Source organism: Phacochoerus africanus, chromosome 8, assembly GCF_016906955.1.
Source record: "Phacochoerus africanus isolate WHEZ1 chromosome 8, ROS_Pafr_v1, whole genome shotgun sequence".
NCBI lineage: Eukaryota > Metazoa > Chordata > Mammalia > Artiodactyla > Suidae > Phacochoerus > Phacochoerus africanus.
In genome coordinates this window covers 82385595-82503290 of record NC_062551.1, presented here as the reverse complement: position 1 = coordinate 82503290, position 117696 = coordinate 82385595, and the positions used below count along the sequence as shown (strand labels likewise).

The window sequence follows — 117696 nt, the reverse complement described above, 5'->3', positions numbered from 1 at the left end:
AATGAACTCTCAGGGCTAGCCGGGCAGTAGGTAAAAGCAAGTCATTTCTGTTAACATCCTTCACCTCTACTCCAACACGTTGATTAAGTGTCACTGGACAGCCAAGGATAACAAACTCTGTGAGCTCAAAGTTTCACCAAGCCTGCCCATCATTGTGAAAGCATCTGAATGGAATGCTCTGCTTGGAGCAACAGAAAAAGACTTCAGCTGCAAAGGCAGGTTGGTTCATGGAAGAAGATACAGGCGGGACCTAAATCAGTATGCCTGGAGGCTTGAAGGCAAAGGTACATGGTGAGGTCACGACTCCAGACTCTGTGAGGGTCCAGACCTAAACGACCCTCCTCCATGACTGCAGGCTTCCAGATTACCTGGGCCAGAGACTAAGACAGGCAGCTCCGTGATGTTAGGGGCTATATGGGTGATCGTTTCCACTCCCCACTGTGTCCCTGTTGCCTAGGACAATGCGATGGCACACGGTGGAATGTATAAATGAATAATCCACGGAAAAGATGAGAGAGGCACTGAGGACACGTACCAGCTTCCTGAAGATCACTATCTAGCCTGCCCTCAAATAGCTTCGATCCCCTCAAGCTCACTAGGCATGCATGGCTGGCCCAGCTATCTTGTGTTTTGTTCTTGTCCCACGGGAGTCATAGAAAAATCCAGACATATCTGTACCCCCTAGCGAACGCTGTTAACGAAGGATGTTCATAGTAGTGTTTAGAACAGAAGTAGTTTAGAAATAACCAAGATATCCTGCAAAGGGAATGTGATCACACATCCTTACTGTGGAAGTCAGTATGGCGTGGAGAATAATTACCCAAAGCACTTACTATGTGCAGGCACACCTCTCAGCACCATAGGCATTTTGATCTAATCCTCACAATAACCCTACGGGGAAGAAATTACTACTGAGGCCATATGACAGATGAGAAAACTGGCTCAGAGAAGTTAAGTCATGTGCCTAAGGTCACACAGTAAGTGACAGAGCCAGGATTCAAACCCAGGCAGTCTGGTGTCAGAGGCTGGGCTCTTGGCCACCATGAAATAGTGTTGTAGAAGGATTTTTCCTGGCTTGGAAACTGCTTATGATACACTGTTCCTGAAAAAAGCAAGTTACCAAACATGTGCTATATAATCCCCATTTTGTAGGGGAAAAATCAAGACAAATTCACATGGATAGAAAAAAATGAGAAAGGATATATACACAAAGAAGTAGAGCTGATTTTTGGAGATGTTGAAATAAATCATAAGTGTTTTTGCAAGCTTTACGCATCTCTGCATTTTTGACGTTTTCTATGCTAAACATGCCAAGCTTGTACAATAATAATAATAATTGCTAACCATTACAGAGTATTTTCTACATACCTGACACTTTGTGTGAACTACTATGAAATTGGCACTGATTTTCTCCACTTGAAGATAAGGAAACAGACTCAGAGATATTGATCATCTTACCCAAGGTCACACAGCTAATAGTTTGCAGTGCTAGCATTTGAATCCAGGTTGCCTGACTCCAAAGCTCATGTGTGTTAAATGAATAAATGATTGACTTAGCCACATTTTAACCAGGCCTACCAGAACAAGATCACACCCTTGGTGTGGACAAGCTTCCAGAGAGGCGATAGAGGTCCTACCCATGACTGAGTTTTACAATAGTTGACTCAGGTGAGGAGGGTGTGGTGAGTGTTTTCGTAGAGTCCTGTTTTTACAGAAAATGCATGATTACGCATGAAAGCTGCAATCTGTCTGACTTGATTCATCATACCTAGAGGAAGTCTGGCCGCCCAGACCAGGATGTCACAATCATGGCACCACTTGCCCACCTTAATTTCCAACACGCAGGTTGCCAAGCATGCTTATATAGTCTCATATTCATAATAACTCTGGGAGGAAAGCAGAGCAGCTCATCTTATTTGACACATAAGAAAATTGAGACAGTGAGTCGTTTAGTTAATGGAAGGCAGAATTGCAAAGCAGTTAACAGCACAAGCTGTGGCATCAGATGAATGCGGGTTGGGTTCCAACTTAGCTGCTTATTAGCTGTGTGACTTTGGGCACTCACACCACCTCTCTGAACAGCAGTTTTCTCACCCGTGAAATGGGAGCGGTGATGCCCATATTCACAGGCTTGAGGGGAAGAGTAAGTGAAATCATGTATGCAAAATGCTTGGTCCAGTGCATGGAATTCCAGAAATGGCAGCTGTTATTCAGTCAGTAGATATTTATTGAGCGCCTGCTACAGACCAAGCACCAGATGCTGAGGATACAACAGTCAAAAGTCCTGGTCAGAACGGCCATCATCAGAAAGTCTACAAATAGTAAATGCTGGAGAGGGTGTGGAGAAAAGGGAACCCTCCTACACTGTTGATGGGAGTGTAAATCGATGAAACCACTATGGAAAACAGTATGGAATTTCCTTTAAAAACTAAAAATAGGAGTTCCCACTATGGCTCAGCAGAAACGAATCTGACTAGCATCCATGAGGACACAGGTTCGATCCCTGGCCTCTCTCAGAGGGTTAAGGATTCAGCATCTCCCTGAGTTGTGGTGTAGGTCGCAGACATGGCTCAGATCCTGCATTGCTGTGGCTGTGATGTAGACCAGCAGCTACAGCTCCGATTCAGACCCTAGCATGGGAACCTCCATATGCTGCAGGCCCTAAAAAGACAAAAAAAGAAAGAAAAAAAAACTAAACTAAAAACAGAACTACCGTATGATCTAGCAGCCCAACTCCTGGACACACATCTGGAGAAAACTGTACTTTGCAAAGATACATGCACACCAATGTTCATTGCAGCCAACACATGGAAACAGCCTAAATATCTATTGACAAAGGAATGGATAAAGAAGATGTGGTATATATACAGTAGAATATTACTCAGCCATTAAAAAGAATGAAATAATACCATTTGCAGCAACATGGATGGACCTAGAGATTATCATACTGAGTGAAGTAAGTCAGAGAAAGACAGTTTTACCATGTGATATCACTTATATGTGGAATCTAATAAAAATGATACCAAAAAATATATACAACAGAAAAAAAACTCAGGGATTTCAAAACCAATCTTAGGGTTACCATAGAGGAAACTGTGGAGGGGAGGGAGGAACTAGGAGGATGGGAGTAACACATACACACTACCATATAAAATAGATAATTAACAAGAACCTACTGTGTAGCACAGGGAAATAGTTTCTAATAGCCTATAGGGGAAAAAAGAATGGAGATATATATATATATCACATATATATTTGTATAACTGATTGGCTTTGCTGTACACCTGAACCTAATACAGCATTGTAAGTCAACTATACTCAGATACTTTTTTAAAAATATCCCTGGTCTCATGTCGCTTAGATCTGAGTTGGTGAGGGCAGGAGCATACAGATGTCTGTGAGGAGACCTGCTTTAGGCACAGGAAACAGCAGGTGCGTACAGAGCTTTTCTCCCCAACATTTCATTATGAAAAATTTCAAACATACACCACAAAAAGTTCAAAGCAATGTGCAGAGAATAGTCGTTCCCCTGCCACCTAAAGTTAACAATTAACATTTGATTTATTTTATGACATTCCCGCCCTAGATCGCCTGTGCTTTTTTTGTACCAGGGAACCTGCCTTGAAGATTTGGAGGCAGACTATCGGGAACTGTAGTCAGAGAACAGGGGCCTTTTGCAAGAGTCAGAGAGGGAAAGAGAAAACCTTCCTTTTGACCATTATTTTAGGAGAGGCTACTTGTGAGGGGCACCTCCCTTTATAAAAGAAAGCCTTTCTGTTCAGAGAGAAGCTTGGCCCCCGCCAAGCAGTCAGTCCCTCACTGAGAAAGGATCAGAAAACACAGGGGTTTACGATGCCCCCGTGGGAACCAGCTTGCCATCATCACTGGGTTTGCCAGCTAGTAAAAAAAACCATCAGGGGTTCCAGGCACAGGGGCTGGCAGGGACTGGAAATCGTCAGTGCTCCTCTGCTTGACCTTTGCTGGCCCTGGGCAGGTGAGTCTGGCTGCTTGGTTTATAAGCAGCTGGTATAGGATCCAGGCCAGCAAGTTCACATTTACTCATTCCCCTCAATGAGGAGTCTGGTCCCCCCCCCCGCCCCCGCCCTGCTTAAGGAAACAGTTCATAACAAGTGCTGATGACCAGAAAAAGGCCAAAAATGCGAACCAAGGCTGACCACGAGGGCTGACTTCTAAAGATCAGGGCACCTAGGAGTTCCGGTTGTGGTGCAGCAGAAACGAATCCAGCTTGCATCCGTGAGGATGTGGGTCTGATCCCTGGCCTCTCTCGGTGAGGGTTAAGGATCCAGCATTGCCGTGAGGTGCAGTGTGGGTTGCAGACTCCACTTGGATCCCAAGTTGCCCTGGCTGTGGTGTAGGCCAGCAGCTACAGCTCCAATTTGACCCTAGCCTGGGAACTTCCATATGCTATGGGTGCAGCCCTAAAAAGCGAAGAAAAAAAAAAATCAGGGCTCTTACTCTCTTATATACTGTGAAGATAGCAGAAGACTTGGAATCTTACATTCCCAGACTTTGAGAAATAGTCTTCACCAAATAATATATCCTCTGTGCCATCTTTGATAAACCTGAAAGCATTTTCCTCTGGATTTTTCCGCACATTCAGTACCACCACACTGGTGGCAAGTTGTATGTCCTGGAGTTTACTTAACCAGTTCCCAACTGTTGGACATTTAGGTTATTCTTCAGGTTTTCCTTCTTTACATAAAGCTGCACTGAGCAAGAAGTGATGGATGCCAAACACTGTATGACTTTGGGCATGACCTTCTGGGTCTGAGTTTCTTCATCGAAAAACAAAATGACAAGATGCTACCAGGTGATTAAAATCTCCCATGATCCACATATGGATCACTTGCAAGACATCTCTGACAGCCTCTGTTTGCATTCTCCTAGTGACAGAGTGCTCACTATCTCATGAATGGTCAGAAAGTATCCACTCGTGTTGGGCCAACATCTGCCTCCCTGCACCTCCTCGCCTAATTTTATTCTCCGGGCCTCCATAAATTCAGTCTGTACTCAGTGGCCAATGGCTGGGGCCAATGTAGAGGGTAAGAACACTTTGACTCCTCCCTTCCTTTCTTCCTTCCTTCCACCCTCCCTTCATCTCTTGATGGTTGTTATACATCAGACCTTCTCCTAAGCACATGCATATGGTCATAGGAAATGTTAACTCCGAGGTCAGAACTAGATCCCAGGTGCCCTAAATCCTATTCCAGGACACTGTCCTCCACTATGTGGTGGGGGTGCTGAGGCCAGTGGCCTTCCTCAAATGCACTGGATTGCTTGTGCCCTCAGCAGAGTTCTGGGCTGTTCTGTGAGGGGGTGACCAGAGTTGGGGGGCTGAATCGGGACTCCTGCTGGGGTTTTACTAGAGCTGGACCCAAGCCTCCTTTCTTTCCCCCCTACCTGCCTATAGAGATTTGAAAACAGGTAGATTTAATACAAATTCAAATATAAATAATTTCACCTGTGTAGCTCTGAGGCATTGTTCTCTATAGGTCCTGTCTATGTGTCCCCCAGGACTTGGTCCTGTTCTTTGGTTTCATTCATTCATTCATTCTTTCCATACATCCTTTTCAAGAGCCTACTGAGCGCCCTCTCTGACATGTGATAAGGTTTTTTTTTTTTTTCTTTTTAAGGTCGCATCTATGGCATATGGATGTTCCCAGGCTAGGTGTCGAATCTGAGCTAGAGCTGTTGTCTATACCACAGCCACTGCAATGCCAGATCTGAGCCACATCTGCAGACTACATCACAGCTTGAGGACATGCCAGATTCTTAACCCACTGAGCTATGTCAGGAATCCAACCTGCATCCTCACGGACATGATGTCAGGTTCTTAACCCACTGAGCTGCAATGGAAACTCCTGAGCTAAGGTTTTAAAGAGAAATTTTGCCAGTCCAAAGCCTTATCTGAGCCTTGGTTTTCCCATCTGTAAAATAGCAGTTTTGATCTATTCTGTTTTGCAAGGATATGGTGAGGGCAAATGGAAATAATGGATAAAGGAGGATTCTTTCTTCTTCTTTTTTTTTTTTTTTTTTTGTCTTTTTGCCTTTCCTAGGGCCGCTCCTGCGGCATATGAATGTTCCCAGGCTAGGGGTCTAATCTGAGCTGTAGCTGCTGGCCTACATCAGAGCCACAGCAATGCGGGATCCAGGCCTCCTCTGCGACCTACACCACAGCTCACGGCAACGCCGGATCCCTAACCCACTGAGCAAGGTCAGGGATCGAACCTGAAACCTCATGGTTCCTAGTCAGATTCGTTAACCACTGAGCCACAACGGGACCTTCAAGGAGGATTCTTATGTTTGGGTGTTGAGTCATGTTGAATGAATAACTAAATGAGTGACTGAATGAATCAATTAACATTGGAATAAATGCATTTCTCCCTACTCGCTGTCATAGGCCTTCCTCTGTTCCTCTGTTAACCCCATAGACAGGCTGGCAGAGCCGGCCTTGCAGCCTGAGATAAGGCCTTTGGTGGGTGTCTCCCCTATCGCTCCCCCGAGTGGGGGACCAAGGGGTAGTGCCTGGTGCTGGTGGAACCACTGAGCAGACACAAGATGGGCTCTAAGTACCAACGGTCTGTGCGGGGCTGCCTGCCTCCGTGGATCTTAACGCTGGAGGTGATTCTCTTTCTTGTCTTCTTCTTTTTCACCTCCTATGACACTTCTTCAAAGGCTCAGAAGGAGTTCCTGGGGACCTATCAAGGTGAGTGTCCAGAGGGGAGGTGGTCACCAAGGCGAATAGTAGGGACAGGGGAGGAGGAAGTCTGTGGTCCTCTAGGACCCTAGGTGTTCCTTTCCTCAAAGCCTCTGAGAAGGGCTTCCCTCATCTTCTTCCATTCCTTGCACAAAGACCCAGCCAACAATGCAGTCTCTTCTTTAGCACCAGCATGGACATCCCCTCTTCCATGAAGGCTTCCATGATTTATCAGGGCAGAGTGAGGGGCTTCCTTTTCTGTGTTCCCAGAATTCCCTTTGCCAAATGGTCTTTATAACTCTCTGCTTCTCTGCTACTCGCCTCATGCCCTCAACAGCAAGGAATTTCATGTTGTTGTTGAGTTTGGAGTTTTTTGTTTCTTTTCTCTTTTCTTTTTCTTTTTGATGTCTCTTTTTCTTATTTCTATACCACCTTCCTTTTGCAAACTTTTGTCTCACTTAGGGGCTGGGAAGTCTGCATTCTGTCTGCAAATCCAGAGCCGTACGCTATGGCTGGAGGGGGAATGTAGGATGGCTGTTCTTTTACACGCACCTAAAAATATTCATATACTGTGATAAGGATACCTGTAAACAGGTCAGATGTCCACAGTGGTGTGGCTTTTGCTTATTTTTTTTTTTAAGTTGAGATGCATTTTCAAGTATATCAGTGGGCTGATATGTTGTTTCTGATAATGGCAGGGCCTCCTTGAGTGACGTCCCTGAGACAAAGCTGAAGCTTGAGCCTGGTTGAGAGTTTGCTTGTTTCTAAGAGATATTCACTAACCAGAGCAGAGGGAAGGCATCCAGGGGACCTCAGCAGTGGAAAGAAGGACAGGAGATGACTTAGGGAGGGAAGTTCCCACTCTGCTTACTGGGTGAGCCCAAAGCGGTCCGGACTAGCAAGGCCTGGGTACAACTTTAATTCAGTTCAATTTACTTGCATTCTTCTTAATCCAGTACAATGTAATTCAATGCATTCATGCATTCATTCACTCATTCAAACCTGTATTACAAACTATGTGGGATCCAGACATATACTAATTAGAGCTGATATTTATTGGTTACTTACTATGTACTAAGCAGGCTTCTAAATGCTTTACATGGTACCCTCACAATAACCTTACAAGATAGGCACTATTATGATCTCTGCTTTTCATATGAGGAAACCAGACACTTGGACATGGAGTGATTTGCCCAAGGTTGCTCAGCTAGCAAGAGCACAGCAGATTTAAACTTAGGCAACCTGATTTTAGTTTCCATGCACTGAACCATGATGCTTCACGGCCCCATTTTAGGCTGAGGTTGAGTCGCTTGTCATATAACTAGTAGGTGTAGGAGCCAGTATTCCAATTTTGTAGTTTGGATCCAGAGTCCATGTTCTTTACTCCTAGGCTGTGCTGCTAACATAGGTATAAAGTGTCCTCAGATGCTCACTTTATATGGGAGCATAGGGGAGGCTACCCAAGCAGGGAGATGGTGACATTAGGAAAGGCCTCTGGAGGGAAGTGACTGTCCAGCCAGGTCTTGGTGGCTCAGTAGGAGTAACTATGTGAAAATGGAGGCTCAAGAGCATAGCAGGAACTGTTGTGTGTGTGCTCCTTGGACTGGACCAGGCTAGGGTTTAACACAGCAGTGTTGTTGGAACATAAAGAGGGAAGCAAGGAGTAGTAGACCCGTTTTGATGAGTAAGACATTTGCCCTTCATTCTTTTGATCTGATAGGAAGCAGAAGTGTGATCAGCTTGGGTTTGGGTTACAGAGAAAGCCATTCCAGGGCTGGAATGAGGATGGGGAAAGGGGTATGACTTGAGGTGGGAGGCCAGTGAGGAGGCTTTAGCATCATATGGATCAGAGGGTTTCACACTTTTCTGGTCGTGCACAACACTTTTCAAGCATGCACTGTATTTATATGTTATACCTAAGTATTGCGACACTGATACATTTTGTACATTATAATGCATGCACACAAACTAGAAAATTTCATAGAGATCAAAACGAAATATATAATATTTTCAAATTTCTGATCACGATGGTGTCAATCACTCTTAAGGCAAGGTCCATTGTGACCATTAATGATGGCGGATGCAAATCCATTCCTCAGAGTCTTCCTGATAATTTCAAATTATCCTGCTTGACTTCTTGTCAGATATGATTAGACTACCTTTTAAATTTTTTTTTTGTCTTTTTACCTTTTGTAGGGCTGCTCCCGCAGCATATGGAGGTTCCCAGGCTAGGGGTCAAATTGGAGCCGTAGCCACCGGCCTACGCCACAGCCACAGCAACACGGGATTCGACTGCGTCTGCGACTTACACCACAGTTCACGGCAACGCCGGATCCTTAACCCACTGAGCAAGGCCAGGGATCGAACCCGCAACCTCATGGTTCCTAGTCAGATTCGTTAACCACTGTGCCACAACGGGAACTCCTAAAAAGTTTTCTTTAATTTTTTAGTTTTTTGCTTTTTAGGGCGACCTTCACGGCATATGGAAGTTCCCAGACTAGGGGTCAAAACGGAGCTGCAGCTGCTAGCCTATGCCACAGCCATAGCAACGCAGGATGAGCTGTCTGTGATCTACCCCACGGCTCACAGCAATGCTAGACCCTTAACCCACTGCATGAGGCCAGGGATTGAACCATCATCCTCTTGGATACTAGTCGGATTCGTTTCTGCTGCACCACAGTGGGAACTCCTAGAATGACTTCTTAACAATTTTGAATGTGACGGACACAGAGTCTGCAGAAGGAGAAGCATTGCTCCACCCTTTTGTTTCTGTATTGCTTGCCCGCCGTTATTGTTTTGCCTTCAATCTGTGTTTTGGGGCAGGAGCTGTTTGAGCCATTGGTCCATTTTGTGAAGGCTAGTTGAGCTAAAACTAGGTAACAATCTGTCAATCCACTTAATCTAATACAGTCCATGTAAATGATAAATTACTTAAACCAGTAAATTCTAAAAAAAAAAAAAAAGACATTTTTGAGACAATATGGAAATCTAAATAAAATGTGAATATTACATAGTATACAGAAATTATTGTTAGTTTTGTTAGGTGTGATACTAGCATAGTGGGTGCTTATAAAGGTCCTATATGTTAGAGAAGCATACTGAAATGGAATGATGTCTGGAGTCTGCTTCATGTCAGAAAAAAAGAAAAAAGCAAATGGAGAAGGATAATAAAAATAAGACTGACTTTATGCGAAAATCATCAAAGCTGGGAATGGGTACATGAGGTTCACCATGATACTCACTCCATTTTCGTGCGTGCCTAAACTTTTCCATAATCAAGAGGTACATTTTAAAAAACAAAAACCAAAACTCTGTCATTAGTTGCCACATGATGACTACGGAGAAACACATGTCATTGCCTTTTCAGTGGCCCAATATTCCCTTAGGACACCTTCCAAAGCTAGGAGACTCCTCTGTCCGACATCCTGACCAAGTGAGAAGAGGTTCTGAGTTAATCTGAACATCACATGCTTGCTTTGCCAAGTGCCTTTAGGGGTAGGAAAGCACATTTTTGAGATCATTTAGATTGATGGTCTCAAAATGCGATCCCAGGCAGCCCACCTCAAGGTCCCCTGGGAACTTGTTAGAAATTCCCAGGCTCCTGTCTATACCTACTGATCCGAAACTCTAGGGTGGGGCCCAGCAATCCATGTTTCACCAAGCCCTCAAGTGACTCTTATGCTCTTGGAAGTTTGAGGGCTCCTGGCACTAGACTGATTCAAATCTTCTTTTTGCCTTTTTTGGCTGCACCTGCAGCATATGGAAGTGCGGCCAGGGATTGAATCTGCCAGACCCTTAATCCTCTGTGCCAGGCTAGGGATCTAACTGGTGCTGCCACAGAGACAAGCCAGATCATGAACCCACTGTGCCACAGCCAGAACTTCTAATTCAGATCTTGCCTCTGCCTCTTCTTAGCTGTAAGATCTTGGGCAAATCGCTCAACCTCTCTCTGCTTTCATTTCAACCTCTGTCACTTGATGATAGTACTTAAGTTGTTGAAAGCATTGAAAGAATGAACACATTAAATAAGACTGATAAAAAAGAATATTAGCTTTTATTATTATTATTATTTTGTCTTTTTAAGGCCACACACATGCCATATAGAGGTTCCCAGGCTAGGGGTTGAATTGGAGCTGTGGCTGCCGGCCTACACCACAGCCACAGCAATGTAGGGTCAGAGCAGTGTCTGCGACCTATACCACAGCTCCTGCAATGCCAGGTCTTAACCCACTGAGCAAGGCCAGCGATCGAACCCTCATCCTCATGGATACTAGTAAGTTTCGTTAACCACTGAGCTGAGACGGGAACTCTGCTTTTGTTAATAAACTTTAATTTCTTAACTTTTTTAGAAAAAGTGAATAGAACTAGAAAGCTGCTATCTTTTTCCAGCAGCCCCTGTGGATTATCTGGAACATCTTCTGAGAGGTGTGTTTCCTACTCTAATGACCAGTGGCCTGGATGACGTGTGATGAGGCCAGATGGGCAGGGACAGGAGAGGAGAAGCAAAGAGTCAAATTCAAGAGATATTTAGGAGATAAATATCAGCTGTTTTTGGTGAAAATGAGGGAGGAGTCGAGGATGGCTTCAGACGTGTGATTTGGCAGATGGAGGTGCCCATTCCTGAGATGAGAAGCACAAGGGGAAAGGCAGATTTAGGGATAAATGAACAGTGATAAGTTAACTCGAGGCTTGGGGCTGAGGTGCCTTGAGATGCTTGGGGGAAGCAAGCATGTCTGTTATTTGCATAACAAACCACCCCCAAGCTTAGTGGCTCAAAATAGCAATCATCTAATTTGCTCCTGATCGTGATTCTGTGTTCAGCAATTTCAGCTCGGCAGTGCAATTCTACTGTCCATTTCACCTAGGGTCACCGTGCACCTCTAGCCTGGAGGTTTGACTGCGGCTGCACAGCCTCAGATGATCTCGTTCACATGTGGTGCTGGCTGGCGGGGAACCCACGTCGTTCCAGCAAACTAGCCCAGACTTTTCACATGGCAGCAGCCAAGTTGCTGCAGTAAGAGAGGGCAAGCCCCAGTGCACGAGTACTTTTCAAGCCTCAGCTTGCATCGTGCTTGCTAATGTCCCATTAGCCAAAGCCAATAGCCAGGCCCAACTCAGGTGGGAGGGGTCTATACAGGAAGGCATGATTCACCGGAGGCCATTACCATGACAATCTATCACACAGAGCCTGCTCCAAGTTGCCAAACTGGGGGACCATCCGGGGCCCTGCACTGTGACTATCACCCAGTTTCCCCCATACTCATTAGAAGCAGGAAGGAGCGCTGTCAAAAGAGTAGATGGGGAGTTCTCTTCATGGCTCAGTAGGTTAAGAATCTGATTAATATCTATGAAGATGCAGGTTTGATCCCTGGCCTGGCTCAGTGGGTTAAGGATCCAGCATTGCCATGAGCTTCAGTATAGCTTGCAGATGAGGCTCAGATCTGGTGTGGCTGTGGCTGTGGCGTAGGCCGGCAGCTGCAACTCCAATTTGACCCCTAGCCTGGGAACTTCCACATGCCATGGGTACAGCCCTAAAAAGACCAAAAAAAAAAAGGGTAGAAGGACTTTACTCCCAAATCCTGGTACCTTCCACATCTTAGCCTTGGCCGCCCCTTGGATTGGGCAATCTTTTTCTCTTCCAGGCTGTGCAGGGGTGAGGGAGGGGTGGGAGGAGAGGCTGTGGGAGGTGGGAGAGCAGCGTGAGGCTCCATGGATGGTCCCAGACCGGGGCTGCAGAGGGCCTCCTCGTCAGTGGTGGGGAGCACAGTGTGGAGGTCGAACCCAGGGCCTGAGGGACAGAAGCTGGGCCAGGCCTCAGAGGTGATGTTGCTGAAACATCTGCAGGCTGGAGGGAGGGGCAAGGGTGGTGACCCAGAGCTGGACTCCTAGGCACAGCCAGGCTGAAAGAGTCGGGGGACAGTCTTGCCCAAAGTAGCTAACAAGTGGCAAGCTTGGGATAATAGTTACTAGCACTTACTATGTGCTCAGTGTTTGGCTAAGCGATCTGTAGGAGCCAGTGAGCCCACTACTCCTAACAAACCTCGGAGCAGGTGCCATTGTTTCAGACCCTCTTACAGACTAGGAAGCAAGGACACAGAGGTAGAGCCAGGCTCTGAATTCTTGCCAACCTGACTCAGAGGCCCACACTGTTCATTTGACCCTGTGAAGAGTGAAAGATATATGGAGACACAGGATGGTGAGGTGGCTAAACCCAGAGAGTCAGGATTCAGATCTGCCGCTACCATTTGCTAGCTATGTGACCTGGGCTAATTACAGCACCTCTCTGTGCCTCCCTTTCCCCATTTTTAAAGTGGGGATGATAAATAGTACCTCCTGCATGGGGTCGTTGTAGGTTAAGGCTGGCAGGCACTTGGAACAGTACCTGGCACGTGGAGGGCACCGTATATGTGCCCGCTGTTACAATGATGGTAATTACTGCCCTGAAGAACTCCCAGGTTAGACTTTCTCTAAGTCATGGGACTTTTGTAAAGTTCTGGGAGTTCCTGACATGGCTCAGCAGTTAACAAATTTGACTAGCATCCATGAGGACACAGGTTCGATCCCTGGCCTTGCTCAGTGGGTTAGGGATCCGGCGTTGCCATGAGCTGTGGTGAGGGTCACAGACACGGTTCAGATCCCACATTGCTGTGGCTGTGGCATAGGCCAGCAGCTACAGCTCCGATTGGACCCCTAGCCTGAGAACCTCCAGATGCCATGGTGCAGCCCTCAAAAGCAAAATAAAAGGTTTTCCTAAAGACCTGCCTTAGACGGTTAAACTCCCTTCTGGGGCCCAGTCGTTGGGGCTCCTGCAGCAATCCACTCTTTATCACCCCTGGACACCTTAGAGCCCATTATCTTATCAGACCAGATGCTCAAGTGGGGCCCAGTGCAGGCTCTGAGAGGTGGAGGCTGACAGTGGGGATGCCCCCAGCTGGGACCCAGAGCTGAACTTGAGGACAGGGCAGGGAGGAGTAGGGATGGGCCAGAGCCCCAGGAAGCTGGGAGAGGGAGTGGAAGGATGCAGGGGGTGAGAGGAGAGGGGCAAGTTTGGGATAATAGTTACTAGAACTTACTATGTGGGTAAACTTACTAAACTGGGATTTACTGACCAGTTTGGGGTGAGTGGGAACTGTCAATGACTCCCAGAAACTCTCTGACTGAAGCACAACCCCTCCATCAGGGCCTTGGGTGAGGGGTCCTGTGTTCCTATACCTGGTAGCAGCTGGCCTGAAAAAGCCCCCCAGCTAAGAGCTTCTGATGCTCTAATCTTTAGATCCCCACCTCTGCCCTAATACTGGTGACCCCCTCCCCACCCACTGATCCCCTCCTCTGAATATGCCAGAGCAGTAAGTCCTTAGAGAGTAACACATGCTGATTCCCATGTGTTACAGATAGGGGAACTGAGGCCCAAAGAAGGCGAGGGACTTGCCTAAGGTCCCTTAGTGAGGTGAGGGCAAGCAAGAACAAGAGACAGCCTGGCTGGTGGAAGTACCAGGAGTCCAGACCTTGGCTCTCCTCCTGACGTGCTGTGTGACATTGAGGAAATCACAGGCTCTCTCTGATCCCCTTCTGTAGAATGAGAGGAAAATGGAAGAGTCCCCATACTCATGGAACCTTCATAAGTCCAGACCCTTTGCACAGAGCATTGCTGCAAAATGGTTTCTTTGAACACCAGTGTTTTAAGAAAAGATTAAACTTGGAGCTTCTGTTGTGGCTCAGCAGGATAAGGATCCGACATTGTCCCTGTGAGGATGCAGGTTCTATTCCTAGCCTTGCTTGGAATACTTAACATGGTTTAAGGATCCTGTGTTGCTGCAAGCTGCAGCACAGGTCACAGCTGTGGCTCAGATCCAGTGTTGCCGTGGCCATGGCACAGGCCAGCAGCTGCAGCTCCAATTTGAATTTCCATTTGCTGCAAGTGTGGCCTTAGAAAGAAAAGAAAAAAAAAGAAAGAAAAGAAAGAAAAGATTGAGTATCTAAAGTTGGGCATGCAGGCTCCAATTGGCCACAAGCCTCATCACTCCCTTGTACCCTTCATACATACGGTTTGCTGCTTTGCTCCTGAAGGAATTTGAGCCACCCCAGGAGGAACCCCTATACAAGATGTGCCCTGCCCATACCCATTCCAAACTGGATTCCTAAGGGGATGCAAGCCGAAAGCTGAAGCACTGCTTATACCTCCCCCTCTCTTCTGTCAGAGAAAAAGGTGCGGGGAAGTTGAATCCTCCTGAATATCCACTTCTCACCCACCCCCCAAGTCCCCAGACCCCAAGGAGGTGCTCGGGTCTCCTACAGCTCGGTGTTGTCAGACTGATCCAGGATCATCAGCACCCACCCAAGTCCTATATGCAAGATCCTAGTTATGTGTGGTTTTCAATGAAAGTGAATTTAGGTGTAAGATTGAAGAGGCTTTGGAGAGTTCTGGAAAGGAGAGCTTCCTCATTGTTATCAGAGCCAAGGCGGGAGACCAGGTGAGTTTTAATGCTGTGATGGTGATGATGGTGGTGGTGAATAGCCCCCATTTACTGAGTTTTCTCTGTGTGCCAGGTCCTGTGCTAAGCTCTTGAACAAAATATGACTTCCTTTGGATCTCCCAGCATCCCCGAGGGGAGCATAATTGCCCTTATGCAGCTGATAGGGAAAATAAGCAACCCACAAGGCTGTACAGCTAAGGGATGGAAATAAAAATTGCTGTTTATATTTGCTCAAAATGAGCATATGTTGGCAATTTAATATGGCTTGACCTAATAGGGAATAATAGAGCCAGGGTTAAACCGAACTGTCTAACCTCAAAGCCCATGTTTTTTCCTTAAAAAAAAATTCTTTACTGTCTTTACACTGGTTGCATAAAATTTTAACAAAGTGAAAACTCCTAAACCCTGAAATAATCTCCAATAGTTGGGGTGGGGGGGGGACAAATTCCTTCAAGATCTCTTGCCAGGCATTTAAACACATGTAAAAATAGTGGATGTTTGTTGATAAAATATAGTCTGTACTCTTCCGAGCAATAATGTGCATTATACCTTTAGATTCCGGCAGTGGGACAGAGGGAGGTATGATTCTTTTTCCCATTTAACAGGTGAGAAAACCACAAGGGGGCAAAGAGTGTGGTTGTTCAAGGCACAGACGCCAGAGCAGACCATATAGGTTTAAATTACTACTCTACCCACTGGAGCAAGCTACTTAATCCCCCGTGCCTCAGTTTTCCTATCTGTAAAATGGCGATAACAGCAGCCTGCTCGAAGGGTGGTTGTAAGACCCAAATGAGTGGTTCAAACAGTGTTGGCCCTTGGTAAACGCTTAATAAATGCAGGCTGTTATTAAAGCTCAGAGACATTTAAAGAACTAGATTAAGCCACACAGCTGGGAAATGCCAGAGCCCTGATATGACCCCAAGCTTATCTAGTTCCAGAGCCCACACTGTGACCCATGTTTCAAACCTGGAATTGATTCAAAGCATCTGCCCCCCGCCTTTTTTTTTTTTTTTGGCTGGTCCCCTCCTGAATATTAGCTAAGTCCCTTGTGCTCATCTGCCACAGCAGCCCCTGCACAGGGTCCGAGGCTGGGAAAGGCGAGGGTTATCCAAGTGGCCCTGGTGCTTTCTGCCCACGTACCAGGTCCCTCTCAGCAGAGGCCAAAGGGAGAGAGCTGTTTTCTGCAAGAACCAAAGATAATTTGGCTCTTGGGTGTGAATCTCTGGACCCTTTTCTGCCTGCTATTTTCTGCATAACCTGAGCCAAGTCACCACCTTCTGTGGCCTTTTATTCTCATGCATGTGATCACGAGGTTGAACCCGATTCTCAGTAGCAGGAGTCATCACCTTTACTGAGTGTCAACGATGTGCCAAGGACGGGTCGTGACACTCTACACGTGTTCATATCATTAAGTTTAATAATAACAATAATAGCTGCATTTCCTGAACACTCACCATGAGCCAGGCCCTGCATTGACTCAGTTAATCCTTCCCTCAACTCTGCATGGTATGTCCGTGTTTCCCCCATTATTCAGACAAGGAAACTGAGGCTCAAAGAAGGCCAGTAACTTGACCAAGCACCTTTAAATGATCTCTAATGTCCCTTCCAGGGGCAGTTCTGTAAAACTCTAATTTCACAAGATCCTCCACCTCGTCTTCTTCCCTTCCTCCTTCCCAACATCTCTTCCCTGAGCAGGCTTCCAGGATGTGGTCATCATTGCAGCCCTTGGCTTGGGCTTCCTCAATACATCTTTGCGGAGACACTGCTGGAGCAGCGTGGCCTTCAATCTGTTTCTGCTGGCTCTCGGGGTACAGTTGACGCTCCTGCTGGATGGCTTCCTGAGCCCCACCTTTTCCAGGAAGATGAGCATCAATCTGACTAGGTAACCGGATGGATCCCTTCTGGGTCCTTGGAGGTGTGGGGCCCAAGAGGGCAGATTCTCAGAAAAGCTTGGATGTCCCCTTCTCTTTCCAGCCCTGACACCATGCAATATTCAGGACTTCTTTTTTTTTTTTTTCATTTTTTTCCTTTTTAGGGCCACACCCGAACCATGTGGAAGTTCCCAGGCTAGGGGTCACATCAGAGCTGTAGCTGCCAGTGTACGCCACAGCCATGTGGGATCTGAGCCACATCTGGGACCTACACCACAGCATACGGCAACACCAGATCCCTAACCCACTGAGTGAGGCCAGGGGTCGAACCTGCATCCTCATGGTTACTAGTTGGATTCGTTACCACTGAGCCATGACGGGAACTCCCAGGACTTCTTTATACTAACAAAAAGTTCAGATTTCACTGGCATCCTCTGTCTCATCTGACAACTCTACTCTGTGGTCTAACAAGGGCCCCAGATCTACTGCCCTCACTGTGTCCTTTCTTTTTTTATTGATTTTGATTTTGTAAACTTTCACAGTAAATATAATTTCAAAGAAAAATGCCTAGAGATAAGACCAAAAGAAATCTCACACTCAGAGAAATAGTCACTTGAAAAGTAGTCTCAGTCCTCAAATGCTGGTGGACAAAAGAGCTATCCAAGTTAAATGAACTTTGATCTATTTAGCTGGCTTTGCAAGAAATTCTAAGAACTAGCCAAATTAACTTGTGTTGCCAGAAGTCAGAATAATGGTTACCTGGGCAAGGTGTTCATTGATTAGGAAGGGGCCCAAAAGAAGCTTATGGGGTTCAGTAAACATTCTCTCTGTTACCCTGGGTGATGGTTACACAAGAGTACATGTGTACATATACACACATATATACATACATATCATTATACATACATGGATGCTATGGATCCGGTATTGCTGTGAGCTGTGGTGTAGGTCACAGACTTGGCTCGGATCTGGTGTTGCTATGGCCGTGGCGTAGGCTGGCAGCTGTAGCTCCTATTAGACCTCTAGCCTGGGAAACTCCATATGCCTCAGGTGCAGCCCTAAAAGGACAAATGACCAAAAAAAAAAAAAAATCATTTTTTGGTTTTATCCAATTCTGAATCCCCATCTTGCCCAGATGATGGTAAATCCCATCTCAGGTGTCTTGGGGACCCCATCACGTTTCCAGGCCACTCTACCTTCCCCTCTGGGCACTGCTGCTGAACACCCTTCCATGAGCCAGGCTCTGTGCTGTGTTTGTAAAGTCGCAAACATTATTTGTTTAACCCTTCTGAACTAAATGCTCAGAGATCCTAAGGCATTTGCCTGGGATCACACACCCAGCTACGTGGTGGACATGGCTTCAGTTTTAACTCTCTGTAACCTTCCCCACACACTCCAGAGTGATCATGACAAGAAACATAGTCTAGCCAGCTCCCTACTAGCCCAGAAATAAACTCCACCTGAGCATGATAATGTGAGAAAAAAGAATGTGTACATGTGTGGTGACTACGTCACCATGCTGTACAGTAGAAAATTGACAGCACACTGTAAACCAGCTATAATGGGGAAAAAAATCATTATATAAAAGAAAAAAAAAATAAAACCACTTTAGAGCTGATCCCCATGGGGATTCAATAACCGCCCCCAGTAACCACCCAGGAAGTGACAGCGGGCACTCTGGGGGAGCTCTGAAAGGATGGGCCTCAGCTCAAGGCCACACGTGCCTTTGGCCTCCTGCACTAAGTTTCCAGGCATTTCCAGGCTGCCCTCTTCTGACATCCTGCCTGCAGGGATCCGTTTGCTCTTGACTCAATCTGGAAAGACAAGCAGAGGCCATTTATGGCCTGAGTGAACGCCCCTGTCCCGCCCTGACCACGTGGGTCCTCCCAGCTGTGACCCCCAGAAGGACTGGCCTCACAGATTTGAACAATGGGCTCCTTCCTGGCCTTTCCTGCTCTGGCTGGGCTGGTGGGCCGTGCCCAGGCTCACCTCCCAGACAGGCCCTCTCCCTCCCCTGTGGCCTCACCCACACCGTGCGGCCTGACTTGGCACCGCCTTGGTTCTGCCTTGAGTCACTGACGACCAGTCTCTGCACGGCAGAGGCCTGTCTTATTCAGCTTTGTTTTCCTCACCTAGTAAGGACTTAGTGAATGGTTGTTGGAACAAAGATGAAAATAAAAAGAACCCTAGAAGGTGTAATGTTTTTCATGCCTTATGTTGAAAGGCCCAGGAGGGTCTGTCATAGCAATAACCAGCCCCCTTATTGGGCTTAACTCACTTTGCCCTCCCAACAGCTCTGTAAGCCTTGCCCCTGCCTCACAGGTGAGGATGCTGAAACACAGAGTGGTGAAGTATTTGGCTCAAGAACACACAGCCAGGAAGTGGCTGGGTCAGGATTGCAACCCAGGAAGCCCAGACAGAGGCGGGTCCCAAGTCCTGTACTTCATGTTCTCCACACCGCCCTGATCCCATCTGGCCCCTGGGGGGCTGCAATCTCGCCACTGGCACACAATCTCTTGAATTAGACCTTTGCCAGTTAAATGAGCACTCCCCCAAAGGTATAACCTGACCAGCCACGGCAAAACACGGGGTGACCCTCCAGTCCAAATAAGTCCTGGTCCCTGGGAGGCTTCTTCCCCATATCCTTCCCTGCAAAGTGCCTTAAGCAAGACACTGCATTGGAAGCCAACACCGGGAAGGCCGGATCCAAACTTCAGAGCACAGGCTTTGGATCCAGGGCAACTGGGTGGGTTTAAGCTTCACATTTGTCATTAACGAGCTATGTGGCCTTACCCAGAAAGTGACTCCTTCTCGTTTCAGTGTCCTCTCCTATAAAATGGAGGTGCCAAATGGTACCCTAGCACCATTTACAGAGGGTTCCTTGGATTCAAATGTAAACGACCTGATGGATTTGCAAGTCTGTTGAACACAAAGCTGTATGTTCAACAGATGATGGTGATAGCAGTGGTCGGGTTTTGGTGTCCTTGTCATCAACTCCCAGGGGGAAAGGTGCCCAGAAGAGGGTCAGTTTAACCACCATGGATTGTCTGGCTCCGTGCCACCTCCCCCAGGAAGCCCTCCCTGATGAGTCCAGTTTACAGTGCTCTCTCCCTCCAGTGACCCCCTCTCGCCTCGTGATATCACAGATGGTCTGAATCGACTGGGTCGTGATGTCAGCCTTGTCACCCCAGTTGAATCATAAATGCCTTGAAAACGAAAAGCGTTTTCTCCTTCAGAATCCCCGCCCTAAGCTTGCTCATTCGTCAAGAGAAGGAGGAATCCGTAATAGTCCTGAGTTAGCTCTCTGTGCCCGTCATGGTGTGCTGGACACACATGCATATGACTCTTCTTTCTGATCCCCACAGCCCTCCCATGAGATAAGTATGACCATCATTCTTATTTTACAGATGGAGAAACAGGCTCAGTGAGATTAAATAGCTGCTCAAGTGGCAAAGCTGGACCTGGAAACCAGGCTTGTCCTGCTTCCAAACCCAGTCTCTTTCCACTACATGGAGAAGGAGAGATGAGGGTGGCCTGTGACTGAAGGACAGGCAGGCTGGCGAGTAAAGAGCGCCCTCTATTGAGCATCTGTGAGTGATGCCGCCCAAGAGATGGTGAGGGCGGAATCCCAGTTAACAGATCCCAGAGGGGGGACCCTCGGGGAACCACCAGCCTCTGTTAACACACCCTGACCTTCCCATGAGAACCTCAGCGCACCCTCACAACAGATGAGTGTGTGTAGGTCCGTCTCACAGAGTGTGGCTGCCACCCCGATGGGGGAAGGGGACAAAGGAGACCCCAGGCTGGGTAGCATCTAGCCTCATGAGAGTAGGAAGTTTGTCTACTCATTCTCTTACTCCAGTTTCTCGGACAGTGTCAGGCAGAGAGCAGGTCCTCAACAAGTGTTTGTTGAATGAGCGAATGAAGGCGCGAGAGGCATTCTTCCTCCTTAGTCATCACTGTCTTTCCCACCATCCCCAGTATTCAGAGAGCCACCGTGAGCGCTACGTCTGTGCTGATCTCAGCGGGTGCCATCCTGGGGAAGGTCAACCTGGTGCAGCTGGTGTTCATGACAGTGATAGAGGTGACCGCCTTTAGCACCACAAGGATGGTGGCCAAGAGATTCCTCAATGTGAGTCACGGTGCTTGGGAGGAGGGGCCTCGGGGATGAAGGGTGAGCAGGTGGGAGAGGAGGGCTCTGTCTCCATTTGGTAAAGCTTCTGGGACTAAAATAAAAAAGAGACAGGCCAAAATAGGGCTCTGAAAGTGTGGTCTATACCAGCATATAAACAACGTCCAAAATATGATATATAAGATTGTGCTCTTCAAAGGATAATTATGGGATGGATACAAAGACAGTTAATTCCTGGGGTCCCATGGGCAGTGGTCTAGCAAGTTACAGTGGCCAGTGTCTTCTTTCAAACCAGGCAGTGTGTGTCAGGAAGAGGACACACAATCTAACTGGGGGAGACTATCAGAAGCCTACAGCTGAGGCCAGCTGTGAAGGTGAAGTTGGTCCAGATGGCTCTCCCGGCTCCTCTGCCATAGCCCTGACCCTGAGGTCAGGTACAATGAAGTGAGATGGGAGCTGATTGCAAGGGGAAAAGCAGACGCCTTGAGAGGGAAAGTGATGGCTTAAGAGCACACAGCAAGGTAGTAAAAGAACCCAGATGAGAAAAAGAGCCCAGCCTGCTTCAGGAGAAAGAGTGCTGGACTTGGAGTCAAAGATTGAGGTTGGTCTCCCAGCTATGCCCTCAATGCCTCCCGTGACTCTGGGATAGACAGGTTTAGCTTCTTCATCTGCAGTGTGAGGATGCCATTGCTACCACATAGGGCTTGGGCAGTAATGGAATTAATTAAATGAGATGATGCATGCTTGTTCACTCGGTTTTTTGTTGTTGTTTTGGTTTGTTTTATTTGTGAGGCCTCAATATCCCAGAGTAAAGACTTCAGATTTTACTCTGAGAAATTTGGGGAGCACTGTGGGAGTTTTCAGCAAAGGAGAGATAGGATCTGACTTATGTTTTAAGAGAGTCTCTCTCTGGTTTCTGGGTTCAGAAAAGACCATGAGGGGGCAAGGATGGAGCAGGTAGAGACCAGAGAAGAAGCTATTGCAATAATCTAGGTTTGGATAAGATGATAACCGTGAAGGTGGAGGAAAGGCTGGATCCCGGCCACACTTTGAAGGCAGGACGGACAGAACTTGCTGATGGACTTCACTGAGTGTGAGTAAGAGAAGGGTCAAAAATGATTCCAGGAGTTCCCGTCATGGCACAGTGGTTAACGAATCCGACTAGGAACCATGAGGTTGCGGGTTCGATCCCTGGCCTTGCTCAGTGGGTTAAGGATCCCGCATTGCTGTGGCTTTGGTGTAGGCTGGCGGACCCCTAGCTTGGGAATCTCCATATGCCATGTGAGCAGCCCTAGAAAAGGCAAAAAGAAAAAAAAAAAAAACTCCAAAATTCGAATCTGGAGCATCTGGGTAGATGACAGTGCCGTTTACTGAGATGGGGCATGTTGGGGTGAGGTAGATCCAGGGGCGGGGGTGGCATCCAGAGCTCAGCTTTGAGTGAGGTAGGATGAAGGTGAGGGCTAGAGACATGTACCTTCATTCCAGGGAGTCGCTAAGTGGAAATATACAAGTCTGGAGCTTAGAAGAGAACCTGGGCCTGGGGGTGTACATTTTAGAGTTGTTAAGGTATAGATGGTATTTAAAGCCAAGGATTGTAGGAGAGCCCCTAGGACGTGTGGGTAAACAGAGATGAGAAGTCTCAGCATTCTATGATAATCCAGGTGGGAAAAGAACCTGAGAGAATGGACATGTGCCTGTGTATGACTGGGTGGCTTTGTTGTACAGCAGAAATGATCACTGCCTTGTAAATTAACTACACTTCAATAAAAACTTAAACAAGAAGTCTTAGGACTGCGCAATGACCACTGAGTTCAGTTTGGGAAAAGGTCGGAGGCAAAAGCCTGACTTGATTATTTTAAGAGAGAGTTGGAAATGAGGAAATAGAGGCAGCGTGTAGAGGCAAACTTTCCAAGGAGTTTTGCTGTAAAGGGGATCGGAGAAATGAGATAAAAACTAGAGGGCAGAATGGGGTCAAGGGAGATTGTGTTTGTTCATTTGTTTACTTCCAAGAGAGCTGATATTTCTATGCCAGCTGGAATAAGTCAGTAGAGAGAGGAAAACTGATAATGCAAAAGGGGGATGGGCGTTCCCTTCGTAGCTCAGCAGTTATCGAACCTGACCAGCATCCATGAGGGCATGGTTTCGGTCCCTGGCCTCGCTTGGTGGGTTAAGGATCTGGCTTGCTATAGTTGTGGCATAGGCCAGCGGCTACAGTTCCGACTGGATCCCTAGCTTGGGAACCCCGTATGCTGCGGGTGTGGCCCTAAAAAGGAAAAAAAAAATAGAGAGAGAGAGGAGGTGTAAGATTTTAAGTCTTTGAGTTGGAAAGAAGGCGTGGGATTCTGGGCACCCGTGGCAGGTGCATGGAGAGCTTTTCTTCATAACGGGAGGGAAGTCTGGGACTGTGGGTCGGCTGGCAGATTTGGTGGTGTGTTCCACAGCTCCTGTCTCCGGCCAGGAGAAAATTCTCTACTTGCTGCTTGTATTTTCTCAAAGATGCAAGAGGCAAAGTCATCAGCTGAGTGTTGCGGGGAGAGGGGAGGTGTGGGTTTGAGGAGAGGTGAGTTGCGACATGGGCTTGAGAGTGGAAGACTGGGAGGACCAGAGAGATGCAGTAGGACTGCCGGGCAGCACCCAAGGTCCCCTCTGGGGTTCATGGTCATGTGGGCTATGCACATGTGACCAGGGCTGTGTACAGTTTTCCTGCTCCTTCCATAGCTCTTTCACTCCCTGCGAAAGAAGCAGGGAGTTGCATGTGACTAGCCTGGGGTTCTGTACAGAGAGAGCCAAGGAGACCAAGAAAGGCCAGAAATGGGGCTATTTACAAAGGAGGGAATATGGTGGTGGATCATGGGATCTAACCTGGTTAAGGGAGGGGTGAGAATGTGACCTTGATGATGGCCAGCAAAATCCGGCGGCCTTTGGGCGAAGAGCACTCTGGAGAGATTCTGTAGCCAGTCGTCTTGGGTTCAAATCTCAGCTCAAGGGAGTTCCCTTTGTGGCTCAGTGGTTAACAAATCTGACTAGGATCCATGAGGATGCAGGTTTGATCCCTGGCCCTGCTCAGTGGGTTAAGGATCCAGCATTGCTATGAGCTGCAGTGTAGGTCATAGATGCAGCTCGGGTCTGGAGTTGCTGTGGCTGTGGCATAGGCTGGCAGCTACAGCTCCGATGTCACCCCTAGCCTGGGAACCTCCATGTGCTGCAGGTGCGGCCCTAAAAAAAAATCTCAGCTCAAGCCACACTAGCTGAGTAATTGTGGGCAACTCAGTTGCTTCTCTGTGCCTCAGTTTTCCTATCTGCAGAATGGAGATAATAAGAATGCTTACTGGAGTTCCTGTTGTGGCGCAGTGGAAACAAATCCAACCACTATCTATGAGGATGTGGGTTTGATCCCTGGCCTTGCTCAATGGGTCGGGAATCCCGTGTTGCCATGAGCTGTGGTGTATGTCACAGATATGGCTCAGATTTGGTGTTGCTGTGGCTGTGACTGTGGCCAGCAGCTGTAGCTCTGATTTGACCCCTAACCTGGGAACTTCCATATGCCACAGGTGCAGCCCTAAAAAATGCAAACAAACAAACAAACAAAACCAAAAAACGAAAAAACCACTTACTTCCTAAGGCCATCATGAGGATTCAACAAGTTAATATACATGATGTGTTTAGAGCAGCTTCTAGCAAAATGCTGTAACAGTGATGTTATTTTCATCATTGTTATCGTTATTATCAGGATCAATTGACTAGAACTGTTGGCATGAAGATACTTAAGGAGGTGAGCTGGACCAACAGGAGGTGGTGATTGTGATAAGATGGGAGGCTTGAAATTGAGATTTTAAAGATTGCACAGTTACTGTTAATGACAGGATCGAAGGCTTGACAGTGGATGTGGGTGGAAGAAGTATAATGTCTTAAAAGATGTTAGAAGAATAAACGTCAAGGAACAAAGAGTAGGTTGCTGGAGGGACTAAGATGATGACTTGAAGGAGGGATGGAGAGAAAGATGGTAAGGCAGGCGCTGAAAGCCTCGGGGACTGAGAGGCAGGTAAGTAACCTCGGCAAGGAAAGCAGAGTCTGCTGGTATGGTCTTCAAGAGAGCTGGGGATATTTGGGGAGGAAAAAGGAACAATGGTCTAGAAGGTAGTATGGGAACTTCTTATTATCTGTTAATTTTTGGTTCTTTTCACTTGTATATATGACTTTATTTTTTTGGGTTGTTGTTGTCTTTTTGCTATTTCTTGGGCTGCTCCCGTGGCATATGGAGATTCCCAGGCTAGGGGTCTAATTGGAGCCATAGCCACCAGCCTACACCAGGGCCACAGCAACTCGGGATCCGAGCCGCATCTGCGATCTACACCACAGCTCACGGCAACGCCGGATCGTTAACCCACTGAGCAAGGGCAGGGACCGAACCTGCAACCTCATGGTTCCTAGTCTGATTCATTAACCACTGCGCCACGACGGGAACTCCTTGTATATATGACTTTATTTTAATCCCTAAATACTTTAATGTGTATTTCCTATATGCAACGGTATTCTCTTACATAACCATTGTTCAGTTACCAAAATTGGGAAATTAACATTGATCCAATCTTCAAATTATTATCTTATTCAAATTTCATCAAATCTCCCTCCCAGCCTTCCACTTGTTTCTGCATTTCTATGTCCCAGATCCCACAGAAAATCTGTCTTCTCCCTCAGAAAGTTTCAATTCTAGAATCCAGGAAAAGAGAATCTGATTGGGCCCCTGGGTCATATACCTGCTCTGGTCCAATCAGCAGCAACCAGCATGGAAAGTGGTTCCCACGGTAAAAACAGGGCTGTCAAGGAAAGAGGTCAATTCCCAGAGGTGAAACGCTCCCTGGGAGCGGCGCGTTGTAAATCTTTTCCTGCTTTGTTATGGTCTTCAGAGCAGTTGTTTTAAAAGGCTGCACTAATTCAAAGCCATCTCCGCTCTTCTCTGCAGCTTCAATGTGTTAGTTTAGCTGGTCCAAGGGAGGGTTTAGCACTGATTTTGTGCGTTCACTGTTTCTCCTCAAAACTTCAATTCAGCCTGGGTTTGTTGAGTGGAAGGGCTCAAGGGAAGCCAGAGCTAATTCAGTAGAGGCAACTCAAGAAATGCGTATTCCGAGCTGATGATTCCCAAATGTGGTTTTTGGATTCCTGCAGTTCTTCAAAGAGATTGAGAATATAAGACCTCTTCAGTTCTTATAAGGGAATTCCACGGACTTTCATTTTTATGTGCGACTGAGATTTCCTTGCCGTTTGTTCATTCATTTCACGAATATTCTGAGCCTTTTATGCACCAGGCACTTTTCTAGGCAGTGGGAAAACACCGCTGCCATGGAACTTCTATTCCAGAGGGAAAGAGCTGCCGTAAACACTAAACTAGGCAAAAGATATGTAGCATGTTAGATAGTGTCAAGTACCATGGAGAAAAAATAAAATGGAGAAAGGAGATATGAATGGTTGGAAGGGGAGCTCAAGCATTAGAAAGGGTGCCCGGGGAGGCTTCACAGGGCAAGTAATTTGTGAGTAAAGATCTGAAGGCAGCAAGCAGGTGTGCAAGTCACGTGGATATCTGAGGACAGACAGAGGCAGATCAAGGGCAGGGCTGTGGAAGTGGTCTACTTCTTTCAGGAGGAGAGCTTATCACTGACCTGTTCAGAAATATTGGCACACAGTGATAATAAAAAGCAGACAGACTTTTAGTTGCTTTTCTTATTGTTCTAAATTCTCTACAGTCAGCGCATCCCCTTAATGCCTGTACCCAGGGTGGACCACTGCCTCCACCCTTCCTTCCAGGCAATGGAACAGACAGTGCAAAGTAGTACTGCTGTGGGAACATGACTGGGGACTTGAGGAAGAGCAAGGGCAGTGTAGTGTGTACGGAATGAGCAGGAGGTGAATTCATAGAGGTTTGGGGAGGACAGAGGACCAGGATCCTGTGGGTCGTAGTCAGAACTCTGACTTTGACATTGAGTGAGACAGGCGATTCTGAGCAGAAATGTGTCATGAACTTACTTAAGATTTTAACAGGATCACTCTGACTGCTGCATGGAGAATAATCAGTTGGGGGACAAGGGTGGAAATGGGGAGGCCAGATGGAAAGTTATTGCAAAAATTTGGCGAAGCGCTGATGGTACGGGTCTATGGGGCATGGTGGTAAAAATTCTGCCCAATTTGGATATTTTTTTCAAGGCATAGCTACCAGGACCCACCAGTAGCCCACTAAGGGAGTTATTAAGGCTTATGACATTTAATATTCATAAAGCAAAATGATCACATAGCTGGAATTTTCTGAAGACTTTAGTTCAGTATTATAAGAAGTCTTGGCTGCTTCATGTTGTATAGGTTCTATCACTCATACTCCATGCAGAGTTGAAATTCTGCCAAAAAGTAAGAAGCAGTGGGTGCATGTCCACCTGACTTTTTCCCCACCTAGGTGGATCTCGACTGGAAGTATTTAAGAGCTAATGATGAGGCCAGCCGCAACTTCCCTGGATTATATACACAGGACCCACGGGGCACCTCTGAATGGGGGACTGCTGGGCTGAGTCAGCCTCCTGACTTCAAGTCATGCCTCCCACATGAAGCGCAAGGAACATAGGGGTTTCCCTGCGGGCAGAGGATGCTGCCACTCACTGCTTCCGCCGGGTTTTGTTGCAGGTGGACAACCACGTAAACATGATGTACATCCATGTGTTTGCGGCCTATTTCGGGCTGACTGTGAACTGCTGCCTCCCGAGGCCTCTGCCCACTAGAGGGAAGGAGAAAGACCAGACGGCCACGAGCCCCAGTTTGTTTGCCATGCTGGGTAAGAACGAGGCAGGTGTGGGTGGGCTCAGATCCGGGTGAGCAAGAAGCTCCCAAACTGCTCTGTGGGGAGACCTCTCTCCTTTGCCAACCCTCCCTGAAGCCGCTCCCTTAAGACCCATCTCCTCAAATGGGGTTTGATGAGCCCATATCTTTGAAGGATGTGCTTCTCTCTAGGGAACTTCTCGTCATTCGTATCCAAAGGAGAGGAGAGCCTCAGTGTGAACGGGGTTATCCAGTCCTTTTGTCCTCAACTTAAAGGAGGGAACTGGAGGGAGTTCCCCTGGTGGCTCAGCAGTAACGAACCCGACTACTATCCAAAGGGGGTTCGATCCCTGGCCCTGCTCAGTGGGTTAAGGATCTGGTGTTGCCATGAGCTGTGGTGTAGGTTGCAGACACAGCTTGTATCTGGCATTGCTGTGGCTGTGGTGTAGGCCGACGGCCTGGGAACTTCCATATGTGGCCCTAAAAAGCAGAAAAAATTAAAAAATTTAAAAAATAAACAACCAACCAACCAAACAAACAAACCAAACAAACCCACAAAAAAACAGAGGAGTAATAATGTTGTATTTTGTCTCTTTTTTTTTTTTTTTTTTTTTTTGGTCTTTTTCCAGGACCACACTCGTGGCCTATGGAGGTTCCAGGCTAGAGGTCTAATTGGATCGGTAGTGCCGGCCTACACCAGAGCCACAGCAATGCTGGATTTGAGCCGCATCTATGGTCTATACCACAGCTCACAACACCAGATCCTTAACCCACTGAGCAAGGGCAGGGATTGAACCCGCAACCTCATGGTTCCTAGTCGGATTCGTTAACCACTGAGCCAGGACGGGAACTCCAACAATGTTGTATTTTGAAGAGCTCCAGTGAAAGTGTTAAACTTAGAGGCTGAGAGAGGATTAGAGAAAGGAAATCAGCCAGTGAGATTGCTAGCGGGTGGCTGAATCCAAGGCCAGGGGACCAAATGAAAAGAGACCCATTAATTTTTTAAAATAAGCATTTGGCCATCACAGGCAGAGGTCAGGAAGCCCAGAGTTTGGTGCTTTTAACTCTCTGGGCCTTGGTTTCCTCACCCATGAAGTATATTAGCTGGGCCCTACCAGCTTAAGAATTCAGAGAGGAGATGTGGCTTGCCTGAAGTCACAGGGCTAGAAAGTGACAGAGTTGAGACTTGGGATTCTCTTGTCTGATATCCCTGAGGCTTGGGCTTTGGGGCAGGAGTACTTTTCTGGCCACTGACCCTCTCTGACCCCCAGGCACCCTCTTCTTGTGGATGTTTTGGCCGAGTTTCAACTCCGCTCTGCTGGACATCCCAGACGAAAGGAAGAAGGCTATATTCAATACCTACTATGCCCTCGCGGTCAGCGCGGTGACAGCCATCTCAATGTCAGCCTTGATTCACCCTAAGGGGAAGATCAACATGGTGAGGCGGGGGCTGTCCCCTGGGCGGCATTTGGGTTCTCTGGGCCTGACACATGTCTTCATGCCCCCTCCCCCAGCATCAGCCCCACAGATTGGGACAGAGCACGTGGGGCAATGGAGCCTTGTCTGCAGCATCATGGAGCATCAACCCAGACAGCGCTGGCTTGTCAAAATGGGCCTGGAACCCAGGAGACTGTCAAATGATCAAAGGCTCTCTGGGGGAATGATTAAACCCATCCACGTTGACATCAAACATACCCTGCTGGTTATTAAAGGCAGCCCCCATGAGTGAGAGTCAGCAGAGAAAACTGGGATAGAGCGAGTCAGCCTCTCCCCTTTTCTCAAGAAATGTCAAAAATGGAATGTGTGGAGTTCCCTTTGTGGCTCAGTGGGTTAAGAACCTGACTATTATCCTTGAGGATGCAGATTGGATCCCTGGCCTCCCTCACTGGGTTAAGGATCCAGCATTGCTGCAAGCTGCAGCATAGGTCATGGATGTAGCTCGGATCTGGTGTGGCTGTGGCTGCGGAGTAAGCCTCCTGTTGTAGCTCCAGTTTGACCCTCTAGCCCAGGAATTTCCCTATGCCACAAGTGCGGCCATAAAAAAGAATTAAAAAAAATGGAATGCACAGAATCAGAAATAAAGTAGTAAGTTTCCCTAGCCATGTGACCTCTTAAACTTTTTGAGTCTCACTTGCCTGGTATGTAAAGTGGCCGCTTGAGAGACAACATACGTGAAGTGCTTCATGTGGAATCCATGCTGGGCAAATATTAGCTGCTCTTATTGGCATAGCTGGGAGACTGTGTGCATAAGTTTTGCGGGGAGAGACAGGTAAGAGGGTAGAGCAAAGACAAAACAAGTTCCCATGATGATCGGGGCATGAGGTCAGCCAGCCAGAGAGGGTGGCGAAAAGCGTAGACAGACAGCAGGGGCTGGAGTGGGGAGAAGGTGGCCACTGATGACAGGTTAATAGCACGAAGGGGAGATGAGCTCCATGATGACAGGGAGTCTGGGATCAGACAAGGTGGGGACATCCAGGGCGGCAGGTGTAGGCTTTTCCGATTAGGAAAGCCCAGAAACTGGTCCCAGGCCCCAGAGCTCCAAGATCTGGGTAGAATTGAGAGGGGCAGAGGGCAGTAGCATAAGAGCAAGGTAAGGCCAGAGTTCCCTGGTGGCGCAGTGGATCTGGTGTTATCACTGCCGTGACTCTGGTTATAGCTGTGGCATGAGTTCGATCCCTGGCCCAGGATCTTCCACGTGTCATGAATGCAGCCAAAAAAAAAAAAGCATGGTAAGGCCTCAGTTCCAGAGGAATGAAGGACAAAGCAAAGACATGACCCAGGAACAAGGGCCAGCTTACTGGGACTGGGTCCAATAATACAGGGTCACGTAGGCACCAAGCAGCCAAATAATAAAGACAAAAGTAGTAAAATCAGGAGTTCCCATTGTGGCTCAACAAAAACGAATCTGACTAGTATCCATGAGGATGCAGGTTCAATTCCTGGCCTTTCTCAGTGGGTTAAGGATCTGGCGTTGCCATGGCTGTGGTGTAGGCCAGCAGCTACAGTTTCGATTTGACCCCTAGCCTGAGAACCTCCATATGCCATGAGTGTGGCCCTTAAAAAAATAAGGGGGTAAAATCAATAAGAACAGCTTTATTTATAGGGCATCTTCTCATGTTCAATACCAGGCATTGTGCTCAGAGTTTTACATACGGTACTTCACTTAATTCTCACAACAACTGTATCAAGCAAATACGATCAAAACTCCACTGGAATTCTTTTATGGCACGGTGAGTTAAGGACCTGAAATCATCGATGCTGTGTCATGGGTGCGATCCCTGACCTGGGAATTTCCACATGCCTCAAGCTTGGCAAAACAAACAAACAAACAAACATTCTTCTAGTGACAAAGTTGAAGCTCTGAGTGGTTAAATGCCCCAGGACACAGCACATTAAGTGTCAGGGTGGCCAAGATGCTGAGTAACTACACTTCCAAGCTAAATGAGCCACAATCAGGGTGACTGCTCCCTGAGCCTGAGAAGTGGGGTGAAATAAGACCATTGATGAGGTCCCAATGCGGGGGGGGGGGGCAGGGGGGAGGCTGGTCTTGGCCTCAGAGAAGCAAGGGAGACATTACTGTGGTGTCTTGCTACCAGCTTTTCAGGTAACCTGGAGAGCTGCTGTCCCCTCTACCTCTACCTCACTTCGTTCACGTGAAGCTATTTCTTTGCAGACTCACATCCACAATGCAGTGCTGGCAGGAGGTGTGGCTATGGGCATCCCCTGCTACCTGATCCATTCTCCTTGGCTTGCCATGGTGCTGGGCTTCATAGCTGGGCTGATCTCCATCGGGGGAGCCAAGTTCCTGCTGGTAAGGAGCTGGGCAGCTAACACCTGCTGCCTTGGCTTACACCAAGGTCCAGGCCCCTGGGACCATGGTGAGCCATTATGTAATGCCATGGGCTGCCTTAGACAGCTGTTGGCACCTTTTCAATTTGGCTTCAGATCTTGGGTGAGGGAATGACCTGGGTTGGATGGTGCATTTGTTAGGATCTGGGAAGGAATAACAGAATCCATTAAAGCTCACTCAGAAAGAAGGAGGGTTTGTTTTAAGGCTACTGGGGTATTACAGAACCCAAGGACAGGAATGCTGCTGGGCGCCCAGGAATGGCTGGCACCAGGGGTGGGAATGTCGTGGGGGAGCTCAAGAAGTCCCTCCTCTTCCTTCTTTGCTTTTTCTGAGCATCTGCTTTATTCTCACTCTATAGACGACTTCTCCTACTTCTACTCCACATGGTGAAATGTAGTCTCTCTCTTCAAGAGAGCAGCCAGACAGAAGCTCTTGGCCCCAACCCCAAGGTCCTGGGGGAAGGGGCTCATTGGTCTAACTTGAATAACGTGGCTGTCTTTGGCGGGGAGGGAGGGAGGGCGCATCATATACATATGGCTGCTGTCCATGAACCAGTAAGAATGGGGGTGGGAAGGACAGCACCCACAAAAGGGAGACTGGGCTGATACTCCAGGTCATGTCCACTTCTGATTGTTTAATTCTTCTTCTAAGTAGATGGATTTGTCTTCCTTTAATATTCAACAGATATTGATAATACCAGAATACTCCGTTACAGCCAATTTGTTATAACACACTTCTAAGACAAATACTTAGGAACAGCAAATCTTCATAGGTTTGAAGGCTTGATGGAGGGAAGAAGAATAGACTTTTTGGGTGGCTTAAGAAGCTGAATTTGGATGAACTGTGGCTATTTAGGGAGGCGGTTTCAAGCCCAAATAAGGAAGCACTTACCAACAGTTTGATTTGACCAAAGATGGGGCAGTCTGCTTTTCATCTTTGGAGTGGAAACACCTCTTTTTTTTTTTCCCCATTATAGCTGGTTTACAGTGTTCTGTCAATTTTCTACTGTGCAGCAGGGTGACCCAGTCACACATACACATATACATTCCTTTTTCTCACATTATCATGCTCCATCATAAGGACTAGATGTAGTTCCCAGTGCTATACAACAGATCTCATTGCTTATCTATTCCAAAGGTAATAGTTTGCATTTATTAACCCCAAATTCCCAGTCCATCCCATTTCCTCCCCCTCCCCTTGGCAACCACGAGTCTATTCTCCAAGTCCATGAGTTTCTTTTCTGTGGAAAGGTTCATTTTTGCTGTATATTAGATTCCAAATACAAGTGATATCATATGGTATTTGTCTTTCTCTTTCTGACTTATTTCACTTAATATGAGTCTCTAGTTCCATCCATGTTCCTGCAAATGGCATTATTTCGTTCTTTTTTATGGCTCAGTAGAATTCCATTGTGCATATATACTACATCTTCTTATCCATTCATCTGTTGAAGGACATTTAGGTGAAACACATATCTTTTATCTCCTCTGGCTTTGAGACCCTCTGATGAAAGCAAGACGTGCACAGGAGTTCCCGTCGTGGCGCAGTGGTTAACGAATCCGACTTGAACCATGAGGTTTTGGGTTTGATCCCTGGCCTTGCTCACTGGGTTAAGGATCCAGCATTGCTGTGAGCTGTGGTGTAGGTCGCAGACTCGGCTCGGATCCCGTGTTGCTGTGGCTCTGGCATAGGCCAGCAGCTACAGCTCCGATTAAACCCCTAGCCTGGGAAACTCCATATGCCTCGGGTGCGGCCCGAGAAAAGACAAAAAGACACACACACACACACACACACACACACACACACACACACACACAAGACCATGGGGATTCTAAGGAGGGAACTAGCCTGAGCAATTTTGCGTTGGTCACCATCTCTGTTGGCTCATGGCCATCTGGGAGGTCAAGTGATGAAATGAAGGAGTGCTGAAGTGGAGTCTGGAGATGTGGTCAGATTCTTTGCTTTGAATCAACCATGTAGTCTCTTGGATGGCAGTTAAGTTTGGGCTAGACCAGTGGGTCTCCATCAGCCCCTAGGGACATTAGACAGTATCTGGAGACAGTTTTAGTTGACACAACTGGGTGAGGGGTATTACTGGCATCTAGAGGGTACAGGCCAAGGATGCTGCTAAACCTCCTACAGTGCACAGGACAGCCCCACACAACCCAGAGTTATCAGCCCAAAATGTGAGTAGTGCCCCCGTTGAGCAATGTGTAGACTGTGGACCAGCAGCATTAGCATCACCTGGGACTTTGTTAGAAATGCAGAATCTGGGAGTTCCCAGGTGGCCCAGGGGGTTAGGAGCCAGTGTTGTGACTGCAGCAGCTTAGGTCACTGCTGTGGTACAAGAGAACTTCCATATGCTGAGGGTATGGCCCCCCAAAATGCAGAATCTCAGGTCCCAGATCCCAGATCCACTAAATCTGACTTTTGTACTTGAATGAGCTCCCTAGGTGATGTGACTGCACATTCAAGTCCAGAAGCACTTACTTCACTGAGCCCCAATGTCCATCCTGCCACTGGTGCCCCCAGATGCCAAGGGTCTGTGACAGGGTGGGAAGGAGTATCAGTCCCACATGGAGATCTGCTGATAATGGTGTTTGTCCCCAGATGTGTCTTCAACACAAGCCTGACGTCTTTGGTATCTGCAACATCTATGACACATACGGCGTGCACTACACCTTCGGCTTGCCTGGTCTGCTCGGAGGGATCACCAACATCGTGCTGAAGGCACTTCAGGTCAAGTGGACCGAGGTTTCCATGTGAGTCTCTCAGCTCAGCCCCTTGTCGCCCTATCCAACTCAGGCAGGAGTGTGCCCAGAGCCCTTGAGTGGGGGGCTGGGGGGGCGTGCATTCAGGGCCAGGCACTCAGAAGGCCTCGGTGAATATTTCTGGACCAATTTATTCTGCAATTCTGCTCAGCCCCTAACTTGTATGGACTCATCACCTCTCCAGGCCACTTCTTTTTAAAGCAGGCGCTTAAGTGCAGGACAAAGTCAGACAGTCCTGAGGCCTCCCCAAAAGCAGAGAGCAATCAGGTCCAAGCTGATTGAGTCCGGAGGTTTAGGTTGTGGTGAAGTGTGCCGTGGGGTCTGGTTGATCTTGTCCCCTTACTAACTAGGCCATGCTACCTAAGCTCTCCGCACCAGGGTGGCCCAATGGTAAATAGAGATAATGATAGGACCTCCCCTCATAGGTGCTGGAAGCTACCTGAGGCCAGGCAACCTGTGGTTAAGAGGCTTTAATATGTTAATGCAGGAAAAGGCTGAGCACAGCTGGTCACCCTTCAGGCCCCAGAGAGGGAAGTTCCGCGCTTGGCTGAGATCTCACAGGGAAGTGGGAACGTGGTCCTCTGAACCAGAGTTGGGTCCTGTGTCCCCTGCCCAGCCCCTACCAGGCAATGGACAGCAATGACCAGGACCCTGGCCATCACCTCCCGGAAGTTGTTTCTCTACTGAACGTGGCTCACATAAGATGAAAGAGTGACTTGGACACAACACAGGGATAGATTTTTTTCCAGATGAAACAATATGATGATAATAATAGTATTACTGATGACAATCACTGATGTTTACTGACTGCTTTCTGACTGCTGGGCATTAGGCCAAAATCATTACGTGCATCATCTCATGTAATCCCCACAACCTCCCTGTGAGATATTATTAACTTCCTCAAAGAAATGACACGTGGGAGAAGTTATCTGCCTATGACCACGTGGCTGGAACCTGCTGGAACAGTGGTGAGCACCTGCGCTGGGCAATGCAAGTTCATCGTGTTTGGAGGCATCTCAGAGAAGTCATGGAGGGCTGGGTCCCTTGTAGCTCCAACAACAGAGATGACTATAGCCCCAGTTTTAGGAACATCTATGAGTTGGTGAGACGTGCCTCCCTGAGCTGTCCAGGGTGAGGAGGACCCTCTTTGGAGGTGGGGAGGGGGCTGGTTTATGTGAAGCAAGGCATCTCAGGAATGGACTCCAATGATGTGTCTGCCATTGTTTTAATAGCTGTGTAACAGCAAATCTTTTCCCCTCTCTCTGAGCCTCTGCATTCCCCTCTGTAAAATGGGGGATTGGCCTAGCAGGGTCCTACGTTCCGATGCCTGTAGGGGCCAGGCAGGTAAGGCGAAAAATGAGACCAGCGAGGGGAAGAAAACTTGGGCAGTGGTTCTTCAGTGTCAGGCAGCTAGTACCATGCAGGGACCCGGGATCAGTGTCAAAGGACTCAGAGGAGACAGAAATCCAGAGTTATGCACGTACTCTCCCAAGCATTGGCAAAAGATCAACGGAAACATCGTCTGAGCCAAATTCTGCTCATGGACTCCCAACCTGGAACTTCTGGACCACCTACCCTTCTATCCCCCACATCCTGTGATTCTGTGCCTCTCCTAGAACTGTGGTTCTCAACAGCATCCGTGTTACCTGAACCCATTAGAAATGCACATCCTCCCCACCCCAGACCCATTCAATTAGAAATCGGGTGTGCGGGGGGGCCTGCAGTCTGTGTTTTAACCAGTCCTCTGAGATTCTCTCTCCCATTTTTTTTTGTTTGTTTGTTTTTTTGGCCACGTGCATGGCATGTAGAAGTTCCTGTGCCAGGGATTAAACCCGCACCACAGCTGCAACCCGAGCCACTGCAGTGACACGCTGGATCCTTAAGCTGCTGGGCCACAAGAGAACTCCTCTATGGGATTCTCATGCTCAAGTTTGAGAACTATTGGCCTATAGGAAAAACCAAAACCAAAGCAAAGCAGTCAAGCTACAGTGTGCCGCTAAAGGATTAACAACCAGCTCCCCAGGGGAACAAAGCCCTGACGTCTAACATGTGCTCATTTCTCTGGGACGAATACTCTCACCATGGCCAGTTTCAAGCCACAAGGTGACATCACTGAACGTGGAGTTGAGACGAGATGAGAACCACTGAGCTGTGTGTCTGTGCAAGCTGGCTCCAGCTCCCCTCTGCAAGCCAGGTCTCATCAGGATAAGACAACTGAGGACCAAGAAGTAGCCTTCTCTCTTCGGCAGGAAGGTGGCAAAGGGAAAGGCACAGTGCCATCAGTGACTTCCCTCCAGGAGGCCTCTGGTCCGCTGGAAATAAAGGGCACAGGCTTCAGGGGTAAACAGACCAAGGTCCCATTTACCAGTTGTGTGGTCATGGGCATGACATTCAATCTCTCGTTAAATCTCAGCTTTCTATTTGTAAAATAGGGTAATAAGATCCTTGTCCCAGAGTTGCTGAGACGATTCAGCAGCATATGCTCACTAAATGGCTCAGGACAGTGCTTGGCATGGAGTAAGAACCTGGCCCTTTCTCAGGATGGTTACTGATGCTGCTGCTTCCGTAGGAGGGGCGTCTGGATGTAGCGGAGAGATGGAGAAAGGACTGAGCTGGCAGGCAGACCCTTCCTGGGGAGTGTGGATCAGCTACTGTGTTAGCTCTGCGTCACCGGGCAAGTCAGTTGACTTTCCATTCATTCCACAAACAATATTTGCCCATTTCCTATTCGGGTGAGCAAGTGAATGCGTCAGATGCCATGCTCGGAGCGTGGATGAAGTGTGTTTTCACAAATGGTGGGATCTTAAGTGGTGCGAAGACACAAAGAGCATTGACTCACACCGTGCACACACTCTTTTTTTCAATTCTCATTCCACCCCTTGATTATTTCAGGGAGGAAGTCTCCCCACTCTTCCAGCACTCTCTGACCCCCGGTTTGAACAAGGGGGGAGGAACCGAGATTCACCCAGGCTGCCACATCTGGGGGCCATTAAAGCAATGTGTTGTGTTCATTGTATTTCTTTTTATATTTATCTCTTATGTCTTTTCCATTTACATTAGTGACACAAAATTTCCTTTTAAATGCATTTATTTAAATGTAAAAAACAAAAGTCTATTTAAAGAAAAATATTTTTCTAAAAAATAGTATCTCTGGGAAGTTCCCATGTGGAGCAGCAGGTTAAGGAGCCCGTGTTGCCATAGCTGTGGCGCCGATTGCAACTGCGTTTCAGGTTTGATCCCTGGCCTGGGCAGTTCCATGTGCCGCAGATGTGGCCAAAAAGAAAAAAAATAGCATCTCTCGAATGCTGATAGGGCCAAATTGTGAAGGTAACCTTCGAAGGCTGAAATGTGGCCATCTCTGTGGGTAGACAGACCTGCCTTATTTGAATCCCAAGAGCCACTCGCTCCAAGCTCCACGGCAGTGGAGGCCTTGCTTCACCTTCCTGACCTGGACCTCCCATTGTGGCAAAGGGGCTTGCTCACAGGCCTGCAGTGAGGTTCATGTAAAATCAGACGGTAAACCATGGAGCCAAGCCCACCCTGTGTGGGGACTGTTACTATGACAATTCCGGCTTCATCCATGTCTGCTCTCAGATGGCATCAGGGCAGAGGGGATTGAGAGTTGGCAGTCAGCAGATTCAGGCTTAGTTTTTAGTCCAAAGAAATTTTTTAACTGTAGTATAATCTACATCCAGAATAGTCAAGTGTCGTAAGGGTACCGCTCAATGACTTCTGACCCGTCCTGATAACCAGCACCCAGAACGCCTTCCTGTCCCTCCCAGGGGAATCACTAACCTTACTTCTAACAGGCATCAATCAGTTTTGCCGGCTTTTGTCCCTTATACACATGGAATCATACAGGAGTTCTGCTCTTGTGTGCTTGGCTTCTTTTACTAAGCATTGCCGTTGTGAGATTCACCCATGTTATTGAGTATCTCTGTAGATGGTTCATTTTCACAGGAGTAGGACATTGAATTGTGCTTGGGTTTCATTTATAAAGGCAACTGAGTGACAACACGGAAGGTCAATGTTATCGAAAGGAGGCTTTAATGTTGTTCATGGTTGCCCTGGAAATGAGAGGCATAGCATACTACGCAGGGACACATGATAGCTTATCACACGCAGGGACCAGGCAGCAGAGGGGCAGCGGAATGAGTCTTTAGGACTGTAGTGGCAGGGGAGTCATGCAGGGATGTCCCCTATTGGGCGGAAGTGAAAACACAAATATTAGCGTTTGTGGTTGGGGGTTTATCATTTGAGTTTTGCACACCCATGAAAACTGACTTATAAGAAAGAGGGGGAAACAACTTTGGCCATAAGTTTGATCCTGTAATAAGTGAATGCTAAGTAAACAAATACAAAATCTAAGAAAACAGGAGTTCCCGTCGTGGCCCAGTGGTTAACGAATCCCACTAGGAACCATGAGGTTGCGGGTTCGAGCCCTGGCCTTGTTCAGTGGGTTAAGGATCCGGCGTTGCCGTGAGCTGTGGTGTAGGTTGCAGACGCGGCTCGGATCCTGCGTTGCTGTGGCTCTGGCGTAGGCCAGGGGCTACAGCTCCATTTGGACCCCTAGCCTGGGAACCTCCATATGCCATGGGAGCAGCCCTAGAAAAGGCAAAAAGACCAAAAAAAAAAAAAAAATCTAAGAAAACAAAGAATAGAGTTTCACTGTGTGAGTACAACACAATTCATTTATCCATTATTGATGAGCATTTGGGTCATTTCTAGTTTGGAGCTGTTATGAACATTCTAGTGTTGCTGCTATAACATTTTAGCCCTTTTCTTTTGAACATACAAATGCACTTCTGTTGAGTATGTGCCTAGGAGTGGAACTGTTGCCTCATAAAATATTCATCCGATCTGCTTCAGCGGATCCTCCCAGTTTTCCACTGGGGTTTGTGCAGTAGGACCTGAGAGTGCCCTTTAGCTCATACATTCTCTAACTCTCCCCCTTTCCCTTCTTTTTAATTTTAGCCATTTAGGTCTCAAACTCACTGTTTTAATTTTAATTTCCCTGATGACTAATTAAGTGAAATACTTTACATCTTCTTTTTTTTGGACATTTGAATACCTTCTCTTGTGAAATGTCTGTGTAATTCCTTTTGCCCATTTTTTTGTTGTGTGTTCTTTTTCTTATTGATTTGTAGGAATTCTTTAAATATTCTGGATCTAGATCCTTCATCAGATATATGTACTGCCAATAGCTTCACACATTTTGTGGGTTGTGTTTCACTTTTGTCTTCTGATAAACAAAAGTTCATTTTTATTTTTTATTTTTTGCTTTTTTTTTTTTAGAGCCGTACTCATGGCATATGGAAGTTCCCAGGCGAGGGGTCGAATCAGAGGTACAGCTGCCGGCCTTCACCACAGCCACAGCAACATGGGATCTGAGCTGCATCTGTGACCTACACCACAGCTCACAGCAATGCTGGATCCCCAACCCACTTAGCAAGGCCAGGGATCAAACCTGCATCCTCTTGGATACTAGCCAGATTTGTTTCCACTGAGCCATGATGGGAACTCCAGAAGTTCTTTATTTTAATATAGTTCAATTTATCATTTTTCTATGTTTAGCTCTTGTGTGTCCTGTTAAAGAAATTTTTGTCTCCTACTATGAGGTCGCGCAGATGTCCTCCAAGGACCACTTAATAGTTTAAAGTGAAGCCCTGGGTTGTCTCGAAGGGAGCGGACAGGGAAGTATGTTCAAGGGGGTGGGCCGGGGAGATGGGACTGATGGCCAAGATGTACTCCATCTTGCCCTGATAGAAAAACAAGCTTCAGCTTTAATTGCCTAGTGAGGAAACTCAGGACTCTGAGAGAGTAAGTGCCTAGGGTCACATAGCTAGTGACACAACTGGGACTCGAACTTGCATTTTCTGACTTGAGGGCTAGTTCATGATCCAGTGGGGTCTGAAAACTAAAGTAAGCCAAAGAGCTTCTTGAAATCCCCTCCTTCTGCACCTCCGCATGGCTTTGTGGGAGAATGACAGGAGAATGGACCCCCTGGGGAGGGGACATGTGTTCTCCCGTGGCCCTTCCCTGATAACATCGCTATTGATGCAAACAGTCCTTTTTGTCCCCAATGTCCTCTGCAGCCTGATGCCCAAATGTGACCACCTCTACTCTATCATTTCTAGGATCGGCTACCAGATACTCACTGACCTCGGGGTGCTCAGCTTCGTCATCGTTATGGGTGTGGCATTTGGTCTTCTGACAGGTCAGTGTGAGACCACCCTTCCTCCACCACTGTCCCTGGCACAGGGTCTCCCCTAGAGTGCACCTGCCTCATGCCTGGACATGTGTGCACCCCTTCCCTTCCCCATGAACCCACCCCCTCAGCTCCAGTCAAATAAAGCAAAGGACTTAAACCTTGACTAAAAAGTAAATGAATGAAGAATCACAACATGTCATAGTCGGTAAGGCCCTCAGAGGTCACCTGTGAGGGTATTGCAGCCTCCTGAGACCAGGGCTAGTGATTTTGCCAAATGTTATACAGCGGACCAAGGAAACCTTATGCTACAGAGCTTACCTTTTACTCCCTGAGAACACCTGCAATACTATTTTGTTCAGCAAATATTTGTTCAATATCTCCTATGAGCCAGGCATTATTCTTAGGCACGTGGGATACAGGATGAGCAGACCAAATTCCTTGGCCTCATCGAGTTGACATTCTAGATGGGGAGGGGGCTTTTGCTATAAAGAGACAAACAAATACACACAACATCAGATGGTGATAAGCACTATGAAGAGAAATAAATCAGGGTAGGGGAACACAGAGTCCTTGTGAGGGTAGGGTGCTCTTTTAGAAAGGTTGTAAGGGAAAGCCTATCTAAGAAGCGGACCTTTAAGCGAGGATTTGAAAGCAGAGATGGAGACATACCATGTGCTTATTTGAGAAAAGAACATTCCAGGAAAAGGGGCAGCAAATGCAAAGGCACTGAGGCAGGAGCAAGCTTTGCATGTTCGGGGAACAGCAAGGATGTTAGTGTGGGTGATGTGGGGGGTGTGAGGGGAGAGTGATGGGGGCTGAGGACAGAGGGGCAGCAAGGAGCCAGATGATTCTGAGAGATGGGAAGCCCATTAGAGATCCATAAACAGAGGACCGAGGTATGTTTTTGCTTCTGCAATATGATGGAACAGCAAAGAATCTTGGGCAGATACCAATTTGTCCGTCTTACACGCTGGGGTGAAAATGTGCATTCGATTCAGAACTGTTCACTGTTAGTCTACATGCAAACCGCTTTTATTGGTTGGATGCTCCTATATTGGGGTCCTAAGCAGGGAGTGAATGCCAAATAAGACACAAACTAGCATAAGTGGACAACAGGGGTTATATGACATTGGGCATGTCACTTTACTCTCTCTGGGCATTGGCTGGCTTCTCTGGAAAATGAAACGGCCATGGTAACTAATCATTTGGCATCCTTTCAGCTCTAAAACACCTACTTTTTGTATTTCAAAATGAACTGAGTATCCCGTATTTTGTCTGGCAATCCCACCCCTGGGCGTTCACACAGTTCCCCACTGTCACTGGTGTGGCCAAAGTGACATGGACTTGCACTGGCTTTTAAGCACCTGGGAGGACTTCCCAGGCTTTACTGAGGTTAAGAAAGAGAGGAATTCCTGTTGTGGTTCAGCAGGTTAAGAACCCAACTAGTATCCATGAGGACTCAGGTTCAATCCCCGGCCTTGCTCAGTGGGTTAAGGGTCTGGCATTGCCATGAGCTGTGGTATAGGTCACAGATGCAGCTCAGATCTGGCATTGCTGTGGCTGTGGTGTAGGCTGGCAGCCGCAGCTCCAATTCGACCCCTCGCCTGGCAACTTCCACATGCTGCAGGTGTGGCCCTAAAAAGCAAAAAAAAAAAAAAAAAAATTTGGATAATGGGAAGTGTAAGAGGCCTCCAAGTGGCCAAGATGGCACCAAATTGACCCTCTAAAACCAAGCATTTTACTTGTTAAGAGACCTCTTACTGCGGAGCCTGTCTATATTACCTAAGTATTTAAGAAACACTCTTATCAGGCATGATTTTGGGGTTTCTCCGTTCGGGCAGATTAGAAATAGAAGATCAGAGGAGGATAGGTTTCTAGAGGTAGGGCACACTGGTAGGAGTCAGACATGAAAGCAGAGCGCCTAAGAGGAGAAAAGGAATTCTTTTTTTTTTTTTTTTTGGTCTTTTTGCCTTTTTCTAGGGCCGCTTCCCGCGGCATATGGAGGTTCCCAGGCTAGGGGTCCAATCCGAGCTGTAGCCACCGGCCTACACCACAGCCACAGGAATGCCAGACATAAGCCGGGTCTGCAACCTATACCATAGCTCATGGCAATGCCGGATCCCTAACCCACTGAGCAAGGCCAGGGATTGAACCGGCAACCACATGGTTCCTGCTCAGATTGATTGACCACTGCGCCACGATGGGAACTCCAAGAAAAGGAATTCTTAAAACCAGACACAAGAACATGAGAAGCCTTGGCTGCTGGAGAACAGGCCCATGACCCTCAGAAGCTGTGGCCCTTTTGCACGTTACACAGCACATTTCTGGAAACAGTTCTAATGTAAAAAACAAACAATCTTCTAAGTGTGTTCAGAGTTGTCTCATAAGACAAGAAAATATAATACATTTTGGATAGATTTTCATAAGCCTCAACTATCTGGAAAATAGATGTAGGTGATAAAGATAATTTCTGAGTAATTCTAGCTCAATGCGTTGTGCTGATGGCACTCTCCATGCCAACATTAGTTAAAGGCATGCACTATAAAAGGAAAATATGAATCAGCACACACCTACTCTTGTTCATCTTACTATTTAATACACTGAGGCTGATCATCATTAAAAATACACAGATAGGCATTCTCATTGTGGCTCAGCAGAAACGAACCTGACCAGTATCCACAAAGACATGGGTTTGATCCCTGGCCTCACTCAGTGAGTTAAGGATCCTGCATTGCCGTGAGCTGTGGTGTAGGTCGCAGACACAGCTCGGCTCTTGCATTGCTGTGACTGTGGCAAAGGCTGACATCTGCAGCTCCGATTAGACACCTAATCCAGAAACTTCCACATGCCACAGGTGTGGCCCTAAAAAGACAAAAAATAAAAACAAACAAACAAAAAACCCAAAAACAAAAACACAGCTAAATCTCTCAATGGCATTTACCTGCTTCATGGGAAAGGTTAGGCACTAATTTATGTACCAGAAATTCAGCAGACTTTGAGCAGCTGAAAGAATGTATAGGGGCCAAGTGCCCTGGGCAGGGGCAGGATGGATGAAAAGAACAGGTGCAGAAGCAAGTTGTTATAATCTACTTTCCTAACAAGTGGAATCTTGAGCTGAGGTCACTGGGACTTTATTGGAGCCAGTGAGGATGGACCGAAGGGGCGGCCAATTTGAGTTGCTTTCCATGGTAGCTCTTGCGTTTTAAATGGATCTGCTTTTAAGTAGGACACCATCCAATGGACCCCTTCTATTCCATCTTGAACCACTTGGCCATCCTGACAGCCAGACCCCTTCTATTCCATCTCAGGAAGCATACCTCTCTGTGTAATTTAAATCCGTCGAATGTAATTGCTCTTGCCAGTTCCTTTTGAAAGATGTCTAGAGAATTAATTAAGCTGGTCCAGGAAGGGCAGTGCTTCAATTTGTCTATCTCCTGGTTGGGGAAGAAAAAAGGGTTTCTGTTGAGATACCGGAGTTGACTGATATTTTGATTGATTTTGAGAGAGCAAATGCAATGCTCTAAATGTGTAACATATAATTGTGAATTTCAATAGGTTTTCTCTTAAACTTGAATTGGTGGAAACCACCTTCTGTGACTAACTACTTTAATGACCAAACCTTCTGGAAGGTAAGATTTTTAACCTATTAATGTCATAGATTTTGAGTGAAGGAAGTTAAAAAGATAGCTGGGTGTATATATTAACTTGGTGTTTACGAGGCTAAAGTAAAAAACAAATGAAAATTAAAGTGTTGGAAGAGAAGCAAATCCATGGTGTGTGTGTGTGTGTGTGCGTGTGTGTGTGTGTGTTGGTGGGGGAGAGAATAAAGGTTCCCATTGCTCTGGTGCCTTGGAATACTGATGATCAGGGGTTCGAGGACGGACTCACTGGCCACATGTCTCCTCCTGTCTGGAGCCACCAAAGTAAGCAATTGTTTGATGGGAAGGTGACAGAATCCTGCAGTGCAAGGACTGCAGGGGCCAGCGAGTCCAGTCCCCTCATTTGATTGACCTCCAAGTGGAGCCATGACTGGCCAAGTTCTCACAGGGAGTGAGTGGCAGAGCCGAATAAGTTACAGCTAGTGGACACGAGAGGACTTGCTGTCTAATGGCTCAGGGCATATATTCACGGGACATAAAGCTCAAAGAACTCAGCAGCTGCTGAGGGCCCGTCTGAAGTTGCGATGTTTGTTGCCATGACTGGGCTGGAAAGAAGGTCAAGGCTTTTTCCTTGAGACCCCACTGCCCTCCTCCCTTTGACCTACACTCATAAATTGCAAAGCTCTCTGATGTGTGTGACCTTAGGTAATCTTCCAGTTGATGCTGAGGTTGGCTGGGTGAGCAGAGATGGATATTGCCAAGTTATAAATGGGAAGTGGGAGTTCCCATTGTGGCACAGCAGAAATGAATCTGACTAGTATCCACGAGGAGGCAGGTTCGATACCTAGCCTCACTCAGTGGGTTGGGGATCTGGCGTTGCCATGAGCTGTGGTGTAGGCCAGCAGCCGTAGCTCCAATTTGACCCCTAGCCTGGGAACTTCCATATGCCAAGGGTGCAGCCTTAAAAAGCAAAATAAATTAATTAATAAATAAATAGGAAGTGGGAGCTGACAGAGGGCAGGCTAAGGCCCAGCATCATACCCTTGGAATGGAAGAGATAAGACTGGGAACCAGGCCTTTTGAGTCCCAGGCCCATCCTTTCTCCATCCAGCAGGCCAGGATACTGACAGCCAATAGGACAGAGGACCAGCCTTATTAGGGGCCTCGGCATTAGTGTCTGTAGAGGCCAAACAGAACCTATGGAGAAAACCCACCTCTTCTCCTGTACCTTCGTGTCTGTGCTCTTTCCTCCTTTTCCTCTTGAAACAGAGGAGGTATACTTGACCATGAACTGCACATATTGAAAGCATACGATTTGATACATTCAAACTTTTTTTTTTTTTGGTCTTTTTGCCTTTTCTAGGGCTGCTCCCGCAGCATATGGAGGTTCCCAGGCTATGCCACAGCCACAGCAACGGTGGATCCGAGCTGCGTCTGCAACCCACACCACAGCTCACGGCAACGCCGGATCCTTAACCCACTGAGCAAGGGCAGGGATCGAACCTGCAACCTCACTGTTCCTAGTCGGATTCATTAACCACTGCACCATGACAGGAACTCCACATTTAAACATATTGATACACTCCTGAAACCATGACCATAATAAAGGTAAGAACATCTCTATCCAAACATTTCCTGGTGCCGCTTTGAAATTGCTCTCTCCCTATTCCACCAGCTTCCGTTCCCAGGTGACCACTGAACTGCTTTCTGTCCCATAGGTTAGCTTACATTTTCTATAATTTTATATCAGGTGGAACCACATGGCATGTACTCTTCTTCGTCTGGCTTCCTTTACTCAGCGTCATTATCCTGGGAGTCCCCCACGTGGTTGTGTATAAATCTGCCTCTTCTTGCACCAGCTTCTCTCTACAGCCCTTGGCTTCTCCCATTAGCCAGTCTCCCTGGTGCCCTGCAGGTGTTCTTGCCTCTTTAGCAGAAGCCAGGGTTATCTAGGGAAAGGACTCAGAAAACTAATTTAAACCCATCCATTTGGTCCGCAAGTATTTATTGAGCAACTATTGTATGCCAAACAGTCTGCTAATTAACCAGAGAAATCACAGATAGGACAAAAAGATCCAGCTCAGTTATCTGAGTTGTAGTGAATTCTCGCTGAATAAATGAGGGAAACCTGAGGAACCGCACCTTACACTAGCCCTGCAGCAGCAGATGAAATGGAGCAAGAAGACCCCAATTAGAGTGACCGCTCGGCAAGGTATGATGTAGGCAAGTCCCGTGACCTCTCTCGCTGGTGAAATAGGAACAGTAAGCTTCGTCCTACCTCGCTGGGTTGTTTTGGAGATCATATGAAATCCTCATGTCCGTAACTACATTCTATAACATGCAAACCAGCACGTGAAAGTGAAAGGTTATCACTAGGGGGTTAGACACCCACAAATGAATATGCAAGCCTGCTGCCCGCTAGCTGTTGTTTATTGCAAGCCTCCTGTTCCTGATTTTGTGCTGGGTGCTTTTCGACATTATCTTATTTTATCCTCACAAAATCCCTGTGTGAGGGTAAGTATCCCCAGCTGAAGATGAGTCATTTGTCCAAGATGACAAGGCTACTAAATGGAACAGAAGAAATTTGAATTGAATTGGTGTCTGTTTGGCTCCAAAGACACAGCAAGTATGTATGCATTGTGGGCAGCCGGAGAACTGTAATTTTTCCCCTAATCTTCTGAGATATACGTATGTGTATTTTTTTTTTTTATTGTTGATTAGAACCATTTTTTCAGCAGTATAGCACTTACAGCTTGCACTTGAAAAGCAAGAATACAAATTTCCAAAGTTGGAGCTCCTGTCGTGGTGCAGCGGAAACAATCCATGAACCATGGATTGGAACCATGAGGTTGCAGGTTCAATCCCTGGCCTCGATCAGTGGGTTAAGGATCAGGCGTTGCCATGAGCTGTGGCGTAGGTTGCAGACCCAGCTTGGATCTGGCATTGCTGCGGCTGTGGTGTAAGCTGGAGGCTATAGCTCCGATTAGACCTCTAGCCTAGGAATCTCCGTATGCCATGGGGACTGCCCTAAAGACAAAAAGATAAATTTCCAAAGCTGATAAATCCAGGGGTGACTTTTTTTTTTTTTTTTTTTTGGTAAACCATGCAAAAGACATTTTATTTTTTATTTATTTTCTTTAGGGCCACACTTGAGGCATATGGAAGTTCCTGGGCTAGGGGTTGAATTGGAGCTGTAGTTGCCAGCCTACATCACAGCAACAGCAATGTCAGATCTGAGCTGCGTCTGCAAACTACACCACAGCTCACAGCAACATCAGCTCTTTAACCTACTGAGCCAGGTCAGGGATCGAACCCGCAACCTCATAGTCCCTGGTCGGATTCATTAACCACTGAGCCATGACAGGAACTCCCACAAAAGACATTTTAAACACTATTGAATGCCCTTCTATACATCCTAGAATGAGACCACCGGAGGTTGGAAGGGGCATTCCTTTACCTGTTGCCCAGACCAGGCCCAGCATTTGGAGGGATGGGGGCACTCAGCACCCCCAAGGGCACCCATCGCATCCTTGGATGATTCTATTAAGACAGACTCATTCATTCACTAATTCCATAAATACAATGTCTAGTATGTGACAGACATTGTACGAGGAGCTGGAGAGACAAATCTAAATAAAATACAGTTCTAGGTCTTAAGGAGCTGCGGATACTAGTCCTTTATCTTCCTGTAAATTACAATGATCCTAACCCAGACACCTATTTACCAAAATCCAATTTATAATACAATTTTTCATATGCCTTCTGCCTTCACTAAAAGAATAAATTCTTGGCATTCCCTGGTGGCTCAGTGGGTTAAGGATCAGACATTGTCACTAGGCTCTGACAGTGGCTTGGGTTGCTGCTGTGGTGCTCCTGGCCCAGGAATTTCTGCATGCCATGAGTGTGGCCAAAAGAAAAAAGAATAAATTTTTTCAATTTTTATTTTCAATTTAATAAACCATGGATTTTATTTCATGCTTTCCAAGGCATAAGGACCCACTGACACCCACTTATTAAAATTAATCCCACAGTTCACCTTTGTGGAAAAAGTTACTTTTTTTGCAAGTCTCCTGTGGACAAGCCCCTGTTTGCGTATTGCATGGATATGAACAGAGACTGGAGGTCTCACCACGGCGGAGGACTGGATTTTTACCTGTGCACAGCTCTATCTATTTATTACTAAAATAGTAATCCTGGAGTTCTCCTTGTAACTCAGCAGAAACGAACCTGACTAGTATCCATGAGGATGCAGGTTTGATCCCTGGCCCCACTTAGTGAGTTAAAGATCTGGCGATGCCATGAGCTGTGGTGGAGGTCGCAGACACCGCTTGGATTCCGAGTTGCTGTGGCTGTGGTGTAGGCTGACATCTGCAGCTCCAATTTGATCCCTAGCCTGGGAACATCCATATGCTGCAGATGTGGCCCTAAAAAGACAATAATAATAATAATAATAATAATAATAATAACCCCGGCAGTGCTGGCAGTGGCTACCAGAGGATTAGAGGAGGGAGAGGGCATGAGTTTAGTGAGGTCAGGGAAAGTGGAACTTGGAGTTGTGTTGGATTTGGCTAAATGACAGGAAGTGAAAGACATTCCAAGAAAGGGCAGGATTGTGGGCAAGAGCTGAAATGTGAAGCAACTGGCTCAGGGGCGAGGTGGTGAGGACCAGGACGAACAGTGGAGAACCACTTGAATCGTCCTTCATGCAATGGGAAGCTCCTAAGGTTTAAGTGGGGAAATGGTGCCATGAACTGAATGTTCTAGGGGTGAGTGGTGATAAGATTAAGTACAGAGGATGAATTCTGAACTGCCTACAATATACTCAAGGTCCCTCATTGCTTTCTGAACAAGCATTCACTGTTTGTTTTTAAAACGATTGTATTGCCAAGAAATATAAACACTACTACTGTTTTGGCACAAAAACATGACAGGATGTGTTGAGTCCCTCTTGCTGTTTTATGCAAAACAGCAGAGCCTTGTCACACTGGTATCACCCCTGCTTCTGATTTAAAATAAATGTTCTAGACACACAGTAAGGGTCCAACAAATGCTCGTTCAATCAAAAAAATGAAGAGAGCTGGTTTTTAAAGTGAAGTAGGAAGACAAATCTGGAGCCTGCTGAGTCCTCCTGTCTGGGAGAAGCCCCATAAAAAGAACCTTGTCTGGGAGGCAGATCTGAATTGAGCCCTAGTTCACCCACTGGTGGGTGCCCTCAAGCAAGTCACTTTACCTCTAGGGGGTGGAGGGGGGCTCAGTTTCTTCATTTGTGACATGAGGTCAAATTCAACGTTCTGGAGTCAGACAGATCTGGCTCTTAGCACCCCTAGCTCTGTGATCTAGAACTTCAGTCTCCCCACCTCTGGAAATGAAGATAAATATGTCACTAAATTGGAAGAATTTAAAGGAGATAATGTGTGTGAAATGTTAGCACATTGGTCCATAGAAAATACCCCATAAATGTTAGCCACTCTGACTTCCAATTCTAGAATTCTGGGATCCAAGGCTACTCAACATGCAGTGATGCTGTATGGCAGGATGGAACAGGGCACAGCCAAAGAAATGAGCATCTATTTATTTAGCTTGCAGAAGAGATACCCAAGGGAGACCTAAGAACAATCTTCAAATGCTTGGCTGTCATGTAGAAGAGGGAAAATATTCTTTCCTGTGCTTCTCCAAAGGATTTAACTGGGCCCAGTGAGCAATGCCATATAAATTGCTGACAATTTAGACCGTCTGCAAAATGGAATGAACTACTTCATATGGCAGTGAGTCTCCTGTCCCTGGTGGTATTCAAACAAAATCGACCTGTCAATGATCCATGTATAAAGCTATATGAAATGAGACCTAAGAGACGTTTCCATTTATATTTTTTAAACTTTTTAAAAAGAATTCAAGATTTACTTTAAAACTTTTTTTTTTCTCGGCTGCACCTGAAGCATACGGAAGTTCCTGGGCCAGAGATCCAACCCATACCATAGCAGTGACCAGAGCCACAGCAGTGACAATGCCAGAGCCTTAACCACTAAGCCACCAGGGAACTCTGCAATTTAGATTTAATGAAAGAACCTCTAAGGCCTTGGTGATGAAACATTTGGGCAACATAAGTTTCAAAAGATCAAACCAGAATCAATATGTGTACAATTTTAAGAGTGTTAACGGTTCATCTGTAATAAAAATGTTTGCTTTCCTTTTACAGTTTCCACATTTGGCTGCTGGATATTAAGCAAAAGCATCCAAGAAAAAACAAGCCCTGTTTGAAAACAAGACAACTTCTTTCCCTGCTGCCCGCTATTTTTTGTGTGTGACAAATACTCATTAAGCCAAGTCTCCTTGTGTACAATGAAACAAGGTCAGAGACAGATTGATGTGAGAAATAAAAGACTAAAACCTTAAGTGATAATTTTATAATAATTTTAAATAATTATGTTTGGCTTCCTTAAAGATGACACAATCAATATTTTCTTAGGTGCAGACACATAATTAAGGTTTTGGTTCAATTTTATTGACAATTCCTAGATTCTCTCTTGTGCTTAATAAAGGATTAAGCTGCCCAGTTAACTTGTCTGCATCCACAGAGCACATGATATAAAAGACGGAAAAATTCATAACTCACTCATATTTAGTTCCTGCGGACACTATGCTTTTATTCCACTGGTTTCACAAGGTAGTTCTTATCCCCTGAACACATCTCGAATTTAACTGTGGGGAAGACATTTGTGGTCAACTGTGGAGATATATTGCCTCGAGATTTTTTGGTTTTCGGGGTTTTTTATTCTTTAGCCATATCCACAGCATAGGGACGTTCCTGGACCAGGGACTGAACCCGAGCTGCAGCTGTGACCTGTGCCACGGCTGCAGCAGTTACCCATCCTTAACCCACTGTGTGGGCCAGGGATTGAACCTGCACCTCAACAATGACCTGAGCCACTGCAGAGACAAGGCTGGATCGTTAACCTGCTGTGCCACAGCAGGAATGCCAAGATTTTAAAACGAAAGAAACATTTAAAAAATGACCTCAAGGTCATTTTCTGTGACCTTGAGGGAATCATTTACCTTTCCACGGTCTAGGTTTCCTTATCTGTCAAAAGAGAAGGTAGGACTTCAACCCCTAAGATCTCCTCCAATTCCTACAACCTATGGATCTGAACACTCACCGTGAGCGATTTACTGCGAGAGAACAAAACAGAGTCATTTCTTGATGACCAGGCAACATTCAAAATGTACATCTTGGGAGAAAACTTGGCTGACACAGAAAAAGTACCCCAATTTCAACCACCTAAGGGCTATTCGGTGTTTAATGAATGGCTGATTGCAGCAAGTTTTATGAAAGAAAACACTTCAAGATGTGGTTCTGAAGAACACATATTCCACAGTCAGTCAGTTCATTAAAGAAAAAAGAAATTCCCATTTTGCCAAAGTGGGGAGCCTGGGAGATAAGAGAATTCCAAAGAGAAACAGACCAAGAGGATTCCCAGTTGTTGACGTCTGCAATCACAAGGGAACTCTTGGGTCTACCTCGAGCTTTGTGGATCAGTACAGGGATACAATGAAACATGGAATCCAGTTTGTTATCAAGCCAACAACAAAAGAATTAGTCACCTGAGCAAAAACCAGTGTCAAGTCCCTTTCCTCTTCCTCTTTCCTCCCACGGTGGCTGTGGGGTGGCTGTTAGTGCCCCACCAGGACCGGCTGTCACAGCTGAGTTATTACCACTCTTCCCCCTGCCTCTAATCAGTGGCACTGGAGGGACATTTTTGAGGAGACTGGTGGCTGGATCCTGGGGCTTCCTCTTTCAACATGTTCACTCACCCCTTGGGGGTCCCTCTGTAGCTACTGACACTGAAATCTTTATAGGATTTTTGACAAAACCGTATAAACCAAAAGCAAAGTATAATGAGAAAGAATTCTGACCACTGAATAGCTTTTAAAAACAAGAATGTTTATATTTCATTTAACACTTGACACAGAAGAGGCCACATTTAAATAAACACATTAAATCTTCAGAGCACTTTTTTATTAATTGCATTTTGGACCTTGGACATGACAAATACTCATATAAGATGCTTCCATAATTTCTTTCGTGATTTATTTTTATTTTGACAAATTGTACCATGATAAAACGTAATAAAAATTTCTCATGTGAAGTATTTTTCTTTAGCATTTTTACAAGTTCATCAAATGCATACAATAGAATTTGTTGTTTAAATAGGAAGTTCTCATGATTTTGTATTATACAAATTTGAGACTACACTCAGAAATAACTTTAGAAAATGGCATTACAAAAGACTGGAAGTGAGTAGTAAAAAATACCCATGCAGGGCTGCTGTGCAGTAATCAATCAGCTGTTTTCATTGCCATAAGTCTTCGGTGCGGCCAAACTTAAAAACCAGTCCTCTGTGAATGAAAGAAGAAACACCATGAGACCAGCTGAGTTTGGGAAAAGAAAGACCATGTGAGATTTCACACACAATCATGGGAAACTAGTAATAAAGGATAATTGATGAGCTGCATGAAAAAAAGAAAAAAAAAATGGGATGTTTCAGAACAGAAACTGATCATTCTAAGGTAGTAAATTCTTCCCTGTGCTCAACTGTGCTATTTCCCACCAGCTTCCTTGCATCCATAGCTTCTGAGTTTGGAGACATATGTCCTTCCTTTTTTTTTTTTTTTGTCTTTTTGCCATTTCTTGGGCTGCTCCCACTGCATATGGAGGTTCCCAGACTAGGGGTCTAATCAGAGCTGCAGCTGCCAGCCTACACCAGAGCCACAGCAATGCAGAATCCAAGCCGCATCTGCAACCTACACCACAGCTCACGGCAATGCCGGATCGTTAACCCACTGAGCAAGGGCAGGGATCAAACCCACAACTTCATGGTTCCTAGTCGGATTCGTTAACCACTGCACTGGGAACTCCCATATGTCCTTCTTAAAAAGTTAACCAGGAGTTCCTGTTGTGGCTCAGTGCTAACAAACCTGACTAGTATTCACGAGGATGCAGATTCCATCCTGGCCTCTCAGTGGGTTAAGGATCCAGCGTTGCCGTGAGCTGTAGCATAGGTCACAGACTCTGCTCGGATCCCGAGTTGCTGAGGCTGTGGTGTAGGCCAGCAGCTGCAGCTCTGAGTCGACCCCTAGCCTGGGAACTTCCATATGCCACAGATGTGACCCTAAAAAAAAAGAAAAGAAAAAAACAAGAAAGAAAAGGATGGACGGAGGTGGTAACATTGGACTAACATTGAAGGCTAAGCAGGAGTTTGAATGGGAAGAGGAGCTGGGAGGCTGATGAAGGAAGATGTTCCAGGGATAGGAAACAGTAGATCAAAAGGCAAAGAGGAATAAAAGACCACGGGGCCTCAGGAAAAGCCCAGGAGGTGGATGTGTCAAGAAATGCCCTCGGAGAGCTTACCACTGCTAAGTTTTAGGTTGGGAAGTGTTACAGACATATAGAAATATGTCCTCAAGGCTTCAGTTTAAGCGGGCAAAGGGCACTTATAAGAATATATATATTCAGGAGTTCCCGTCGTGGCTCAGTGGTTAACGAATCTGACTAGGAACCATGAGGTTGCAGGTTTGATCCCTGGCCTTGCTCAGTGGATTAAAGATCCGGCATTGCTGTGGCTGTGGCATAGGCCAGCAGCTATAGCTCCGATTAGACCGCTAGCCTAGGAACCTCCATATGCTGCGGTAGCGGCCCTAGAAAAGGCAAAAAAAGAAAAAACAAAAACAAAAACAGAGAATATATGTATATATTCTTATATATGTCTTATATAAGATACACACACACACACACTCAATGCAGATATCTGAGTAATCGTAGAACAGGCAGGAGGGAGTCCAACAGGGCTAGGTTATAGTTTGAGACAAGGAGGATAGGGAATGGAGGTGGCCTGGAAAGCCAATCGACCAGGGTGACCTTCGGTGCCTTAGAAGAGTTAAGGGGCAGGTGTACTCAAGGGGACAGTGGGTGCTCAGTCCCAGGCGATGCATGAGATGGGCACAAGGCGGAGATGTTCCCCCCACCCCGCCCCATTAAAAGAAACAACTTCAACTCCAGCTGATTGTTGCCAAGCAGGGTTCAGGGTGGTCAGATCCTCCAGTTTTTCAAGAAAGGCCAAAAAAAGTTTGATTTTGGGGTAAAATTTCTTCATTTTTAAATGTCAGCTCAATAAAACAAAAAATACCTGGTAGGCTAAATGAAACAGAACTGTGGGCAGAAATTGGCTGAATGGCCACTAGGGGTGCTCTCTGCTATAGACAGCTGGGAGTGGTGAAACATTTTAAGACGGGAAATGTCAGAATTAGAGCTATGTTTCAGAAGGGACACTGACCCAAGAAAACTGGGGCCCAAGAGAGGTACTGGTCAAGGATGTGAATGGCTCAGGAAGGGCTGAGGACGACTGAACATAAACACTGGAATGGACAAAGAGAGAACAGGCTTAGGACAATTCAGAAGCCTCATCACATGGGTAAGTGCAAGGGAGAAACCAAAGAGGGGCGCAAACTCTCTGATGGCATCTGCTGGTTTTCATTTTGTTTTCTCATCTGCTTTCCAATCTCCAGTGTATCCTCAAGGTCAAGCCTGCAATCGGAATGGTCGACTGAAAGCAGGGTTTGTAGGCCTTTATAAAGGTAAACACTTGAATGCTTTTTTATGAAAACAAACAATGTAACCAGGGAGCCATCTATACTCTCCCTTGGACGTATGTGAATTTCTCTTTATAAAGGATTTTGTATACCTCCAAAAGGTGATGTGATCTTTGCTCTTCTGGGTCATATCAAAACTATAGCTCCAAAAAAGTAAAACCAAAGTCAGGTGTTAGGGGCCCCTACTCTCCAGATAGCTTAAAACACATGGTAACTTCAGGAGTTCCCAGCGTGGTACAGTGGAAACGAATCTAACTAGGAAACACGAGCTGTGGTGTAGGTCATAGACATGGCTTGGATCTGGCGTTGCTGTGGCTGTGGTGTAGGCCAGCAGCTACAGCTCCAATTCAACCCCTAGCCTGGGATCCTCCATACACTGAGGGTGAGGTCCTAAAAAAAATAAATAAACATATACTACATTATCCTACAAAATAACAAATGTACCCAAATTTACCACATTTACATAAACTGAAGAATAAGATCTGTTCACTTTGTATTTTGCCAAGTATAGTGTTACACTCTTCAAGGTTAAAAAAAAAAAAAAAAAAAGGAGGAAGGAAACTGAATACCAACCAACTGGTTGAAGACTCAGCAAGAGAAGAAAATGTCAATTGAATTCATTCCAAATTTCCAATTTCATCCTCATAGTAACTGGAGCCTGAATGTCAGAGTCAGATAGCCTGAATTTTAGCCACGTCATCTCTGTGCCTGTTTCTCACATATAAAATGGGGATAATAACATAATAATGGAGCCACTTTCAGAGTTGTTTTGGGGATTAACTGAGAGCATACATGTAACATACTAGAATGATGCCTTTCATATAAAAAGTGCTCAATAAACTTGGGTCATTATTATTTTCTGCACAAAAATCAATGGCTTAATATAAAAAAAAAAAAACACACTCGGGTTTTCTCCACCAGTTTCAGGACACAAGGTACGACCCAAAGAGGGTATGTATCTTTTTTTTTTTTTTTATTTTTTTAGCTTTTTAGGGCCACACCTGCGGCATACGGAAGTTCCCAGGCTAGGGGTCAAATTGGAGCTACAGCTGCTGGCCTATCCCACAGCAATGCAGGATCCGAGTCAAGTCTGTGACCTATACCACAGCTCACTGCAATACTGGATCCATTAATCCACTGAGAGAGGCCAGGGATTGAATCCGCATTCTCATGGATATTGGTCAGGCTTGTTGCCGCTGAGCCACAATGGGAATTTCTAAGGCTACGTATCTTGCCACATGTAAGTTCACATTTTCTTATTTCCACACTGATTTTGTAACAGTGCAAAAACGCTTTGTGGTGGAATGGAATAAGTGTGCCTACTAACTGCTATTATTAAAGGTCAACCATTAGTACTTCATGAATGATTCAAGTAAATATGGGCATCTATTTCCTTTTAGGAGGTGGTTGGTAAGGAACAGGGGAGGGTAAGTCCTAAAATAGACTTCCTGGAATATACAGCAGTTTTTTTAAAAAAACTTTTTTTATATTAAGGAGATCTCTAAAAAATTGATAAAAGCCACACTCTTTCCAGAAATGGGCAGAAAAATCAGTGTCTTGTATACAGAAATGTCTGGTGGTTCCCAATCTTCAGAAGCCCACCCATGGAATGGGAGTTAAGAATTCCTGATGCATAAGATAGAGTTTTGTTGTTGTTTTTTGGGCAGCTGGAGAGGGAGGCTAGGAATAGTGGAAAGGGCAGGCCCTAACTATTCAGGAAAGACTGAACATTAGAAAAGATTAGTGGGAGTTCCCATCGTGGCTCAGCAGAAACAAATCTGACTAGCATCCATGAAGACACAGGTTCAATCCCTGGTCTCACTCAGTGGGCTAAGGATCTGGCGTTGTCATGAGGTGTGGTTTAGGCTGAAGATGTGGCTTGGATGTGATGTTGCTATGGCTATGATATATGCCAGCGGCTACAGCTCTGATTCAACCCCTAGCCTGGGAACCTCCATATGCCTCAGGGGCAGCCCTAAAAAGCAAATAAATAAATAAATAAATAAAGATTAGTGTTAAAAGTATTAAAGTTTTTAGTAATCTTTTGTCACTGCATCGGAAGGCTTAAAAAAATGTCACGGCTCTTCCTCCCCACCTCAAATAATCACACACAAATTCTAGTGACAGCAACAACAGAAAACCATAGAATGCATCCAGAAACAAAATTTTAAGGAGATGTGGTTTTAAGCAAGCTTTCATTAAAAGCAATGGTTAGAGATACAGATTTAAAATGAACAGTGTCACTGTTATGTAACTAAATCTACACCAATCACAGTCTTTGTTATGGGAGGTGGTGGCAATTTTTAAAAATCAATGTATGTTCCCAAGGTTGGCAGAAAACCAACCCACGTATTAAAAATCTTTCTCATTCTCATTCTTCACATTTTATGACAACAACACAACAGGGGGGAGGGGCATTAGACAGGGGTAAATTAAGCAACTAAATATAGTAAAGGACATAAAAGAAGCTATTATATACATATAAAGGAAAAAAGATGGGATGAAGAATGAAAAACAAACTTACCCAAAAAAGATGAAGGCATTTTGGAAAAATACAGCAATTCCAGGGTATACTGTGGTTTTTTCTGTAAAAGGGATTATAATATTTAGTGGTTTAAGATTCTGAAACATTCAGTGTCTTTTTTTTTTTTTTTGTCTTTTTAGGGCCGCATCCTTGGCCTATGGAGGTTCCCAGGCTAGGAGTTTAACCAGAGCTGCTGCTGCCAGCCTACGTCAGAGCCACAGCAACGCCAGATCCGAGCCATGTCTGTGACCTACACCACAGCTCACAGCAACACCGGATCCTTAACCCACTGAGTGAGGCCAGGGATGGAACCCACAACCTCATGGTTCCTAGTCGGATTCGTTTCCGCTGCGCCACAATGGGAACTCCAGGAAACATTCAGTTTTTGTTAAACTGGTGAATACCAGTTTTCTTGCCTAATATAATTGATTTTTCTGGTAACTATGGTTGGTTTGGGTATTAAATGACATAATACATATGACAGAGTGTAGCACTGGCTTAATAAATGATAGCTCCCTTCATTTATTTAACAAATACTGGTACACATGTGCCAGCTCTGTTTAATGTGCTGAGAATATAGCAGTAAATAAAAGAGGCAAGATGTTCACCTTCATGGAGCTGGACAATACTGAAAATAAATAAGAAAAAAGCAAAGCAGGAAAGGTATAGGAAGTGTACTAAAAGGTGATGTGTTAAACAGATGGCCAGGAAGGCCTCACGAGAAGGTGACTTCAGCATAAGGTCACGAAGAAGGAAGTGAGGGCAGGAGCCATGAGGAAGCAGCAGGACAGCAAGCACAAAAGCCTTGGCGTGGGAGCATGCCTGTACTTCAGAGGAGTGGTCATATGTGCAAAAGAGAGAAAAGCAGGAGACAGATCAGAGAAGTGCGAGGCGCAGGCTGGGGAGTCAAGAGCCTACAGAGCCTTGCAGTGGTGGTGAAGACTTTTGACTTTGACTCTGGGTGAGAGGTAAAGCCATTGGAAGGTTTTGGGAAGAAAAGTGACCTGAGCTGACTTTTTTTTTCCTCTCTCACCCTTGGCATAAGGAAGTTCCAGGCCCAGGGATTATACCTGGTCAGGGATCAAACCTGTACCACAGCAGTGACAACGCTGGGTCCTTAACCCCCTGAGCCACCAGGGAACTCCCAGATACACTTTAATGGGATTCTTCTAGCTGCTGTTCTGACAGCTGACTAAAGGAGGTGGGGGAGGAGAGAAACAGAAACCAGTGAGGAGTCTATTTTAGGAAATTAGACAAGATTGGACTGGACCAGAAGGAGAGCAATGGAGAAGATTAAAAAGTGGTCAGATTCAAGCTACATTTGTTTTGTCTTTTTGCCATTTCTTGGGCCACTCCTGCGGCATATGGAGGTTCCCAGGCTAGGAGTCAAATCGGAGCTGTAGCTGCTGGCCTACGCCAGAGCCAGAGCAACGTGGGATCCGAGCCACATCTGCAACCCACACCACAGCTCACGGCAATGCCAGATCCTTAACCCACTGAGCAAGGGCAGGGATCGAACCCGCGACCTCATGGTTCCTAGTCAGATTCGTTAACCACTGCGCCACGACAGGAACTCCCTCAAGCTCATTTTTTTTTTTTGTCTTTTTGCTATTTCTTGGGCCGCTCCCACGGCATATGGAGGTTCCCAGGCTAGGGGTCGAATCGGAGCTGTGGCCACTGGCCTGCACCAGAGCCACAGCAACGCAGGATCCGAGCCGCGTCTGCAACCTACACCACAGCTCACGGCAACGCTGGATCGTTAACCCACTGAGCAAGGCCAGGGATCGAACCCGCAACCTCATGGTTCCTAGTCGGATTCGTTAACCACTGCGCCACGACAGGAACTCCCTCAAGCTACATTTTAATGGCAGAATGAACAGGATTTGCTGATGGATTGGGGTGTGGGATGTGAAAGAGAGAGGTGCCATGTTTGACAGGCCTGAACTACCCAGATTTCTGGTCTGAACATCTGAATGGAGAAGGTAGCTATTAACTAAGATGGGCAAGACTGCCAGAGGACCATTTCGTCCCGATTTATCCTAGAATGAAGTGGAAATTCTCATAAATTTCTACTACTGGAGCTGTCAATGATTTCTCACTAATTGACAAACCAAGGCATGATGAATAACAGACGAATCATCACCTTTTCCTCAGAATAGCTTTAAATTAACCTGATGACCATAACGGCTTGTTTGTACATGCCTGAACTATTTTACAATAAATAACTACTATCACTACGATGACTCATAAAGATCCTATATAAGGGCAAAAACTTTATAAAATTACAGATCTGCTGCTAGTAATTCTCAAAGCAAACCTCCTTTAGGAAAATAACTTAAAATTCTATCAGATGAACACATTCCTACAAAAAAGGGACTCTGCAGTAATAGTGGTGTCTAGGAAAGAAGAATTATCAATAACTTTATTTTCCTTTTTAAGCTTTTTATATTCTCAAGTTTTCTACAACAAACAAGCATTATGCAATTCACATGATTAAAAAAATAACATTTTTGTTTTTAAAATACCATGGTGATAGATTTTGTAGCAGCAAGAGACCTACTTACTGCATCATGTTAAATGCAAAAAGTCAGGTTCAAAATTACATTTAAACTTAAAAAGAACACACAAAAAGAAACAAAGAGAAATATACCAAACTATTGAAGAGCAGGTAATCACAGTTTCTTTTTCTTTTTGTTTTCTTTTTTTCCAACGCCACACCCGCAGCATTTTTTCATTTATTTATGTAATTTGCCATAAAACCATGTTACTAAAAATACACAAAAGAAAGACAAGAAAAGGAAACTACGGGAGTTCCTGTCATGGCTCAGTGGTAACGAACCCAGCTAGTATCCATGAGAACGTGGGTTTGATCCCTGGCCTTGCTCAGTGGGTTAAGGATCCACTGCTGCAGTGAGCTGTGGTGTAGGTAGCAGATGCGGCTTGGCTCTAGTGTGGCTGTTGCTGTGGTTATGGTGCAGGCTGGCAACTAGAGCTTCACTTCGACCCCTAGCCTGGGAACCTCCACTTGCTGTGGGTGTGGCCCTAACGAAAAAAAAAAAAAAATGCCGAATAGCTGAACAACATATATATTCTGCTTTTAATGTTTTTAGACGCTAAAGAAAGAGAAACAAGGTATGAAACTGTGTCCCCTGCCTTCCAGGCTCTAGATTAGAAGAAAGAATACAGAAGAAAGGAATATTAAACACGTACCAAACAAATAAAACAAATACAGATTGGGGAGGAAAGCTCCCAGGTACAAATGCCTTGCATTTGGCCAAACTATATGAAACAAACAAACAAACAAAAAAACAACAACCTTATTCTTAAAAAAAACAACTTTCGGAGTTCCCGTCGTGGCGCAGTGGTTAACAAATCCGACTAGGAACCATGAGGTTGCGGGTTCGATCCCTGCCCTGCTCAGTGGGTTAAGGATCTGGCGTTGCCGTGAGCTGTGGTGTAGGTTGCAGACGTGGCTCGGATCCCGAGTTGCTGTGGCTCTGGTGTAGGCCGGTGGCTACAGCTCCAATTGGACCCCTAGCCTGGGAATCTCCATATGCTGTGGAAGCGGCCCAAGAAATAGCAAAAAAAGACCAAAAAACAAACAAACAAACCAACTTTCATGCAAAATGTCAGTATTTCACTGAAGTAAAATGTTGTGTTTTCTCTTACCTTTAGCAACGTACCCTCCAAAGAGAATCCACATTGATGCAATCAGAGAGCCAAAGGCCAACATGAAGCCAATGAACAGCCAAATGCGAGCGCCTTAAGAGAAATAACAGTTTACCAGAATCTTTTCTCATATGACAGCAGTCAGTTCAATTAACTTTGCAAAAAGAAGAAAAAAACCCGAACAGAAAAAATGTGTAGTTGTCATTAAAGTCTAAAGTAAGGACAGTGGAGGAGGATGTGCTGAGTGTTATCAGTACCCAAGTGGCCCTTTTTCCTCTTCACTGGTCTGTATGTTCTAAGTGCCTTCGTTTCCTTTCCCCAACCATGTACAATGAGGAAACTTTACTCACCTCTCCTATAAAAATTTCACAAAATATATCATACCATACTTAGAAGCTCATCCTTCATATATCTTTAGACATTGTGCACTCCAAAGTTTAAAATCCGCCAAGAGAACTTTCAAACAATAACATAGGTACACTTAACAAAAAATTCATAGTCAGGGAGCTCCCATCATGGTGCAGCAGAAATGAATCTGACTAGGAACCATGAGGTTTCGGGTTTAATCCCTGGCCTCGCTCAGTGAGTTAAGGATCCGGCGTTGCCATGAGCTGTGGTATATGTCACAGACATGGCTCGGATCCCACGTTGCTGTGGCTTTGGCATAAGCTGGTGGCTTCAGCTCTGATTTGACCCCTAGCCTGGGAACCTCCATATGCTACAGGTGCAGCCCTAAAAATTAAAAAAAAAAAAAAACACCCAGAAAACTACGATGCTAAGCTGATTTCAAAAATGCTAATTCAATCAAAAAAAGTTGGAAAAAAGGGAAGAAAATAATTTATATGATGTAGCTTCGAGTACTATAAATTCTATTTTGCATATGTATTCTTTATCAAACGCTATTCTTTTTTTTTTTTTTTTTCTTTTTGGCAATGCCTAAGGCATGTGGAAGTTCCTGGACCAGGAACTGAACCCACACCATGGCAGTGAGTCCAGCCACTGCAGAGACAATGCCAGATTGTTAAGCCACTGGGCCATGAGGGAACTCCTCATATACCGCTCTTTACTGTATATTGTATACATTTACATCTACGTATTACTGCACAGCATTATATACGCAAAACTACACATTCTGCATTTCTCTGGCAAACTTTGACCAAATGTGACTTTTACTTTAGGAACCTATAACCTCTACTCAGATACTGAAGGTATCAGACAAGCAGCCCTCCCAAGTATATCTCTCATTTTAAGGGTGTAAAGTAAGATGCTGTTTGCACCTATTTACCTGTTTGACCTAGGCAACCTTCACTGTAGCTATCACCTCGGACTTGTCCATTCGATACTGCATTAATCCTGCATGAATACAATAAAACCAAGAGATCAGGGTCTCCGACTCTAAGAAGAAACTAACCATGCCATCAAATCACCAGGTATAATAAGCTAGGATTCTGCAGATTTAAGGTAAGTGTTCCTGAGTCTTGGGTCATGGGTTCATATGACCTCAGGCAAGTCCCTTCATCCAGATACCCTGTAAAGCAATGGATATAGTCCCCACACAGCAGAATCAGCATCACCTTGGAACTCTTTTGAAAGAAAATTCCCTGGCTCCACGCCAATGGTGGAGAAACATAATAAAGCAATAGGTATGGGGCTGGCAATCTGAATTTTAACAACTCTTTGAGGTGATTCTGAGGCTTGTTAAAATTTGAGGGTGAAATTCTCAAAATTCTATCTTGCTAAGATTGGAACAATCTTTAGCTTGGTCCTGTCTAGTTTTCCATTTGTACACATCAGACTTACTCAACATAAAGAGATTAATAAAAAATCTTATTTTTTTCAATACCTATCACATATTCCAAACATTAGAAGTCTTTGGCTGACTTTTGCTCTGAATTGAGATAGCCTTGCTTTCTTTTAGAAGTATCCTTTTAAAATTCTGAAATGTCATGCAAAAATGTTCACGATGTATCAGGTTAAGAAGTTAGAAAAATACATATATATACACACATGTGTCCATTTAATTATGTATGTGTGATGTGTGAGTATCTATCATTAGAACGTAAGCTTCATGAGGACAGGGGCTGTGTCTCATGTATCTCACTTTTTAGTCTCAGTGTCTAGCACAGGGCTTAGCACACAGTAGGTGCTCAATAAATGTGCTAAATACATGAAGCCTAATTGTTTCACAATAATATAACATCTTAATTTATTCACTCAAATCTAAATTTTAGAATGATCAAAATACTCATAATTATTTTCAGTGATCTCTAATTATTTGGTACATAAATACATCTTAAAACGAGCTTCATATTTTTAAATAATGCAGATGATCTTGGGTTAGTGGCGCTTGGCTCTTGAACACATTTCACATGGCTGTGGGACAGCCATGACCCTGCCTCGTCCGTCTTCACTATGAGGCATATTCTGGAATGAACAACCTCTTTTTTGTTCTCTGCTATGTTAGTTATACGCTTAATCTCAATCTTACAGAAAGGTCAGCCAGTATAATTCAAACGAATCTGTTTTCCTGAAACATGTGAAAGTTGCCAATATGATGCCCCATAACCCCAGAAATGTGTATTTCCTACAAACAAGATAGTCCTACAGAACAACACAGCCATCAAGATCAGGAAATTAACGACGATCCATTACCCTTCTCTAAACATCAGACCTCACTCAAATTCCCTGATTGTCCCAATAATGCTCTAAATAGCAGAAAGATCCTGTCCAGAACCATGAGGGACACTTTGTTCTCAAGTCTCTTTAGTCTCCTCAGTCTGGACAGATCTTCAATCTTCTCTGGCTTTTGCGACCTTGACCTTTACTCCAGCCATGCTGGTCTCCTTGCGCTAGAGGCTCTGCACTTGCTCCTCCAACTGTCTGGAATGATCCTCTCTTAAAGGTCTCCGTGATCAGTTGCTTCACTCCTTCAAGACTTTACTTAAAAGTTACCTTTTTAGTAAGGCCTTCCTTGACTCTATGTAAAATTTCTACACCCCCTGTTCACATCTCGTATCTCCTTCATCTGCTTTTTTCTCTAGCACTTATCATTATCTTACATGTTAGATACCTAATTTCTCTTTAGTTACAATCTGCCTCAGGCATTAAGGTATAAATTCCTCAAAGACCTTTACTGTAGTTCCTGTATCTAGAAGAGAGCCCGAGAATGTAAAAGCTTAATAAATATTTGTTGGATGAATGAATAAACAAACTCTTAAGACAAACTGCATGGTTTCTGAACCAAGAGTAAAATCATAAACACTAGCAGCACAGAAATAAAGAAGCTGGGAGGCAGATGTGGGGGAAGAGAGGTAGATGGGAGACCAGAAACGTTGCTTTTCTTTATAAGCCCTTCACTATGACTTGACTTTTAAGCTATGTCCCACATGCTAACTTAGTAACATTTTAAAAATGTACCTCTACTCAACTATAGGTAAAACGTTTCTTTTGTGACCATCTATCCAAGCCGTCTCCCTAACGATGACACTTACATTAGGAAGGCTATGGTTGCTATAACACCACAGGCGTGGTAGGAGTGGTTGAACTCTTCCATGCTGGGATAAATGACAGCGGCATCTATGATAATCCACCAGCCGGTAAAAAACTAAAACAAATCACAAAAGGAGAAATTACAGTAATTTTGTACCTTACTGGCTAAAAAGAAAACAGGGTATCTAAGTGAAGAGATCCCTTCTGACAAAGCCGAAGATTTTCTTAAATGTTCCAGCAGTTTTTGCATATAATTGGCACATGGCTTAATAGGTGATGGAATATCAGATACCCTGATGTCCCATAGCAATTATTATTGATTAACATGAACTTCTTTTCTAAGTCTACTTCAGTCATTATTTTACATTGTCATATTAAAGTCTGTAATCTAATTTTGTAAACTAGAAATAAGTTGCCATATCTCAAGGCAGGGGAAAAGAAAGAGGTGATTCAGACTCCAACTGACCAGAGTGGTGGCTTGTTGCTGATATATTATAAGCCTCCAGAAAGATAGCATTATTGAAAATGAAAAAAAAGAGGGTATTCAAAATAATATGGGGAATAATTATTGATAGAATTTTAGTTAGCCTCTTAGTGTTCTGAAATGAACAATAGCTCGGCAGTCCTGCTTTCCTTTTTGATGAATTATAGTACAGTCCACAGATGGTTTCAGGGGTTACACTAAACTGAATTTAAACACCACATTATGATTTATCTTAATTGATTTTGGTTCTAGATATTGTCAAGGGCAAACATTATGAAAAAACATTAAAACTGCATACATTTTGGGGAGGCTGCACCTGCAGCATGTGTAAGTTCCTGGGCCAGGGATTGAACCCAAACCATGACAGTGATCCAAGCCACAGCAGTATCAGTGTTGTTTCCTTAACCTGCTGAGCCACCAGAGAACTCCAAAACTGCACAAATATTTTTTATCACCTGAGCAGAAACTTACAATTAGACGATATTAACCAAATTCTAACAAGTAGCTTAGAAGGTTTGGAAAGCAACCCCTCTGTAGTATTCCTATCCCCACTTCCAACCTTGACTCAATTAGCTCTGAGAACTACCATCTTCAGGCAATTATTTTAAAATAACTACTTTAAGCTAGTCAAATTATTTTTATCAGGTCATAGACAAATCCATATTCTATTAATGACATTTTTACAAGCTAGCATAAGTACTCTCGTTCACTGCTTTTTTTTTAATCCTTAGTTCAGTGTATTCAAGATATTTTCCTCATAGACTAAAACTTAAAACTTTTTTTTTGATGTTTGTAAGAGCAGAATTTCTATAGTTTTATATTCTGATATTACTTTAGAAAAATATAGGATAATTATTTTTTATAGATTATAGCTGTCAGAAACTCAGCAAAGAGCACGTTTAAATTTAGATTTTTGTTTGTTTACTTAAAATTTACTCTTTAGAACATATGACATGAGAGCACAAAACAACAAATATCAGATGCCTTGAAGGGTTTGTAATGTAAATAAGAATTTTTTACTGTAAATTACTTCTAAGCAGTATTTTTTTTTTGTCTTTTTGCCATTTCTTGGGCCACTCCTGTAGCATATGGAGGTTCCTAGGCTAGGGGTCGAATCAGAGCTGTAGCCGCCAGCCTACACCACAGCCACAGCAAGGCCAGATCAGATCTGTGTCTGCAACCTGGATCACAGCTCATGGCAACACCAGATCCTTAACCCAACGAGCGAGGCCAGGGATCAAACCCGAGTCCTCATGGATCCTAGTCAGTTTGTTTCTGCTGAGCTGCAACTGGAACTCTGAGTTCTTTCTTTCGTTTTTGTTTTTTTTTTTTGTTTTGTTTTGTTTTTTTTAAGGGCTGCACCTACAGCGCATGGAGGTTCCCAGGCTAGGGGTCTAATTGGTGCTGTAGCTGATGGCCTAAGCCAGAGCCACAGCAACGTGGGATCCAAGCTGCATCTACGACCTACACCACAGCTCATGGCAACGCCAGATCCTTAACTCACTGAGCAAGTCCAGGAATCAAACCTGAAACCTCATGGTTCACAGTCAGATTCATTTCTGCTGAGCCAGGACGGGAATTCCTCTTTCTTTTTTTAATGAGACTGAGAAGGTTAACTTTGGACTATGGAAAAATGCAATCACATCTCTTGAATGGTTCTGACCTGACTGTTTCTTGATGGGGTTGCTTCTTTTTTTTGGTACTGAGCTGCAGAAGGTGTTTATAAATTTTGGAGATTAATCCCTTGTCAGTTGCTTCATTTGCAAACATTTTCTCCCACTCTATGTCTTTTCATTTTGTTTAGGGTTTCCTTTGCTGCGCAGAAACTTTGAAGTTTAATTAAGTCCCATTTGTTTATTTTCATTTTTATTGTCATTACTCTAGGAGGTAAATCTGAGAAGATATTGCTGTGGTTTATGTTGGAGAGTGTTTGGCCTATGTTTTCCCCTAAGAGTTTTATAGTATCTGGTCTTATATTTAGGTCTTTAATCCATTTTGAGTTTGTTTTTGTGTAGGTGTTAGGAAGTGTTCTAATTTCATTCTTTTCCATGTGGCTGTCCAGTTTTCCCATCACCACTTATTGAAGGGGCTGTTTTTTCTCCATTGTATATTCTTGCCTCCTTTGTCATAGATTAGTTGACTGTGACCTGATTGTTTCTTAAACACTTCTTGATAACATATTCATCGAAGAGGAGGCATGACCCATGTAATGAATGAAAGTATAAAACATATAGTCTTTTTATAGATTTCTTTTCATGCATTTAAAGAAAAACAATCAATCTACTAATAAATGTCATGCCATAATGTCAACTCTTTAAATGGATTAAACTCCCTCAAAAATAAAACAAAATATCAACATTTATTTTAAAAAATTCAGTGGTCGGAGTTCCCCTCATGGTGCAGCAGAAACAAATCCGGCTAGGAACCATGAGGTTGCGGGTTCGATCCCTGGTCTCGCTCAGTGGGTTAAGGATCCAGCGTTGCTGTGAGCTGTGGTGTAGGTTGCAGATGCGGCTCGGATCCCGAGTCGCTGTGGCTCTGGCGTAGGCTAGCAGCAACAGCTCTGATTAGACTCCTAGCCTGGGAACCTCCATACACTGAGGGTGCAGCCCTAAAAAGCAAATAAAAAAATAAAATAAAATAAAATTCAGTGGTCAAAGATAAGATACATAGTACACACCTTCAGGACACACAGAATTCAAAATACATAAAAACAAACACACCAAAATAACAAAGGCCCAAATTATCAAGGACACTTACTAGAACACCAGCAGCAATGGAAGCGATAGTATTTCGCTTTTCCCCCCAATCAATGCATTCCGAGCATCTCAAGCCTTCTAGAAATCCAGACATTTTTTTTTTTCAGGTCACTTGAAAAAACAAACAAACAAAACCAACTAAAGAAAGTATTTCTATGGTGCCAGCACTGACCCATTGATCCCCCACCCCCCAAAAAAACCAAGTATTTCTATTTACTTGCTTCAAACTTAACTTAGGCTTCCAGAAAATAATTAACTGTAATTTAATAAAGGTGAAGTTACAAATACTTGATTTGGCTACATACATCCCAGAATATTTAATTTAGCTTTTGAAGAATTTCCACATAACTTTAGAAAACAAAATTTAGACTTTTTTTTTTTTAATTGAAAGGATGGTTTTGCTATATTTTCAGCAATAAACAAAACTGGGCATTCAAATATTGAAAAAAATTCTATGATTTTTAATTCCAAACTAATTTATTATATGATTTAGATATTTACAGTCCGGGAACACTAGCATAATGGAGAGACATGCAATAAAACGGGCTCTGAGTTAAAGCATGGACTCAGATGAAAAATATTTCTCTTAGCAATTAACACATTTTATCAAAGAACATGTTATCTCACACTCAGATTAGGAAATTAAACACTGTCCTCACATCAAATCCTTTCACTTCATTATTTTTCCTTCTCCAAGCCTGTCTTTTCGTGTTATTTCTATGTAAAGAATACCCATTTAATTTTAAGCATCTCTGATTCTAAGATGTTTTCAAGTCAAATGAAAGCACAAAATTTAAGTCAATATTAATTCAGATAAAAAAAAAAGAAAATCCTTGGAGTTCCCGTCGTGGCGCAGTGGTTAACGAATCCGACTAGGAACCATGAGGTTGTGGGTTCGGTCCCTGCCCTTGCTCAGTGGGTTGACGATCCGGCGTTGCCGTGAGCTGTGGTGTAGGTTGCAGACGCGGCTTGGATCCCGCGTTGCTGTGGCTCTGGCATAGGCCAGCGGCTACAACCCCGATTCGACCCCTAGCCTGGGAATCTCCATATGCCTCGGGAGCGGCCCAAGAAATAGCAAAAAGACAAAAAAAAAAAAAAAGAAAATCCACTGCTAAATTATCATAAATTTCCACGGATAACAATTACATAAAACATTCCTTTGAACTGGACTATACAGACCTGGTCTGAGACATATCCATATTATCACTACTTCAGAATATGAAAAAGTTTGCATTAAGTCTAACTTGTTAATAATCAAGCCAACTGGAGCTCCCGCGGAGGTGCAGCAATAACCAACCCTGGGAACTTCCGTATGCCAAGGGCACAGCCCTAAAAAGACAAAAAATAGTAAGAATAATCAAACACCCAAACTCCTGCAGCTAATTTTAACCGTCCGTGAAGCTAATCTGTAGCCAGCAATCATGGTCGCCCAAAAACACATCTTAAAATAGAGCAATGAATCCAGCTGGAGCCTCCCTTTTAAAAATTAGACACTATATTGGAGTTCCCATTGTGGTTAATGAATCGGACTAGGAACCATGAGGTTGTGGGTTCGATCCCTGGCCTCGCTCAGTGGGTTAATGATCCGGTGTTGCCATGAGCTGTGGTGTAGGTCACAGACACTGCTCGGATCCCACATTGCTGTGGCTGTGGTGTAGGCTGGCGGCTACAGCTCCAATTAGACCCCCTAGCCTGGGAACCTCCATATGTTTTGGGAGCGGCCCAAGAAAAGACAAAAATAAATAAATATAAAAATTATACACTATAAAAATTAAATATTAAAAACCGTGATTATAACTAGTGCTAATATGCCTTTAAGACAAGTCCAATGTTGAAAATTCACTCTTTTTATTCCTCCCTGGGAGGAAAAGCAATCCAGTATGTTATTTTCGGTTCACTCCAGTGACCCCGCCCCAAACCATTTGTCTATGGTTAATTACCCGCACACTCAGGCCCAAACTCCGCCCTCCAGGCTCTGGGGATTTCAGGTGTAGAGTGGACCGGGACTGGGAAGAAGCGGGAACTAGTTCTAGCTCGGCCCCCTCCCTCGCTGAGTGAACCCGTAGGCTTACACTCCCTTCCGGAGTGTCAGTTCGCTCTAAAGGGGGGCATGGTGATTTTCAGGCATCTTGTGATGTCCTCGGGGAAGGCGCCGTCCGGCAGCCTGGCGGAGTGAGGACACGGTCGCCCCCTCCCGCCGCGGGTGGGACACGGGTCGGCAGGAAGTGGCCAGGAAGGGTCCAGCAAGGCACAGCCTGAGCCTACAGCTTCCCAGAGGGTGGGACGCAACGACCTGGTCAGCATCGGCCGGGCAGACAGTCCCGGGTCCGCACTTCATCCGGCCTGCGGCAGTGCCTCTCTTTCCCCCACTCCCGCCTGGCACTTACGTCTAGCCCCTCCCGTGCAGTCGGTCCGGAACCCGGTGTCGCCCCGCGCGTGGTTGCCCCACTTCCCCAGTTCCAGCCGAGAAAGCAAAACAGCCACAGGCCGTCGGATACCCGGATTGAACAGCACCGCCCCCGGGGCAGGAATGCGCATGCGGATCCGGGGCGTAGGAAGAGGCCTGGGAAGGAAGATGGGCTCAGGAAGAGCCAGAGAGCCACGCCCACCACGCCGGTGTCTCTGCGCATGTTCGGAACGCGCCAGCTGTAGGGCCTATCCGCTGCGCTTTGTCCACAGGGTAGTTGCGTGCAGCTTTCAAGGGTGGGTGTGAGAAATTGCTCTTTGCTTTCAAAAGAAGGCGTTTGCTTGGGCTTTATATCCAGTCTTCAGAGAGGTGATTATTCTTCTAGTGCTGGAGCCCCGTTCCGTAGTTATCTTAGGTGCGGTGCAAAAGGTAGATTTGGCCCAACAGCTCTAATCCGGTTTTTAAGTCTTGTTTAAAACTTTTCTCAGAGCCGCCCCCGCCCTCGCCGAAACTTCGCATCTATAAGGGGCGGGGTGGTTCCCCGAAGGCGGGGAACGCCGAGTTCTGCTAGCCTGCTACTTGAGAGACCCAGGTGTGTCCCGGCGCGGTGACCCACTTCTGGGAGTTGACGTTTTTTTTTCAGTTTGCTTGAAGGTAGGGTTTCTGAGCCTAGGCATTACTGACATTTGGGACCAGACAATTCGGGGGGGGGGGGGGCTCTGTCCCATGCTGCTGTAGGATGATTAATCTGCATCACCCGCTTTCCTCCACTTATAACAACCAAAAATGTCTCCAGACTGCCAAACGCTCGCCCCTGGGGAAAAGCGACCGGCTTGAGAACCAAAGTTTAGGAGATAATCTGGGTCTGAGGAAGTGACCCTTTTCACAGCCGGAGGCAATGGTGTCAGCTAAGAGAATGACTTGTGGCTGGGATCGTCCCTTCCAAGAAGCTCTCGGTCGCATTCTAGCGTCTCGGTGGAGTCGATGGTGGTTCAAGAGTCAGCCCGCCCCGGAGAAGAGGCAGGTCACAGTCTCGTTTCTGAAGGCGCCAGAAGAGAAACTACAGGCGCCGCTCGCTATTCTGCTGGAGGTACCTTTCTCAGGAAAGGTCGTATTACAGAAGGGCCTCTTTGATCACGAGCAGGCGATAGCACTAGGTCTTTTACCCTGTGGTGTATCCGAAAGAACAGAGCACCTGGAGGGAGAGATCCAGGAAGAGGTCGCGGAGCAGAACCCGGTTTCACGTAAGTAAAAGAGGTTAGAAAGGTTTTTTTGTCGCTAAGAGAGGCGCACAGGTTCACCTCTTTTACATGTAGGGCTATATGTATGAGTAGGCGAGGAAACCAAGGTTTTTGTGTCGTTTAATTTCTTTGACTTCTGATGTATGAAATCTCCAGCTTTGGGTGAGGGATGGGCATTAGGTGATTAGTAGACAAAACTATGCAATAACAATCCATAGCCTATTTTCAAAGGGACATCATTCTTACTCCTTGGGATTAAAGAGTAATGGTGACTTTAAATGGTTCAGTGGAGGAATCTAGTGAAGGCAGTTCTTAATGGAACCTTTTAAATGTCTTTCTTTTTTTTTGTCTTTTTGCCATTTCTTGGGCCGCTCTCTCGGCACATGGAGGTTCCCAGGCTAGGGGTCTAATCGGAGCTGTAGCCGCCGGCCTACACCACAGCCACAGCAACGCGGGATCCAAGCCACGTCTGCAACCTACACCACAGCTCACGGCAACGCCAGATCCTTAACCCACTGAGCAAGGCCAGGGATCAAACCCGCAACCTCATGGTTCCTAGTCAGATTCGTTAACCACTGAGCCACAGGATGGGAACTCCTTAAATGTCTATTTAATGACACAATAGTTTACCAGCTCTGAACAGCTTTAATTAATCTTGCCTTCAGCTTTTAATAAGTTAACTAATGACTGTGAGAGGAATGCATTAATCTTCCTTCCTCTTAGCGTTTTCTGTCTCCACTCTTTTTTTAAATTTACTAGCATAAGACTGTCAGATATTTTGTAAGTGAGCATCTTAATCTTGATTATATAATAAAGTCCATCCTTAATTTGTCATTCTTAGCCTTTTGGGGGTATGCTATGGAATTAATGAGTGTTTGGTTTTTTCCTTTGTAGATGAAATGGAGCTATTAGCAATAGCAAAAGCCTGCACAGCTAAATCCTTAGGAATAGCCAACCTTGACCTGCTAGCTAGTCTCAGAACTGTTACTGGAGTTAAAGAAAGAGACAGTGGAACAGCTGTACCAAATACTGCAAAGCTCGAAGTAAACCAGATTTATCCAAACAAAACTTTAAGAAAAACTACTCTTAGAAAGATCTGGTGAACCATTTTTGTTTGATTTCCTTAGGTTACACTCCTCAGAAAACCTAGCTGAATGTAATTTGCCAAAGTCAAAATAACAGATCTGAAAACAGTAGACAGGCTCTCACTCATGAAAGTGGAACAGTAACGAACTTTGTTTTGGGGAACCAACTGGAGCAGATTGGGACTGTTCCCGAAAGTCCCATTTTCTAAGACATCCGTCCTGGGTGAAAATGCCCTGGTTTTCAGCAGTGAGTGCAAATATTTGAGGGGAGCGCAAGGGTACAAAACCTATATTGTGGCCCTCCCAAGAGAGGCTGAAGACAACACCCTTTTTTATGAATATGGTGATTGTCTGCCTTCTGTTAACCACTGATACCGGCAATCTGGATTTGTGTGGTTCACATAGTATATCTACATAACATGGCATTCTCTCAGAGCAGCTTAAATTCCAGACAGGAGCGTTAACAGGCCAGTTAACTTTTGTGCTTTGCATGGAGATAGTGCTCACGTAATTTTTATTTATTTATTTATTTATTTATTTATTTTTTTGTCTTTCTGCTATTTCTTTGGGCCGCTCCTGCGGCATATGGAGGTTCCCAGGTTAGGGGTCGAATCGGAGCTGTAGGCGCCGGCCTACACCACAGCCACAGCAACGCGGGATCCGAGCTGCGTCTGCAACCTACACCACAGCTCACAGCAACGCCGGATCGTTAACCCACTGAGCAAGTCCAGGGATCGAACCCGCAACCTCATGGTTCCTAGTCGGATTCGTTAACCACTGCGCCACGATGGGAACTCCGCTCACGTAATTTTTAACTTTGTGAATATTGAGACCATGGTTTCTAAGAGTTCAGATAATGAAAATGAGAATGAGTTCAATACCAATGCCAGCCTGACAGAACCAAAAAGAAGACTAAATGGCCCTGGTCTGTCTGTCTGTCTGTCTTTCTTTCTTTCTTCTTTCTCTTTCTCTCTCTCTCTCTCTCTCTCTTTCTCTCTCTCTCTCTCTCTCTCTTTCTCTCTCTCTCTCTCTCTTTCTCTCTTTTTAGGGCCACACTCGAGGCCTATGGAGGTTCCCAGGCTAGGGGTCCAATTGGAGCTGTAGCCACTGGCCTACGCTACAGCCACAGCAACTCGGGATCCGAACCTGTGTCATCATGAATACTAGTTGGGTTGGTTAACCACTGAGCCATGACGGGAACTCTGGCTCTGTTATTTTAATGACAGATAGAAGGACACTGGATTAGGGATGTAAATAATCCAGCATACTGTACAATATGCAGGAAAAGAATTTGGGGTTGGCCATGGTGGAGAAGGGGATGTGAAAACAGGTATGGAGACTGAATCCCACAAGTCTGGAATGAGACAAGCAGGCACTTTTGAATCGATACAGTGTTTTCGTTGCCGTGAAGGACACCAGCGCTCAGTCAAAAATAGCAGCTGCAGAATTAGCTTGGGCATACCATGAAAGGATGAACATGCCTTGTCCTATTGCTCCCTTGATTGCTTAGTGAAACTGAGTAAAGTTATATTTCCAGATTCAGAGGTTGCAACTAAAATGTCCTGTGTGCGAACAAAAGGGGAGATCTTGATTACAGATGTGTAGGTTCCTTACGGTGTAGAGCTGATCCTGTCAGACCTTGCTAACAATCATGCTTTCTATGGTGTTATCAAGTGATGTGTTGAATCATGGCAATAAAAAAGTGTTCCCCCTAGCTCTTAGGTACTTGGATTTGAGAAATGGAGTTTCAAACCATCTTCTTGATTTCTATGAAAATTTTAATGACACTTCAAAAAACATTAAACAGGAGTTCCCCTTGTGGCACAGAGGAAACAAACCCAACTAGTATCCATGAGGATGCAAGTTTGATCCCTGGCCTCACTCAGTGGGTTAAGGATCTGGTGTTGCCGTGAGCTGTGGTGTAGTTTGCAGATGCCGCTTGGATCTGGGGTTGCTGTGAGTCTGGTGTTGCTGTGGCCCTGGCATATGCTCAGGCGTAGGCTGGCAGCTACAGCTCCGATTAGACCCCTACCCTGGGAACCTCCATATGCCTCCAGTGCGGCCCTAAAAAGACAAACAACAACAACAACAACAAAACAAAGTACCATATTTTTTATGTTTGAAAGAGTTTGAAAATGTTAACGTTGCTTACTTCTAAATTATGGGGAAGAAGAATGGAGGCGTCTTTTAGAGGATTCCATGCTTCCAGGGAATGGATTATTAGTTTTTTATATATCTTTGGATTTCCTCATTTGTTACAAAATTAGCTGTCATTAAAATTAATTAGAAATTTTAATTTTGGTAGGGAAAAAAACTACTAAATCATTTCTTAACCTATCCCACAGCATATAATAAAATAAACATCCTATAAATATTTGTGGGAGAAGAGAAGGAGAGGAGGAACATTGAAGAACCTCTAAATGAATGGGTGGGAGGGAGGAAGAAAGAAGTACTTGATCAGACTGGCAGCATAATGGGAAAAAGTGAAAAAAAGCAAAGCAAAATAAAAAATAGGCATCAATGGAAGAGATAGGATCAATATTGCAGTTATTCCAATAAATGTCAGTGAGTTGAATTTACCTATCAAACAAAAAAATATCTTTCCTATTGGATATAAAAACTCAGCTACATGTTGTATAGCTTTCAAAACCTTTCTGGGGTGCCGTGTCTGGCGCTGCAGGGAAACGGGGAATCCTGGAAGAGGGACGGCGTGGTATAACAGAACACACAAGACTCTTACATTTAGAAAGTGGGGGACCAGGAGGCACTCTGTTCCCAGAACAAAGGCACCTAGGCTCCAGCCCATATCTTTTTATTAAGGAAGGTGAGGAGAGTATTATTGATGGGATTAACAAGATTAGTGGGCAGGGACAGGCATAGGTAATGACAAGATTATCTTCTCTGTAATATCAAAGGGGGTATCCTTAGAACGTAATGGAGCTGTTTATAGAATAACATAGTTAATGCATTAACAACTATAAATGTAACAAATTCATTGAATAATATTAAAAAACCACATGAAGTGAACGTTTAACAAAAAGGATCCTATTCACAATCTATAAATACCATCAAAATATTTCAGAATATACCTAACAAGACAAGTTAAGATGTGTTTGAAAAAAAGCTATAAATTCTAGGAGTTCCCTGGTGGCTCAGTGGGTTAAGGATCTGACATTGTCATTGCTGTGGCTCTGGTTACTGCTGTGGCACAGGTTCCATCCTTGGCCTGGAAACTTCTGCTTGCCCTGGGTGTGGGGTGGTGAGGTGGGGAAAGCTATACATTTTAGTGAATGTATTAGTTTTCTATTGCTTCAGTAACAAGTTGCCACAAACTTAGGCTTAAATCAACCCTAATTTATTATCTTACAGTTCTATAAATGAGATGTCTCACTGGGCTAAAGTCACGGTGTCAGCAGGGCTGTGTTCTTTTTGGAGGCCTATGGGAGAATCCCCAATACCTTGCTCATCCAGATGTTGGTGGAATTCAGTTTTGTGCAGTTGTAGGATTGAGATCTCTTTCCCTGGTGCTGTCAGCTGGTAGCTATCCTTAGATTCTAGAGTCCTCTCTAGTGTCCTTGTAGATACTCGAGGTAACATTTCAGAAGCAGCAATAAGGTGTGGAATCCTTCACATGCTTTGACGTTCTCCTGTGATTAGACTGGGCCCATAAATGTCACTTTTTTTTTTTTTTTGGTCTTTCCTAGGGCCCCACCCACAGCATATGGAGGTTCCCAGGCTAGGGGTCCAATTCCAAGCTGTTGCTGCCAGCCTACACCACAGCCACAACAACTCGGGATCCGAGCCTTGACTTTGAGCTACACCACAGCTCACGGCAACACCGGATCCTTACCCCACTGAGCAAGGCCAGGGATCGACCCTGCAACCTCATGGTTCCTAGTCGGATTTGTTAACCACTGAGCCACAACGGGGAACTCCGACTTTTTTTTTTAGTTTTTAAAAATGTATTGGCGTTCCATTAGGGTGCGGTGGGTTAACAATCTGACTGTAGTGGATTGGGTCACTATTGAGGTTCAGGTTTGATCCCCTGCCCAGTGCAGTGGGTTAAAAGATCTGTTTTTTGCCACAGCTGTGGCATAGGTCATACCTGTGGCTCAGATTCAGTCATGGCTGGGGAACTTCCATATGCTGCAGGTGCAGTCATAAAATACTTTTTTTCATTGACATATAGTTGATTTACAACGTTGTGTTAATTTCTGTACAACAAAATAAGGTGTGGAATCCTTCTCATGCTTTGAATCTCTCCTGTGATTAGATTGGGCCCACTTTGTATAATCCAGGATAAGTGATTTTGTTATCTCTGCCAAAGAAAGTGGCTTCTGTAAAAAATACCATTCTTGACTAGCAAAGAAGCTCAGAGAAAAACTAACTCTCCATACGGAAGTGGTGAAGTGGTTAGTTCATCCAGTGAAAACATATTTCAAGGCAATTGTCATAATTTATTACCAACCATAAGTTTGTTTGGAATGTAGTCTACTTTATAAATCTCTGGAAATAAAATAGTCACCATTGTTTAATTCCTGACACCAAGCACAGTCCTTGGAATAGACACCTCAGAAGTCATTCTGGCAGTTGCCATAATAGCGCAGTGGAAATGAACCCACTAGGAACCATGAGGTTGCAGGCTAGATCCCTAGCCTCGCTCAGTGGGGTAAGGATCCGATGTTGCCTTGAGCTGTGGTGTAGGTTGCAGACCTAGCTTGGATCTGATGTTGCTATGGCTGCGGGGTAGGCCAGCAGCTGTAGCTCCGATTGGTCCCATAGCCTGGGAACCTCTAAAAAAGAAAAAAAAAAAAATGTCATTCTCAATCCCTAGATTAAAGGTCAACTATGTGTGTCCTTGCATTCTTCCTGCACCTTTCTTACTTTTTCTAGCCAAAACTGGGGAGTGAAAAAAAAGTTTTCTAAGATAATGCACTGACAGACAATCTGTGACTTTGCGGAGAAGGCGCTGTCCCGCTGCCGGGCGAGATCGGACCCGGTCACTCTCTTCCACCCCCGCAGCGGGCTGCACACCCCTCCGGAGGAAGTCATCAGGAAGGGTCCAAGGAGGCACAGCCCCAGCCCGCAGCTCCCCAGAAGTAGAGGCAATGACCTATTCAGGATCTTCGGGGCAGACAGTCTCAAGGTCCGGTGTCCACTGTAAGGAGGGTCCTCACCCCCAACCAGGTCCGGTGGAGAAAAACCAATCAGCCACAGGATACACCCATCGCAACCCAATCTGTGCAATTGTGCATCTCGGAGGCCTGTGGGCAAGGCGGAGGATGGGGCTAAGAGAGAGAGGAGAGCGGCAGTTGGACAGAGTGCGGCCACGCCCACCGCGCCAACATCTTTGCGCATGCGCCAGGCGCCAGCTACTGGTATTTTCGACGCGTTAGCAAGCGCACCGCTCAGTTCTTCTCGGGACGTCGGAGGTAGAGTTTGAGGCTCCGCGTTTCCGAGAGCAGCTGCAAAAAAGCCTCTCTTGGTGCTTGGTTTCGGCAGAAAGGCGTCTGTTGGGTCTTTCTCTCCTCGAGTGAGGCGTCGACGGCTTTTGGTGGGTTTTCCGGTGACCGGGTGGGTCCCGCAGGTACCTCAAGGCGTGCACCGCGCGGCCAGTTCGGGCCCCGCCGGGCAGGGACGGTGGCGGGAAGGCCTCTGGCGGGCGGCGCGGCTCACTTCCGGGACCTCACTTATTTTGTGGTTTTCCCCCACTCGTTTGTTTTTAGGAAGTGAGTTTTCGGGAAGGGGTTCTCGAAGACAAAATAACTCCGAAGCCACCGACCGAGATGTCCAACTACGTGAACGATCTGTGGCCAGGCTCGCCTCACAAGGCCTCCCCTTCGTCGTCGCGGTCGGGCGGGTCCAGCCGCCCGTCCTCGGCGTCCGGGAGCCGCTCTCCGTCCCGGTCCAGCGTCTCGAGCCGGATGTGGTCCCGGAACCGCAGCCGGAGCCCATCCCGGCGAAGGAGCCGGTCGGGGTCGCGCTCTCGAAGGCGCCACCAGAGGAGATACCGGCGCTACTCGAGGTCCTACTCGCGCAGCCACTCGCGGTCCCGCAGCCGCCGGTTCCGAGAGAGGCGCTACGGATCCTCCAGGAGGCCCGACCGCTCCCGCAGCCGCTCCCGCAGCCGCTCCCGCAGCCGCTCCCGCAGCCGCTCCCGCGGCCGCTCGTATTACCCGAGGGCCTACACCATCGCACGGGGCCGCCGCTACTATGGCTTCGGCCGCACCGAGCACCGCAGAAGCTGGAGAAGCCGATCCCGGACCAGGTCTCGGAGCCCAACCCCCTTTCGTTTGAGTGAAAAAGGTGAGTCGTCGAGGGAGGCTTTAGCAGGTTATTCGCTACGTTATAGTTGACGCCCAGTTTAAAATGGACGGCATTCTTTCCCCATGGGATTGTCAACTGTGTTAACTGGCTCAGAGTGAAGGGCAGTTCTTGGTGGAGCCTTCAAACTCTTAGTGACTCAATTATTTACCCACCCCGGGCTGTTAATTGTTAGTTGTTCGGGCATATTTATTTTTCTCCATAAAATAGGAAGGGAGCTTTATTTCCACGAACAGAGATGTATCTTACACATGGAGATGCATTAAACGTCTTTATATTACCAGTTTTTAAAAAATCACATATTTTGTGATTCTGAGCCTTCTTGGGTAATAATACAGGATTAATGAACATTTTGTGTTTATTTTGCAGATCGGATGGAGCTGTTAGAAATAGCAAAAGCCAATGCAGCGAAAGCTTTAGGAACAACCAACTTCGACTTGCCAGCTAGTCTCAGAACTGTTTCTGTATTTAAAGAAACAAACTCTGGAACAGCTGTCCTGAACGGTGCAAAGACTGAGGTAAGTAGTTTAGGTTCATCCGAATAAAATCTTCAGAAAATTACTGCCAGAAAGAGCTGATTAGCTTTTTTATTATTACTATTTGCCCTAGACTGCTCCTTGGAAAAGCTAGCTAAATATAATTTGTTAAAATAACAGGTCTGACAATACTAGACAAAGTCTCCCCCATGAAAATGGGAGACATAAACTTTCTTCTTAGTTGACATAGCATTACTTGTGTAATTATAGCTGGTACTTTGATGATTTTATATAGTTATCAAGTTTTTCTAGCTAGCTTTTACAGAGTATTTATCTATAGCTTTCATTTGCAGCATTAAGTTCCCACAGATTCTGTACTCAACATACAGTATAGTTTATTTGCTTTATTTCTGTCTTATAGAAATCATGAATGTGGTCTCCAGACATTGATGAAGAAAATCTGTTGGTAATTGATACATGGGCAAAAGCATCAGAGGTTTAACTAATTTGAAGTTTATGTCGACACACTGAAAGTTTAGTTTTTTGGTAGATCAATGTGCATGCTAGAAGTGGGGACAGGTACTATTTGGATAAGATACTAAAGACAATTTTTAAACTAAATGAAAGTATACTTTGTAATGGTGGGGCATCTGATATAGGTGTCCCTTTCATAATATATGCAATATATTCCAGATGTTTTGAGAGATTACAGAAGAAGAGGCCTGCTTCACTTGCAGATAAGTTTATTATAATTCTCCAGAAATGTGCAGCACAAAATTCATTTAAAGGTTTAAGGTAGTTAGGAATTGACAGACTCAGTTAACAGGAAAGATGGGTTATCTTTGTCAATCAGACCCAGATGTGGGTTTGCATAAAATACTGGTGATGGACAAATAATATCTTAGTTGAGTTGCTTTTTCAGACCATTAGATTCCCAACTGGACTGACACATGCCCCAGATCTTGAAACTAGGTATTTTCTGGTATAACTTTATGTTCAAAGTTGTTTGAGTTTGTTTTGAGGGATATAATACCGCTTTATGGGGAAGAGTGTTTTAAGCCTATCATTGAATTTATTTTGCTATGGGGAAAACTCAAAAGAGTATTATGTTGTTTATTTTAGGCTATAAATTATTTGGTTAAATCAAAGTTGATTTGTGTTTCTACAATCAAGTTTATAATATATTTGGGCTGTTTTTTATACAGTTCTATAAACCCAAGGGAATTTTTTTTTTTAATTCACTTTTTCTTATCTCTCTAGCTGTCAGAAAAGTTGACAGAAAATGGAACTAAAAATCCCAGTGGAAAGTCTTCCCAGCAAAAAAGCATAGCTTTTAGCTCTGATGTAAGTATATCTAAACATTGACCACTCAGAATTAAGTTCTAATCTTAAATGGACTTATTTAATGTATTATGTAAAAAGCAAGTGTTTTAAGTATGTGTTTGGGAAGCTAACTTAAGAATTTGTTCTTTTACAGAATTCTGTAGCAAAGCCAGTGCTTCAGAAATCAGCTAAAGCTACTGCTGAAGAGACCTCTTCAGGAACTCCAAAGATAGATAAGAAGAAGAGTCCATATGGACTTTGGATACCTGTCTAAAAAAAGGCAAACCAGTGGTTAAAGTTGCCTAATGCGCACTTTCTTGCAAGTTTGTGTTTCTAGCATTATTCTGTTTCGGTGCACCATTCACTGGTAATTGTTGCAGTGATAAATGACACAAGATGTAAATACTTAATGTGTAAATATTAACATTTTAGATTTCTCTTGCAGATAGGATATAGCACAAATGGACCAGAGGTTATGCACAGGTGGGGTTCTTATATGTATACTTGTAAATGTTTTATATAATACAGATTGTCTATGTAGAAAAGAAAATTTTAAAACAGTAATTTAACTGTGTTTATATATATTTTGTTAATAAAATGCATTTTGATGCTTTTAGTCTGTTTATTGTGTAAATTTTAGATAATGGGTTTTTATTTAGTTTTGAAAGAAATGAGCTTTCAAAGGGGCTGAAAGGGAATGTTTCATTGAGCTGTAAAGTCTGAGGTTTAGTTGCATTTTTTTCATTATGCTTTAAAGAGTTTATTCTAAGGAGTTCCCATCGTGGCTCAGTGGTTAACAAATCCGACTAGGAACCATGAGCTTGCGGGTTCGCTCCCTGGCCTTGCTCAGTGGGTTAAGGATCTGGTGTTGCCATGAGGTGTGGTGTAGGTTGCAGACGCGGCTCGGATCCTGAGTTGCTGTGGCTCTGTGGCTCTGGTACAGGCCGGTGGCTACAGCTCTGATTCGACCCCTAGCCTAGAAACCTCCATATGCCACGGGAGCAGCCCAAGAAATGGCAAAAAGACAAAAAGAAAAAAAAAAAATTAGAAATATTTAGATGGCCTCTGCTGTTTGACTTTAATAGATCAAGTGTTTGAATTAAACATAAGAGGCGAGCTTAATGAATTTACTGTGCCTATGTGCTAGGCCTTAGCAATAGAGCATGTCTTACTAAAACCTAAGCAAAAAATAAAAATCCTAGTAGACCAAGAACATGAAGTTTTAATTAAGTTTAGAAAATTTTGAAGTAGACTTCCTAGTGGGCAGGAATAACAAGGTTAGAGGATAGAATGAGCATGATATTAGTGGCAGAACAACACATAACTAACTCAGGGAAACTAAAGCTGTGCTGTCCAGCATTTTACCTGCACTTTCCATTAAGACAGCCACTAGCCACATGAGGCTACTGACCACTTGAGCAGTGATTAGGCTTGAGGAATTGAATTTTAAGTAACCACTTAGTAGGAAGAGCAGATAATCTCTATCATAGAACATTGTATTGGATAGAGCTGCTGTTAAATTTGACCTAGCACTTGCTTCAGCTCTACAAAATCAAACTTTCTTGTTACAAGCACTTAACAGTATTGCTTGTTTGAATTAGTGGCTTTTACCACTACCCTCGCCTCACTCAGTGGGTTAAGGATCTGGCGTTGCCATGAGCTGTGGTGTGGGTTGCAGATGTATAGCTCAGATCCCATGTTGCTGTGGCTGTGGTGTAGGCCAGCAGCTGCAGTAGCTCTAGATTCGACCCCTAGCCTGGGAACCTCCATGTGCTGTGGGTGTGGCCCTGAAAAGCTTAAAAAAAAAGGAAAAGGAAAAAATAGAGCAAATGTTTTAACCTACTTTCTTCCAAGGAATATCTGCTTTTTGAAGGAGAGCATGGTATTTATAAAATGCCACTGGATGTACAGCAGAAATTGACAGAACAATGTAAATACAATAAAAAAAATTAAAAAATGCCATTGGAGTGTCAGTCTCCTATCCTCTATGCTTACTCCATAAATGCACCTGGGCCGTGGGGTGGAATATGGGACAGATAAGCACCAGTTAATTGGGAATTCTTCTGGGGGGAGGGGCTAGGGTGAATTTCTAGTAGCCATTGTTACCTTCCTTTCACTCCTAACCATAGCTTACAAGAAAAATTAGTGCCAATTTAGCATCCAACCTCTGACGCTCCCAAGTTCAATTCTAGGTCAAGTCAAATGTATGACAACCTTCAGCAGGATGACTTATGTTTGTATCTAAGTTTTGTTTTGTTTTTTTTATCTTTTGCCACTTCTAGGGCCATTCCCAGGATGTATGGAGGTTCCCAGGCTAGGGGTCTAGTCAGAGCTGTAGCTGCCAGCCTACACCTGAGCCACAGCAATGCGGGATCTGAGCCAAGTCTGCAACCTACACCACAGCTCATGGCAACGCCAGATCCTTAACCCACTGAGCGAGGCCAGGGATGGAACCTGCAACCTCATGGTTCCTAGTCGGATTTGTTAACCACTGAGCCATGATGGGAACTCCTGTAACTAAGAATTTTAACCCTAACAGAGTGCAAACATTAAGCACACACTTTAAACAAAAACAGGACATTTTCCTAAAAGTGAATAATATGTATGAAAATACAAAGACATTTGTAGAATACTTTACAAATTATGAGAGTCCTGATTTACTGATACAATTTGGCAGTCAAAACAGTTCCCAAAGGAGATTAGACAGCAGTTCCTTTTTCCAAGTTTTGTTAAATTTCAGCTGTATTTTTTTTTTTTTTTGCTTCTTAGGGCTGCACTTGCGGCATATGGAGATTCTCAGGCTAGGGGTCTAATAGCTACAGCTGCCAGCTTACACCACAGCCACAAGCCGCGTCTGTGATCTACACCACAGCTCACGGCAACACCAGATCCTTAACCCACTGAGCAAGGCCAGGGATCGAACCTGCAACCTCATGGTTCCTAGTCAGATTTGTTTCCGCTGCACCATGGCGGGAATTCCAAACTTACTTTTTTTCTTCTTGCAATTCCCATTCCAAACAAGCTCTTTTAGCTTCCAGTTTGCAGGTAATTTAGGTCTTTTATCTTCCTCCATAATTTCCTGGTGATTTAATTTTTGAGCTTCATTCTACCACCAGGACACATAAAGTCTGTCAGCAAAAGTATGGAAACAAGTCCAAATAGATGTTACTTCTCTTGTTACATGGTAGGCCACCCAAAATGGACTTAAGGATCTTACCCTGAAAGGAAGGGCACCACACTGCGTGTGTGTGTGTGTACTGGGGAGATTTCATGTAGCGGGAGGAGATCCGACAGACACCCAAACCTATACTTCTAAGGTTTCTTACTGCATCCAAGGAACCGTGTGGTCAAGATGGAAAGAGCAATAATTTGGGAGTAAGAAGGCCTGAAACGGGGAGTTCCATTGCGGTGCATCAGAAACAAATCAGCCTAGTACACCATGAGGTTTCAGGTTCAATCCCTGACCTCCCTCAGTGGGTTAAGGATCCAACATTGCCGTGGGCTGTGGTGTAGGTCACAAACGTGGTTCAGATCCTGTGTGGTTGTGGTGTAGGTCACAAACGTGGTTCAGATCCTGTGTTGCTGTGGCTGTGGTGTAGGCTGGCAGCTGTAGCTCTGCTTCGACCCCGAGCTGGTGAACTTCCATATTGCTGTGGGTGCAGCCCTAAAAAGCAAAAAAAGTAGGGCAAAAAAAAATATACTGATTTGACTATTCCCTGGCTGTGTGACATAAATCTCTTAGGACTGGACTGAAAGAGCATTTCCCAAAGTACAAGTTCCACTGTACAGAGAAACTTGAGAGGATTTTAGGTATTGGCGAATGACACTGACTCACATACTGAGTCACCATTTTCATTCCTCTTTTAATTCAGATTGAGTTTTAGACAAAGTTTCAGTGACTAATGGCTTTAACACCTCTCAAAACACCTATCTTAACACGTCCTTTAATCTCCCTTTAAAAACAGGATAGGAGGAGTTCCTGCTGTGTATCAGTAGGTTAAGAACCCAACTAGTATCCATGAGGATGCGGGTTTGATCCCTGGCCTTGTTCAGTGGATTAAGGATCTGGCATTGCTGCAAGCTGTGGTGTGGATCAAAGATGTGGCTCAGATCCAGATCCAGCATTGCTGTGGCTGTGGTGTAGGCCATCAGGTGCAGCTTTAATTTGACCCTAGCCTGAGAATTTCCATATGCTGTGGGTGGGCCCCCCAAAAGACAAACAAACAAAAACAGAGGGTAGGAGACACCACCAGAATGCATCGGAATTCAAACCCAGACTGTGTGAAACTACAGGAAAAAAAAAATTTTTTTTTTTTTTCCCCAACCTAGTAAACTCCCCTTCCCACCCTCTGAACCCAAAACTAAAGCTCACAAAACTGTAGAAACAAACAAACAAACAAAAAAAAACAAATGGAAAGAGAACCTAGAGAGTAAAAAGAGATTAAAATTTAAAATTCCCACATTAAATAGTAATATTACATTTAAATAGTAATTTAAAAAAACACTGAAAAATGGACAAATGGTCACACTTATGGTATAAATCATGAAGGTGGTATCCTCATTTCCCTACTGTCTATGAAGTTCAGAAAGTTTTAGGTCACAGTTACTGGAAGAGTTAGGCCAAGAACCCAAGTTTCCTAATTTCTGGCTTTTTTCCCCTGAGCTGTGTCTGCAACCTACACCACAGCTCATGGCAATGCCAGATCCTTAACCCACTGAGCAAGGGCAGGGATGGAACCTGCAACCTCATGGTTCCTAGTCAGATTCATTAACCACTGCGCCACGATGGGACCTCCGTAATTACAATTTTAATAAATATTACTGACTTTTTTTTTCTTTCTTTTTTTTTGTCTTTTTGCCTTTTCTAGGGCCGCTGCCTCGGCACATGTAGGTTCCCAGGCTAGGGGTCCAATCAGAGCTGTAGCTGCTGGCCTACACCAGAACCACAGCAACGTCGCATCTGTGACCTACACCACAGCTCATGGCAACGCCCACTGAGCAAGGCCAGGGATCGAACCCGCAACCTCATGGTTCCTAGTCGGATTCGTTAACCACTGAGCCACGACGGGAACTCCTGATTGACTTTTCTTAAAGGTAGAAATTCCCATTCCTACCAGCAATGCTTAGAAGTGCAGGTTTCTGGAATCTTCTCTATTATTTGTATCGGTCTTTTTATTTTTTGCCAATTTGAGAGAGGTACAACCACATGCAATTGTTTTTTCACATCCTTACTGTTGATATTAGTTTTCCCTCTTCTGTGAGATAGAAATCCAATTTTATTTTGTCCAGATTTCAGCCAATCATGCAAGCAAGCACTATTCTATTCTAAAAGGTATCACTTCTGGAGTTCCCATCGTGGCTCAGTGGTTAACGAATCCGATTAGGAACCATGAGGTTATAGGTTCGATCCTTGGCCTTGCTCAGTGGGTTAAGGATCCGGCATTGCCGTGAGCTGTGGTGTAGGTCGCAAATGCACCTCGGATCCCACGTTGCTGTGGTTCTGGCGCAGGCCAGTGGCTACAGCTCCAATTGGATCCCTAGCTTGGGAACCTCCATGTGCCGAGGGAAGCAGCCCTAGAAAAGGCAAAAAGCCAAAAAAAAAAAAAGTATCACTTTCCCACTAAATCCACTTGTGAACCTTCAATTCTGTTCCACTTGATTTATGTGTCATTTTCTGTGCATTTTAAAATTTTTGTCTGAAGACTTTTATTAGGTTTTAATTCCTGGTAAGACAAATCTCTTTTCATTTCCCCCCCCCCCCCCAAAATACCCCTGGCTATTTCTTCCATTCAAGTTCTAACCAGGCCTGACCCTGCTTAGCTTCTGAGATCTGATGAGCTCAAGCACATTCCCTGGCTATTTCTATAAAAAATTTAAAATTAACTTTTAATTTTGGAGTTGGAAATATAATATGGTTCAAAATATTTTATATATGTATATATATAAACACACACACATATAGTAACTCCCCACAAATAAATCACTTATATTAGCCCCTTGCAAACAAAAATATATTCCTAGTAACCCTAACCCTGTCCATTGTCCCTTAAATGTGGCATACTATAACTATATAACTATGCTATGTACCTTGCATTTTTCACTTAGTATATTTTGGACATTTTTCCAAATTATTATACAGAGAGCTGCCTTGTTCCTTTTTACAGCTTCACCGTGTTCCACTGAATGTACCATAATGTATTTAAGCAGTCTTCTATTGACAGATATGAGTTGTTTCCAATTTTTTTCTTTTACAAAAAACTGAAACAATTTTTGTTTTTGTTTTTGTTTTTGTCTTTTTAGCGCCTTAGCAGCATATGGAGGTTCCTAGGCTAGGGAACTGAAACCTGAGACCTCCTGGTGCAGTGCTTGCACCTGGACGTCTCTTTGAGCAACAGCATACAAAGAAACTATAGAGGATTAAAAATAACTGGGGCAAATTGTGAACAAGATACAAAAAGACCAAAAACTCAACTGCCACTTCTGAGGTGCTGGGAGCAAAAGCAGAGTACTGTGCATGATCCCTGCACACAGCACCACCAAGGGGCTGGGCCAACCACCTAGGCAGCCCCTTCTGCGGGACACATGGATCAGCTCCTACCCTCACCCCAAATAAAGGACCAGCTCCCTGTCCCCCTCAGGGAACAAGCAAGGGCACCTATTTCTCGTTTTCACTCCTTCCTGCTGCAGTACAAATCCTAATAAAAGTCATGCCTGGATTTCTCATCTGACCTCTTATCAATTTCTACTGATTACATAGTCTAAGAACCCTGGTCATTAATACTACCTGCAATATTTGTTTTGTTGTTGGTTGTTTTGTTTTTTTTTTAGGGCCACACCCAAGGCATTGGAGGTTCCCAGGCTAGGGGTCCAATCGGAGTTACAGCTGCTGGCCTATACCACAGCTCACGGCAACACCAGATCCTTAACCCACTGAGTGAGGCCAGGGATCGAACCCATGTCCTCATGGATACTAGTTGGGTTCGTTAACCTCTGAGCCACGACGGGAACTCCGAACTTAAAGATTTTTTTCATGGTATTTTCCAGTTCCAAAAAACAAAATAATCCACTGAGATTCTGACAGAATAACATCACATTTATACTTGAGATACCCTTGTACTATTATGTTTATATTTTGTCTTCCAATCAGAAATCCCTTCATTATTAATGGAAATTTAACTTTTTTTCTTCTTCTGTCTTTTTGCATTTTCTTGAGCCGCTCCTACGGCATATGGAGGTTCCCAGGCTAAGGGTCTAATCGGAGCTGTAGCCACCAGCCTACGCCAGAGCCACAGCAACGCAGGATCCGAGCTGTATCTGCGCCCCACACCACAGCTCACGGCAATGCCGGATCCTTAACCCACTGAGCAAGGCCAGGGAACGAACCCGCAACCTCATGGTTCCTAGTGCGCCACGGCGGGAACTCCCTGGAAATTTAACTTTCTGTATTTCAAATTATTTCATTTCTTTCTTCCGGCTATCATTCAAATCTTATATCTAGGTATCTTTTCATTTGGAGGATTACTTTTTCATTTCCACCTCTAATTAAGTTTTAGTGAAGAAAAAATATTTTCATATATTCCTCCTGTTTCCAGAATCTTACCGAATTATATTAATATCTTCAACTCTTATTAATTCTGGCTCAGTCTCCCTGCTAGGCACGGAAGAAGGAACAGGACGGGACAGGCCCTGCTCTCCTGCAGTTTATAACGTTGGGGGAAAAGAAAAAAGAACAGATGAGAAAAATATCTTAAAATACTGCCATATGACAGTCCCTAGGGCCTACGCGAAACAGCGTCGTCAGGGAAGACCTGCTTCGGAGGAGGTGACACGGAAGCTAAGCGCTAAAGGGAAAGCCCTTTCCGTTGAAGAGTACAGTACACAGTTGAGGCGACTTTGCACCGTGCCCCCATGAGGCCATTCCTACCCAATCAATCTTTCCGCAACACTTCACACCCTTTTCCAACTCGCCCCTCCCCGTCCCCTGGCCTTTTGCGGCTGCGCAAGGCCTTGCCCAATAGAAAACCTCTCACGTCTGAAAGAGGCAAAGATTCGTCCCAATTGCCTGAGGCTTCCCGGAAGGGGCGGGACTTACGCTAGTTACTAACCTGTACTGACGCGGCAGTCCAAAGGCTGGCGGAAGTGCTCCTAGTTGTTGCCGGAAGTGGGGAAGGAAAGGCTGTAATGGCGGCTGCTACTCTGGTCGAGAAGGTAAGTGACGCCGGCCTTACCCAGGGGTTTTAGTTGGTGAGGGCGCCGGTGGACGGCAAGGGCGAGAGGTGGAGGAGATGCTTGTGTTTCAGGCTAGGAAAGTACAGCTACTGTGGGGTCTGGGTCGGCTCTGAGCTTCCGGCCTGGTGGGACTTGTGGGGAATCGCTTGGGCCTTCCGGGAAGAAGTCGAACTGGCCCCACTCTAGCCTGTCCTCCTCGCTGTAGGTGTCGGGGAACGGCGCAGAAGAGCAGCAGCCCCCACTGGGGCCCGAGGAGCTAGCCGCCCAGAAGCGCGAACAGAGACTGCGCAAATTCCGGGAACTGCATCTGAAGCGGGTGAGTAGCCAGAGAGGCCAGCTGAGACCTTTTACCCGGCCGGGCCCGTGCGCGTTTCTGGAGGGACGAGGAGGCCGCGCCAGCGCGTGTGACAGGCCCGCAGGGCAGGATAAAAGTTCCGTTCCGGTAGTTCTCAACCCTGGCAGTACATTGGAGTCACTTGGAAAGGGACATGCTCTCTCTAGCCCTCCTCCCACCCACATCTGTTTTAACTTAGTTGGGCTGGTTTGGGCGTTTATCTTACTAACAACCTCCCTGTTGTGTGATTTGTATAAACTTCATTTTATCTAGGGAAATATATATGGAAGAAACTCGTCCATGTTAGTAAGAGTTGGTTGCCGCTGCATTGAAAAGTACTCAGCAAATCTCGGAAAGTCTGTAGGGTCAGTAGTTCAGCTAGTTGGTGGGGAACCAGATGAGTAAGATAAGGCCTCTGTTCTTAAGTCGAGGAGAGAATTTTCTGGCTAGAAATTACACTGTTGTTAAAAAATTATATTGTAAATATTGTTAAAAAAATGTATATTGTAAAATTGAGATAGGAACAAAGAACCTTGGGAGTGCAGAGGAGGAGATATTGTTGCAGTTTGGGGGACCCCAGCGAGTGCCTCCTATAAGAGATGACACCTAAACTACTGCTTGAAAGATGAGTAAGATATTAACAGAAAAATGAAATGTCCAAAATATTTACACAAAGGCGGAGTTCCCATTGTGGCTCAGTGGTTAACAAATCTGTTTAGGAACCAAGAGGTTGTGAGTTCGATCCCTGCCCTTGCTCAGTGGGTTAAGGATCTGGCGTTGCCCTGAGCTGTGGTGTAGGTTGCAGACATGGCTCGGATCCAGCGTTTCTGTGGCTGTGGCATAGGCCAGCAGCTACTTCTCCGATTCTACCCCCTAGCCTGGAAACCTCCATATGCCGCGGGAGCGGCCCTAGAAATGGCAAAAAGACAGAAACAAAACCAAAATATGTACACAAAGGGAAGAAATGCAATGGAAGAGAATTCATATCTGAGATAGGAGTCCAGCACACAATTGGCTACAGTTGGAGCCAAGAAACAAAAAAGCATTTCTTGACTGTTTCAACTCAGTGGCCTGACAGCTTTGCCATGGTTTCATAAAACTCCCAACATCACTCTATCAGAGTGTAACAAAAACAAGACTGTGCCAACCACAGAAATGACCACACAGCACCTTCTTCTGCTAACACCAGTGACAAGTACAACTAGTCTCACTCAGTTACCTTGGCTCCTATATGAAAACTAAAGATACCAATCATAGAATGCCCTGGCTTTCTTACAGTGCCTGATTCAGAGCAGAGCCATGCGTCTTTAAACCTTGTCCTCCTAGTCACCCGATACAAACTCAAACCCTGAAAATAGCTCCTCCTAACATCCTCTCACTGAAATGCCTACAGTTCTCCATGGTTTGCTGTTTCCTTGAGTGCAACACACACACCCCTTTGACTACATGTGTCTTTTCAACTGGAGGGCATTGCCAGAGCCAAGAGAGTGAGTGATGGTTATTGAGAAGAATCTCTCTCTTTACCTAGAAAAATTTAATAAAGAATAAAACAGGCTTAAATATTTACTCGGGAGTGTGTAAAGAACATGTGGTTGGAAATTAAGAGACATGTCTTCCTGGACTAACTGCCAGCAACCTGTGACCCAAGAAACATCTAACTTAAGTTGTCCTTAAGATGGTATACTCATTTTGCTTTATGCAGTTAAGGTTATTTTAAAATAGACTCCTCATACAGCAAGTTAAATGGAAAATGCCTTTCTTTTTCTTTTTCTTTTTTTTGTCTTTCTGCCATTTTCTTGGGCCGCTCCCAGGGCATGTGGAGGTTCCCAGGCTAGGGGTCTAATCGGACCTGTAGCCGCCAGCCTATGCCACAGCCCCAGCAACCCGGGACCCAAGCTGCGTCTGCAACCTACACCACAGCTCATGGCAACGCTGGATCCCTAACCCACTGAGCAAGGCCAGGGATCGAACCCGCAACTTCATGGTTCCTAGTCAGATTTGTTAACCACTGAGCCACGACAGGAACTCCGGAAAATGCCTTTCATTTGCCATAATGTAAAGTTAAAATATTTAAAGAGGAGGGGGGACTTGGGAAAGGTTTAATACCTACGTACTGAGATAGGTATTAAGGCCCCTAGCCCCAGATTGAGGCTTCTTCCTTGAATTAGGATTAAGGGAATTGAAAGTAGAATATTTTTCTCATCATGAGATGTAATGTTATTTCCTGCTGTCTAAAGTCTACATAAGTACCGCTGTAGTTTGCCTTCTGCATTTTGTGAAACCTTGTTCTGTCCAACTGTAAGGAACCTGCTTACAGGGACCACACAGGTAGATGGAGACAGAGCTGACTTTAACCCCCAGGCATCTGAATCAGCAAACCAGTGCAGTCCAGCACATTTCTTGACTGTATACAAATGCAGACCTAATTAGGCTGTTCCTGCTTAAAATTCTTTGATGGCGCTCTTGATTTTAGGATAACATGGAGTCCCCTTGTTAATGTGTCTTGCCTGACCTTCCTCAAAGAAGGAAGGATTTGTTTGGATTTATTTCCTAGTTTCAGCAGACAGTCTTTTTGTGTTTATGGTTTTAGAATGAAGCTCGTAAATTAAATCACCAGGAAGTTGTTGAAGAAGATAAAAGACTTAAGTTACCTGCAAATTGGGAAGCCAAAAAAGCTCGTTTGGAGTGGGAACTACAAGAAGAAGAAAAGAAAAAGGTTAGGAACTATTCTGCTGTTTTCATAAGTGGTTTATTCAGTCGTTCTGTTGTATTGAGACAGAAGAAAATGCTTTTTACCAGCCGCAGACCCTTTGGACGAGTAATTTAACCTCTCTGTGCCAGTGTTTTCTCCTCTGTAAAATGGGGACTGTGATAATTGTTTGAGATTAATTATGAAATAAATGAGCCAGTGCATATAAAACAATTAAAAGAGGGTCTGAGTCCTGATAAATGTTGAAAAAGTATTATTTTTTAGATTGAAATACTCCATATATACCAGAGCAGATTTCCAAATTTCCTGGCTATTTTTAATGTACTGCTTGATATTTTTATTCAGTCTTTATTTAAAATAGATCAAATAATTGCATTAGGCTTTTTTTTTCCCCCCCCCTGCTTTTTAGGAATGTGCAGCAAGAGGGGAAGACTATGAGAAAGTGAAATTGTTAGAGATCAGTGCAGAAGATGCAGAAAGATGGGAGAGGAAGAAAAGGAGGAAAAACCCCGATCTGGGATTTTCAGGTAAAACTGACCTTTACTTTATTGAATGGGGCTGGTGGATAAGCATTGCCTTCAAGTTTTTCTGGTTTTAAGAAAGGATATGCTGCTTCATGGAATGTTCTCTGAGAGGCTTACTCCCAAGAAAAATGCAAATATATCTCATAGGGCAGAAGTAAAAAAGGCTGTTCTCAGTTGGATCCTTGTATTTGTTGTGGTAAAATTGAAGCCTGTGTTATCAGCATCTTCAGGATAGAACCTATGCGTAGATTATTGTCTTGTGCATATATTACTAATAATAATTTTGATTTTTTCTTTGAATAGTAGTGACCAAACAAGGAAATATATCATTTCTGATTCTCCTTTTATTTTTAGATTATGCTGCTGCCCAGCTTCGCCAGTATCATCGGCTGACCAAACAGATCAAACCAGACATGGAAACGTATGAGAGACTGAGAGAAAAGCAGTAAGTTGACGGGATTAGTGCAAGTCCCGACTTTGTCCTGAAATGATGTTGATGTATTTATTCCTGTATGTAAATGGACACACGTAAAGGCAGACACACTTGAGTGCCTGGCCGTGGGTTATCCAAGCTGTCTCAGAGTGGTTTCTCGTCTTGATGACACCATTTATTGCTCATCTGTAGCAGTTAATTAAGCCAACTCCTCATTAACTTTCTATCTGGGCGTGGAGAGTTTAATACCCAGCTTAATACTCAGATATTTTAGGAGGCAGGATGCTTTAGTGCCAGGGTGGGTGAGCTTGTGCTGTAAAGGACCAGATAGTAAAAATACTTACTAGGCTACGTGGTCTCTTGTGATGCGAAAGCAGCCATAGAGGCGACATGGGCATACAGGTGGGCTGTGTCCCAGTAAAACTGTTGACAAAAACAGATGCTGGAGTTTGCTGGCCTGCTATAGTGGAAAGAGAACCTGAGCCTAGAAGCAGGTCCTTTAACCCCTGGCCCTTGGCTCTTTCATCTGTAAAACAAAGGTGTTGGAGTAAGTGACTTCTTACTTCTGTCTCTTTAGGTTCTTCTTTTTTTTTTTTTTAAAGGTAAAGTAGAATCTCACAGTAAAGTTATGTATGCATCTTACCTCTCATCTTGAATGGTAATTTAGTTTGAAATTTGAAAATGTGGAGCACTCGCAGTGTTATTCCAAGTCCATGTTGTCATATTTTCAGTGGAGAAGAGTTTTTTCCAACATCCAACAGTCTTCTTCACGGAACACACGTGCCTTCCACAGAGGAAATTGATAGAATGGTGGTAGATCTGGAAAAACAGTGAGTACTCCGTGCAGCAGCCCGGAATTTGAAATGTTTAATAACCAAATGGACATAATGTGCTTAGAATGAACTGAGAAGATAGATATCGTACTTGCCAACTTTTGACGTAGCATGTAGTAGAGTGGTTTGGGGGACAGACGGCTCGTATATGTTGAGTCCATATGATTTGAATGAGTATGCAAAATATTGATGGAATTGAGTTGTCAAAATCAAAAGTTATAAAATTATTAAGAAAACAGTCTTATTTTTACTTAAACCATCATTCCACTCTTTGATTTGAAGAAGTATGAGTTTTCTCATGAATGTGCCTTTGTTACATGTTTCTTGTTACCAATTTAATACTGATTAGGCAGAGCAGAAGGATTGATATTTTATGAGTTAATGCACTCAAGCATTAAGGAGAGTAATTTAGTATAAACTGTGCACTTTGTCCATGTTAGCTATGGTTATTATTAATTATTTTGTCATAATCATTTTTAAGTGATACTTCATGTGTCCAATTCCTAACAGTGTGTCCTTGCTCTTTGAGGAGTATTCTGAAGCTGAGTTTGTGTGTATTGAATTTCAGGTGCATGCCCAGGGTTGTGCTGTTGGATGGGCAGTTTCAGTTTTTTTCCCCTTGAAGATGCTAGTTTAAGTGTACTGATGACATACTTAGCTATTTAGCCCTGTTTAATTCAGATCAAAAAAGAAGACAATTTTGAATTTTGCAAATTATTTTCTTCACCCAGAATTGAAAAACGAGACAAATATAGCCGGAGACGTCCCTATAATGATGATGCAGATATTGACTACATTAATGAAAGGAATGCCAAGTTCAACAAGAAGGCAGAAAGATTCTATGGGAAATATACAGCTGAAATTAAACAGAATTTGGAAAGAGGAACAGCTGTCTAATCCATTACTTCAGGAACTGTTTCGAAAGCTTGAAAATGGAGGGGAAGTTTCTGTTAGCAAACTGATGTTCTCTTCAGTTATACCAGTGAGCCAGAGCTCATTCTATGCTTTCCACTTAGCATTTAAAAATAAATGTTTTTTCTTAAACATACACTTCCATGTATGTTTTCCACAATTTTGTGCTTAGATATAAGATGTATTTCTTGTAGTGTACTTGTTTTGTAAAAATCTACTTTGTATAAATTCTAATTATATTATTTTTCTATGTATTTTAAATGTGTATGTTGAATCTTTGAAGCATTTTGGGTTCAAGAATGACGGCAGCGTACGTAAATGCAGTCATTGTTAACTTTGAATGTTGTTACGAATTTGACAAAGATCTGGAACGGGACTCAGGAACCATTTGGGGTTGTAGACTCTGAAGCTAAGGATGGCGGTGAGGGAGGTGGCAGTGGCTCTTGGAGGGTGGGTGCAGGCTCTACCCCGGGCTGCTTAGGACCAACTTCGAGAAGTAACAACTCTCCAGCCATGAGTAGTGACCATGTACCGTTTCTCCTTCCCCACCCTTTTTTGGGGGTCATGCCTGAGGCACGCGTTAGTTCCTGGGCGAGGGATCCAACTCTTGCCGCAGCAGTAGCAATGGGTCCACCAGGGAACTCCCTGCAGTTTCCTTTTTAAAAAGTAAATACCTGTTGGAATAGAATACCCAGTAAATACTTTGTAAAACAAATATTTGTATTTGCCCATTTATATATAGACAGATATACACATAACATGCTTCCATTCTACAAATATTTAACCTTTTTCTATTACAGGAAATTCCAAATATATTCAAAAGAAGACAGTAAAGTAATATGAGTCCCATATACCTAGTACTCATCTTCAGTAATTATCAACTTAGGCCAATCTTTGTTTCATCTTTATTTCTATCTGCTCTCTTAACTCTCATGTTACTTTGAAGGAAATAAATGTAAAATTTCATTTATAAATATTTCAGTATGTATCTGAAAGATAAAAACTTAAAAAGACCACAATACCATTATCACAATAGTTTTAATAAAAGTCAAGAGTTAAAGATTGGTATAATTTTTTCTATGTGTTGATAAAAAGGCTAAGTACCTAAATTAGGACATTCCAAGTTAATAAAAATCTGAAGCTCAGAGAAAATTTCACAGATACCAGCTTTAGTGTTTAATGAATATGGAATTACCACTGGTGATTATTCCCTTTAAAAGTTGATGTAGGGATTTCCCATTGTGGCTCAGTGGAAACCAATCTGACTAGTACCCAGGAGGATGCAGGTTCACTCCCTGGCCTCACTCAGCAGATTATGGATCCAGCTGTGAGCTGTGGTGTAGGTTGCAGATGCAGCTCGGATCTGATGTTGCTGTGGCTGTGGTGTAGGCCGGCAGCTATCGCTCTGATTCGACCCCTAACCTGGGAACATCCATGTGCTGTGGGTGCACCTCCCCCAAAAGTCAAAACGTTGTGAAACAGAATTTGGCAATATATTTAAAAGAATAGGGAGTAGTTAACGAATCCAACTAGGAACCATGAGGTTGCGGGTTCGATCCCTGCCCTTGCTCAGTGGGTTAAGGATCTGGCGTTGCCGTGAGCTGTGGTGTAGGTTGCAGACGCGGCTCGGATCCCGCGTTGCTGTGGCTGTGGTGTAGGCCGGCGCCTACAGCTCCGATTCGACCCCTAGCCTGGGAACCTCCATATGCCCTGGGAGTGGCCCAAGAAATGGCAGAAAGACAAAAATAATAATAATTCACTTTGAGCCAGCAGGGTCTATTCTAAGGATGCAAGAATAGCTTGAGACCTGTTAGTTGCCTGTCCAATATCGATTCTCTTCATTACCAACCAGAACCCTGACTTATTGTGTGTGTGTGAATTTGTGACAAAATCTCCAATTCAACATTTGCGTCCCCAAACTGACTGGTGTTCAGATATTACAGTTCTGGATAGTAAGACACAATCTGATTTATTCTGAGAACGCTCCTTTCCTGACAGGGGAGTTGCCACTCCCTGCTTCCCCCTTCCTTCTTCCTGCTTGGATTCCACATGTGAGACCTGGAGTTGGAGCAGCTGTCTTGTGTCATAAAGTAACAAGCATGAGGGCAAAAGTCATTGTGCTGAGGAGAGTGGAGCAGAGCTTGTGTCCCTGCTGGCACTGCAGAGCAGCTGCACCAGCCCTAGAGGCCTAGCATCTTCCTACTACTTGCTGTGGAATGAGTGCATTTATGACCAATGTGTGCTTCCGTTTCAGGACAAATGTTATATATACAAAAATCAATAGTTTTTCTCCATGCTAGAAATAAGTACCTGGAAATGGAGATGGGAGGAAATCATTATAAGAGCAATAAAAATTAGAATATATTTAGATACAAACTTAAAAGAAAAAGCACAGGACCTATGTGAAGACAATTATAAAATCTAATTGAAAGAATAAACAGGAGACTTAAACTTGCAGCCAAGATGGGGTGATGGGGATGGATTTACTTTTTGCCATTTGACACAAAAACAGCCACCACCACCCCCCCCGCCCCACCCCCAAGGGGAGTTCCCGTCATGACTCAGCAGTAGTGAACTTAGACTAGGATCCATGAGGATTCGGGTTTGATCCCTGGCCTCACTCAGTGTGTCAGAGTTGTGGTGTTGCTGTGAGCTGTGGTGGAGGTTACAGATGTGGCTTGGATCCCAAGTTGCTGTGCCTGTGGTGTAGGCCAGCATCTATAGCTCTAATTCAACTCCTAGCCTGGGAATCTACATATCCTTAGAGTGCAGCCCTTAAAAAAAAAAAAAAAAAGAAAAAAAAAAGCATATGTGAAATAGCAATTTCCAAGCTACTGGAGAGCAAGCTAGGAAGGCCAGCGGTTCATTAGGAGAGGAAACAAGCAAGGATAGCTCTATGATCACCCCCAGCTTACTGCCTTTAGAGAACTTCCCAGCTGTGCGTGGCGGGAGAACCCAGGTGGAGCCCAGGGGCACCCTTAGCAGAGGAGGTAAAACTGAAGCTCTGCAGAGATCCCAGTGGCAGGAGCTCAGGGTACAGAGTGCTGGAAAGAAAAGAGCTGCACCAACAACTCTGAAAATCTGCAGCTATCTCTTCTGCATAAGGCAGAATACAAGCATGAGGAAACAACTTGAGGCTGAGGGAAGAAGCACGTGACAAGATTAGAGGAAACAGCAGTCAATGCATGGGCAGGTACAGTGGTTTCTGCCACCTGAACTGGAAAACTTTCTTGGGCAGGTCCCCTGTATGGTTCGCCAGGATCGCCACAACAGAATACTGGATGGCTTAAACTGCAGATGTGTCTTTGTTCACAGTTCTGGAGGCTGGAAGTCCAAGCTCAAGGTGTGGCAGGGTCGATTTCCGGGTTCTCTCCTTGGCTTGTATGTAGATGGTGACTTTCTCGCTGTCCTAACGTGGCCTTTTCTCTGTGCATGTGTATTCTTAGCATCTCTTCCTCTTCACATAAGGATACTAGTCCTATTGGATTAGGGCCCCGCCCCTATGACCTCATTAACATTTGTGACCTCCTTAAAGGCCCCATCTCCAAATCTAGGCATACTGGGGGTTAGGGTTTCAGCCTATGAATCTGGGAGGACACAACTCTGTCCATAATGTCAGCCACCTGCTTTGCACTTCAGTTTCCCCAGCTCTAAAAGCATTATTGATGCTTCCCTCAGAGCATCATTGGGAGAACTGGATGAGTGTAACGCGCTTAGACGTGTCTGGTTTATAGTGGGGTGGGGACCGTGTGAACTATAATAAGATAACAAAATGAATGAAGTACCATCCTCATACATTTCTTATATGTTGTCTGTTCTCTTTCCTCACCTCCAATTCAAGATAATGCCAAACTGAACACTCAGAAATCTCCAAGGGAGGTAGGCTTTTCATGTGACTTGTTCCCTGACCCCAAAGTCTTTTTTTTTTTTTTTCTATTTTTTTTAAAGGATCAGCAGAGACTTCCTCTTTTTTGCCAATCTGATGCTTTGAAGAGATAGGAAGCCCAGGAGCTTTGCAGCCCCCATTCCCCAGGCCCCTTCTCCTTCAGCACTGAGTAGTGCTCTGCCGAACTGACCTTCCTCCTCCTGGGCTCTCTTAAGCTCACCGGTTATGCAGGATTAAGTTTGCACTCTCCCTGGGCTGCTTCTTCAATCCAAGGCAGTCAGACTCAAAATCCAGCTGCAGACAAATGGCAACTACTTGCCAAATCCAGGGATCTGAGGTCCCACCTGGCTTTTTGCTACAAAAGAACCAGCACTTATTGTCAAATCATTACAAAACAAACAAACCCCCCTTCTCTATAAAAATCATGTATGAATAGTTGAGCTTTGGATCCAGTCTTGCCCCTGTGGATGAGGTTGTGGCATTTTTGTTTGGAAATTTGCAGGCTTTTGGGAGCTTGACAGGCTGGAGGGACCACAAGAAACTAGGAGATACTGACCACATCTCACCTGGCTGAAACCTGTATGTGTATGTGTGTGTACGTGTGTGTGTGTGTGTGGGGTATGTTCAGAAGGGCAGGCTTGTGTTTCTTCAGCTGGAAATGGCCCCCTGGGGAAAGATGCAGAAAATACTCAACAATCTCAAAAAGTATGCTCTACAATGTATGGCATCTTCCGTACATGGGTTATCATTCACCCATATGGAAAACATCTAAAATATACCACAATTTTGACAAAATCTTGCTTTGGCATTTCTCACCCCCCCTCCCTCCCTTTTGCGTATTAGTGCTGCACCTGTGGCATGTGGAGTTTCCCAGGCTAGGGGTTGAATGGAAGCTACAGCCGCTGGCCTACGCCACAGCCACAGCAACTCAAGATCTAAGCCGCATCAGCGATCCACACCTCAGGTCATGGCAAAGCAGGATCCCCCACCCACAGGGTGAGGCCAGGGATAGAACCCGCCTCCTCATGGATCCTAGTCAGATTCGTTAACTGCTGAGCCACGAAGGGAACTCCCCATACTTGTTGATATAATAGAAGCCCTCAGATAGGACCGGTCTAGCCCTCACCTTTTGCTTAGAGCCCAGTGTGCACGGGGACAGAACCTGAAAGCAGAAAGGGGTGGGGAAGGAAAGCAGCAACAATGAAACAGCCCTTTGGCGTGATCTCGGCAACTGCTTTGCGCCCCCTTGTGGGATATCGGGAGCATAGTTTCAAAATCAGTCTTTTTTTTTTTTTTTTTTTTTTTAACCCAAGAAGCAAGCATTAGGTTTTTTCCTAGTTGGAACATTAATCCAGAGTCATTCTATAAAATTACTTCTTCTACTTGGGAGGTGGGGAAGGAAGTATGGAATTTTATTGGTTGATGAAGTCCTTGTGTGGGAACCACAGTACTGACTTAAACCTCTTTTTAAAAAACTGAGGTATAACTTACATAAAGTGCATACTTTTAACATGAATTTTTACATATGTGTAAGCTTGTGCAACCATCAACCAGGTCAAGTCTAGGGGGTCCCTCATGACCTCACACCATAACTCTGACCTCTCCCACCAATTAGTTTGCCAGTTTTGAGCTTTTCATAAATGGAATCATATAGGATCTAGTCTCCAGAGTCTGACTTTTCTCATTCAACACTGTGTCTAGAGTGAGATTTGCCCAGGTTGTGTGTGAGGTTGGTTTAAACTTTAAATCCCTTTCCAGCTTTGAGGTCTTCTATAAGGAGGGAGGAACACAATTGAGAGAGATCTTTGACCTAGTTTTAGAGAAGATGGTTTCAGGCTCTTGAGGAGAATGAGGAGAATGAAAAGGAGAAGAATTCCATGACCAGTCTTCTCATTGCCTATGGCTCCTGGGGGCAGGTAGATAACTGGTTTCTTTAATTGACGGCTCTTCAGATCCAGAGAAGCTGTGCTCATTGACTGTGCTCCAGAAGCCTCTTCTCCATCTGATTTAGATGAGATTCTGGTCTTTAATCTTGTGCTGTCATGGGATAAGACTTGGTGGTTCTGCAGAAGGGGCCGAGGGAGGCCAGAGGATGGGCTGTGGCAAGTTGCAGTTGCCAAAGAAACTACCCTACCTACTCCATTCTGCCTTCTCTTCTTACCGTCCATGGTCCTCCATCAAGAGGAGGTGGGTTAGTTTCCCAGGGCCCCTCCATGTTTGGAGGGGATGGTTCTAGGACCCTCCATGATGCCAAAATCCAAGGATGCTCAAGTCCCAGAGTTTGCCCTCCATAGCTGTGGGTCCTGCATCCAGGGATCTGGACTGAGGTACCACAAACAGGGTGGCTCACACCACAGACCCTTATTGGCTCACAGTTCTGGAGCCTGGATGTCTGAGATCAAGGCAGTGGCAGGGTTGGTACCTTCAGGGGGCTGAGGGAGAGTCTGCTCCATGCTGCTGGTCCAGCTCTGAGTGCTTTTCTGAAATTCCTTTTTTTTTTTGCTGCTCCATGGCATATAGAAGTTCCTAGGCCAGGGACCAAATCTGAGCTGCAGCTATGACCACCTGTGCTGGGCCAGGGATCCAACCCTTACCTCAGCAGTGACCCAAGCTACTGCAGAGACAATGCTGATCCTTAACCTGCTGCACCATATTAGGAACTCCTAATTTTTTTTTTTTTTGGTCTTTTTAGGGCTGCGCATGTAGCATATGGAAGTTCCCAGGCTAGGGATCAAATTTGAGCTGCAGCTGCTGGCCTACACCACAGCCACAGCAACACCAGATCCAAGCCATGTTTGCAATCTATACTGCTGCTCATGGCAATGCCAGATCCTTTAACCCACTGAGTGAAGCCAGGGATCAAACCCACATCCTCATGGATCCTAGTCACGTTCTTAACCCACTGAGCCACAACAGGAACTCCTGATTTTTTTTTTTTTTTGCCAGACATATGAAATGATGGGACTTTTGGAAATTCAATCATCTTTTCCTTTGTTGTGGATACGAACAACAACATCCAAGTTGATTAGGGTTTCATAATTGTTTATTATTACGGAAAAAAGAATTTTTGTTTCATTATGCAGTCTCACAAAAGTTTTCAGCAAAATTAACCTATACAAATAAGATCAAACTTATGTCTGTCCATTTTTCCAAAGAAGTTGCACAAATTGCCAATAAACACACAAAAAGATGCTCAAAACCATTAGCCCACAGGGAAATGCAAAGTAGAACTACACTGTGATACCACTTCACACCTGCTAGCTAATAATCAAAGAGGTAATAACAAGCGTTGGTGAAAAGATGGAGAAATCGGAAGCCTCCAGACACTGCTGGTGGGACTATAAAATGGGGCAGCTGCTTTGGGAAATGGTGTGGCAGTTCCTCAAAAAGTTAAACATAGGAGGTCCTGTTGTGGCTCAGTGGTTAACGAACCCAACTAGTATCCCTGAGGACGTGGGTTCAATCCCTGGCCTCGATCAATAGGTGAAGGATCTGGTGTTGCTGTGAGCTGCGGTGTACGTGGCAGACTGAGTTGCTGTGGCTGTGGTGTAGTCTGGGAGCTACCGCTCTGATTTGACCCCTAGCCTGGGCACCTCCATGTGCTGCAGGTTTGGCCCTAAAAAAAAAAAAAAAAAAGGGTTAAACATAGAAGAGTTCCCATTGTGGTACAGCAGAAATGAATCTGACTCGTATCCATGGGATGCAGGTTCGATCTTGCTCAGTGGGTCAGGGTTCCAATGTTAGCTGTTAGTTGTTGTATAGTCACAGACTTGGCTCGGATCCTGAGTTGCTGTGGCTGTGGCGTAGGCTGGCAGCTGCAGCTCTGATTAGACTAGCTTGGGAACTTTCATATACTGTGGGTACAGCCCTAAAAAAAAAAAAAAGTTAAACATAGAGATACCATGTAACCCAATAATTCCATGCCTGGGTATGTTAGGAAGGAAGATGTAGTGTCACACAAAAAAATGCTAGCAAGTGTTCATAGCAGCATTCTTCGTAGCAGCTAGAAAGTGGAAGCAATCAAATGATGAATGGGCAAAGATAATGCGGTACGTCCATGTAGTGGAATATTACTCAGCAATAAGAAGAACTAAACTACTGAGCCCTGCTACACCATGGATGAATCTTAAAAACATTTCGCTAAGTGACATAAGTCAGACACCAAAGACCACACACATTGTATAATTCCATTTATATGAAATGCCCAGAATAGGCAGATCCATAAAGCCAGAAAGTAGGTTAGTGGTTGCCAGGGGCTGGGTGGGATGGGGGAGGGAGTGATGAGGAATGACTGTTGGTGGTTCTGAGGTTTCCTTTGGGGATGATGAAAGTGGCCTAAAATTATATTATGGTGATGGTTGCACAACCCTGTGAATATGCTAAAACCCACTGAACTCTACACGTTAAAAAGCGAATTTTATGGTATGACGATTACATCTCAATAAAGTTGTTCCGGTGTCTGTCTGTCATCATATCACGAGAAGACATCCATTGAGTTGGGAAGGTCTGTTTAAAGGGCAGGCTTCACAGAATTCACTTGGGCGTGATTTCCAGGAGGCTCTTGAGAAGACAGATTCCCAAGAGACACATGTGATGGCTTATCCGGATAAGTATCAATGACTCAATTAAAATTTTCATTCAAAAGCTATACTGAGAACCTATGATATGCTAGGAAATGTTCTAGAAGCTTGACTACATCAACAGACAACATTGAAGGGTTGATTTTAGTTGAGCTGCTTTTCACATAGGCAGTTCTAAACTGCTCTTTCCAGGGGCACAGGGGCAGTTGCCGCAGGTATTGATTGACGGATATTTGCAAGGATTTGTGACTTTTTCTCCTGCTATTCTGGAGAGATCTGGCCAATGTAAAGAAAAAAAGGAGATGTATAGATATGGTATTTGTAAAAGAGTTTTTGCCATTCTTAAGAGAGTCAATAGCAGGTAAGAATGGTTTGGTCTGGAGTTCCCATCATGGGTCAGTGGAAACACATCTGACTAGTGTCCATGAGGACCCAGGTTCAATCCCTGACCTCACTCAGTGGGTTAAGGATCCGGCGTTGCTGTGAGCTGTGGTGTAGATCACAGACACGGCCTCAGATCTGGCATTGCTGTGACTGTGGTGTAGGCCAGTGGCTACAGCTCTGATTAGACCCCCTAGCCTGGGAACCTCCATATGCTGCAAGCGTGGCCCTAAAAAGATAAAAAAAAAAAAAAAAAAGAAAGAATGGCTTTGCACATAATGGAAATCCCAAGGAACGCTAGCTTGAACAAAGAGGAGATTGTTTTTCTTAAAAAATGTGGAGGTGGACAATTGTTCAGTGGCTTGATGGGATCACCCAGGACCTCGGATCAGTCTTCCTTCTGCGTGTACATCCTCAGTGTGTTGGCCTTTTGTCTTTGTGTTCATTGCCTGTGGTCACCCGATGGTCCCCAGCACTGGCCTAATATCCTCTTATCAAGTGCCCATAGAGGAGAGGGGCAAGTTCCAAAAAGGTGTCTCCTCTGCAGGCTCGGTGTGTTCTGGAAAGCTCTCCTGGAGTATCACTGACTAGCCCATGAACATGAGCTGTATCAGGGCATGATGTATAGAGAATGGAGTGGGCAGGGAGTGCTGATTAAGGCTGGGTGCTGTTGGGCAGGCTCTGGACTTCAGTCCAGTCTGGGTTGGCTCCATGAATTTCCTGCTGGGGCCCATGAAATCAAGGGGATACACCCAGGGCACAAGCACATGCCAAATCCCAGCTTGAACCATCTGGTGAGACATCCCATTGTCGAAGCAAGTCACATGGCCAAGCCCAAAGTCAGAGGGCTGGGAGACCCACTCAGTCCACTATGAGTCATGGTAGGGGTTGAAGTATAGTTCTACTTTTGGGGAGGGAAGGCCACACCTCTCTTTCCCTAGACCGGTCAGTAGGGCTTGGATTGCCACCGATGGTTTAGACCAATCCTGGTTCATGAGATTGTAAGGTGTAGTGGTTAAGAGCCTGGTCTTTGGAGAAGGACTTTGGGGGTCAATCTCAGCTTCTCCACCTACCAGCTTTTTGACCTTGGGGCTATCAATTTCATGTCTCAGATTTCTCATCTGTGAGATGAGGGTAATAACAGCCCCTGTTATGAAGACTTTAAGTCCTTTTAAAATGCTTAGCATGCAGTAGGGCTGCATAAGTGTTGCTCTAACCCTCTGGGGCCAGGACAGGGAGGGTCTTGATGCTCCTGCTTTCCCCCAGACTGTAGCTCTTTCTCATTCCTACCAAACAGCTCGCCAGCTAACGCACCACAATTGCTTTTTCATTAGTAGCCATGGAAGTCGTGTCCAGGAGCTCTCAGCCACTGACATTTGCTGTTAACGGTGGCCTCGTACATGGAAACATGAACCTGCACAATCTACTCTAGCTTTGTGAGGCTGTAAGCAGCCGCTTGGATCAGGACTGTCCTGCAGGATCTGCTCTCCAGCCAAGCAGGAGAGAAAAAGACCGTATCACCAGATGGTCCACGTGCCGGGGCTCCAGACCTCTCAGGGGTTCCAAGTGTGTTCATTCCAGAGAATTCTCAATCAAAGCACAACCCCAGGCAGACACATTTTCACACTAGCATGCCCAGAGCATGTGTGGAAAAAAAAAAGGGAGGGATCCATGTAGATCTAAGTCAGACTAATTAGCTGTCAGCTGCATTGCATCTGGAGATCAAATATAAACTGTTGGCATCAAAAACCGTTCCGGTCCCTGTCATTTCCGTTCTCCTGGTACCACGCCATCCTTTGTAGCATGGCCCTAATATGTTTCTCCACGCTGACAGCAATCCAGCAGCCCGCCAAGCATGGAATCCCAAGTCATCTGCTGTTGGCAAGTGGAGCGTCCCTTCATTTTGTGCCGGGTGGAGTCAGATAAAACTAACAGGATGAATACAGGGGAGGGGGCAACTGCATTGTCAATAGGCTGGAATGCAAACATTTACACAGTTGCCCCAGAACACAGTTCTTCACCGTTGCTACTGTTCTATGTGAGCAAAGATCACAAAGTCCAGGGTCTGAAACAGGCTTGTTTGGGTCAATCTCCTGCTGAATTTCATCAGTTACACCAGGTTCATCAATAGCGAGTTGGAGGGCTGGGGTGTGGGTTTTTGCCTTTCAGGACAGATGTGTGCATCTGGCAATGGGAGAGTGGCCAGAGAACAGAGCCAGCAGTGGTTTTACTCTATTTAGATATTTAAAGTGTTTTTCCCCTGGTGGAAAATAATCTGTTTCTCGTTTAAGATGATTTAAAATCGCTGCCATGTTATCGTAAACATGACACCTCACTTCTTTAAAGAAGCTTGGAATATGGTTGTGGAATCCCAAGTATAGAAGTGACAAATAAACTTTATGAATTTGCTTCTTCTCATGGCAAAATATGTGTAATTTTTAGTACTCTTTCAAGTCAGAATAGTTGGCATAGAGTTGGACTAAGAATTAAATCGTCCACTAGGTGGCAGTATACCTTTAGTTTTGTTGTTGTTGTTGTTGTTTTTTTTAATTGTGTAACCCAGTGGTTGGCCAAACCTGGTTCCCTGAGCAGCAGCATCGGCATTGCCTGGGATTTGTTAGAAATGTGTATCCCCTGGTTCCACCCCAGACCTACTGATTCAAAAAGTCTGGGAGTGAGTCACAGTAATCTGTGTTTTAACAAGCCCTCTGGGTGAGTCTGCTGTACTCTCAAGCTTGGGAGCCACTGATCTAACCAAGTTTGAGGTCTTTTCTGGATCTGAAAATGCCACCATTACAGGCGACAAGGTGTGGTGAGCTTTAGGCACAAGTATTGTGACTGAGAGACACCAAAAGGCATCCATGTTTCAAGTATCTTTTATACTGGAATTTCCCCAGTGTCTAAAATGACTCCCATTGCCCATGACTTAGGGTTAAATTGTGAAAAGCCCCAGCAGAAAGCGAGAGCGTGAGCCTCTAGATCCACTATATTAACCATTATAAACCCCCTAACACTGGAGAACTATTTAGATTCTGGGCCAAATCGGCCCCATCACTTGTTTTTGCAAATAAATTTCTATTGAGGCATAGCCACACTCACTGTCATCTTGTCTACGGCTGCTTTCACGCTGCACAGGCAGAGTTGAGGTGTTGTGACAGAGCCGGTAGGGCCCACAAAGCCTGAAATATTATTCCGTGTTCCCTCTGATCCCACCATCTTTCTAATTGTGCTATTCTTGGTACCCTTTTTATAAACTGGCAGCTAGGCCTTGCAGTCTTATTTAAGTTATTATATTATTATCTTTCCTAGTAAGGCGCTAATTAATTAATCATATCAAAATGGTTCCTTGTTTAGTCCATTAAGTTAAATTGAGGTCTTTAGCAAGAGGAGCCAGAAGTCCCATCTGAGGTGTGGCGGTCTCAGCTGTGGCTCTGACTGAACATCTGGGAGACATGGGCCACAGCCACCCGAGGCAAGAGGCCAATGATCAGAACAGATGCACCTGCCACTCACCATTGTTGGGTAGCAGGCAGGAAATCCGACAAAGGCAAGCTCCGAGGGCTAGGATAATTTGTTAGACCCTATTCTAGGTCTTGACTTTCAGCCTTGGCTTGTGGAAGAACAAATCACCTGGGCCTGGGAATGGCTCCTGATCCCCAAGCTCTGACTGATGCTGGCAGCTGGTGGAGGTCCTTCTGGTGAGCAGAGACCCATCCAGGGGCATCTGGAAGTGGCTGTGTTCCTTGGCATTTTGTTTGTTGTCTTGGTAAGTGTCGACAGGTGTGCAAATCGGAAATAAGTGTGTGAGTTCCTGTCATGGCTCAGTGGAAATGAATCTGACTAGCATCCATGAGGACGCAGGTTTGATCCCTGGCCTTGCTCAGTGGGTTAAGGATCTGTCGTTGCTGTGAGCTGTGGTCACAGACACGGCTCAGATCCCGTGTTGTTGTGGCTCTGGCATAGACCAGCAGCTATAGCTCAGATTCGACCCCTAGCTTGGGAACCTCCATATGCTGTGGGTGTCACCCTAAAAAGATTAAAAAAAAAAAGAAAGAAAAAGAAATCAGTGTGGGTGCTCTTGGGGAAACACTTCCCTGAGCTCTCGAGATCCCTCACCCTCATTTTTTTGCAGGAGGTGCTGACGGCCAAGTAGAGTCATGGCTTATCTGGCCTAGGGTAAAGGTAACTGGATGCTTTCAGGGCCTGAAACCCTCTCCCTTCCTTCCCAATCCGGACACACGGCTGGAGAACACAGGGGATTTTTAGGATCACATCACCTGGAGGGGAGGCAGATTCCAGGATACATTCCCTGTGGATTTAATTACCTGTCCCCAACAGGTAACCTCTAGTCTGCATGGGCAAGAGGTGTTCCTTTTATTTATTTTTCTTCTCTGATTGCTGTGGCTAGGACTTCCAAAACTACATTGAATAGTAGTGGTGGAGTGGATAGTCTTGTCTTGTTCCTGATCTCAGTGGGAATTTTTTCAGCTTTTCACCACTGAGAATGATGTTAGCTCTGGGTTTGTCATATACGGCCTTTATTATGTGCAGGTAGGTTTCCTCTATGCCCACTTTCTGAAGGGTTTTTGTCAGAAATGGGTGTTGGATTTTGTTGAAGGCTTTTTCTGCATCTATTGAGAGTATCATATGGTTTTTATTCTTCAGTTTGTTAATGTGTGTATCACACTGATGGATTTGCGGATATTGAAGAACACTTGCATCCCTGGGATAAATCCCACTTGATCACGATGTACAATCCTTTTAATGTATTGTTGGATTCGGTTTGCTAGTATTTTGTTGAGGATTTTTACATCTATGTTCATCAGTGAAATTGGCCTGTAATTTTCTTTGTTTTGTGGTATCTTTGTTTGGTTTTCGTATCGAGTTGATGGTGGCCTCATGGAATGAGTTTGGGAGTGTTCCTTCCTCTGCAATTTTTTGGAATAATTTCAGAAGGATAGGTGCTGGCTCTTCTCTAATGTTTGATAGGATTCGCCTGTGAAGCCATCTGGCCTTGGACTTTTGTTTATTGGAAGCTTTTATATCACAGTTTCAACTTCAGTACTCGCGAGTGGTCTGTTCATCTTTTCTATTTCATCTTGGTTTAGTCTTGGAAGATTATACTTTTCTAAGAATTTGTCCATTTCTTCTAGGTTTTCCGTTTTATTGGCATACAGTTGCATGTAGTAGTCTCTTATGAGCCTTTGTATTTCTGTGATGTCCATTGTAACTTCTCCTTTTTCATTTCTAATTTTATTGATTTGAGTCCTCTCTCTTTTTTTCTTTATAAGTCTGGCTAAGGGTTTATCAATTTTGTTGATCTTTTCAAAGAACCAGCTTTTAGTTTCATTGATCTTTTCTATGTTTTTTTTCATTTCTATTTTATTGATTTCTTCTCTGATCTCTATGATTTCTTTCCTTCTACTAACTTTAGTCCTGTTCTTCTCTTTCTAGTTGCTTTAGATGTAAAGTTAGTTTGCTTATTTGAGGGTTTTTTTGTTTGTTTGTTTTTTCCCCGGGCTGCACCTGCAGCATATGGAGGTTCCCAGGCTAGGGGTCTAATCCGAGCTGTAGCCGACGGCCTACGCCAGAGCCACAGCAACGCTGGATCCGAGCCGCGTCTGCGACCTACACCACAGCTCACGGCAACACTGGATCGTTAACCCACTGAGCAAGGGCAGGGACCAAACCCACAACCTCATGGTTCCTAGTTGGATTCGTTAACCACTGCGCCACGACGGGAACTCCCCTATTGCCATTTTATTAACTGTTTTGGATTTGGTTTTGTGGCTCTTTTTCCCTTCCCTTCTTCTCTTGTTCTTTCCTCTCATGGTTTGATGACTGTCTTTCGTGTTGTATTTCAGTTGATTTTTCTTATTTGTGTGTGTATCAATTGTAGATTTTTGGTTTGCAGTTACCCTGAAGTTTTGATATAGAATTCTCTCTATATACGAGATTATTTTAAGTTGTTCATCTCTTAATTCCAAGTGCATCTCCAATGTCCTGCATTTGTACCCTCCTCTTATGATTTCTGATTTTGGTAGCATATTTGTGCATGGATGATTTCCTACCTTTACTGTATATGCCTTTACTGGTGAGCCTTGTCATTTGTGGTATTTTTGTTTCTAGTTGTGGCCTTTTCTTTTCTGTCTAGAGAAGTTCCTTTCGTATTTGTTGTAAAGCTTGTTTACTGTTGCTGCATTCTCTTTGCTTGTGCTTATCTGTAAAGCTTTTGATTTCTCCTTCAAATCTGAATGAGAGCCTTGCTAGGTAAAGTAATCTTGGTTGGAGGTTTTTTCTTTCATTACGTTAAGTATATAGCGCCACTCCTTTCCGGCCTGCAGAGTTTCCACTGAAAAAATCTGCCAGTAACCTTAGTGGGGTTCCTTTGTATGTTATTTGTTTCTTTTCCCTAGCTGCTTTCAATATTTTCTCTTTGTCTTTAATTTTGGTCAGTTTGATTAATATGTGTCTTGGGGTGTTCCTCCTTGGGTTTATTTTATATGGAACTCATTGTGCTTCCTGGATTTGAGTGAGTAGTTCCTTTCCCATGTAAGGGAAATTTTCAGCTATTATCTCTTTGAATATTTTTTCTGTCCCTTTCTCTCTCTCTTCTCCTTCTGGCCCCCCTATAATACAGATGTTGGGGCATTTAACATTGTCCTAGAGTTCTCTGAGACTCTCTTCATTTCTTTTCAATCTTTTTTCTCTTTTCTGTTGTGTATCAGTGATTTCCACTAGTCTGTCCTCCACCTTGCTTATTTGTTCTTCTGCCTCCTGGATTCTGCTGTTGGTTGCTTCTAATGAATTTTTTATTTCAGTTACTGTATTTTGCATCTCTGCTTGCTTAAGCTTTAAATCTTGTATTTCTTTGCTCAATGTTTGCTTTAAATTATCAATCTTTACCTCCAGTTTATTTCTAATGTCTTGCATCATCTTCAGCATCATCAGTCTAAAGTCTTTTTCCTGGAGGCTGATAATCTCCAGATCACTTAGCTGTTTTTATGTTTTTTTTTTCTCCTTGCTCCCTTATCTGAGTTATAGTTCTGTGCCTTTTCATTTTTATAGGTTTTTGGTGTGGTCTCCTTTTTTCAGACAATAGAGTTGTAACCTCTCTTACTTCTGATGTCTGCCCCCCTTGTGGCTGAAGTTGGTATGGGGGCTTGCAGTAGGCTTCCTGATGGGAAGCCCCACTAGTATGTGGGGCTGATTCCTATCCCTCTGGTGAGTGGGGCTTTGTCTCTGGGTACGATTAGAGGAGGTTGTGTGCCTGAGGGGTCTTTAGGCAGCCTGTTTACTGATGGATGGGGCTGTGATCCCCCCTGGATTATTATTTGGCCTGGGGCTTCTCTGTGCTGATGGGCAGGGCCAGATTTTCCCAAAATGGCCACCTCTAGAGGAACACATGCTGATGAATATTCCCAAGAGCTTTGTCTGAAGTGTCTTTCCCCCATAATGAGCTATAGTCACCTCCTGTTTTCCCAAGAGATCCTCCAAGAACTGCAGTCAGGTCTGACCCAGATTCCCATGGAACCTCTGCTTTGTCCTGGGACCCAGTGCACATGAAAGCCTGTGTGCACATTTCAAGAATGGGGTCTCCTTTTCTCCCAGTCCCATGGACCTCCTGTGCACAAGCCCTCCTGGCCTTCAATGCCAGATGCTCTGGGACTTTTTCTACCAATGCTAGATCCCCAGGCATGGGGATTTGACGTGGGGCTCCAAACTCTCACTCCTGTAGGTGAGTCTCTGGGATACAGTTACTTTCCAGTCTGTGGGCTTCCCACCTGGCAGGTATGGGGTTGCTTATATCATGTAATCACCCCTCTACCTCTTGATGTGGCCTCCTCTTTGTCTTCTGGAGTAGGATATCTTTTTGAAAGTTTCCAGTCCATTTGGTTGAAGGTTGTTCAGCATTTGGTTGTAATTTTGTTGTTTTTATGAGCGAAGGTGAGCTCCAGCCCTTCTATTCTGCCATCTGAATCTCATCTTACCAAACTTCTCTTGGTGAGAGGCAAATATGGAAGTTGATGACTGTTTTTTGGCTGCCCAACAGCACATGGAGTTCCTGGGCTGGGGATCTGATCTGAATTGCTGTGTAGGTGCGGCTCTAAAAACAACAACAACAACAACAACAAAAACAGAGGACAGACTAAAGGGGGTAGGAAGGTCATGAAACCTAAAAAAGATGGAGCGGCTATAAAGCTCTATTCCACATGGAGGAAACTTCCCACACAGGAGCTCGTTTAATGTGGGTGAAGCCCCTCGAGTGGGTGGTGTGGTTAAGCCCCAAGCCACATGCCTTCTCAGCTTGGCCTGTGTGTTGAGGCTCCCCTCAGTGGCCCAGGCTCCATCTTTCCCTCTCCCTGTGCTCCAGCCTTCTGTCCGGTGTCCCAGCCCATCAGAGCTTGGGTCCCACATGTTACTGACCTTCTAATGGGCATGACTTTTCCTGACTGGTCCCCACCTGGGAGCACTTGGACTTGCTGTGTCCCACGTGCATGCCGCCCCTTGGCACTGGGCTGATGCCTCCAGAGCATGCAGAGAGCCAGCCAGGGTCTTCTGGGGGCTCGGACGGGAGCCGGAGCTCTCACATTCCTGTCGCTTGCCAGAGCTGTCTCCAAACGCCTGCCAGCTGGTGAAGGCAGGAGTTGTGTATAACAGCTGCAGAAATCAGGCTGGGTCAGAAAAGCTTAGCTTGCAGAGAGAAGAAAATTGCTTTGGAAAGAAACAAGCTGCAAATAACCTATAATGACCAGAGCTGATGGGCCCTGCCGGCTTTGCTCTGGGTTTGGTGAAAGGTTTCAGGATAATTTTTTCAAAGCCTTGGTTTTGGCCAAACCTGAAACATCCTTTGCCAAATGCTTTCTTTGCCTTAATTTTTAAAGTCGAGTGTCTTTTGAAGGCTGTCTCCTGTGGTGTTTCAGATTCGCTGACTCCTGACACATCACGAGGCTGTCTGGTGAGCGAACGTTGTTTATAGGAGGTGATTTTAGGAATCAGAGGCCAAAGCAGGAAAGAGTTGGTCCACCTCCTAAGCATAGCCCCCTATCCAGAGAGAAATACATATTCCTCCATAATACATATTCCTCCAGAAATTCTATGTTCCTCCACATAGGGAGAAAATTCTGGAAACATGTGACAGGTTTGGGATCCCTGATGGAGGTGAGAGGTGCCCCTGATTCAGTCACCCCTGGGGCATCACGGTGACGTGAAGGACCCATTCTCATGGCCCCCAAACCTCCTGACTTTGGTCTTCCTTTGGATTCTAGAAATGCTCCAGAATGCAAACCACAGACTCCCAGAGGCCTGTCACTCCGTGAGCAGCTGGGCCTCACATTGATCAGCTTCCTCCCTCCCCACCCCAGCTTTTCCCAGCATCCTGGCCCCCGCCTTTGGCTTCTGCGGAGCTGATCCAGAAGCCTGAGCTCCAGGTCCTCCAGGGGCGCAGAAAGAGAATCCCAAAGCCTTTGGCTCCCCGTGTCCTGCCACCCCCCGGGATCCTGCTGTGCTTTCTGCCAGGTTCCGAATTTGTGCTGTCAGAGTGGACACGGTGTCCTTCGGCCTTTCTGCTCATGGCCATGGCTTGGTGTTGAACTTGGGATCAATACTGCTAGGTTTGCTCCTTCACAGCACCTCGAGGCTTTGAGATGACAGAGAGCAGTGATTCGCACACACACGGCCTCTTTCTTTTGGACTCATGTTGGAAAAATCTGTAACAATGCTTTCTGAGTCAATTCCACTGGGGCTCTGGTGACAAACCACTCCGGCTGTGTCTGGTGGTTTACAGTGTCACCAGAGCCCTTTGATGGAATTATAGCTGTGACTCTGTGCCTTCGCTGTCTCCCCGCCTCTGTCTCTCTTGGCCTCTGGGCCTCTGTTCTTTCTTTCTCAACACAGCATGAGCTGGACCCCAGCTGGAATGTGGGCTTGGGCAGTCTCTGTCCTGAGTGCCCATGTGCGGGAGTGTCTTGGCGGGAGCGCCCTGGCAGAGTCAAACAGCTAAATGGGTAATTAAACGGAGTATTTCTTTACTGATGCTCATTTCCCTGGTCCCAAATTTATTACTTAATTAAAGGGCGTTCATAGCCAGCCAGGAGATGTGAGATCTTTCTTTCCTTGTGCCAATGGGTAGTTCACATCATACCCCCTTTTGCTGTTAATTCCACCCCCTCACCCCCACCATTGCCCAAAGTCTTAGATCAAATAAAAGCATTGGCTTTTGGTAATTTATGATTATTTACTCCCTTGATAAAACCCCAAGACTTTTTGGGGGGTGGCATGCCCGCAGCATTCGGAAGTTCCTGGGCCAGGGTTTGAACCCGTGCCACAATGGCAACCAGAGCCACTGCAGTGACAACACTGGATTCTTAACCAGCTGAACCACCAGGGAACTCTGAGACCCTGATACTTTGTGCTCCAGCACAATGCAAAAGGACTAGTCCCAGCTCCTCCTTTCAATGGCCATTTAATGGGCTCGAGGTTGTGACCAGGGTGAGAGGCATTAAGAGGAGGTGGCTGCCAGGGCTGGTGAAGACACAGACGACCTGACTTCCTGGTGGTTGCCTCCAGGTCTGCACTGCCCCACAGCGGGGGCCTTGGACAAACCCCCCATCCCTACCCCACCCTTCGCGCCTTAGTTCCCTGTGCTGCCCCATGCAAGATGAGCCTCTGTGCTTTGGAACACAGAAGACTATTGTTCTAAAGACAATAAAAAAAGATTGGGAAATGCAGGGGCTGTCACTCCCCTGTGCCCCCAAGCTAGGATTCGATGTGTGTGTTCAGAATGCCGTGACCCTCTCATGGACTAAGGTAGGACAAACAAGGAAGGAATGAGAGAGAAAAAAGAAAAAAAAGGGCTGAGACCAGGCACCCCAAAAAGGAGAGGAAAAGAAGCAGCTCCTCCTTCACCTCCTGTGACAGATTTAAAGCTTCAGTAGTGGCCGGGGAGGGATTCTCAAACAGCGCCTGCCTCATCATCCTGGCCATTAAGCTGAGCGCAAATGACCCGGGAGGGCCCTCAACCCGTCAGGCTGCTGTCACCAGCGTGGTTTATGGCTTCTGAGCACCAGGTCCCCCATGGGCAACACGATCCTTCTTTCCCTCGCCCGCCAGTGAATCAGGACTTGCGAGCTCGTAAATTCAGCCGGGTTTCCCAGGGCCCGGCTGACACCGCGCGCGGGTGCGGTGCGGGGCGAGGATTTACGGCGGCGTTACCGGGAGTCACAGGTGACCGGTGGAGGCCTCGGAGGGTGCTGACTCACCCTCCCGGGGCAGCAAAAAGGGGCCCACGCTGGGGTTCCCAGAGTGCTGCCTTGTCGGTGTGATTCTTTAACCGGCCTGGTGGCAACTGACATTTTCGGGGGTGCTGACTTTCTAGGCCCCGTTTTCCTGCCCTCAGCATTTCCGGTCAGGGGGCTGAGGCAGGACTGGCTCTCAGCCTGCCTCCCAGGCCTGCCTCTGCCCGCCAGGGCGGGTGGATGCTCCCGGTGTGCCCTGACGCCCCAGCTTCACCTCCTGGGCAGCCTCCCCTCCGCCTTGGGGTGGCTTTGCGCATGCGCATTAAGAAGGACCTGGGTTGACCATATGGACAGGGATGCTCAGGGGTTCCCGACGGGCAGGTCACGGGCAGAACATTGCCTCCCCTCCACCCAGAGTCCCCCTGCTTTGCAGGAACGTCCTCAGGACCTCCTGACCGGTTCCTACCTCCAGTCCTCAGAATCCGCATCTTTGGGTTAATTTTCTGGAGCCAGGCTGCTGGGTTCCAGTCCTTGCTCTGTTCTTACCAGCTGTGTGAGCTTGGACATAGTACGTAATGACTCTGGGCTTCAGTTTCTCATCTGTAAAATGGGCGTTTTTACAGTGTGCCTTCACCGTTGGGCTATTGGGAGGGTTCCTAGAGAGAATCCCTGCGCACGCCTGGTCCATAGTCGATGGCTGGCAAATGTTTCCTTTTTCTTGCTGTGCTCATCACCAGCTCATCCAACACAAACACCTGCTGGATCTGGTGGTGAGATTCCCTGCCTGGTGTCACTTCAAGTGTGTGTGTCTCTTTCCTGGGAGCCCCATGTAGACTGGCTCCCACCTCTGTGGCCCTAGACAGGCACTCTGTGTTGGAGGGACTCCAGACAACCTTCCCCTGCAGACGGAACTGGGCAGGGCCGAGTCCCCAAGTCTTGTATGCTGGGAAGTGTGTTGATCTGGCTTCTTGGGAGATTTGAGGTCACCTAGGACATGTTTGTCCTGAGAGTGTCTCAGGGCCATGTATGGGGGTGTGGCGTGGTGATCTGAAAGGCTTCTCTCCAGTCTGTCCTGGGTGCTCTGGAGGCCCCCCTGGGGCCGGTCCCCCAGAGTTGTCATGCTGCCTGCTCCCCACCTCTGTGATTTCACCATCCTGGCCCTGTGTGCACCTGCCCCTCCTCCGTCCCCTGCTCCTCCAGGGCAGGGGGTGCCTGCGTGGCCTGGAGGTGTGCCAAGCTCCCCTGTGGGGCGGGGTGGGCACCTGTGCTTCCTGCCGCCTCTTGCGCCCATTGTGGGTATAGACAAAGGGAATGGATTTTTGGTTTCAAGGTGTGATCCAAGCTGGCACATCCATCAGGCCCTGCTGTCGCCCCCTTTCTTTTTCTCCCCTTCTCATTTCTGCTTTGAGCTGGGGAGGAGAAATAGCAATTGTGAAAGGGCCACTTGTCAAGATAAAAATCATGGCGCTGGACAAGGCCACCCCCGGGGGCCTCTGACGGCCCAATGATGTGCCAGGGGTGGCTGGGCAGGTGGAGGGGGAGCTGCCCCGCCTGGCTCTAAACCCTGCCTCTTCCTGGCTGTGCCTCCTAATGGCTCTGTGCCTGTTTCCTCATCTGTCTAATGGGGATAACAATTCCTACATCATGGGACTGAAAGCGAGCATTGAGTCCACTCATGAGTACCTGGTGCAGAGTAAGCTCTTCTTGCGATGCTATTTTATCAGGAAGCAGGAAGGGGGCACAATTTTTGTGGGAAAGTCCAGCGGTCAGCGGGAGTTTGGGTGTGAGCCTTTGAATCTGGGATGGATGTTTCTAAACTCAGCTGTTCATCAGGATCCCTCAGGGAACTTTAAAAATTCATCCCACCAGCATCGAGTGTCTCTTACTTTATTCACAGGCATGATGTTCAGAAGCTCAGGCTTGGGAGCGGCTTGCCTGTGTTCCACTTTGGGCTCCTACCATTCAGAGGCTGTTCACTGGACAAGTAATCTGACCTCACTGAGACTCAGTTTGCTCATCTGCAAAATGGGTACCCTCGGGGCTGCAGCCAGGATCCAGTGGGATGATACAGAGCTAACTCTGTGGGGATGCCCTTCTTCACTTGGTTCCTCGGTGAGGTGCTGGGATGCAGCAGGGAGGGGATGAAACTCCGGCCCTCCTAGGGCAACGGACAGAATGGAGGCCAGGATGGAGGAGTTTCTCAAGAGCCCTAACTAGTCCTGAGTTTAAACCACCCTGTGGATGCAGGCATTTGAGTTGCTGTAGCGTGAAGACCCAGAGACGGAGGCCTTGGTGCCTCCCCCCCGGTGGCCCCACACTCAGGAGGAGCCGCCCTTGGTCTGCGATGTGCCCCAGCCCCTGTAGCTCAAGGTCAGGGCAGGACGGCGGGGCCCTGGCAGGTGCTGCTCTGTCTCCTGCAAACTTCTCTTTGTTCCCTATCAGACGAGGGGCCAAGAAATGATTACGAAGAGCAAATCCTCTTGGGTTTTGTGTCACCCAAGCAGGGTCTGTGTCTAGGGAACAGAAAGGCTGGTTCCCTAATCCAGATTAGATCGGGGTGTGGAGGGTACCCAGGCATTGGCTATGTGGGGCTGGGTGCAGGCCCAGCACCTGTGATGCTCCGGGCTGAGGCTGAAAGATGGGTCCCAGGGACCACCCACGATGGGGGGGGGACGTGGGGCATGTGTGTGTGTGTGCGTGAATGTGTGGGGGTGTGTGAGAGGGTATATGTGTGAGAGGGCGTGAGTGTGTGTGTGGGTGTGTGAGAGTGTGTATGTGTGTGAGGTTA

At 45.3% G+C, this 117696-nt stretch overlaps 4 protein-coding genes across 11 annotated transcripts; 3 read left to right on the top strand and 1 right to left on the bottom strand.

Moving 5' to 3' along the window:
• Positions 1-6512: 6512 nt before the first annotated feature.
• On the top strand, positions 6513-50817 carry RHCE (Rh blood group CcEe antigens). Its single transcript, XM_047790416.1, has 10 exons — positions 6513-6727; positions 16888-17074; positions 21045-21195; positions 27862-28009; positions 29265-29431; positions 31667-31804; positions 34454-34605; positions 40752-40831; positions 44381-44454; positions 50621-50817. Exons 1-10 carry the CDS (start codon positions 6580-6582, stop codon positions 50645-50647), a joined length of 1272 nt encoding a protein of 423 aa, XP_047646372.1. The 5' UTR covers positions 6513-6579; the 3' UTR covers positions 50648-50817.
• Positions 50818-52493: 1676 nt separating this feature from the next.
• TMEM50A (transmembrane protein 50A) lies at positions 52494-70638 on the bottom strand. 2 transcript variants are annotated; one of them, XM_047792629.1, is made up of 7 exons: positions 70381-70566; positions 67995-68104; positions 64753-64865; positions 62547-62614; positions 61262-61354; positions 57593-57653; positions 52494-52818 (listed from the first exon to the last, which is right to left on the bottom strand). In XM_047792629.1, the coding sequence occupies exons 2-7, from the start codon at positions 68085-68087 to the stop codon at positions 52773-52775; spliced, it is 474 nt and encodes a 157-aa protein (XP_047648585.1). In that variant the 5' UTR covers positions 68088-68104; positions 70381-70566; the 3' UTR covers positions 52494-52772. The 2 variants fall into 2 exon arrangements, with proteins under 2 accessions (XP_047648585.1, XP_047648584.1); XM_047792628.1 differs by lacking the exon at positions 67995-68104 and having other exon boundaries at positions 70381-70638.
• A 6-nt stretch (positions 70639-70644) lies between these two features.
• RSRP1 (arginine and serine rich protein 1) lies at positions 70645-81465 on the top strand. 7 transcript variants are annotated; one of them, XM_047792623.1, is made up of 5 exons: positions 71580-71644; positions 78453-79032; positions 79420-79568; positions 80787-80870; positions 81004-81465. In XM_047792623.1, exons 2-5 carry the CDS (start codon positions 78513-78515, stop codon positions 81121-81123), a joined length of 873 nt encoding a protein of 290 aa, XP_047648579.1. In that variant the 5' UTR covers positions 71580-71644; positions 78453-78512; the 3' UTR covers positions 81124-81465. The 7 variants fall into 7 exon arrangements, with proteins under 7 accessions (XP_047648575.1, XP_047648579.1, XP_047648578.1 ...); XM_047792622.1 differs by lacking the exon at positions 71580-71644 and adding an exon at positions 78151-78280; XM_047792626.1 differs by lacking the exons at positions 71580-71644; positions 81004-81465 and adding exons at positions 78151-78280; positions 79948-79992.
• Positions 81466-88971: 7506 nt separating this feature from the next.
• On the top strand, positions 88972-95884 carry SYF2 (SYF2 pre-mRNA splicing factor). Its single transcript, XM_047792618.1, has 7 exons — positions 88972-89057; positions 89284-89394; positions 92003-92128; positions 92532-92649; positions 93001-93091; positions 93811-93909; positions 94644-95884. Exons 1-7 carry the CDS (start codon positions 89031-89033, stop codon positions 94807-94809), a joined length of 738 nt encoding a protein of 245 aa, XP_047648574.1. The 5' UTR covers positions 88972-89030; the 3' UTR covers positions 94810-95884.
• The last annotated feature ends 21812 nt before the right edge of the window (positions 95885-117696 follow it).

Coding starts and splice junctions, on each gene's coding strand:
- TMEM50A (XM_047792628.1), bottom strand. CDS start 70,623: ATGCGCAGAGACACCGGCGTGGTGGGCGTGGCTCTCTGGCTCTTCCTG. Junction 64,866..70,380: donor CTGCACGGGAGGGGCTAGAC/GTAAGTGCCAGG, acceptor GATTTGTTTTAG/TTTTTTACCGGCTGGTGGAT. Junction 62,615..64,752: donor GCAACCATAGCCTTCCTAAT/GTAAGTGTCATC, acceptor GTATTCATGCAG/GATTAATGCAGTATCGAATG.
- SYF2 (XM_047792618.1), top strand. CDS start 89,031: ATGGCGGCTGCTACTCTGGTCGAGAAG. Junction 92,129..92,531: donor AAGAAGAAGAAAAGAAAAAG/GTTAGGAACTAT, acceptor CCTGCTTTTTAG/GAATGTGCAGCAAGAGGGGA. Junction 93,092..93,810: donor GAGAGACTGAGAGAAAAGCA/GTAAGTTGACGG, acceptor TCATATTTTCAG/TGGAGAAGAGTTTTTTCCAA.
- RHCE (XM_047790416.1), top strand. CDS start 6,580: ATGGGCTCTAAGTACCAACGGTCTGTGCGGGGCTGCCTGCCTCCGTGG. Junction 17,075..21,044: donor ATGAGCATCAATCTGACTAG/GTAACCGGATGG, acceptor CACCATCCCCAG/TATTCAGAGAGCCACCGTGA. Junction 28,010..29,264: donor CAGTTTGTTTGCCATGCTGG/GTAAGAACGAGG, acceptor TCTGACCCCCAG/GCACCCTCTTCTTGTGGATG.
- RSRP1 (XM_047792619.1), top strand. CDS start 71,299: ATGGTGTCAGCTAAGAGAATGACTTGTGGCTGGGATCGTCCCTTCCAA. Junction 71,645..78,452: donor GGAGCAGAACCCGGTTTCAC/GTAAGTAAAAGA, acceptor GTTTGTTTTTAG/GAAGTGAGTTTTCGGGAAGG.